At 39.1% G+C, this 139,971-nt stretch overlaps 3 protein-coding genes across 4 annotated transcripts in view; all 3 read right to left on the minus strand.

Moving 5' to 3' along the window:
• LOC136848553 (ubiquitin carboxyl-terminal hydrolase 38-like) overlaps positions 1-5,343 on the minus strand; it is a 247,682-nt gene extending 242,339 nt beyond the window's left edge. The window contains exon 1 of one of the 2 annotated variants that reach the window (XM_067120838.1): positions 5,076-5,343. The gene's annotated coding sequence lies outside the window, so the exon portion shown is untranslated. The remainder of the gene's footprint in view (positions 1-5,075) is intronic. The other variant, XM_067120847.1, reaches the window with a different exon arrangement.
• Positions 5,344-29,349: 24,006 nt separating this feature from the next.
• kel (kelch protein) lies at positions 29,350-121,336 on the minus strand. Its single transcript, XM_067120875.1, has 12 exons — positions 121,233-121,336; positions 117,072-117,190; positions 116,704-116,879; positions 107,275-107,371; positions 98,104-98,260; positions 77,242-77,351; positions 74,790-74,902; positions 71,459-71,636; positions 64,629-64,769; positions 53,433-53,547; positions 51,992-52,132; positions 29,350-30,088 (listed from the first exon to the last, which is right to left on the minus strand). The coding sequence occupies exons 1-12, from the start codon at positions 121,276-121,278 to the stop codon at positions 29,913-29,915; spliced, it is 1,569 nt and encodes a 522-aa protein (XP_066976976.1). The 5' UTR covers positions 121,279-121,336; the 3' UTR covers positions 29,350-29,912.
• Positions 121,337-131,989: 10,653 nt separating this feature from the next.
• Positions 131,990-132,418, minus strand: LOC136843273 (uncharacterized). Its single transcript, XM_067111446.1, has one exon. It carries the CDS (start codon positions 132,416-132,418, stop codon positions 131,990-131,992), a length of 429 nt encoding a protein of 142 aa, XP_066967547.1.
• Positions 132,419-139,971: the final 7,553 nt, after the last annotated feature.

Raw genomic sequence — 139,971 nt, forward strand, 5'->3', positions numbered from 1 at the left:
TGGCCTTCAAGCCAGCAGACACCATAACTGTGGAAGTAGTGACAGTTATGGTGGAGACAGTTACTGAAAGGCCTTTGGAAGCCTTCAAGTGCGACATCAATCCCAAAAACCTTGGCTCCCCCGGGAGGCCTAGGAATAGCCATTACTCCCTAAGCCCCTTGGGCTCCACAACACCTTCAAGACAAGGTGAGGTCATCTCCCTTCGCCATAAGGAGTGCCCTCACAACAACAACTCCCCCTACGAGTGGAAGGAGACTAGCAGAGAGTAGTCAAACCTGCTGACCCTTCTCCTACACTGGCTCTCTACTGACAACGCAGTAGGAGGTGGTGAAGGAGAAACAGCTCCCTTAGGAGCAACAGCAAGTGGAAGCCTGGCCATGGGCAAGAAAGAACCAGAGAGAATCTTCGGTGTCACTGGCAGAGTATTGCACTCAGATGACACCGAAGAAACCTTCTTCTCTTTCTGAGCAAATTTCACCCACTGTTCAGAAGGCCAGATTTGACACTCACTACAGGGGCTAGCTACGTTGCAGTCATGCTTATTGCATGATGCACACAATGTATGTGGGTCTATTTCATATGAGGAGAGGATAAGTTAAGTATAGCTTAGTTTTACCAGACCACTGAGCTGATTAACAGCTCTCCTAGGGCTGGCCCGAAGGATTAGACTTATTTTACATGGCTAAGAACCAATTGGTTACTTAGCAATGGGACCTACAGCTTATTGTGGAATCCGAACCACATTCTAGCGAGAAATGAATTTCTATCACCAGAAATAAATTCCTCTAACTCTTCATCTGCCGGCCGGGGGAATTGAACTATGGAACTGATTGCAAGATTTGTTCTTACTTCTTACCTGGACACTGCTTAATAATAAACAGATTCCTCTCCCCAGGCTGTTGAGGGATTTGCATAACAAAAATATTAGCAAACTATCACACACAAGCATATAACAAGAAAAAGGCAACAAAAGGAAAGTGAACAGCACTCAGCCAGAGAAGTGTAAAGAAGCCTTTACACGACGGTGCCCAAAAGCAAAATGGAGTGCACACTGATGAGTGCGAGAGGCTTCCCCCCTATGTCAGCAGCTAACAACCTTGTTTGAAAGTTAACAGCCATTCCAGCTCGTGTTCACAAGCAAAATCTCAAGTAAAGAGCAAAGGTTTGTACTTGTGTAGGAACAAGTGTTCGTTACTGTACTGAACTTCCAAAATCTGGCTGCGAGTAATATTTTCTTACAGTTTTCACTCTTATGAAACATATTATAGCCTTATTTTATTAAATAATTGTGTTTTTGCTTCCAAAGAAATGAAAAAGATGAGGCATGTTAGGTTCCCTGTTAGTGATTTTTGAATGAAATTCTACATGGTACAACTACAGTATAACTCCACATGGTTTATTACCTTGGAAATTGAGTTTATCTATAGTATTTTGGTTGCTTATCAAGAATTTACCGTCATCATTTGCCGCTTGACTGTAATTAATCTCAGAACTGATATATTATTGTATGCTGGCCATCCTGGAATGCTATCACGCATACGCAGTGTCATAGGGGATCTTTTGGTAAAAAGTGGAGTTTCCTTCACCAGGGGGCTAAGTAACACAGCCTGTTAGGTTAGGTTAGGTTAGTATAGTTCCTTTTATAATAGGTTTCCTTAGCCAATCCCTTCTTGAACATATGGCTCCCATATGCCTTCAGTATCCATGGAACCATTCCAGGGTGGCCATCAAAACACCTGTTTCCAAAGGGTCTCCGATAAAGATGTGAGATTAATAATGATTGACCTCCAATAAACAACACCAACTTCTTCATCAGCAACACTAAAAGTATAGGAAAAGTCAATTTCCAAGGTTATAAGCCATGCAGAGTTGGTCTAGAGTTTTACCTCCTATGCAGTCATGTAGCATTACTTTTGAGTATGGGTGTACCTGGCACCCTATGTAAAGTTAAGTTGAAGAAGGATGCATTCCTGTAACTGTCCTGGAGGTAAAACTATAGAACAGCTCTGCACGGACTATTACGTGGAAATCAATTTTTCCTATACTTTTAGTGTTGCTGATGAAGGAGGTGGCATTGTTTATTGTCAGTCAATTATTATTAACCTCATAAATTTCCAACATAAGGTTGGGGACCCTTTGGGAGCGCGGGATTTTGGGTGGGGGAAATCGCTGGGAAGACAGGCCTGTCATGTTGTTGTTATGGAATGGTTCCACGCATGGGCAAGTCATTAGGAGGCCATATGTTCAAGAAGTGATTGCCTGAGGAAACCTATTATAAAAGTAACTATACTAACCTAACATACCCAAACCTAACCTAACCTAACCTAGCAGGCCATGTTACTTAGCTGGGGGGCAGTGAAGGAAACTTCACTTTTTACCAAAAGGCCCCCTATAACACTGCGTATGCACAATGGCAGTCCAAGATGGCCAGCACACAAAAACATATCAGTTCTGATGTTAATTACAGGTTAATTACAGTCAACTGACAAAAATTAACAGTAAATTGTTAATAAACACTCAAAATAATATAGGAAAAGTCAATTTCCAAGGTGCAGAGTGCTGGCCAGAGAGGTAGCCTAGTAAGAAATTTTTAAGACAACAGAACATAGTAAGCAGGGAAAACAGGTTATGGTCAGAGGCAGTAGTAGCCAGGACGGTAGAACTATAGAACAACTCCGCATGGGGTATTACCTTGGAAATTTACTTTTTCTATAGTATTTTGGTTGCTTATCAAGAATTTACTGTTAATTTTGGGAGGCTGACTGTAATTAAACCTCAGATCTGATATGTGCTGGCCATCCTGGAATGCTATCGCGCAAGCACAGTGTTATAGGGGAACTTTTGGTAAAAAGTGGAGTTTCCTTCATTGGGGGTCCAGGGGCCTCTGCCTCCCAGATAAGTAACATGGCCTACTAGGTTAGGTTAGGTTAAGGTACGTTAGGGTAGTATAGTTCCTTTTATGGTAAATCTAGGCAATAGTTCCACCTGGACTATTACCTTGGAAATTGATTTTTCCTATACTTCTAGTGCTGCTGATCAAGGAAGTGGTGGTGTTTATTGTCAGTCAATTATTCTTAACCTCATATCTACCCAACATAGTTGGGAACCCTCTGAGAATGCGGGGTTTCTGGTAGGAGAGAACATTGGGAGAAGGACCGGACTGCCATGTTGTTGTTATGGAATGGTTCTGCACATGCGCAAGTCATTAGGGAGCCATATGTTCAAAGAGGGATTGGCTAAGGAAACCTATTATAAAAGGAACTACACTAACCTAACCTAATCTAACAGGTCGTATCACTTAGCCCCCAGACCCCCTGGAAAGAAACTCCCCTATAATACTGCACATGCTCAACTGCATTCCAGGATGCCCAGGATGACCAACAAAAAATAATAGTAAATTCTTGATAAGCAACCAAAATACTATATATAGCAAAATTCAATTTCAAACTAACACTCCATGCAGTGCTATTGCTTAGTTCTACCCCTTTTATAATAGGTTTCCTTAGCCAATCCCTTCTTGAACATATGGCTCCCTAATGACTTACACATGCACGGAACCATTCCATAACAACATGGCAGTCTTGTCTTTCTCCTAGCAATTTTCCCCACCCAAAACCCCACATTCCCAAAGGGTCCCCAACATGTTGGATAGAGATATGAGGTTAATATTAATTGACCAACAATACACAACACCACCTCCTTCATCAGTAACACTGAAATTATAGGAAAAATCAATTTCTAAGGTAATAGTCTCGGCAAAGCTGTACTCAAGTTTTACCCCCTGCACTTCTGGCCACCCCCCTACATACCATACTTGTTCACAGGGTTACATATAAATGGTATTTCTAAGCAAGAGCTCTGCACGGACTATTACATTGGAAATCGATTCTTAATATACTTTTAGAGTTGCTGATGAAGGAGGTGATGTTACTTATTGTCAGTCAGTTAGGCTATTATTAACCCCATATCTACCCTATATGGTTGGGGACCCTTTGGGAACAAAGGGTTTTGGAAAAGTTGGAAGAAAGACCGGCCCACCATGCTGTTGTTATGGAAAGGTTCTGTGCATGTGCAAGTCACCAGGGAGCAATATGTTTACGAAGGGATTGGCTAAGGAAACCTATTATAAAAGGAACTAGGTAGACTAGAACTAAGTATTACCTTCGAAATTGGAAATTGACTGTTTCTATAGTGTTCTGGTTGCTTATCAAAATGTACCATTATTTTCTGTCGCTCGACAGTAATTAACCTCAAAACAGATTATATGTTTGCCATCGCACATGCGCTGTGTTATAGAGAAACTATTAGTAAAAAGTGGAGTTTCCTTCGCCGGGGATCTGGGGGCTTCTGCCCCCCCGGCTAGCTAACAAGGCCAACTAAGTTAGGTTAGGTAGGGTATGTTAGGTTAGCATAGTTCTTTTACGACAGATTTCCTTAGCCAATTCCTTCTAGAACATACGGCTCCCTAATGTCTCTTGTATTCGTGGAACTGTTCCATACACTCCGTGCGGAGCTAATACTGAGAAAGATGAAGAACTAACCTAGCATACACTAACCTAACCTGACCTAGAGGCTGTGTTACTTTGGTGTTACTTAGGGAGCTCTGCTCCCCAGACCCCCACAATGAAGGAAACTCCACTATCTACCAAAAGCTCCCCTATAACACTGCACCTGTGCAATAGCATTCCAGGATGGCCAGCATACAACTTCTGAGGTTAATTAGCCTACTGGTTAATTAGTCGACAGACAAAAAATAACAGTAAATTCTAAATAGGCCTAAGCAACCAAAATACTATAGGAAAAATCAATTTCGAAATTAATACCAGATGGGGAGCTCTTGCTTAGTTCTACCGAATAAACAAGTAGGATTTAGCCTAAGAGGAAGTCGAAGACACGAGAAGCTTATGACGTTCCAGTTAGAAACAGTCAGAGCAAATATGGCCCAAAGTCACAAAAATATTTGGTTTGGATATGCTATTTGCCTTAGCATAAACTAGCAGGCCACAGCAAAGACGTTAAATGAGCGGCCAGCCTCTGCTTAGGCCCAGGTAATTAGGTAATCAGAGGGCACTCACCTGGCCCTTCCACTGGACGGCTGATCAACACGTAGCCCTGGACTAGGGTGGCCTCCACTCTCTCTCAGTCTACCGTAGGACCCAAAGCGGGGCTGCTTCACAAAAATCAAACATTAATTTCATCCTCTGCTTCCGATCAGTGCTGTATGCAATGACAATTACCGTAAGTCATGACAACGACTCCTTATTTCTTTTATGTTAACTCTGACTACTCTTATTTTGTAAACAATAACACAAAGGATGCAATCCTATCCTATAAAAATAGGAGGATACATTACCATTTGGATGTTACAACTGAGGGTAGTACGATGCTTACTTATTTTTATGAACAAGTATTAGCGTATCCATATATTATACTTACTTATGAAGTTTCTTCCTTTTTATTATACCCTTGAGCCTTTACTTTCCCCAATTACATAATAATCTTTACATTTAAGTCTTTTGCGCAGTTGGCCGGAGTCATATTAAAATTAACATTGCGTTCATTTCCAATAAAAACCAAAGATTGATTTGATGTTCCTGTAAAGTATTAAAGAGGTTGCCACCTTGGTTATATAGCTCTTTAAAGGACAACATTCGCATAGTATGTAATTTGTGTATTTGCAGACAATAAATTCATTCCTCTTAATCAATCAAGCAGCACTCAAAAGAAAGATGTAGAGTTTGTCAAAGACCTTTTTTTTTTAACAAACTAATACTGATGCGTTAATTTGGAATACGAAAGTTGGTGGTCAGCCGTGTCAGGTTGAAATGCAAAAGTTCCCCAAGATCACCTGAAATACTTTTTTTGTGCACATACATACATACATACATACATACATACATACATACATACATACATACATACATACATACATACATACATACATATTACTTCCGAGGCAGAGTGAATTGGATATTAAAGGACGTTTGTAGCTTTCTGATTGTATATGAATCACGGTGATGTGATAAATAGTCAATGATAATACATACATACATACATACATTATATTATATATATATATATATATATATATATATATATATATATATATATATATATATATATATAAAATACACATATATATATATGTGTGTATATGTGTATATGTATATATATATATATATATATATATATATATATATATATATATATATATATATATATATATATATATACTTCTATTACAGGAATAACACGTGAACAGTTTGGCCAAGGGAAGTAAAGCGACAGGAAACTAAGTGCGAGATCTTTCGCCAATTACCCCTCGGCACGTTCAAGCAAACTGCATACGAGGGAACTGATGAGTCACAGAAGAGTCGGTTTATCCAGTATCCAAGAATATTAGGGGTATATAAACATTTTAATGCATTCAGTGATCATCGTAACTGAAATATCCCTTTCAGGTGAGGTGCAGTTGTCAAAGATTAACTCAGGTAATCGGATAAAATGGGGTGAGGTAAATGACATTAACCAAGACTATTGACATTTTTTAATTTCTTGTTTAAACTTTTCAAGGTCACTTTGTAAATCTTAAGTGAAATTGATCGAGAATCATCTTGATGATGTAACTGAGCTATATAACAGTGACGCAAGAATATTGAAAATATTCTCAGCTTTCCAGTAATTCTCCATCGTTACCATATTTACACGGCTTGGTTTAAAAACAAAGAAAAACCCTTTGAGACCTCTTATTTGCTCAGTCCCATATAAACTTTCAAAATATCTTACAAAGTTACTATCGCCTTAATTAGGCGCCATATATATATATATATATATATATATATATATATATATATATATATATATATATATATATATATATATATAATAACTGGTTATGTTGTCGTTTCTAGAAAACTTCAATTTAAGGAGGAACAGGATAGCCAGGAGACGTGGTAAAATTCCAGACATTATTATTTCTTAGAAATTAACAGAGGCACAGCCGAGCTTTCGGGAATACGTAACTTTTCCCATAATCAGGGTCACTTATCTATGGAATTACATAAAAAATAAAAAAGAAACAGTAAGAAAACTATACCGATTGACTAAATCTAAAAGTATTAAAACAGTTATATATAACTGACAAAACTTTAAAATACATAATAATATAAAGTAAAAAAGGAACATAAAAACCTAAGTTAACCAAGCAATAAGAAATCACGTACCAAACAGAAATCGTCAAATAAAATCACTGAGAAGATAGATACTGAGAGAGAGAGAGAAAAAAAAAAACAATGAATATTCAAAATGATAAAAAAATAAATGATAATGTAGTACAAAATACTGGAGAACCTACTGTTCATGTCGTAGTTAAATGACAACTGGGCGAGTTAGAAGACTGCAAATGGAAGAGGGTGAAATGGTGTGAGGAGAAAACAAAAAAGAAAAAAGCAAACTATGCAATGAACAATGGAACAGAGGTGGTTTGGCTATTGAGTGTTGGTGATTGTTGTTTAATATGGAGGGACTCTAAAAAGGGAAGCGAATGGCTATTTTTTGTTTGTCCAAGTATTTGAAAATCACTGTATTGTATGTGATGGTGGCAAGATATAGCATGAAGTCTAATGGCACTATTTTCTTTTTTGCTTAAAGCTAGGCCTGTACGGTGGCTGACACCCCTATGAGAGTCGATGCGCACCTTAAGTAGGCGCTTGGTACATCCACATAAGTCCCAAAATTACATTTTGGGCAATTAAACTTGTAAACAATGCAGGTTCGCATCAACTCCGGGAGGTGTCTTTCACGCGGAACAGTCTTCCGATTGTAAGAGGGTTATTAAAGGTAAATCTGAAGTCAACATACGGATACAGATGGCTCAAGAATGACATTAATTTTCGTTTGATTAGGACAGAATCGTTAGTGAAGGAAGGGAAACATACATTATCTTTTTGGGAACAGTGCAGACTACAGATTTTGGCTTAAAAATATTGTCTAAAAATTCTTTAACGATTTTAGTGAACATGTTAAAGGGATAGCAATTATTCTTAAAATACCTCTCTAAAAACTGGACTTCTAGGTGAAAGTTATTCCAATTGGAGCAAAGGGAAAAGGCTCGATGAATCAGAGTTCTACACGAATTAGTCTTAAAAAGAAGGGGACAGTGATTAAAAAAGTTTAACCCAAGGCCGGTAAACGTTTTCTTTCTAAAGATGCCAGTCGTAAAACTTCCCTCAGAACGAGAGACCAAAATATCTAAAAAGGAAATGCGGCCATTACAGTCTTTTTCCATAGTAAAAGTAATATTTGGATGAAACGAGTTGATAAAATCTAAAAACAACTGGGCATGACATTCTTCAATAAAAAGTAAGAAAGTATCATCTACATAGCGTCTACAAAATATGGGTTTAAAAGTATCTGGGCACTGAGTAAAGAATTGTTCTTCTAAATGGCACATAAAAATATTAGCGAAAGAAGGTCCTAAGGGGGAGCCCATGGCCATGCCACTATTTGCTTATAAACTTTCCTATTAAAAATAAAATGAGTATCAATGACCGAGAGTTCTAAGAGTTTTTTGAAATTATTTCTGGTAAAACCGTGGTAAATGGTATCTGGGGTGGGGAATAATTTTCCGAGGATAATATCAATGGTTTCGAAAACAGGGACATTAGTAAATAAGGATTGAACATCAAAACTAACCATGAATGTATGTGGATTTTGCGCAAGAATGTCAGGGACAAAAGAAGAATAATTTTGCAGGGTGAAACGGTTACTCGTGATATGACTGAGATACTTAGCTATTTCGAAATTTGGTGAGTTGTAAGCGGCAAGTATTGGTCTAAGGGGAATGCCATTCTTGTGAACTTTAGGGAGTCCATATAAGGTAGCAAAAGAAGATCCTGAACTGAAAAGAGAATTATAGGTGCTTTCAGGAATAGCGGAATCATCTTTCAGCTGCTTCAAAGTACGATTAATTTTATCTTCAATTTTAAAAACGGTACTAAATTGAGGAGTACCTACTTCAGAGAATTTACTGGGGTTGGACAAAATACTATTCATTTTTACAATGTAATCATCGAGGTTCAGTATAACTACACCTTTACCTTTATCTGGTCGACAAATTATGAGGTCATTTCTATTAGCAAGTTTCTTCAAAATCTGAAAATCTTCATACTTAAAAAACGGAAACCAATTTTTAGTTTTGAGACTGGAAAATGTTTTATGAGCCAAGTTCTGTATGGACTGACGTGCTGCTTCAAGATTAATATGAGAAGGTAAAAACCGAATATTATGGAAAAACACTTGGAACGCAAGGAAAAAATCACAGTATTTGGGTTTAAAATTAGGTAAACAAAAATCTAAGCCTAGTGCTAAAAGAGACTTCTTTTTTTGATAGTGTATAACTAGAGTAATTAAAAATGACACTATTTGGGTCAATGAACTTAGGTTGGTGAATACCCAGTTTAAGTAATTTACGTTCATGCACTTTAGTGGTATTGTTTACGTAATTATTAATGGTTCTGTTCAGCAGAAGTTTAACGAAGCATCCATCGAGAAGAGAAAGTGTTCCATAAAATGAAGAAGAAAGAGACTTCACTAATAAAGATGCGTACCTGCATTGTTTACAAGTTTAATTGCCCAAAATGTAATTTTGGGACTTATGTGGATGTACCAGCGCCTACTTAAGGTGCGCATCGACTCTCATAGGGTGTCAGCCACCGTACAGGCCTAGCTTTAAGCAAAAAGAAAATAGTGCCATTAGACTTCATGCTATATCTTGCCACCATCACATACAATACAGTGATTTTCAAATACTTGGACAAACAAAAATAGCCATTCGCTTCCCTTTTTAGAGTCCTCCATATTAAACAACAATCACCAACACTCAATAGCCAAACCACATCTGTTCCATTGTTCATTGCATAGTTTGCTTTTTCTTTTTGTTTTTCCTCACACCATTTCACCCTCTTCCATTTGCAGTCTTCTAACTCGCCCAGTTGTCATTTAACTACGACATGAACAGTAGGTTCTCCAGTATTTTGTACTACATTATCATTTATTTTTTTATCATTTTGATATTCATTGTTTTTTCTCTCTCTCAGTATCTATCTTCTCAGTGATTTTATTTGACGATTTCTGTTTGGTACGTGATTTCTTATTGCTTGGTTAACTTAGGTTTTTATGTTCCTTTTTACTTTATATTATTATGTATTTTAAAGTTTTGTCAATTATATATAAATGTTTTAATACTTTTAGATTTAGTCAATCGGACTAGTTTTCTTACTGTTTTTTTATTTTTATGTAATTCCATAGATAAGTGACCCTGATGATGGGAAAAGTTACGTATTCCCGAAAGCTCGGCTGTGCCTCTGTTAATTTCTAAGAAATAATAATGTCTGGAATTTTACCACGTCTTCTGGCTATCCTGTTTCCTATATATATATATATATATATATATATATATATATATATATATATATATATATATATATATATATTATACACACACACACACACACACACACACACACACACACACACACACTATATATATATATATATATATATATATATATATATATATATATATATATACACATATGTATATTCGATTAATTCAACAGACCTCATAGAATTATTAAACTGCATCACGATAAATCCCGACTCCCGATACTTAACAAAAGGCCTATTGGTTTGGTATTAGAATATATAAAAATTAATAAGGCAGACTGGATTTACCACTATGGATTCAATTTAATTGTGTATTTGTGACTGTAAGAAAATTATTAATGGGAAATTCTACAAACAAATATTCGGTAAGGCAATGGGTTACCCCCTATCACCAGTTCTTTCAAATTTACATGAGTTTTTTGAAAACATTTTATTCCTATAAAGGTTATTCAGATATCTATACCATGACTTTGGTAAGTAGACGATATTTTGGCTAATATAGCTAAGCACTTAGAATGGAATGGAATATTGAGTTAGGCCAAAGGCCATTCAGCGCTGGAAAGGAAATTGAGAGTAGGCAGGTTTGACTGAAAGGTGTAACAGGAGGAAAACCTCGCAGTTGCACTATGAAATGATTGTTAGGAGAGGGTGGATAGCAAGAGGGAAGAAAGATAATAGGAATGGAGGTACAATAAAAGGAATGAAAGGCGTTGCAGCTAGGGACCGAAGGGACTGCAAAGAACTTTTAGTAATGCCTATGGTGCACCCCATGAGGTGCACTGACGGCACTACCCTCCTACGGGGTAAACACTTAGATGTAACTTACTTCTCGTTAAAATTGAACGACTAAGTCCCGTTTATCAAATTCACGCTAGAAGTGGAAAAGGGTGGCCGCTTGCCCTGTTTAGGCACTGTTACCTATATGAACAATTTCAGCTTAAATTTAATACATATATAGGAAAGCAACAAATAATTCAACTTACGTACATTATTTTTCAGGACATCACATTAATATAAAAACCTCTGTATTTTCGTCAATGTTCCTGTGAGCATTACGCATTGCCCCAAATTCCTGGATAACTGCTGTAACTATGGCACATTAGAAAAATAGATAGGGACTTGCGTTATCCAGTTCTCATTTTGGATGCTTGCTACAATGAAGCCTTCATGGCATTTAACAATAAAAATGACAATAAGAAAGAATTACCTTGGAGCACGACTTGTTTGCCTTATTGAATCGGCTTGAGGGCTTAATGGCAAAATCTCTGTACTTTACAATTTATTATCACAACGAACTGAAAATAAAAACACAGTGAAAATTGTTAAATTTACACTTAACATGGGTTTATAGAAACATTTGTCGATTGTTAGTGAACTTTTGTTAATTTTCATTTACGTTTATAAACACGTTAATTACAATTTTCTTAGAGGGTTTCTATAACATGTTTATTCAAGATACTCACTGACTGCCCGGGTTGACCAGAATTACTGTAAACGTCTACTTGTAGTAATGCAGGCATATACCACAAACATAAAATTCTGAGAGCACCTATATATAATAGCACTGAAAAGAAGATGCCATCGATAGAATAATTGCTTCCACTCCATAATCTTTGCTATAGTATTTATATCCAACAAAGTGTTGTCACAGGTTACAGATTAGTAAATCTTAGTCTTCTCCATCCTTATTACTTTCCAAACTATCATACTTTCAACTGTATCACTTATTAGATCTGTTCTGTCACTACTATCCAGTCCAACCCGATATCTAGCTAACAGGTCTAAAATTCCCCTACTAACTATTGGACTACTTTCTCTAAATCACTGGCACTCTTCTGTCTCTGCTGAAAGTTCAGATAGCACCTCATCTATAATATTTAATGCTTCCTGTATAGTATTTATCTTACCTAATTCATCGTTATCTAGTATGTCATAACCTTCTTCCTCCTTAATAGGGAACATACATATACTAAACGTCTGATCTAGTTCATTTTCTATCTCTCCTAATTCTTCAATTTGTACTCCTATGCTTACATTATCTTTCTTTCCTCTCCCTTTTCCCTTATCGATTGTTTTCCTTCCAACAAACTTTCCGCTTTTTCAGTCATCTCATCACCCATCCCCTTTCGTAAACATTCGTTCACTGGATAACTCTTCAAATGTTCTGGAGGCTCATGCTACTTACACAACTGTGATGTGCCCTAATCTCACACATACTTCCATCCTCATGTTCATAGTCTAACAAATAACTCAGCCCATTCGGCCACACTTTGGTTGCTACATAAGGTTCTTCATAGTTCTCTCTAAACTTATTCGTGTTCAATCTTCCTCTCTCTACAACTACTCTCGACGCTTTTTCACCAATCCCAAAACTAACAAACAGCATATGCACCCTTTCTACAAACATCCCTGTCACCGCCAGCCAACTGCACCAAAAGTTTAATACATCTCTCAGAATTTATAATATGTTCACCTGGAGACATTCCTATGCTTCTGTGGGTGCTTACATTATAAATCCGTAAGGCTTTTGCAACATAACCCGTTCACTCTTCCTATTAGTCATCATACGCAACAACTTACTTAGTGTCCTAATTGTTCTTTTAGTTAAACTATTCACACTTGCGGTATATATGGTGCCGAATACACGTACATTATTCTATATTCTCGAACATTTTCTCATTATCACTCAAGAACTTCCTTGACTTACTCATACACATCGGCAATTGCAACCGTCTTACTTCTCTTATTCTTTATTGGTATTGCATAAGAAACTTAACTTAAATAATCTATCATTCTTACTCACCGGCAATGACAAACAATCTATCACGATAATTTCAAATGGCTCTTTCATACTCAACGGTAAAATAGGAAGACTCGCATACATTCTCTGATAACTTTTTTGACAGGTTTCGCGTGTAGTTGCCACATCTGTACAAATTCGAACCAAATAAGGGCTAAACACACGTTCTTTCATACATTCTACTGTATTAGCTTAAGTTTCCCCATATGCCCATATCTATCACGTACAATTTTGCAAATACCCATTGTCCCAGTAACTGAAAACAGCAATATCCACATCCTAACAAAATATGCTATTCCTTTACATCACACAAAAATATGACCAAACCTTCGAAATTCTCATAACATCACAGCCCAGTCACTCATGGGAATCTTAGAGTGGACACAATCATGCAGCTCTTGTATTACAGGGCAAACCGTCTGCAGCTTTTCAATATCCACAGGAGTCAACAAACCTGTCTCACCCATTGCTACATCCATCATCCCTACAAGTTCGGATTATACGCACACTCGTTCATTCTGCCTATGTGGAATTATTCACCCATCTTTTGCAATATCATTTATAACTCAAAAAGACAACTAAAATAAAAATAACTAAAAGGGATTTTCTCATCACTCACAACCACAAACACACAACCTCCTCTAATGCACATATAGGCTACATACAGTACAACCAAAACTACTTCCCATGTAATAACTCGTCCTTAATCTAGCCAATGCAAAATCATATTGTCAGACACTAGTCGTTTTGCTCAACCACATGATAAAGTTCCAAGGAATGTGCTGTTTACTGTGTTGAAAAGACTGGGAGTTAGGTAACAATGTTATTTGTTTTGATAGCTATCTACTGAGTAACACAGTGCAATGGGCACTGCTGTTGTGAGTGCTACAATAGGTGCACGTCGGGGTTCTCCCACATCTTGTCTTATTTTTTCTATTCGTTAAACGTCGTCATTGATATTATCAAACAGAACTGCGCAGGTGGTTCTTAGCATGGCTTCATGTACTCATTCCTATGGACGCTACTGTTATTTTATCGACTACAAGAACGAATATGATTAAAAAGATTGAGATTTTAAACTAATTTAATGAGTCACATGGCATGGTAGTTAATGTAAGAATAACACAATTTTTTGTTATTGGTGGTAATGAGACTGATAAACAGGAAATTCGGGTCTATGACATTGTCAGTGAACCATGCGGTCACTATGCTTACCTTGGTAATCATTTTACTGATGGATCCATTTCCAGTGCTATTAGAATACACACTCAACTGAAAATGTGTCATGCATTAAAATTTGTATCCATGTCTAAAAATAATGATTTACCATTTATTGTAAAACGTAAGGTTTTTTATGCAGCTTTGTTATTTACCATACTGTATGATTGTGAATCGTGTTTTGTTGGTATCTGGAAACCTGTAATAAAGTTATATCACTAATGTTTTAAACAATTGTTGGGTGTCCATAAATCCACCAGTAATAACCTCTGTCTAGTTGAATTGGGCTACCCACCGCTCAAAGCGTTAGTTACTTCAAGGCAACGAAAATTCTTTTCGAAGGTGTGGAGGGAAAGAGCTAATATGGTAGATGACCCACTTATTCATACTATTATTAATATTATATTACAGATGTACTGGTAGGTATTGACAAAATTAAAGGTAATATTCCTGGAACCACCTCCTCAAGGATGAATTTTTATAAAGAAATACATGCTTATTTTAGTGTACATGATACTTATAGAAGTAAAATGGAATGGAACATAGAATTTAGGCCAAAGACCAAGCACTGGGACCTATGAGATCATTCAGCACTGAAAGGGAAATTGAGAGTAAAAAGGTTTGAAAGGTGTTACAGGAGGAAAACCTAGCGGCTGCGCTATGAAACAATTGTTAGGAGAGGGTGGATAGCAAGAAGGAAGAAAGAGAATATAAATGGAGGCTAAAGTGAATGAGACTGAGGGAATATCATGGATTCGCATGGGACTGAGTGCTCATTCCTTAGCTATAGAAACTGGGCGCTGGAACAGACGAGGAAGGGGACGCCTACCTCTGGAAGAGCGATTGTGTACTTGTGGGCAAAAAAAAAAAAAAAAAAAAAAAAAAAAAAAAACTTGTCATTGAAGACTACCAGCAGATACTTTACTTGCAAAACCAATTTGGTTTTTGGTACTCACAAGCTGCTTTGTGAAATGTTAGATTATAATGCAGTATGCAAAAATCATCCATAACATAGAGTACTTTATTGTCACGGATTTCATAGTTTGATGTGGGGTAGTTTATTAAATATTAAGGGTGTCACTGAACGTTTCATCTATGTAAGTTATTTTGTTATTTTATGGAGTGCTTCCAAGTTTTACAAAGCCGTTTTGTACATTTTGATACTGATTGGACCAAAAAATTTTCTTTTGTAAGATATGAAAATATTGTAATTTTGAATCTTTTGTTATGAAAGTTGTAATTTTGTGGTCAATAAATCTATCTATCTATAATTTCCTATCTCCTTTACTATACGAGTATTTGGACTTACCAACAACACTTGTGCTCCAGTATCAACTATCCCACAATACTTATTCCCATTCATACCATCCACTGATGTCATCCCACAACCTTTTCCATGCCACAGAAACTCACCTCCTTCAGACCAGATTCACTTTCATTTGCTAAACTTTGTCTTTCCTGAAAATCATCCATACATTCATATCTTTTCCACAGCTAAACTGCAGTGCAACTCACTCAAATGGTGCAAATAGAATACATATTCACCTTTCACACACTCTGCTCGATACAGTTCAGGTTTCTCTACTCTATAAATAGTGGAGTGGGTAACTACAAAAAAATAGGGGAAAAGTGCAAAAGGTGATACAAGCATGAAACTTGAACGAAGTATAGGAACTGTATGTTCAATTGTCAGACTTCTGGGCACTTTCTCGAATAAAAGCATCATTCGAGAAAAAGGTTAGGTTGAATCTTGTGTTGGAGACAATGGAAAGGCCATGTATAAGCAATGGATTTGCATTGTCTGTCCCTCTCTCCCCTTTCTGGAGAGAGGGAAGGGTTGCTTATATACATCAATAGATTACAGAATGGTTACTCAGTTACAGAAACTCACCTGCATTGTGGCCTGTTCCAACGACATGGCGGCTCGATAACCTACCCTCTGCCTGCAGGGGAGGGTAAGGTTGAGGAAAGAGAGAGGGGAGGAGGACCAGTCACTCATACACACACTCCTCTCTTCCGCAACCATACACCTTAGACGAAATGCCACCTGTCCTCTTAGAGGGGCTCAGTGAGCTACACAACTTGTTGAGCAGCCACCACAGGACCCAAGGAAAACATGTCTAGGGACTTGTGGGCAGTATCCCGAAGGTAGGAGGTGAAAGTGGTCTATCACAACCACAACCTTGCCTTCAGAACCTGAGGAACTGACAGATTCTTCCGAACACGAGGGATGGACCAATGCCCCTGAGCTCATGAACTCTCGCCCAGAACATACTGGAGTCCTCCTTGCTTGACACAGAATACTCCGTTTGATTGTCTCACAAAGCCGGAAAGAGATAGTGTTCCTGGACACCTCTTTCTTGGTTGAGCTAGTGCTAATGAAGATCGTTGACACTCAGGCTGGATATGGCGAGTTCTCTTCAGATAGCACCACAGCACTCTAACAGGACACAGTAGCATCTCATCTGGATCACCACCTACATAGTCCTCTAGGGAGGGGATTGTAAAGGACTCAAATCTGGTGTCAGGAACAGATTCTGAGTCTTCGCTACAAAATCCGGGATGAAATTGAGTGTAACCGATCTCCATCCCCTCAAGTGTTTCACATCGAAGGAAATTCTGTGCAGTTCGCCTACTCTCTTCGCTGATGCCAAGGCAAGCAAGAAAAAAAAATTAAACATATGGATATATAGAAAATATATATTAAGTAGCTACCTTGTAATTAAGTCAGTGATTTTATCTTTTAGGTCATTCTTGAACATTTTTCTAATACAGGGGTCCAAATAATACATGCCATTAGAAAAATGTTCAAGAATGACCTAAAAGATAAAATCACTGACTTAATTACAAGGTAGCTACTTGATATATATTTACTATATATCCGTATGTTTAATTTTTTTTTTATTTGTAAAAATGTTCATCTTGCAAAAAGTTATTATTGTTTACAAAAAAAGAGAATTATTGTGTTGTACTAAAAAAATTTTAGGTGGTCAGTCACGAACCTGTATAATCTTTTAATTGTCCTGTCCCTGCTCCTGAATGGTTGATCCTAATCCTTTGTAAAAACCTCTTAAATATTTAATCCTGTTTTGGCAGTTCTACTAATTCTTCAATTGTGTTGGATTCCAGGTACATATGTTTCCTTTATAATTCCCATCTGTCATTTATATGAGCTTTCTTTGTAAACATACTTTTATATTTCTTCAGTCTGCTAAGTAAAGGACTAGTGTTGAAAGGCCTCGCAGCACTCCAGTGTTTCCATTTCCTTCGTGGATTTTATCTTTATTTATATATTCATCACGTTCCATATTTTCGTGATTCAGTTATACATTATATATATATATATATATATATATATATATATATATATATATATATATATATATATATATATATATATATATATATATATATAATTTCTGGATCGGGTCCCGTGTCACCCGGTGAAAAAGTCCATTCAGCACTTATTTCTAGGTAATTCCGTTGCTAGATACCAGAGAAAAGCTAAATGTAAAGCTGGGGTTACTACCTGGGACAAAATAATAAAGCCATGACAAAAAGCGAATAGGCCAGAGGGGGAAGCTCGTAGCCTAAAAGCCAAACTACACTTCTCATAGTAAATGGGCACAGAACAAACATAAAAATAATCAAACCCACTTAAATAGGAATCACAAATTGGGAATATATCCCAAACAAGAAAAATTACAAATAAATTACACAAAACAAACATGCCGACCCAAGACCCAAGGTCAAGAGGAGAGAGGAGATCGAGATGGGCGTTATAAATTCCTTTAATTATTAAACTAAAGGAAAATAAGGAGCCTCAATCGCCTAAAAAACAACAAAACACTGGTACTCAAGATTTTGAAGAAGAACCTTGTGAGGATGCCATAATAAGAAGCCATAATAGCACAACAAACGCACAAAATAAGGAGCACAACGAAATTACTTGTGAACGAAATCGCGTGCTAAAATGGAATGAGGCTAGTATTGCCTTGTGTACAGTCCGCGAGTAGTGCATGGGCTTGTATCGGCACCTCTCTCGTTGGGACTTTTGACATTGGGAATCTTTATAGAGCAGGGTCCCGTGATTGTGACAATCTCACCCTTTACCATACACGACTCCATTTCTTGGAGCTCGCTCTGGGGGTAGTAACCCCAGCTTTACATTTAGCTTTTCTCTGGTATCTAGCAACGGAATTACCTAGAAATAAGTGCTGAATGGACTTTTTCACTGGGTGACACGGGCCCCTCCCCAGAAATAGATTTTTCCTTTGTCAAAATCCTTTATATATAGGTTATTTTGTGTGTGGTCAGGTAGGATACAGGGTTAAGGATTGCAAGGTAGTAAAGTCTGTGAAATGCTTTAAGTGTGGGGCATATGATGAGAACATGTGATTTGCAGGGTTGGGTTATGTGGGAATTATGGACGACCTGGACATTTTGCCCGGATGCGCAAGATGAGAAAGTCTAGATACAGAACATGTGGGATTAGAAGCCATGTTGCTGGAGTATGTAGAAATTTTAATGAATGGAGTGAATGGACAACAGAATCAGGGAAATGGAATATGAAGAGGGTCAGTCAGTGTGAACCATCAATGATGAATGTGAAAGAGGGTTTTGCATTTATGGATGTAAGACTGGTAAGGAATGAAAAGCAAATGTTTGAGTGTTAAGATGGAATGTTGGGGAGTGGAACTGCAATCTTTGTTTGATACTGGATGTGATGTGAATGTCATGTGAATGAAAGTTGCCTGGTGCAAAAGAACCTTACAGCCACACAGGTTATATAAGAGGGATTGGAGAATTGCAGGTACCAGTAGTTTCTAAAAGCACAGGGGTGTGTGGTGTAGGTGCAGTGAGCACAAATGAAGGGGAATTCTGAGTTAGATGACAACAGTGAGCACTATGATGTGTTGTTAGGTTTTCAAGTTTTTTAGAGAAAATAATATAGTGGTGCACCCAAAGGAGGACATGATAGAAATGATGAGAGACAGAAATGCTAGAATGAAATGGTAGTGTGAGAGTGAAGATGATAAGTAGGGTAAAGTATATTCGACTGTAGACAGGAAAGAGCTAAAAGACGACTGGCTCCACTTCTATACACTCCCTCACACGATGTCCTACTTTACTGCATGCAAAACAGGCTCCTAATGACCACCTACATTCTTTCTTCATATGTCCTTCTCTTCCACACCTATGACATTTTATTTCCTGTACCTTTCTTCTTGCACCACTGGTCATGGTCATTCTACTGTTCTTATTATTCCTATCATGGCTCATGCTTCGGCCAAATCTCACTATTCTGCTTCTGTCCCACCCAATCTTACTACTGCTTTGGTTTACAACCCTTGAATTCCTACCACTTCTATTCATTCCATTCTTATTCAACCCTCTTACAAAATCATTCATAGTGCCCAAAGAATACCTACCACGGCATCTCGGTACGATCCACGTTCAGTCTTACCCTGCAGTCTATGCACTCTCCCCACATAAGGTCTCTTCTCATTCCTCCTGTCTTCCACATCCTCACACTCGAAATTTTCCACTAGTTCCAGCATGTCATTCCACTTTGATCACTCATTCTTCCATCTCATCTTTTCCTTCCGCTTAGCATTTACAAACTCTGCTACATGATTAGGAATGGCAGCCAGAAGCTTCTTCATCAACGCTCTTATTGTTGCTGATGTCTTTATCTCCATATTTTTTTCTGGCTAATGTTTCAAGCCAATGGGCATACATTGACACAATCTCATTTTTTCCTATCTGTACATACTCAAACTCATTGAAGAATTTCATAACTCTGGCTTCCCACACTCATAATCATCTGGTAAAAGTCCAACAACTTACCCCCCCTAGGAATTCATCCAATCCTTGCAACCAATGCTATTTACTATCCCCATACTTTTCCATGCAGTATCTTTCATAATCCTTAAAAAAGTCATTTATGTCCCTCACACTTGAAATAAAGTACTTTCTGATCTTGGGTACTTCCCTGAGTACTGTGCTTCTGTGTACTGTACCTCTTTCACTCTATCACTCGAACTTTCCACCTCTCCATCAGTTCCTTCACTGACGTCTGACTCACAGCCATCTTTGCTTGATGGTGTTTACAACGAGTCCTTACTCTCATTTAACTTGTATGCTAGCTCTGTCCTTTCTTGGTCTTACTTTACTTTTCTCTTTTCCTATCCTTCTCTCTCCTATCTTTTAAACCCTCATCACTTCCTACAATCTTTTTCCTATCCTCTGCACCCTCATCCTTTCCTACAATCTTTTTCCTGTCTTCATCTTCCCTCTCAATTCTATGTCCTATTCCTGTCACCCCTTGCTTTTCCTCACTCTTACTAATTCCAGATCCTACTGTAATCTTGCATTAAGCATCCTTTCTATCTTCTCTAACAACTCCATCTTTCTCTCTGATGCCTTCACCTGTTCCCTAACTGATTCCTTTATTTCCCTCACCATTTTCTTAAAGTTTTCATTTCCATGCTTTAACTGCTCATTTTCCGCTTCTGCCTTCCCTAAGGACTCCCTTCACTGCTCCACCTCTTGCTGTAATCCCTCCATTTTCTTTACCTTAACTTATAAAAAATTTCAAAAATATTCCTATTTGTTTACACTAAGACCTTCACCAGATACTTTACCAAAACCTTTACTCACTACTTCCTCAATTCTACTATCCTTCCTCTCAAAACTGCTGAACCCCACTATTCTCACTCCTCTCAATGCACTGGCCGCCACTTGGTGCCAGTCTGCTGCGATTTCTTTTCTTTTAGAAACCAGGGCTGAATATATGAAGAGAGGAGCAGTCCAGCTAAGCAATTTTTTGGGGGAGTAAATCACACAATTTCTACTTAATGTAATTTTATTTACATATACTCTACAGCTGCAAGTGTCCTCTGAATTCCTGACTAATACTTTCTGGGAATACCCTACCTATTAACACCCACATTAACCTATAATCAATCATGAGGAAAATTCATAAGTATAAACAATTGATGATCATTAATACACAACCACCTTTTTTTTATGATCAACCATAAGTTTTAAAAAAATCAACAATCTGTAGGACTTTCACAGATCACTTCCTGGAAGTTTACTCAATTCGGTTTGTTTTTTATCTTCCAGAAGCTATATGTATATTTATGTAATCACCTCTTCACACTCCAGCATACAACTGGAAACTGTTATTTCACAGTCACAACCAGCTCCTCACACTCCAACAAAGTTCTTTCTTTTCAATTGGTTATTTTCACAACCAGCTCCTTTTGTTCTTTCTTTTCAATTGGTTATTTCACAGTCACAACCAGCTCCTCACACTCCAACATACAAATGAAAGGTTCTTTCTTTTCAATTGGTTATTTCACAGTCACAACCAGCTCCTCACACTCCAACATACAAATGAAAGGTTCTTTCTTTTCAATTGGTTATTTCACAGTCACAACCAGCTCCTCACACTCCAACATACAAATGAAAGGTTCTTTCTTTTCAATTGGTTATTTCACAGTCACAACCAGCTCCTCACACTCCAACATACAAATGAAAGGTTCTTTCTTTTCAATTGGTTATTTCACAGTCACAACCAGCTCCTCACACTCCAACATACAAATGAAAGGTTCTTTCTTTTCAATTGGTTATTTCACAGTCAATACGGAAACTTGCTTCAGTTACACCAAACTGACATCAAACCATCTCAAACACGTTGACTTTATCACAATATTCCTGTGGAGAAAAGTCCATTAAAACAAGAGCTGTGAACGATGCCTAACAACAAAAATCAACTTAATTAATAAATGTTTTCAAATAAAAACCTATCGGCTACCTTAAGCTATTTGGTTCCCTTCTCTATGTCTAATAAACTTAGGCATAAATTACTTTGACCAGTCCATACTTCCTCACACCTATTCTCAAGATCACACTCTATTCCCCTGCAGTCAGCAAAGATTGTTTAATTCAAAATTAAACAAGCTTTTAACGCAGTAATAATTTCTGCAGAACATGAAGTTGTTCGCCTTGTTTCCTGTAAAAGACATCCTAGGAGAAACAAACATACAATACTTTAGATGCAGCAAACAGCCAAACCAATGAAATGCAGATGGCAACCTCTATAGCAGCAAGGAGACTTATGAAAAAGCTAAAACATTTGAAACACACCTGGTGGAGAACATGTTAATTAGACGGTCACATAGGTCAGCCAAGCAACATTTGTTTTTAGTTTGAATGCCAATGTGCCTGTTGGCACCGAGATATAGCCATCCTTAACAGTAAGTAAGATTCATGTCGCACAAAGACTATATAGCCTACTTCCTCCTACAGAATAAAAAGGAAGGCCACAATAGAGGCATTACATTATCTAAAGCAAACTAAACTCCTGCAGTCCTTCCACGTTGTCAAGTCTTACAATTTGAAAGGTAAATATATTATTAAGTAAATCAGCAAATGACACAGCTGCTGTGAACACTATCAGAAGCTGCAACGTTTCTGACAACGTATTCCTCCCAGCACAGAAAAGTGATCCGAACTCCTTACAAGCATACTTATTTGACCAATGGGTTTGAATCATAATAATACAAACACACAATCGAAAAACCAAAAAATGAAAAGGAATATCCAAGTTTATCCATCAAAAAGTTCGAACAGCAAAGTTGGGCAGAGAATCCTGAGACACATCTGAACTCAACGGCAGCCAAAAGCAAAGTGGAGTGCAGACTGACAGGTGGGCCAAAGCATATACATCTTGTTTGAGGGTGGCCAGTTGGATGAGGGAGCAAAGACCTTCCAACTGTGGTAACTACATACTTGGCATAGGTTCACCTTGTTCTCTTACTAAGCAAGGACTTTGGCCTGGAAGGTGAGACTCAAAGGAATTGAACTCATCAATATTCCCTGGCAAATAAAGATTTATACCATTTCTCCCTAAATTGTTCACATCCATGGACACAGTTTAATCTTAAAAATTTCTTCCTTTGGTTGGACAACTTGGAAACAGGTTTACAAGTTGGACACTCTCCACAAATGACTCTTCCAAGAGGGTACAAGTGAGAGCTGTCCCTCACAAATGAAAGGATAACGTGGATACAATTCCAGGTAGCCAAAACCAAACTTTGTGCCCTTCATCAATTAGAGGCAAAGATGAGTTTATTTTGCCTTGAAAGAACAGTATGATGTCCTCTTTAATAATCCAAACAGGCTAAGCAAATGCAAGTTTCCCTCTGAATGTTTTTTCACAAAATGCAGCCAAGAAATACATTTATTTCTGGACTTAGACGAGTCACTTTTTAGGCACACAATAAGGTAACTGACTGTACTGCACAATCTGTTTGCCTTAATCATTAAGAGTCCCTTTCTACTAGCCTCTTTTTGGTCACATGGAAGAAGTACAAGATACCTGTAATCTTTGTGACACACACACACGACTCAACCCATTAGAACCTATAACAGAAGTGAGATCCCTAGCTGGTTGGCTTGGATTAAAATGGCTTTATGCCAAGAAAGGCCTTTACCGAGCAGTTGGTAAGCAGTGTAAGTTGTTAAATGAATAAGATGCATCACATGGTCCTTGGATTCCCGACAAACCAACCAAAATTAATATTTGCTTCAATCAAACATAGGTAGATATACTGCCTCATCTTTTGTCCTGTTTCAGTTTTATGATGACATCCTTTATGTCATGGTCAGTCACAGCTATCACTTCTACACAGTGGAGACTACTGGCAGTCTGCAGGTTATGTTGGACTCAGCTTTCTAAGGTTACGTTGCTCTTCAAATATATTCATCAAAAATATTTTCCCCGGTCACAGCGCATGTCCCAGGTTTACGTCGTTGCCAGTCTGATGGAAGACTGGAATTTTAATAAGATTCCAAAATGGCAGAATGGTCAAAATTTGGAGGTTTTTGATGAAAAGCTCAATCAAAATGCAGGTTACATAGTTTTCAAGATATCCTTAGGATTAAAAGTAAGGTTTTCTTACGATTTTTGACAATGTCTCAGGTTAGGTCATTTTTCGGCTTACATTGTGGCAAAGGAATGGAACCCCCAACATTACCTGGGGACTGCCTGTACTGTCATATGGCTTGCAGTTACAGACTTCTTAGTTAAATATCTTCTGTACAGTTTCAGTCTTACTTATACAAGTCCTGTTCTCTTTAGAGCCTTGAGTTTCACTGCTTACCTCAATCCCAAGCTTCAGGTCTGACGGTTAATTAGAGTATGTGGTTTATTTTGGCAGCATGATCTTTGCTATTTTAAAGATAATGAAATTTTTCAATTAAAATTATCATTTATATCAACTGTACCTCCCCTCAAGGCTACTCATTCTCACAGATACAGTTCAGAATAAATAAAAAGTGAGGCTCCTGCTTATATGGAACATAGGATTAACAAGGAACACGCAAAAAGACTACATATATTGTACTGGCAATGTTGATGACGGGTTTTTTGTGCAAAGAATAAACTTTTTTATAAAATCCCACTTTGATTGGTTTAATATTCTTTTATATTTTTTCTTAATCTAACTGGCTGCCGAGACATTTTATTACTCCATGTGAACTGGAGGGTCAACTCTTGTATTTGACCTCCAAAATTCTGGAGGGTGTTTCAAAAAATTTCCCAGCAGATGAACTGTATAAATAAAGTTCAATCTGCTGTTTCTAGGTTAACATTTAATCTTACCTCCATTAGCAGTGTCAAAGTATAAATTACGGAATGGATTTTTTTGTAGTTCCCTCTAGTACCATATCTATCTTGCCATTTTAAGAATAGATGAAATCTTTTATGTTCCCACGGGATGCAAACCATTGCCTTTTATACTGGAGTATTTTTCAGTGTGTGAGCTGGAACCGTTAAAAAACTTGGTAACAAGGTGGTTCACTGTGGAGATGGGGGGGTGAATAAGGGGGTATCCCTCACTCACCAACCATCACCTCCACTTTTCTTTCGGCCACAGAGTACCATCTGCCGGTTGAGAACTTGGAGTTTGGATAAGTATTTGCTCATTACCATTTTCATTTTTTATTTACTAAACAAGTATGTGTCTTGCCTGGCTTTTTGTTTTATTCCTAAAAAATACAATACCTTTTGTTTTATCACATATTGCTTCTTTTTCAACTTCTGTGTATCTCTTTTTATTCTTCCACGTGTCCTTCACATTCTTTGTTACCTGACACTGTTATTACCTAGACTTTACCATCTTTGTTTGTCTCAGGTACTGACATTACCTTTGTTATATTATTCATGCACATAATCCTGGCAAAAATTTCATCTTTGCTAGGGAGTTATTTTCTGAGATTTGCTAGAAACATAGCAGCTTCTGAAAGATGTCCATCAGTTTCTGGGTCCTCTGATTGATTACTAACTGCTTGGCTCTTTTGCCTAGTTGAAGGGTCATTCTCCTCTCACCACAACTCTTTGGAATTACATAAGGGTTTGGCACAACTCACGCAGTGCAGGTTAACTCGGCCCAGTCACTAACTGCATGACTGGTCTACAGACCACTCTTACCATTACCACTGGGGTATTTTGCTTTCTCAATTCTTCCATGGTCTGAAGAGCATGTTGAACAGGGGAACACTGTAATTCTTCTCACGGTGGCTCCTCAAGGTAATGCAGGGAGGGGTTTGTGTGCTCTGCTCAGTGCAGGTTAGCACAACCCGTTCGCTAGCTGTGTATCTGGTCTGCGGATCAGGCTTACCAATAGCACCAAGGTATTATTGTTTCCTCTCATCACTGTGACTCCTTAGGGTTACATGGAGAGGCTTGCAAGACCGGCCTGGGGTAGGTTAGTGTGACTCTCCAGCTGGTTGCATACCTGGTCTCTAGACCAGGTTTACAGCTTTCAGCTCATCCATGGTCAGATGATTGTGGTGGTGAGGTGAATAAAGCGCCTCTTCTTAAGGGCGTGGTTCACCATTTCACTCGTTACTTATTAAATATTGGAATTTTTGCTTGAAACTTTCACAGATTTTGAAGACCACCTCAGACATGGTTCACAGTGAGTTTCATGAAAATATTTTCATAATTTTTTTAATGACTATTTTATATTTAAAATCCACTTTTATCAACCGACTTTGAGATGCTATTTTGTGGCTATCTGTGGTAAGACATAGCTCAAATTTTTGGGGCACATTTTATAGGTAAAAACAAAGACTTAAGTCCATAAATAACTATTTTACATATATAATAATGACGTAGTGAATATTTAAAGAAATATTTTTTTCCAAGTTTTCATGATGTAAAACCATGCTGTATAAGTCTGGAGTACCACAGGAAAATATCTCTGGATCATTTTACTCTTAAAGTGTCACCTTTAAAATGAGACATAATGCATTGAATTCTGATAAAACATAACCAAGTTATAGCAATTTAAAGCCCATAAACTTAAGTTTCGAGGAAACGCATGGTAAAGTTTGACAATAGTGTATCATATTGTTTCAGTGTTGCCAAATAAACAGTGTGATTATTTGCTCACGGCCTCATTTTTAATATAATGGCATTGTTGACATTGCTGCATCAAACCATGTGTCTGGCCACACGACATTTAAATCCCCGAGGACATTAATTAAGTACCAGCGTGATTACCATATTAAATTATTGCGCACACCAAAATAACTTTGGGAGAATGTTCCTGAGATATTAGGGTACATTCTAAACACTTTAACTCAATTTTGAGGGGTGGTCGATTTTTTTACCCAAAAATGCTGAACCGCACCCTTAACACAACTATATGGGGTCACACAGATGATTTCCACGATCCACTCAGTGTGGGTTAGCACAACTCATTTGCTGGTCGTATAACCGTTCTCGGACAAGGTCTACCACTTGCATCAGGATGTATGTACAAGTTTACCACCTCTTATCTGTAATTCTGAAGACCAAAATTTTTTGTGGAGGGAAGTATACATTTGCAAAAGTCAACAGTACAGTTATAGGCAGTCCCCGGGTTATGGCAGGGGTTCCGTTCCAGTGGTGTGCCGTCCGTCAGAAAATGCCTTAACTCGGAACATCATAATAAAACTTTATAGAAATGAGAGAGAGACTTATGTAAGCCTGGGGAAAGAAACAGGTTTTTAAGCTTTGCCCTGGTAATAAACCGATTTTCTCCCCTCTTTATAGGAGGGACTTCCTTACAGCGAACCCTCCTGGTGGCTACAGCTCCCTAAACGGTTTTCTCACCTTGTTATAGCGCCTACAACTACGGAGTTCGGGTCGTTTCGGCCGTAAGCACATTTACGTGCAAAATGGGTGTCATGTTTAGTACCAGCCCCTTGGGGATGTACGCAAAACATAAAATAATAACGGTAATACCATAAACATAACGGTAAATAGCATAAACATAACGTCTTACATTGTTTTGGATGTTATGGCCTGAGTGACTTACGGCCGAAACGACCAGGACCGCAACTACGCTGCTCAGAATCCTAGTTATGGCGCTTACAGTACCTTAATCCGGAACACCAGCCGTAACATGGAACTGATTTTTTGATGAATATATTTGAAAAAGCACTGTAAGTTCAGCATGCCGTAAGTTGGAGTCACCATAACACAAGGACTGCCTGAAACGTAATGATGATTTCAATCAAACTCATCTGCTAAGTGTATCTAACTACAGTATATTGCACATATTATTATCATATTACAGAATATAAACACTGTAATCATGCATCCTTTGCGTATAGTAATATTTACATTCTCAAGACCTCAGCTGATTGAGAATTACCGACATCCTCATTGCCATTACTTACCAGATGAAATATAACTCAGCGCTACATTTTCTTGTAAATTAACAGGCTAGGATTTAAAAATGCAAATCATTTTATAAAATCAGCAAATTTTAAAAGAAGTTAAAGTGTGATTTCCCAAAGCAAGCTATGTCCTGCCACAGGAATTATATGTGTCAATACGGGCAGTCCCCGGTTATTGGTGCTTGTCTAGCGACGACAGTCAGCGATTTTCGGCACCGATTTCTGCTTACTGATGCCAATAATTGTGTATTGGCACCAATACATACCTAACAGAGGTGCCAATAACCGAAAATTGGCAATTTTCGGCACACGAAAATCGATGATTATCGTGATGAGCACTAAAAATTGCTGAAAAAGTGCCAAAAATTGTTGATTTTCGGTTATCGGCAATTTCCACTTATCATCATGTCATCAGAACAGAACCCCTGCCGATAATAGAGGGCTGCCTCTAGTATTAATTTGTGCTTGCAATCTTTTGACATTTAGATTGCAACTAGCTCTTTTCCAAACTTCGAATGCCTGCAAATAGTACATACTTTTTATAATAAACTGTCCTCTATTGTGCACTTATTCAGTGGTCGTCTGGCAAAATGTTACAATACCCATGCCTGCTTCTACTACAAAGTAATAGCATTTGCACGTCAATAGCAGGTGTAATACCTTTTTGCACCTTACCATGACTGGAAATTTTGCAAAGTGCAAAAATACAAGTGTGACACCAAAAAAGCAAATATAATTATGAAAATCATATGAACTTAAAAGCAGGGAAGATTTCCAGGCTTTCAAGAACCACCTAGCCACAACCTGGCATTCCTCTTTTGCAGAGCATTTCAACACTTTTGGACTAATACATCAATATTTAATAAAATGATTTATACAATAAATTGTAAAAGATTTATATTTTCATATTCAAATAATGTACAGTAAATTGTAAAAGATTTATATTTTCATATTCAAATAATGTACATTCTTACATTTTAATATAAGTATTTAGTGTCCAGCTATTTTAGGAAGTGAGAGCTGTGCAAGGGAAAGAGAAAGATGGGATAACATTTATAGAAAGAAACAGACCAACAATGGACCCTGAAAAGCTGTTACTATTTCTATATACCACCTTAATGAATTAGAAGAAAAACAAAATGTTAACTTTAAGAATACTTTCTATTTACACAAATACAAAGATAACAATACATGTAGAATTTAAATAAAAAATTTTAACTTTTGATGTTTTCTATGTTGCACCACTTCATATCATAAAAAATCTGAGATAAGGCATAGTCTTTGATAAATCACCACACAAATAAAACGTAAATTTCACTGGAGAACTCCATCAAACTAATACAGTATACAGTGTACCACCTCTCCCAAAAGCTGTAGCACTATGTTTTAGGTACACATTATTATATGATATGCAATTAAAAAACAGCAAAGCAGGTAACTTTGTCACAAACCACCATCCAATGTTAAGTAGCACACTGTAAGTCGCCCACTTCTATTTTTTGTTTTTAAAAAACACAAATTTGGCACATGATTTCTCATAATACATTGAATGCAATTTTCAAGATGAACTTCAACTCACTTTTTATCTTTAAAAGATATCACCCACTGATATAAGAATTATGTAACGAGCGCAGTTGTACATCACTGACAGGAATAATGCAACAAAAAATTGATGCACTTACTCCCTTGCGCTCTCAGCCTCGTCTCAGAAACCATGTTTATCAATAATTGCTACACCTGCATAAGACCTCCCAATACCCATTTGTGCAGGTAGGAGTGTCCAAGTATCTGTCTTGGGATTATAAACTTCCACAGAGGCCAAATTTGATGTTCCATCATCTCCACCCACTACATATAACAGTCCATTCAGAGCAATCACACCTGAAATGAAACAATTATGGAGGAGTTAATGAAACAACTACTGTAGTTACTATGCATAATTAGAAATCCCAATAATAACACAATACAAGATCTAAAGAATAAAAAATTTTGACAAAGGAAAACCCTGTTTTTGGCAGCCTGCTGTGAACCTTCAAAGGGGTTACTAATTATGGTCCGCTCAGGGCTCCATAAGACAGACCAACCAATATCAAATAATTTTCTCAAACCTGGTCTTAGTCACGATAGTGCCTCTGAATTAACACAGTGATAGCCAGTATAAACGGGCTTATGCTCAGGGCAAGAGGAAACTTTCCCTTGCCTATAGCATTTGCCTGCTCTTTTCCTTTACCCTTTTTATACTGAGGTGGAAACAGCATGAAGATAAGCAATGATCCATACTACTTGCCAGGTTTGTATAAAAAAAAAAAAAAAACACAAATCCTCAAGCCTTTTTTGACTTGGAAAGAGGGCAAGTTTGAAAACTCTTAGTGGCTACCAAAAATATGTTTTTCCTTTATCAAAATCTATTTTTGATAATATAGCCACTGTTCATTCTTAAGAAGCATACAAGAGAAACTGACCAGTGATGAAATGGACTGGATCCTAATTAAGAAATCCCTTTGACCCATGTGAAAAATCAGTCCATGGCAAAGCCTTGCAAAATAATTACCGACCTTCTATTATTTAGGATACCAAATAGGGTTTAACAATGAAGGAGAGCAAAAGCAAGAACCTATATATGTTTTATTTTATAACACAAGAACCTATATATGTGTTATTTTATGAAGTTATAAAGTGACTTACCTAATTACGATGGGTAAGGATATAGGATTATTGCACCCCCTCCCTGGCCACATTTAAGAACTACCACGGCAACAAGAAGGCCCTTTGCTTTCAACTGAGGGAGGTGCCTATGGGGCTGGGATTTACCATACCACCTATTAACATATAGTGCAATCATAATCGCTTGATGTCTTGGCAGCAACATTCAAGGAACACTGCCTCTGATGATCACATAGTAAACCTGGAGATTTCTTCAAATAAAATGCCTCCAGAGAAACCCCATGATGCACTCACCCCCAGAAATCATGCAACCCAGGATGGGAGTGGGGTTCCACCTTTCTGATTAGGGATGCTTAGACAATTCTCGGCCCCTGTAGATAGAGTGGCCTGTTTGTGATAGGCTGTACGAAAAAAGGACCATCCAGGATGTTTGCCACAACATCTAGGTAAACCTGTTGTGCCTGGACCAGGCATAATGTTGTATCTATACTGTAATCTGTAGAAGAATAGGGGATTTCTGAAAGGCCAGGAGACAGTGATGGTTAGGTGTGTGGGTGATGAAATGTTGCCTCTGTCTAAGAGAGCTGGGATGGCATATGAGTTGTAGTTGCATTAGGAGTACTCAGCTTAGATACACACAGGGATCATAGAACCTTATTCACTAACTAGTAGTGAGAAGCCTTGCAGGTGCCAGTCTTTGCAATGTAAATGACCAGAGAAGGGAATTAAAAATTTCTAAATCTGAATCAATGCTAAATCCATAAAGCATGGGCTCTGCTATTGAAGCCTTGTAAGTTATAACTATAGTTGCAGCTAGGTGCTTGCCCTTAAACAGGTACATCAGATAATGTAGAACTCAACCAGCTCTCAGTGTGGAGGTAATTCAACCACATTTTCCATATGAACTGGTATTGCTGGATTGACCAGTTTTTTGTACCAAGTACCTCACACTGTTGTGGTGGCAGTATATTGGCTCATGTTAATGTAAAAAAAAATTATGTAATAAATATTCTAAATTCTAATACTGAATAAATTTTTATGAGTCATTTTTATCACTTCCAATAGTGTTAACAGGGCTCTTTCTCAAAGCAAGTCTGATGTGGTGAGAGGGATCACCCAGATGATAGATTTGGCTTGAATGTCTTGAACGTGCATTTAGTATAAACTGTGGTGACAGAACAAGAAATTAATAGAAAAAAATTAGATATAGTATATAATTTATTAAAGAATGTCATATGGAGCCATTTATGTTAATGGACCACATAAAGTGAATCATAAAAATATGTGTTTTAATCAAGGACTGACTTAGTAATCTTACAAGAGTGCACTAGGCATAATTTTCTCGATAAAAATAGTTTATTTTACTTGCCAAGAGTGTTGAAATAAACCATTCCTCTTGCTCCACACCTCTCAATTAACTTAACACTGTCTGCCTCCCCCTGCTGCCACGCCCCCCCGCCCCAAAGGCATATTTAGCACACAACATGGGGCCAGTGTACTGAGAGGAGGGAGAGTAGTGGCATTCAGCTGTTTTGACAGGGAGGATAGTAGAGAAGTAGTGGGAAAAGGTTGCTGGAAAATTATATGATAAAGGGTGTAGTGACACTAGTGTAGGCAAACATGAAAATTCTAAAAAGTGTTGTATGGTAAAATAAGGTAAAGAAAATGGAGGGATTACAGTGCGAGGTGGGGCAGCTAAGGGAGTCCCTAAGGAGGGTAGAAGTAGAAAATGAGCAGTTAAGGCAAGAGAATGAGACACTGAAGAGGATATGAAGAAATAAAGGAATCAGTTAGGGAACAGGTGAAGGCGTCAGACAGGAAGATGGAAGAGAAGTTAGAGAAGAAGACAGAAAGGATGTATAATGTGAGATTAGGATATGGAATTAGTAAGACTGAGGAAATTAAAGGGACACCAGGAATAGGACAGATAGAACTGACCCCAGACCAGGAGGATGAGGATAAGAAGATTGTAGGAAAGGATAGAGGTACAAAATATAGGAAAGAGAAACAAAAATTGTAGAGAAATGTAAGGGCAAGAAAAGGACCGAGATAGCATACATGTTGAATGAGAGTAGGGAATCACTAAATACACTGTCAAGTGAGGAAGGCTGCGCATCAGAAGTAAGTGCGGGAAAGGATGGTGAGATAGGAAGTCTGAATGACAAGGGAGCAAAAGAGGTACACAGGAGCATTGTGCTTAGGGAAGTATCCAAGACAGAAAAGTACTACAGTCTAACCTCTTAAAACTGGCATTCTGTGGTCTAGGAACTCCCGTGGTTTGGCTCGATTTTGAATCAGCCGCCATTAGTTCGTTGTTAGTAAGGAAACTGTGTGAAGTCAAATAAGTTTTTTATATTAACTTTAAATGAATAGATATATTTTTTTGAAGAGTCCATGTGAGAAGGCTCTACCAAGTCAAAACTTTAATCAAAACATTGAGACATTTGGTAACGCAAGAATTCCTTACTCTTGAGTGCTTGAAAGACATATGTGATACAGTCTTGATAATTCAATTTATATAGCTGTATATTTACTCATTTGATATGCCACCCATGGGATCAGAAAATGCTAGAGGTAAGAAGAGCAAGCATAAATCTTTATCTATGCTAGAAAAGGTTTCTATCCTTCCCCTCCCATTTGATAATGTTTAGTGTTCATTTTCCTCATAGATGGTGGTGTGCTTTGTTAAATGCAATGGGTGATTCCTGAAATTCATTCTTTATTTTTGTCATCTCAATATCCTCTACAATCCAAATATATGATGCCGAAACTAATAGCAATAATTATAAAGATAGTAAATTGAGGAGATGAAAGTCACCAATACAGTAATCTTCTTCAGATTCTGAGAAAAGTTAACTAGTTGACTTACGGTTAGGCTAACTCGGGAATGTAGGCTAAACGTATTAAATACAGTACACTATTTTAAAGAAAATTATACAATATGAAGTTATAAAATAATAAAGTGAAAATATGTGAGTAGTACAATGACAAAAAGTGGTGTCAGAACTTAGCCAAGTAGTAGGCTAAGTTGGCAACTAGGCTATTAGTATGTGGAATTAGCCTGCAAGACTATGTTTACATAGGGGGTTCATTTTTTAGGGGTATATTCTATATTCCAGGATTTTCTGTGGTCCAGCAGTGGCCTGGTCCCAAGGTTCCTGGATTCAAGAGGTTGTACTTATATCAAGTGAGAGGGTTATAAATGACTTTTGCAAGTAATATGAAAGATACTGCCTGGAGAAATATGGGGATACTAAGTGTCATTGGTTACAAGGATTTGGTGAGTTTCTGGAAGGTGGACTGTCAGACTAACAGTAGACTAGATTTTAAAAATCCACATGTAAAAGTCATGGCTCAGAGAGGACTGTGTACAAATAAATTTTCCTCCTGTCTGGGGCAGAACAGCAGACTACACTAAAATTGATTTTCTTGTCTGTTGTTGAAGCAGTAGAAATCAATAAACTCTTTGGTAAATTTGGGACCACTATGTAGAGTTCCACTGAAAGTTAGCTTTTTCTCAAAATTTTTGGAAAAAGTGTAGTGAAAAAGGTAGTTTACCCTTCATTTGTTCCAGTCTCTCTTACTATTACCTGACTGTCCAGGTCTGGAGACACACGCATTGGAAGTAAACGGTTCTTGTGTGTGGCAACTAACATCCATTCAGAAGAGGCTGCCATCCATCTCAACAGGAACTTTATTACACTGAATGAACCCATGAAGTGGATTGTTGACAAGTGCCATTTCTTTGCCTGAGCCATCCGTACAATAGACCGCATCCAATCTGCTGCCTCAGTCTTCCATTTAGAGGAAATTCAACAAGCAAATTTTTAGCATGTTTGAAGTGGACTGGAAGTGGTCACTTTCATTCAAACACTCACTGACTGCCCATACATAAGCTTAAATCTATAACAGGTAAGTTGTTACCAAAGGTATTATACAAGGTCATTCACCCCTTATTATACAGTCAATGAATTACTGTTAACCTGTTAAGCGTCGTAATACCCACGTAATACTACGTTTACTACGTTCAAGATCTAACTCTGCTTTTTAGCGCCTTCAACGGGATATTACGTTCAAGACTTTAACTCTGCTTTTCAAGCTGTCAGCCCCATAATAATACGTTTACTTGTATGGAAAATGTTGGAACATCATTTGGTAACACTCTCAGAACACGTAAGCTGTAATTGATGACTTATTTCCTCCTGGCAACTCTTTTCAGTTGGTCGCTTGATGCCTAGATGACTATTTTTTTTCAGTACGCTTGGGCGTTTTCAGAGACAACACGTTTTTGACGTCGTTCTCAATGAATGTCACAAAGAGGAGGCGTATGTCTTCAGGTGAGATAAATCAAATCCTAGACGAGGTGTCTGATACTGAAGACATATTTGATGATGAGAGCTCTAGTTCTGAATCCTCCATGATGAGGATATTGAAGAAACAAACTTTTCTTCCAATAGCGGAAGTGAAGATGACTTCTCATTGAGAGAGACTGGAGAGAGAGAGATTTACTTTTGTTGCTGATCCCCGTGAAATTTTCAGTTGAGGATAAAGAGAATCCATTAGAATTTTTGAGAAATAATTTGATGATGAAATCATTGATTACCTTGTGAAAGAAACAAACAGATTTGCAAATCAGTTTCTAGATGAGAATGTAGAACATTTGTCTCCACAATCACGAGTACATTGATGGATTGTGTGTAGCCCCCTGCTTTAGAGATTAGCATATGAAAGAATATAGAGATTAGCATACGAAAGAATAATAGTGCATGTATGTACAACACTTTTCATTCAGTATTTTGTAGTCTTATGAAATAAAATAATAGTAGTAGTAATAGTTTTTTATCCTATCATTTAATAAAATTCCTACTCTTAACTACAGTACGAATTATAAGCATAAAAATCAATATTAACTTTGAAAAACTATCATCAGTGATATGACCGCTAATTGCAAGAAAAAGCGTGACGGTACGTTAGCAGCGAGCTCATCCGGGGGGGACGCTTAACAGGTTAATAATATTCTCTAACATTTTCCCCTCTGAATCCCATACACCACCAATCCAAAAGAGGTTTACGAGCATTGAAATCACACAAAGCAGGATAGCAACTATGAATTATCAAATTTGCAATATCATATTCACAGAAACCACATCTGCTAGGAAGGCAGAGGGACAAATGGTCAACTGTTTGTCTAAAATTACATTAACAGCTATGGCTTGTAAAGCAATGACAAATTTTTAATTAATTTGTATTTTTCATAGCTAGCAAACCTGTGGTCTTAACGTAAGGACAGACTTACCTTTGGTGGGAGGAAAGAAAGTCATGAACCGACTGGTGGTTCAGCACACCTGGCTACACTTCCTGGCTAAGGGAAGGCAAAGGAAGGAGACACAAGTCTCTGAACTGTTAGATAAATAGTATCAAACAGTCAGACTACTAGGATAATACATAATGTGGAGAGACATTGTACAAGAGGAAGTTAAAGAACTATATCTGTAAAGACAACATACATACCTACATTAGCCACTAATTTGTTTGTTATTGTTCCTCTCTCCCCTTGTTAGAGAGAGGAAGGGCTAGTTTCTGAGAAGAATTATTCATGTATATGAATAAAATATACCCAAAAAGAATGGCCACTTACTCACCTGTATCTTACCAGTTCCAGCACATAATGGATCAATCCTCTCACTGCCCGCCAGTAGAGAAGAAAGGGGAAACAGAAAAGGAAAAAGACCAGTCACCTCATTGATTCTCACTTCATACCATCATCTTAGGTAAGATACAATCCATCCTGCCAGGGGCACTGGTTGAGCTACACACCTTGTTGAGCAGCCACCACCAGATTGGAACTTCAAAAGTTCAAGTGAAGTTGCAATACATTACTACCCCATTACTATTCTCCTTGCATTTTAATACATCTTATCTATTCATTAATTTATTAATTTCTTTTTTCTTTTTTAACAAGTAAGATCTCCTCTTTTTGTATTTCCTTTACCTCCTCTTACTTCTTCCTAATGAACACCATATTGTTTGGAAGCTTGATTTTCAATTAATGGCCAACGTGGGCTTGTTCCATATGTATTGGGTTCATCTTCTGAATAATAATAATAATAATAATAATAATAATAATAATAATAATAATAATAATAATAATAATAATAATATATGGCTGCTGTGGCAGAGTAGTTTAGCTCATCGATGGACTGGTTAAGCAAGATTGGGGTGGTCAGTCGTTGGATGAGTGACTGCTCTCCTTGGCGTTGGTTCCTTGGGAAAGGATCTTTACCATAATTTTCTCAGTCTACTCAGCTGTAAATGAGTACCTATTCCTGATGGGGTAGGGTCCAGCTATGGGTTAAATAGCAAAACTCAGCAATGATGGAGAGAAATGAAAGAATAAACAACGACGTAAATGGAACCTCTGGCAACAGAGGAGCTTCGTCCGGCAGCCAGGTACACAACCCAATCGATGGGGAGGATGGTCAGGTACTTGGGAGGTTGTCATCTAGCAAATGACCACCACAACGAGAGTAACCAGCAACCAGAGACTGGAGCTACAGGGGCAAACCAGAAGAAGAAATGGACAAGAGAAGAAAATAAGGAAATATGGAGATGCTAATCAGAAGCAACCCGACAGAAAGAGGAAACAGAAGAAAACTGGTCAACACCTGGAATGAGGGAAATAACACCCCTCAAACAGAAGAGAGAGGCTGGCAGACCAAGTAAGGAACATAAAGAAAAAGAACTGGCTTTCCACAACAGAAAGGGAGGAACTGGAAAGAGAAATAATGCCCAGCAATGAAGGACAAGAAGACGAACTAAGAGATGATGACAGAAAACGAAAGGAATGATAAGCTACCAAACAGCGACACATGAGGAAACACCGATGATGTAATAGAGAGGACTGAATGATTGGAAAAGACCAGACAATGGATGGAACCAGATACAGAAAGAACAAAGATCCCTTCCATGAAAGCCTACAACACAAAGAAACTAAGGGAAAAAAAGTGAAGTTCATGAAATAATGAGACTCATCCGCACCACCAGTAGCACAGAAACAAATAATCTGGCATATGCAGGAGCAAGACTTGTAGTAGAACTCATGGGGATACACATACCAACACCATCATCACAACTAACCCACCAGTAACCAAAACAACAACTCCCTTGGAAAAGGCGCCTGGAAAAACAAATCATGGCGATGAGATCCGACTTGAGTAAACTGAAAGAGATGGCAAAAAAGAGGCTAAGAAGTAAGAAAACAAAAGAGGAACTGAATGAGAAATACAAAGTAGAGGAGAAGGGACTAAACAACACAATAGAAGATATAAAACAGAGGCTTAAAGCCAAAGCACATAAGATCCAACGGTACATGAACAGGAATAAAGGATACCAACAGAACGAACTCTTCGGAACCAACCAGAAAAGACTATACAGCCAACTACAGGGGAAAGACAACCACCAGGAAATTCCTGAAGCCGAACCAAGTAAGAGACTCTGGGAAAACATATGGAGCAATCCAGTATCACACAATATCACACAACAAACATGCAACATGGCTCCAGGAAATCAAGGCAGAAGAAATGGGGAGAATACAACAAAGATTCACAGAGATCACGAAAGACACAGTCAGACATCAACTAAAGAAAATGCCCGACTTGAAAGCCCTAGGTCCCAATGAAGTCCAAGGATACTGGCTCAAAGTATGACATTTCTAAAATAAAATAAGGTTTTATATATACTTACCAAGTAATTACATAGCTATTAGTTTCTATTTACTGGCAGCTAAAATTTTGAAATTTGCAGTAGCTCTACTTTTGTTTTGGCTAGGCAAGTGACCCCGCCCACTTTCGGGGTAAGAGAGGAACCAGCTTAGCAAACGATCTCAATATGTTTATGCCTTCCAGCCATGCGAGGGGAGGAGGGAGGGCATTGATCATGTAATTACTTGGTAAGTATATATAAAACCTTATTTTATCATAAAAGTGTCATTTTTATATATGCTACTTACCAAATAATTACATAGCTGAATCCCACATTATAGGAGGTGGGACGCATGGGTTACCTATCCTAATACATTAAAATTAGTAATGTAAAGAAATAGAATGTTGCTAGCATTAGTCAAAATGCTTGCTGGTCCTTAACCTGTTGAGAGAGCTGCTACAGGAAAGTGCTGCCTCTGGATGGCACTCATCTCAATGTATAGCGGCATGGTGGTATAGCCAGGAGTCGCCTGCTACAGTGCGATTTCTTTGTTGCAAAGGAGTGTCCGATTGCATACAAAGAATAATCAGTTCGCCCCTGCCCTGGGCACAGTACCAGAAAAAACACAACCAGGGATTAAATAAAACAACACACAATCGCCTACAGCCAAAATTACAGCATACCATTACCCAACCATTGTGGATAAAAACTGGTGAACACTCCCAATACCAAGTACCCCGAGGCTCCCCTCCCCTACGACTTGATACCATGAATCAAGACGAAAAAATAGGAAGGATGAAGCAAGCTTCTTACACTCCTCCCAACACCATACCAGCAATTGAAATAGGCCCCCAGATACTGCAATTTTCATAGACAGTTTCAATGTCACGCAAATAATGAGTTGCAAAAACCAATTTACATTTCCAAAACGTTGTTTGAATGACAGAGGCAATACACAAATTATGCCTAAAAGCCAGGGACATGGCAACTGCCCTTACTTCATGCGCTTCGACTTTCACTATGGGCAACCTATCTTCGTCAATTTGTGAGTGCCCTTCTAGAATTAAGTCCTTGATGAAAAACAACAAGGCATTTTTCGAAAGAGGGCGAGAAGGATCCTTAACTGAGCACCAAAGGTTGCTCGATGGCCTGCGGATCTTTTCCATTCTCAGTAAATAGTATCTTAATGCCCTTACAGGGCAAAAGGTTTCTTCCTACTTCGTCAGGACCTAAGATCTCTATCAAATTTTTAACAACGAATGAGCAAGGCCAAGGGTTCGCAGGGGACTCATTCTTGGCTAAAAATCCTAAGGTAAATGAGCAGATTGCATTACCTTGAGAGAAACCAACCTTTTTATCCAAAGCGTGACGCTCACTGACTCTCTTGGCCGTCACTAACGCTACTAGGAACAGTGTTTTCCTAGTAAGGTCCCTAAGGAGAGACATTGCAAAGGTTCAAAGCATGGTTGCAATAGCCACTTCAGTACCACGTCTAAATTCCAGGCAACTAGCCTATCATCTTTTTGCTTGGTCATATCAAACAACTTGATAAGATCAGAAAGGTCCTTATTAGAGGAGAGATCTAAACCTCTATGTCTAAAAACAGAGTGCAACATTACTTTGTATCCTTTAATGGTTGAGGTGGAAAGGTTCCTGGCAGACTTCAAATATAGAAGAAAATCACCGATTTCTGCTATAGATGTTTTAGAAGACAAGATGTTGTTTCTCCTGCACCAGTCACAGAAGACTGTCCACTTGGCTTGGTAAACTTTGTTCGAGGAAAGTCATCTACACTGAGCAATAGCGTCCACAACTGCATTTGAAAATCCTTTCACTCGCACCAATCTGAAGACAGTCTGAATGAGGTCAGAGCCAGAGTGGACAGTCCTTGATAGAACCTTCTGAAATGTGGCTGTCTGAGTAGACTGGGTTTTTGAGGTAATAGTCTTGGAAAATCCACTAGAAGCTCCAGCAAATCTGGGAACCATTCTCGGGCTGGCCAGAATGGGGCTACTAATGTCATCTTTATGTTCCAATGACTTTGGAGCTTGTTTAACACTTCTCTCACCATCTTGAATGGGGGAAAGGTGTAAAGGTCCATGTTCGACCAATCCAGAAGCATCGCGTCTGTTGCCCAAGCTTGTGGATCTGGCACTGGTGAACAATACAGGTGGAGACGATGATTTTTTGCTGTTGAAAACAGATCTAGAATCGGTCTTCTCCACAGTTTCCATAACTCTATGCAAACTAAAGGGTCTAGAGTCCACTCCGTGGGGAGAACTTGTCTTTAACGGCTGATTTCATCTGCTAAAACGCTGCATTTCCCTTGAATGAATCTGGTCAGGATCTGGGTTCGATTCTGATCCGCCCAAATGAGAAGGGCTCTTGCTGTTTGGCAAAGGGAGAAAGAATGAGTTCCCCCTTGTTTTCTTATATAAGATAGAGCTGTGGTGTTGTCTGAATGGACAGACACTGTCTTCCCAGACACCTCTGATGCAAACACTTGCAATCCCCAGTGAATTGCTGTCAATTCCTTCATGCTGATGTGCCACTTCATCTGTTCCGAAGTCCACAGGCCTGAAACTTCTTTGTCTCCCAGGAGGGCTCCCCAACCTAGGTCTGACACGTCTGAATAAAACACTAGGTCAGGTTCAGAGGGAGAAGTGACTTCCCTCGAGAGAGCTTGTCTCTTGAATTCCACCAGGCCAGATCTTTTATTTCCTTCGTTATCAGAAAAACGAAAGAACCCGGGTGTTTCTTCCTGTTCCAGTTGACTTTCAGGAAGAACTGTAGGTTTCTCATGTGAAGCCTTCCTAGGGACATGACCTGCTCCATGGACGAGAGTCCCCAACAGGCTCATCCAACTGTTCACAGAACAGAACTGAAGGGCGAGAAACTTGTTTATCTTCTGAAGGCAGGAGTTTATCCTTTGGGGGGAGGGAAAAACCCAAAAACTCTGAGTTAATCCTCATCCCCAAATAAGTTATCTCCTGAGAAGGAGTCAGTTGAGACTTTTGGAAATTCAACAAGAGGCCCAAATCCTTCGACTGGGAGTGAATAAGCCAATCATCAAGATACGAAACATTGACTCCCATCAGATGTAGCCATTTTGCCATTGGGGCAAGAATGCTTGTGAATACCTGCGGGGCTGTCGACAAACCGAAGCAAAGGGCTCTGAACTGGTACACTTTTTGCTGGAACACAACCCTTAAAAGCTTCCTCAAATCCCGATGGATTGGGACATGGAAGTAGGTGTCTTTCATGTCTATCGAGATCATCCAATCCTCCAAACGAATGGATGCAAGGACGGACTGGGACGTTTCCATCTTGAATTTGGTTTTCTGTACATACAAGTTCGGAATGCTTACATCCAGAGTTGGCCTCCAGGCCCCCGATGCTTTAAGGACTACAAACAGTCAATTGTAGAACCCCAGAGATGAGGTGTCCTCGACTAGTTCAACTGCTCTTTTACGAGGAGAGCTGTCACTTCTTGGGAGAGGGCTGAAAACTTCCCAGAGTTTGCCGAGTAGGTCGTCAATAAAACAAGCTTGTTGCTCAAGGGGGGTTTTTCCAGAAACAGGATTGAGTAGCCTTCTCTTAGAACTTGGACAATCCCACCCTCCGCTCCTCTTGCTTTCCAACGCTCCCAGAAAAGTAGGCGCCTTGCCCCCCAGGTGTGCGGAGTACTAGATCCTCACTTATGTGCGGTAGTTTGTAGAAGGACCTCTTGATAGCTCTGGGGGTGAAAAGAGCGTTTCCACGAGGTCTGGGGAAGCCTCTTTGTCTGCCTCTACCCCAAGAGGGCTGGGGCTGGATAGGAGAAATTGTCCTGGGGGGGAAAGCCAGAGATTCTCTAGACCGTCTTGATTGTGTGAGGAGATCCTGCGCAGATTTCTGTTGAAGATCAGTTGCAATCTGTGGCACAGTCGATTGGGGGAAATGGTGCTTCTTGTCCAGAGGCGAGAAAAGGAGTGCAGACTTCTGGGAGGGAGAAGCTCCCTTCGTGGTGTATGAACACCAAAGCTTCCTTTTCTTGAGGATATCCATTGCAAAAAGGGAGGATAACTCAAAAGAGCCGTCTCTAATATCCTTATCTAGGGAAGAGATGACTCCCAAAAAATCCAAGAAGTCTTCAGGGATATGAGGGCACTCCTTCACTTTACGAGCAGGAGCTCCTACTGCCCAGTCGAGAAAGCTGAGCACTTCCAAGACTTTGAACAAATGACTGATCAGATGGTCCAATTTCGAGGACGAGAACATAATCTTGGCTGTATTGAATGCCGACCGCCTGGAGGAGTCAACTAAACCGGAGAAGTTTCCCTGGGAGGAGGCAGGTGCTCTCATGGAAGGAGCCTCTCTGGTCGCATACGAAAGATATCTTCTCTGTGACAGCCTAGATGGAGGGCAAGAAAAGGAGGTTCTTCCATGTTCCCTCTTGCTCGGGAGCCAGTTCTCCACTTCAGGGAGAGCCTTCTTAGCTGAAGAGGACAGTACCATTTTAGGCAGTCTTGAAGAAGGCTTTGGGTTATCCATAATGTATGTTGAAGCCGGAGATGCAAGAGATAAGTGATCAGGAAAAGTCACCAGCAGATAATTGAGTAAGGAGGCGTATGTCGATGGAGGGGAAACAGGGTCCGCTACTTCCTCTTCCTCTGAGGAGATTGGTGACAGATCTGCAACAGCCTAGGGGACTGATGGGGCTTTCTGAAATAAGCCCAGGATATTGTCCAATTTGCGTTGGATCGACTGAACAGAAGGATCCAAAACAGAAGGCGCAACTATCGTAGCCGGAGCAGGTAGAACCAAAGAAGATACAGGCTCTGCTGAAGAAACGGATGAAATTGGACGCTTGGAAGCGGCATTAACCTTGGGCGTCAAAGGAGCGTTTTGCTGCAAGAGGGAAATGGGCACCAAGGGGCGCTTGGGCGTTGATGGAAGCTTCGGGGGCCAATGAGTGCACAACTGATGAATGGCACTCAGAGGGAGCCACAACAGAAGCAGCACCATGAACCACAGGAGAAGGAAGATCTGGCGCCACTGGGCGCTTTGGTGCCACAGACGACTTCTCCACCAACGAAGATTCAGGAACAGCAGCTTGTACAAGTGCTACAAGCACAGGAGTTGGGCGTATGGGCACTGGAGAGCGTTCCGACATCACAACCTGTCTCGGCAAGTCCTCCGAAGCACAAGATGCGTGCTTAGAAGGTAGAACTTGTCCCACTAACGCTGGTTGATCCTGGGAGAAATGTTCTGGACTGTATCAAAAGTTACAGGAAGGAAGACGTTCTGGAGAAGCCTCTTTAGCCTTCTTAATCCGAACAGCAGAAGGCTGAGAAGCACCCATGGCGCGTCTTTTCAGAGGACGAGATTCGCCTGGCCATCTGCGCCTAGGACTGGAATCACTGCTGGAAATACTAGAGGACAGACCATCCATTTCCACAGAGACACCTTTCCAGCGGCAGTGTTGTAACCTGGGAATCAGCAACAGGTACAACTGAGGGGGAGACTGCCTGTGGGCAGACCCCACCGACCTCCTTTGGGCTGCCAGTTTGGCTCCTCCCAAGTTTAGGGGAGTTTGCCAGGGACCTTGGCCTAGGAGAATTGGTGGAACAGACAGCCACCTCCTCCACTAACACTTCACTATCACCTTTCACATTCACTTTGTCCATTAGGACTTTAACATATGCACCAATTTTTTCCATCGTGTCGACGAGTAATCCAAACTTAAGATTAATCCTCAACTCAAGGCTGGCAATGAGGTCAGGATCGGGAATAAGGGAGCCAGGGTGGGGAGTAATCGGTACAGATTGGACATGGAATCAGGTGGAACAAAAGATAAAGAATCAGAATTATCAGACAAAGATTTTGCCGACACCTGACTAGCTAAAATCTTCTTACTATTAGCTCTAGCCACTGCTTTTCTCTTTTTAACCCTGTCTAATTTCGTCAAATGACTATTCAAGGTCTTCCACATTTTCGGATCCCAAGAGACACACTCATAACAGGTCAATTCAGGGGAACAAATCTGACCCCTGCAAGAAGTACAGAGTATGAGGGGTCATAACATGCTTTAATCAGTCTTGTATTGCAGCCTTTAGTGCAATACTTAACACTGTGAGAGCCCGAGTCAGACATGCTGACAAATCGAGTCAAAGAAAATCCAAATAATTGTCAAATTCAGCAATATTAGTCTTCAAAGAAAACCTGACACAAACTAATTGTGCCGAAAAGGCTACCATAAAGCAAATACTTCACCAATGATCCAAGATCAACAAAGAGAAATTTCAAAAAACAGCTGCTGCCAATCACTGTAACCATAGCCATCCGCTGGTAAAAACATATTGAGCTCGTTTGCTAAGCTGGTTCCTCTCTTACCCCGAAAGTGGGCGGGGTCACTCACCTATCCAAAACAAAAGTAGTGCTACTGCAAATTTCAAAATTCTAGCTGCGGTAAATGAGAAACTAACAGCTATGTAATACTTGGTAAGTAAGCATATATAAAACTTCAAGGCCCTACACTCACGAATAGTAAAACAACTCCAGCATTGTATCACAAACCACCATGTGCCCAAATGTGGATGACCACAGGGAGAACATTAGTACAGAAAGACAAGAACAAGGGAAATATAGCAAGTAACTACAGGCCTATCACCTGCCTACCAATAATGTGGAAGTTGCTAACAGGTATCATCAGTGAAAGGCTACACAACTACCTAAAAGACACAAACACCATCCCCCATCAACAGAAAGGCTGCAGAAGGAAGTGTAGGGGCATAAAAGACCAGTTCCTAATAGACAAAATGGTAATGAAGAATAGTAAGAGAAGGCGAACCAACCTAAGGATGGCACGGATTGACCACAAGAAAGCCTTCAACATGATACTGCACACGTGGCTAACAGAATGCCTGAAAATATATGGGGCAGAGGAAAACACCATCAGCTTCCTTAAAAATACAATGTGCAATTGGAATACAGTACTTACAAGCTCTGGGATAAGAATAGCAGAGGTTAACATCAGGAGAGGGATCTTTCAAGGCAACTCACTGTCCCCACTACTCTTTGTAGTAGCCATGATTCCCATGACAAAAATACTGCAGAAAATGGATGCTGGGGACCTACTCAAGAAAGGAGGCAACAGCATTAACAATCTGATGTTCATGGATGACATCAAGCTGTATGGTAAGTGCATCAAGGAAATAGATACCCTAATCCAGACTGTAAGGATTGTGCCTGGGGACATCAGGATGGAGTTTGGAATAGAAAAATGTGCCTTGGTCAACATGCAAAAAGGCAAAGTAACAAGGACTGAAGGGATAAAGCTACCAGACGGGAATAGCATCAAACACATAGATGAGACAAGATACAAATACCTGGGAATAATGGAAGAAGAGGATGTAAAACACCAAGAGATGAAGGACACGATCAGGAAAAAATATATGCAGAGACTTTAGGCGATACTCAAGTCAAAACTCAACGCCAGAAACATGACAAAAGCAATAAACACATGGGCAGTACCAGTAATCAGATACAGCGTAGGAATAGTGGAGTGGATGAAGGCTGAACTCTGCAGCATAGACCAGAAAACTAGAAGACACATGACAATACACAAAACACTACACCCAAGAGCAAATACAGACAGACTATACATAACACAAAAGGTAGGGGGTACAGGGCTACTAAGCATAGAGGACTGCGTCAACATCGAGAGCAGAGCACTGGGGCAATATCTGAAAACCAGTGAAGACGAGTGGCTAAGGAGTGCATGGAAAGAAGGACTGATAAAAGTAGATGATCCAGAAATATACAGACACAGGAGAATGAAAAACAGAACAGAGGAATGGCACAACAAACCAATGCACGGACAGTACATGAGACAGACAAAAGAACTGGCCAGTGATGAAACATGGCAATGGCTACAGAGGGGAGAACTCAAGAAGGAAACAGAAGGGCTGTTAACAGCGGCACAAGATCAGGCCCTAAGAACCAGATACGTCCAAAGAACAATAGCTGGAAATAACATCTCACCCATATGCAGGAAGTGCAATATGAAAGATGAGACCCTATACCACACAGCAAGCGAATGTCTGGTGCTTGCACAGAACCAGTACAAAAAGAGGCATGATTCAGTAGCAAAAGCCCTCCACTGGAGCCTGTGCAAGAAACACCAGCTAGCTTGCAGTAATAAGTGGTACAAACACCAACCTGAGGGAGTCATAGAAAACGATCAGGCAAAGATCCTCTGGGACTATGGTATCAGAACAGATAGGGTGAAACGTGCCAACAGACTAGACGTGACGTTGATTGACAAAATCAAGAAGAAAGTATCGCTCATTGATGTCGCAATACCATGGGACACCAGAGTAGATGAGAAAGAGAGAGAGAAAAATGATAAGTGTCAAGACCTGAAAATTGAAATAAGAAGGATATGGAATATGCCAGTGGAAATTGTACCCATGATCATAGGAATGCTAGGTATGATCCCAAGATCCCTGAAAAGGAATCTGGAAAAACTAAATGTCAAGGTAGCTCCAGGACTCATGCAGAAAAGTATGCTATTAGAAACAGCGCACATAGTGAGAAAAGTGATGGACTCCTGAGGCAGGATGCAACCTGGAACCCCACACTATAAAAACCACCCAATCAAATGGGATGACTGTGATAAAAAAAATATGTATATACAGTATATATATATAATAATAATAATAATAATAATAATAATAATAGGGTAAATATATAATAATAATAATAATGAAGAGGGTAATGTCTCAATCACAAGACTTCCTACTACAGTACTATTAACAGCCAACTCTATCTTCTGACTTAGTGCTATCAGTAGATAGTGAATATGCTTTGCCCTCAGTGTTGGAAGGAATGTTGTAGAAATTCACTCCTTATTGCTTCACTGGAACTATGCATCTTCCCTCCCATGACTTGGCATAATTCAGCAGGTGATCTGCACCAAGGTGGAGACTTAGGATGCTATAGGTATTGTCAATATGCCAATCTCTACTTTCATTTTTAAATCTTACCTCCAGAGGTCTGATTACTAGAGGTCTATTTGCTGCCTGTCTATTGGGGTTTTTGCATACTTATATTTTGGATTGCTGTTAAGTTAAGGATTTGGATATATACTTTAAGGTTAATTCTTCTTAGTGGACTGAAACAGGAGTAAGTTGTAGGCCCCTGTATATATCCACAGTTTCCAGTTAAGTTACTACCCTACTACTATTCTCCTTGCATTTTAATACATTTTTATGTATTTAATAATTTATTTTTTCTTTTTTAATAAGTGGGATCTCTTCTTTATGTATTTCCCTTTACCTCCTCTTACTCCTTCCTAATGAACACCATATTCTTGGGAAGCTTGAATTTCAAGCCAATGGCCCCTGCGGGCTTGTTCCATATGAATAGGTTTCATCTCCTGAATAATAATAATAATAATACATATTTTTTCAAGTTAGTTTTAGAGGCAAAGCCATAAATTTGACCGGTATAATCCAACTTACTTAAATATAAAGATATGTAAAGCCTAAACAGAGTTTTTCGATCTGCACCCCTAGGCAAAATGTGATACCACCTTCAATATAGTCTGTGACTGCTTAACCCTGCTGGCAAGGTCATTTATATGAAGACCAAAGGTAAGTTTCATATCAAATATCACCTACAGAAATTTTACTTCATCTTCACATGGCATGATATCGTACTTTAAGAGGAGGATTGGTATCTCCTCTCTTTTCCTAGTGTAAATCTGATGGCTCTTGTTTTTCGAGGCAAAAACTTTAATCCCTCAGCATCTGTCCACTTTGAAGCTGCATTTATTGCAGTCTGAACCTCCCTGCAGGATTCTGCAGCAACAGATAGAAAAGTCACCTAAAATTAACTATCCTTGAGCCCCAGTTGGTAGGTGGTCCAGTAAACTGCTGACTGCTATTGTAAATAAGATAACATTTAGCACACTACCATGTGGGACACCTTCTTGTAAATACAGAGGAAAATGCTGATCTTATGCTAACTTTTACATAGTGATCTGATAAAAAAAATTCCTTTATGAAATAATACATATTGCCTGCAATGCCCTACGAAGCCAACTGCTTCAGAATACCCTTTCTCCAAGTGGTTTTGTAAGCTTTCTCTATATCAAACAAGATTCCAGTGCCTTGGTTTTGGATGGCAAAAGCAGTTTGGTTCTCCCTAGATAATGTTATCAGTGGGTCTAAAGTGCTTCTATTCTTTCTAAATCATAATTGCTTGTTAGATAAGATTTTTTTTTTATTTCCAAATACCAGAACATTCTCTTATTTACCATACTTTCACACAGCTTACATACACAACTTGTAAGAGCTACAAGCTTGTAACTCTTGAGTAAATTCTGGGTTCTTGCCAGGCTTGAGACTAGGGACTACAACTGACGTCTTCCAGGACTTCAGAGAAGTACTGAATTTCCCAAGTTCATTGCAAATATCCATGAGGAAGACCCTACTGGCCTCTGAAAGATGACTGAACATTTCATATCTAATAACATCCTCCCCAGGGGATGTTGATGAAGAGCTGGCTAAAGCATTCAGCGTCTCATCCATAGTGAAACGTACATTAAAAGCCTCTGGAATTATTGGATTGCGGTGGAACTACTGATGTGTTGTTCCAGAAGGGTATTGTATTTCGCTAGGCACTTTGGTATAAGCTTGCCAAACATCTCTGCCACTTCTTTAGGATCAATATCTATCCATTCTCCACCTTTAGTATGGGCAGTGGGTCTGGAATAAATTTGCCTTGCAATTTCCTGATCTTATTCCAGATTTGGCTAGACTGAGGTTTTGCTTAGAACTCTGAAATATACTTTACACATGGTAGTCTCTTACCCTTTTTTACTGTCCTTTCTGCTTTGCACAAGTTCTGGCATATGCTATTTTGTTTCCCTCAAAGGGTGGTCTTAAATATCTGCCTCTTACCCTTTTTACTGTCCTTTCTGCCTTGCACAAGCTCTGGCATATGCTATTTTGTTTCCCATCAAAGGGTGGTCTTAAATATCTATGGAAGCATGTTCTGGTGACTTTCCTAGCTACTGCACACTTCTGGTTCCACTATGAAACAGCTGGACGCTGTGGCAAACCTGCACTTCTAGATATACATTTCTTTGAACTATCTAGTGCTACATACTTCAGTGTAGTGCTGGTATGCTTGAATAGGAGAAGGGAAGTCCTTGGAATTGTTTTCAATGTGTTAATATCTCATATGAACTCCAGTCTGCTTAATCTACTTTCCAATTTGGGAGGCATGGGGATGGAGTATTATGACTATATTGCAAGTGTATGGACCAATGGTCGCTGCCACATATGACTACTGGTATTCTAGTGCAAGAGCTGAGCATATAGTCCCGTCTATGGCAGAAGAGGAATTATAGTATACATCATACCTTGTTGGTGATCCATTGTCCAATAAAACTATATCATTGCTACTAAGGAACTGCTCAATAATGTTACCCAATTTATCACATACATTACCTCCCCAAATGGTATGTTGTTCATTAAAATTACCCATTATTATGAATGGAGATAGTAGCTGGTCAATTAAACACTGATGATCAGAGACATCTAATTGCCTGTTGTTGCCAGACATATCACAGGGGTGATCTTCCAATCTCAGATGCACATATGCATAGACACAGAACAAAAAGTGACCTTCTTATCAATATGAATCTGCAGAGCACAAGCCTGAAGAATTGTGTCAGGTTGGTTGATGCTGCATTTTACAGATCTATGAATAATAAAACATGTGCCTCCACTAATCCTTTCTCCTGGTTGTGGGGGAGATCTGTATTTATTATAATTTAAACCAGGATTAAGTGCTTTGTCTCTCATTCTTGTTTGTTGGAGACATATTATCTTGGCCTCTGAATCCCCGATTAGTTTTTATTTGCGCAGCACTTGAAACAATATCAAAACAGTTCCATTGTATGACTGACATTATTTTTGTTCATGTTTTTTGAGTCCTCTTCCTTGTTAGATATGTTACTTTGGGATACTGAATTTATCTACAGCCTATGGATCTGTGGCTTTCTGTTAGTACCACTGTGTTTATCATTTCAATTTTTGCTGTTTATTTCCAGATCAGGATGGATCTCTATTAAACTTTTAATACTCAAGGCAATGGACTTCTTTGGTCTTACTGAAGCACCAGCACAATTCCTGTGGGTTCAGAAGCACCACAATTTTTATTTTAGTTGTAGGGAGACGGGGAAGGGGAAGATGATAGGGTTCTGTTCTTGAAGTTTTGAGGAGTGTGCTCTTGACTTGACAAACAGAGCACCTGGCCGAGAGGGCTGGGCCTCTATCTCAGGGAATGGAGCACCTGCTACAAGGGAGGATGCTACTATAGATTGGGTCCTTCATGGCATTAAGGGGTAAGAGATTTAGAGCTCTAGCATAGCTCTGAGTTTGTCCAATTTGTCATTCACACACGAACTAGACTAATATGCTCAGTATTTACTTTATTATGGCTGACTGCTCAAATTTACATTTTTCACATTTTTTACTGTTTTTACTGTTTGAGTTGTGATTTAAGTGACAGTTTGGAGCAGTAGAGCATAAACCATTTTCAGGGGCTGAGCAATTATAAACTTCAGTATCTTTACACTCTTGATGAGTGGCCAAAATTCAAGCAATTAAAACACAGCATAGGGTTTAGGTGGAAGGGTCTACTCTCACTCTTTCATTTTCAAATGTAACACAGGACCAGAAATGCCCAAACTATGGTCATTTACACATGCAGAGCCTTGGAACCAAGCTAAGGACTTTGACAACCCGGCATATTTTGTCCTCTTGAGTTCTGTCCCAAACGAATGTGACCTGTGCACTGGAAGAGAAGAGAATCAGCAACCTGCCACATCCCCAACATCGCATATCCCCCAACTTTTGGCCCTGCAGTGAGTAGGGACCTCGCAGTACATCCCACCACTCAGCTGGTTTCAAACAAAATGCCATTAGAACCTCTCTGAAAAGCACAAGGGAAAGTTGAGAAGTGTAAATTAATGTAGGTAACAATGAAGAATAGGATTAGGTGGGTCCACTAAGAAGTAAGGTGGCAGATCACCTATCTATTACCTACCCTAATTTGGTGTGCCGTGTTCAAGGTATAGGCTGGTATTAAGATAATCACTGCCATTCACAGGTCGTCACTGAAAGGGGAAGAGGAAAACAGGAAACTTTACAGAAGGAGAAGTGAAAAGGATCAAGTTTCCAGTTTAGCTGAAGCCACAGCAGAGATAGTAGGCATTATACTGCATACAGTCCATGCAGTGGATCCCCTTGCGCCCCCAACTCATAAAGGAATTGGGATCAGAAAGGTAAGAAAAGAGGATATCAGAAAAATGAAACTGATCTACTGAAAGCCAAAGACTAACCCATATGGTACTGTACATACCTGCATTTCTCCTACAGAGATTCATGTCTGCAACAGGGCTCCAGCCATTGGTGTCAGGGTTAAACACTTCTACACTTTTTCTAACCAATGGTCCATCATGACCCCCAACTGCATACAGCAACCCATCTAGAACACCAACACCTGAAAACATTTATAATTGAATAAATTTTGATAGTGCTTCAAATCCAAAACCAGTTAATTTATACCACTATTAGCCAGCTCACTCTGGGAAATTAATAATGTCCAGAGCCCACCCCTGCTCTATTCCAGAAACAAGTTTTAAAATGACTAACAACTGTGCTGTTAGTGAAAATGAGGTCAAAAGATATAATTTCTTGTTTCATAATGAGGTTCTAATTCCCTACCTCAAGTAATAATAAACCATTACAGTGGCACCTCAAGTTAACTGACAGTTCGGGGGTCTGCCCTTCCCGGTATGTAACAAAATCTGCTAAATAACAATGATTAGTAAATAGCAAACACAATACTGTACCCTGGAGCAACTTGCTTATTTGCTTCTGGTAAGCAGCAATCTCACACACAATAATCAATAGTCTATCCTAACTGGTATCTTGATATTTTCATAATTCTAAAATATTTATTCACTCATTCAATTTCAGATATATCTCTGCTAAACAAATTGCCTATAAAAATACATACAGTACAGTACCATACAGTTTACCTTAACAAAAATATAGCTGACCTCTATTGTTCTACCTACTCACTGGGTATGCTCACAAAATGTGAAAAAATCATGCATTATATGAACAAAAAACCATGAACATCTTCGTTTTAACATACTGTAAGTTACTAAACAATACGTACTAACTCTGCAGCGCTGCCACCCCCACTTCTCTCTCTGGTACAGTACAGTATCTTTATTGCCATTCATTTAATGCAGTACTATATGGAATTGTATATAATACAGTAATGTAGTGTGATACATACTTTTCAGTCTGTGTATGTGGGTGTTAACAAAAATATACATGGTTTCAAGATAAACTATGCACTTACTGTGCATTTGCTTCCCCCTTCCCCCCTCTCTCTCTCTCTACGTGCACACAGCCTGGCAAAATGCTAATTATTATGCATTCAACCAGGCTTACCAACTTAATGGCTTATCTAATAATTCATCACTATTTCTTATAATTAATAACCACTTACTATTCCAATGACTACTACTCAGCAAAAAACCAGTATAGACAGCAGCAAGAACTGACAAACATCTGAAGTGAAAACCAGCTCTCTGCGATGTTAGTTACCGTAACTATTACATGTTTCTTGCAATATACTGTATTTAATTATACAGAACTCAGCAAATGAACTTTGCTGTATTTAGCCATTTTAAAACTCTTGTGATATCTCATGACAGACCTACCAATATATGATGATATAATACACAACTAATAAATGAATGGACCAAATCTCAAGAAGTTCATACCTGCTCCACTTCTACGAGCTGACATTTCAGCTACAGACGTCCAAACATCTGACTCTGGACTGTAACACTCAACAGATGCTAAACACTGACGTGATGCGCCATCATAACCCCCAACCTTAAAAGTAACCAAATAAATGAGATAATTATTTTTCAGGATTAAAATAAAATCCACAGAACTAACAATATGTGGAAAATAATTACCTTCAATTTTTTCTGCCCTTAAAATGGAGTTAAAAATTGAATTAGAAAATTCAAATAACCCAACTGTTATTCTTGCTATCGTTTAGTTTTTGTTATATGTTCTTCATACCAAAGGGTGCAAACAATGCACAAAGGGAGTTGGCATCCCTTAATATCTCACTATAGGTTATGATGATGAGCTTATGGTTGAATGAATTGCTCTGAAATTTGAAGTAAAATTACTTCAACTCAATACAAGTAATGTTTGGCAAATCTTCAAAATTCAATGCCTAGTCAATTTCTTTTTTGCTGAATTTTTACTTTCCAAATACCATGTACTGGCACATATCTTTCTGAATTAAAATACACTATCCTAAATAAACATTTTTTCTGGATGTCCATTCCAAACAAAATCATTACCTGGACTCCAACCTGATCAGCACCCCTCATAAGCTGACGATAAAAGGCAGACAGAACTACTAAGTATTCCCATGCAGGGTACTTTGGACCTTATGAGGACCGCTGTATCTCACATAAAGAAAAAGTGTGTGTTGGTAAAATTTAAATGTGTAACATAAAAAAGATGGAGTAATCAGTAAGTATGGAGTTCTTGGATTGAATAATAATGGTGTCCCTTGTGAAAATGCATTCAGGACAGGGCTTGTCTGTTGGAAATATAAATGTGGTTTTCAAAGACATCCTCATAAACATATTTAGGAAAGGGGACATGGTACAGGAAAGACTTATCAGGTTATGCACTGGTACAAAACATGTAGGACCACGTTACTAGGTGTAAAATCGGATGACAAACAACTGGAAGTATATCCAATCATTATTTGGTTAAAACAAACAGTAACCTTGAGATAAGTGTTAGTTGGAGATGAATGACTGGATGAATAACAGCTATAATGTACTGTAATTAGAAAAGTGAGAATAGCAGATACAGGGAGGACTGATGTAAAACTATGTTATCACAATACAAAATATTTTTACACAAACATTAATAATAGCTCTAATATGAGCAACCATCTCCTAGCCACATGATCTTGATGGATCTTGAAAGATGAAAGATCCAACTGCACAAGCCAGGCCATGCTCCTGCATCCTTTTAGGCATCATCTCACTGCTCTGTGCCAACCTCAATCAATAAGTGTGTGGGGAAGAGAGGAAGGCTCATTGAATTTATGATTAATAATAGGTCTTTAAAAAATTATTTCATTCAGGCTTTACTCATAAATAGCCTGAGTTACAATTTAGGAGGAGGAGAGAGAGAGAAAAAAAACCTTCAAAGAGCGAACTGTAATTCAAGAGGTTCATCCATTCTCTGAATGATCTGACTTTAGAGCAATAGATGTAACATCTAGAACAATCAGGCTTCTGTAAAGCAAGATACTTATAATGGAAGTCAGAGATCCCAAAGACAGGTACTCCAAGCGTGCCAAATGATCTAGAAACAACGGTCATGAGGAAGATGAGGATGATTGGCCCATGACCTGCTGCAACAATCAGGCCCAATAAATAAACATCAAAAGTTTTGTACAGAAGAACTCTCAAGTGAAATCATGCAAATGTACTTTGGCAATATCAAGGGTCTGCTATGAGGAAGGGAGAGAGTTTCAGATTTAAGTATAAGCCAGTAAAGAGAGAGAACATTCCTGAGTCAACATAAAATTGAATTTTTGAGACTAGAAGAATCTTGCAATTTGTATGAAGTAAGAGCTAACAAGGAGAAGGAATGAAAGCTTGGATTTCTAGGGTAAGACATGATAGCTCTTACTAGACAATGGAAACTATCTTCCTTTGAAGAGCCAGAAAAACTCATTTCAAAGTTGTCATGGACAAACCCTACATCCATGACCTCCAAGGCAAACCAACCAACAAAGGCCAACTGATGGAATGAGAAACTTCACCTAATATAGAATGAAGCTCACCAACATACTTAGATAGCAGACACACCGTATCCATCTGGATTTCATAAGGGGTTGAGTGTGGCTGTACAGGACCAAAGTCATGTACCACCTTGAAGGTTTCATTGTACCTTCAGGAATCAATTTGGAAAAATAACAAAACTGTGGTAATTTTTATTTTTTGTTTGTATGCTTGGTATTCCAGTATCATTTTCAACCAATTCTGTCTTCTTCTCAAGGGACTGCAGTATGAATGTTGAACCCTCCAAGTCAGAAATCTCAAGTGAAATATTAATGAAGCACAGGCAAAATAATGGTACAGATAGGCATTGAGTTACATAGGGTTAGGTTCTTGCATACATGCTGGAATTACAATTTTGTTGTAAACTGGTTTGCATTTCAGTCTACAGGCATATATATAATATATATATGCTACCCCATACCCTAACTCCTTTTACCTACAGCATAACATGGTTTTATCACCATGAGTATATTTTAATAAAGTAACTTTCTTATCATTCTTTACAATAATGATTATATTCACTTGCTTTACTTGGAATTCAGTAAATTTGCCTTTCTATACTGTTGTGTTCCCTTACAATCAATTATACTTAGCAAGTAATGTATCATTCATATTGTGCTGTAGACTACACTCTTAGTATGCTGTTTTTAAGAAATGTAATAAAAAGGTATTATTAATCTTCCGTTTTATTGTAATCATCAATTTCCCAATTCCTTGTAATATCACAGAAACCTTATGTATGTAACTGACCCCATGTTCACATCTACATCTGGCGTTTTGTCAAGTATGATGTCCTGTGCTAAGACACACCATTTAGCTTTTTTTTTCTAAGTTTTAACTGGGCATCATACTTATATATTTACAGCAAACAGGAGAATATTTTATCACTGTTGATATTATATTTCATTTCACTAATTAATTTTCCATTTCATCTCAATGTTTTGTAGCTTCCCCCATGTTTGCATCTATGTTTCATATGGTTCAATGGTAAGCCAGTGGTATCTGCACCCAAAATAAAATCAGTTTAACCTTACTTCAGTTGACTCTGATGAATATCACACCACAGTAATTCTGTACACTACTGGAAAATACTTTACTATCACTGATCTCTAGTTTGATCTCAACCAATTTGTTTCATCATAATGTTACATAACGTTTTTATGATGTTTGTGTATCATGTTTGGAGCATGCGTATGATGATGTTTAAGTTTTCGCATTTACTCTGGAGTGTTTTTTTAAAGCTTATTCTAAGAATGGTTATAAACTCAGAGTTTTTCCTTTTATGAATTCTTCAAAACTATGGTTGAACTTTCTCGTTGCCTCTCCTGTTGCCTGAACATTAAGCAAACTGAATTTTCTTTTGAACCTTTAGAACCATTCAGTGCTTGTGATGAATTCTTGTTGATAGTCATCACCTGCACATTCCTTATGGGTCTGAAACAGACTTCTAGCCTTTGCATGGATAGTAATAAGACTTAATGGTTTTCATCTTTTAACCTGGTCTTCTATCCACACTGTTAATAACTTCCATTTCCTGAACTGGCCCTTGCCTTTGCTTTGTAATTAACAGAGTTCAATGAAGCAAGCCTTTTCACAACTTCACTTATGCATTCTCGATCCTTAAGAATTGTTGATACTGTAAAATGTGTTAGTTCTAGATCTCGTGCTATTGTGCTCACTCTTTTTCATCTTTTATCCTGATTAATCGCATTCAGCTGGAACTGCTACTTGTAAGTGCTGCCTGTTGCACAATGTGCTGGAGTAACATCAGTCATTTCGGGGTACTTAGGGGTTTCCAAATTTTCAATGATTAATATACTGAAAAAATCTTCTAAATCTCCAAAAGAAAATGATACCACACACTTTTCATGACACTCATTTATCCATCAAAGTGCACTAGTTAGAGCTGACTTCCAAATTTTCACACTTACCCTACCCAAAAGGGATAGCAATATGAATAGTATGGCACAAAAGTATGCCTAACCAAATTTTTAGGATGAAGACTATCATAAAAATACAATCATCCCCACTCTCGTCATCTTGGCGGGCAAATTGGACAGTAGTCTACCCCAAAAGTCATATCAACACTGGATTTCACAGCCTAACCCTTGAGGCAGGTCCACTTCAAAGTATCAATATATAATACAACCACAAAACATATTATATAGTTGCTCAAAAGATCATCACAGCTGTCATTATTGACTTTGACAATGAACTCCAATCCCAGCAATAATATCTGTTTCATAATTAGACAACAAAACAAGGAAGTTAGAGAGGCTGGATAGCAAGACACAAAAGTAAATTAAATAAACTAAAAGGTTTTAAAAATCTAACGAAAAACCCAACAATTGAACTACGAACTTGTAGGTCTGAGAGCAAGATGAAAGAAAGTTAATGAAATATGAAATAATGAGAAACTGGGAAAGAAAAGGTACAAATACTTGGTTGAGTCAAAGTAACAATTCAAGGACAAGTGAGACTTACGCAAAAAGGGCAGGCCACTGGGTATCAGGCCTTTCCTACTGACACCTAAGTGCTCTTCCTAACAGGGGGGGGCAATACTGGAAGGGGGTTCATTCTGGATTATCACAGGGCCTTATTGAAGGCAGAGCAGAATGCTATGACTGAGGATGATTTAGGGAACTGGCAAGAAGTTGCTGACCCAGGTTGATGATGAGGAAGAAGCAGTACAACCAGTACTCCCAAAGATTTTTGACATATGAATGAAGACCTAGTGTCTTTCATCTTGAACGTTAGTAACTTGGAACTACAAATCTTCTAATGTAGTTCTTTGAGTTTAGAACCTTATCAAATGCAGGGATATATGCAACAAGGCCAACTAAAACCCATAAGGTCAATCAACCAATCCTCTGAAGGCAAAGCAAAAACAAAACAGTAAAACTTGTCCTCTGAAGTGTTTCAGTCCTTCATCTCTTAGGCTACCATTACTGCCTTCACCAACCCTGCCCTTGGCATTCCAAGCTTCCTCAAGCTGCTTTTGTTTAGTAGAACCAGGGACGCTTACTATATTGCTTGAGGAGTACTTGGACAAGTAGGATCAGTAGCCCACACAGAGGAGAGGAAAACAAATAATACTCATTAAGCCTGAGAGAGCAGGGGATGGCCATAAAATGGAATCCTGTTTGGGAATCACTCAGCAAGAAGCTCAGAACCTCCTTAAACAGAGACGTGCCATTCTCAATTCAGAGTTGCTTATATACTTTATTTTCTGTATGCAAGCACTGTTCCTCCATTTTTGTCCTTTTAATACTTTTAGCAACTGAGAACAAACCAGTTTGTAAACTGGTGATATTCTTCAACTGGTTAGTACACAGCAAAGTACTACTACAATGTATTGGATATAATTTTAAATATAGTACAAATCCTCTCTTTTTTGCTTAAAACAATTCCATGTTTTAAGCACATCCTCAACCTTTTCAAACTTTGGGAATAATTGATCTACTACCTCCAAGTAATGTTAAAGTATACACATGTGCACTTTCTTCCCGTGTCTGCCATAGACGCTTCAGTAATATATGGGGGCAGTGTTGCTGAATTACTATGTTAAAGAGGAAACCTACTGTACATGAAGATGAGTACATGAATCAAAGACACAATGCACACACACACAAAAAATAAAAAATGAAGTCTATCTTACATTTATGGGTAAATCTGAGTACATAATTTTAGGAGAAATAAGTTCTTTAAGAAATTAAAAGGAAAAAAGGTTAGTGAGCACATGGATTTTACAAGATGCAAATGAAAATACCCTGCCTGATAAGAATTTTGACCATGACACAGACTTGAGAACCCTTATGGAACTGACTGTTGACTATATTAGGCTGGGTATGGTATTCATGAACAGGTTTACCTGTCAGTTCAACCATGACTGTTTGACATATGATCGTTTCGAGTAAAAGAGTAGAAGTGTCAGTCAGACCGTCAAATCAACGTTATCATCCTCATTTCTTACTTTCTTCATCGTGGCAACAATGACGGAAATTCTGCTGGGTGATGAGGCGGTGGAGGTATATTGACTAGCTGCTGTGGCAATTCACTTAATAATAAGACACAGAAAAGACATAAAAGAGTTTGGTGTAAAGCTTGACTATTAAAGAGGGACATAAATTCTCATACAATATTAATGAATGAGTTTAAATTAGAACCTGGGAATTGTTGCTATTATACATGAATGGACCAGGAAACACTTGCACCTACTTTTACTAGTAACACCTTTCATACAGACAGGACACTTGTATGAGAAATTGTATGTCCTCATGAAAGACTCAAAGCCACACAAAAAAAAAAATCCTTTAGGACTGCACTGACAAGATTAAAATAAACAGATAATTCCTTGGGAAAAAAGTCAATCACAATGTTATAAGATGCATCCACCTTAATGATACTGTACATAGTACTGTAATAACAGAATATACCACGTGAATGTAAAACTTACTGAGCCTATTAGTGTTCCCTGCTACTGCTAGGCTGAGCTGCATAAGCAGCAAAATAAGCATAACCTGTTTATATTTGGTATGGAAGAACTTGACCTATTATGGGATTCATCTGTCATTCTACTGTTAATAGTAAGGGAATTCAAGTAAGCTTGAAATAAAACATCATTGCTTGTCAGGTGGGAGTTTTCCCGGGCTTAGCTGCATATGTTTTCCCAGCAATATCAAAGTCATCATCTTGTCTGCATGTTGACATATGCTCCCCTATCATTGACAATACCTTTTCAGCTGAACTAATAATATTACAGTTTTGGGTGCTGGGGTGCTAGATTCATATGTACCACTTTGCTGCAGAAATTTGTCTTGAGCTCTGACCATCGTCATTACTTTTTTTTGTTCCTCTCCATACATTCTTTACTTGTTACTTTCCATAAACAAGGACCAGAATTCTTTACCTGCCTGTCTTGTAGTGCCAATTCTGGTCAGAGCAGTGAGATACATTCCAGGAGAAATCTAGCAGAGAACTGTCACAAAATTGTTCCTTCCCCGTCCATACAGGCAATCACCTGACAGTCATTTGAACGAACTTTAGGTAATTTCATCAGTTCATCCGTTCTGGTGAGAGGACTGGCTCCGCCCATAAACTGTTGTCTACATGTAAGTTATAATGCCAGATTCAGTGAACTAACAGAAGAACTGACAGGTAAATCTGATCATGAATACCTGGCCTTTGAAAGGCAGAAGGTTGAAGACTAGCAAACTGCCAAGAATTGAATGTATTACAATTGAGAAATTGAGGTACAGTGGTGAAAGTGAGGGTAAATGGATAATAAAGATGTGTATGGTACAGTATATCTAGACTAGTGAAAACTTTTGAAGAAATGGGCAAGTGGGATTAACTGTTTCTATGTGCAGGGCAAAAGTCACAGAACAAACTACAAGAATTACAGGGAGATAACATTATTTAGTATACTAGTTTACCAGCAATGCATAGTGGTAAGAATAAATGACAGTATAAGACAGATTATAGAAGAATAGGACTGATTATAAAAGAAATGGCATGGGAAGAGCTAGTCATGTTTTGACAAGAATTTGTGAGAAGTTAGGGTAACTGCAAAAACTGTACATAGCTTACATGAATCTACAAAAACCTTATAAAAGTGATAGAGATGCAATGTGCAGGATAGCATGACTGTATAGCCTGGATGGTTACTTGATGAGATACTTGGTAATTAGTTAAGAAAAATTATAAAATTTAAATTTTTTACAGTGACTGAAGTATTTAGAATATGTACATAAGAAACTGACTAGTTCGGTGTAAAAGTCAAATGAGATAAGGGGGAGTTATGTTTCCACTGCTATTTAACCCTTAAACGCCTACTGGACGTATCATACGTCGACTAAAATTGTCTGTTGGGTGTCAAGTGGACGTACCATACGTCGACTACAAAAAATTTCAACCTCCAGTCAACTTTGACTCGACCGAAATGGTCGAAAAACGCAATTGTAAGCTAAAACTCTTAAAGTCTAGTAATATTCAATCATTTACCTTCATTTTGCAACAAATTGGAAGTCTCTAGCACAATATTTCGATTTATGGTGAATTTTTGAAAAAAACTTTTTCCTTACGTCCGCGCGGTAACTCGGCCGAAAATTTCAGAAATTCTTTCGTCATTTTGTCGTAATTTTTGCACTGTTTTATACTAGCCGTTACGTAAAGTTTTATATATGAAAATGTGCGCAATTTCATGTAAAATACAACAAAATACAACACATGGTTGTAGCTTTTATCAGTTTGGAAATATTTTCATATAAATCTCGATAACTGCCAAAATTTCAACCGGTCAAATTTGATTTCGATCGAAATGGTAAAAAACGCAATTTTAAGCTAAAACTCTTACATTCTAGTAATATTCAATCATTTACCTTCATTTTGCAACAAATTGGAAGTCTCTAGCACAATACTTCGATATATGATGAATTTTTGAAAAAAACATTTTCCTTACGTCCGCGCCAGAAATTCTTTCGTCACGTTGTCGTAATGTTTGCACCGTTTTATATTAGCTGTTACGTAAAGTTTTATATATGGAAATGTGCGCAATTTCATGTAGAATACAACAGAAAATAACTCATGGTTGTAGCTTTTATCAGTTTTGAAATATTTTCATATAAATCAAGATAACTGCCAAAATTTCAACCTTCGGTCAAATTTAACTCGACCAAAATGGTAAACAAATGCAATTATAAGCTAAAACTCTTACATTCTAGTAATATTCAATCATGTACCTTCATTTTGCAACAAACTGGAAGTCTCAGGCAGAATATTTCGATTTATGGTGAATTTCTGAAAAAAAAAAAAACTTTTTCCTTACGTCCGTGCGGTAACTCGGCGAACATCTCAGAAATTCTTTCGTCATGTTGTCGTAATGTTTGCATCGTTTACATTAGTCGTTACATAAACTTTTATATATGAAAATGTGCGCAATTTCATGTAGAATACAACAGAAAATAATTCATGGTTGTTGCTTTTATCACTTTTGAAATATTTTCACATAAATCACGATAACTGCCAAAATTTCAACCTTGGTCAACTTTAACTTTCGACCGAAATGGTGAAAAAACGCAATTGTAAGCTAAAACTCTTACATTCTAGTAATATTCAATCATTTACCTTTATTTTGCAATAAACTGGAAGTCTCTAGCACAATACTTCGATTTATGGTGAATTTTTGAAAAAAAACATTTTCTTACGTCCGTGCGGTAACTCGGCCGAACATCTCAGAAATTCTTTCGTCACGTTGTTGTAATGTTTGCACCGTTTTATATTAGTCGTTACATAAACTCTTATATATGAAAATGTGTGCAATTTCATGTAGAATACAACAGAAAATAACTCATGGTTGTAGCTTTTATCAGTTTTGAAATATTTTCATATAAATTACGATAAATAGAAAAAATTTGACCTTCGGTCAACTTTAACTTGACCGAAATGGTTGAAAACTGCAATTGTAAGCTAAAACACTTACAGTCCAGTAATATTCAATCAATTAGCTTCATTTTTCAAAAAACGGAAAGTCTCTAGCACAATATTTAGATTTATGGTGAATTTTTGAAAAAAACATTTTTTTACATCCGCGCGTTACGGATTCATGCATCATATTGTGATAATATTTTCTCTGTGTTGCTTTGATCGTTTTACACTTTCTTATATACCAAAATCATCGCAATTTAGTGTACAATACAAAGAAAAAAAATAATCCGTTAGCTTTAACCGTTTTGCTCACTGCGCGATTTGTATAAAATTATATATGAATTTTTTTTTTTTTGCTGTTATATATTTCAATATTTATATATGATATTTTTTTAATTTCTGATGGTTGCATACTAAACATCAGGCAATGACAAAAAAAAGGAGCCAAAAATGAACTCTTAATCTTAAAAACTAAGCGTGCTGTGATTTTTTAAAAAAACTTTTTCTGCTTCGGCGCTAACTCCCGAATGCCACTGGCATACGGGAGACGTTTTTGTAAATAGAGGCTCGGCGTTTAAGGGTTAATATCTTGAAGCAGAGTGATGCATAATATCAGAATAAAAACTGAAGTAGGTGCACAGTTGTGAGATAAGAGAGGGGTCATAAAAGAATGTGGCATGAAAAATGTTTGCAAATAATACAGTGTTGATAGGGAACAAAATGAAGAGAGGCTACAAAGACTACTGAGAGAGTTTAAAAGCATTTAGATGGTAAATAGCTACCTGGGAATTAGAGCAATAAATGTTACTTTGGATGGTGGAGGAATGGAAATGGATGAATTTTTTCTTTGGATGGTGGAGGAATGGAAATGGCTGATTTTTTTATAAGTATTTGGAAGCAGATGTATTTAATGGAAGAAGGTGACATGACAGAAGTGGTGAATCACAGAATAAGTGCGCCTGAAAGCCGCAGGCTTATAAAAAAAAAATATTAGAGGTTTCTATGGAGAACAAAGTTGGAATACAGAAGATTGTTGAGCTGACTCTCTTCTATGTGAGAAAAGTGTGAATAGTCAATGCAAATGAAAGAAAAAATGTTGAAGCTGTATTGTTTTGTGGTATATGCAGACTAAGAACCTCTCAAAGGGTGAGAAATGTCGAGACTTGCAAGAGTAAAAGGGTTATTGTACATTAAAGATGGATCTGAGTGTTCAGAGATCATTTGGTCATATGTAGAGAATGAAGGATTTATGATGAAACATGTATATATGGTAATTTGTCAAGTGTTCGGAGCAAAGAGAAGAAGACCTAGAAAATGTTGAAATGTGCACTACAAGAGGTACTGAAATGGACGAGCCTTAATATCCAGTAATTTGAGTACAAAAGACATAAAAAATACTATGTTTTTATGGGTCTTAAATGTGCTGTGGATGAATGTGTGTGTATGCATACAAAGCAGGTCATGCTGCTGAAGGTTTCTGAACAGCGGTTCATTCTTGACTGAGCAATAAAAGGAAGAATGTAAAAATGACTTTAGTCTTATTTCTTCTGAAAATAAATAGGGCACCAACTTATTTCAACTTCTAACAACTGATGATTGATATTTATGAAAAACTAAAATGATTTCACTGCAATTTTTATAAATACAAACATAAGGACTTACAGCATACAGAAGTCCACTAACAACACCAACACCAACTGATGACCGCCTTGTAGACATTGGAGCAATCATACGCCACTCATAAGACTTTGAATCATACATCTCAGCACTATTTAATCCAGTGGACCCATCAAAACCACCCACCTAGTAGAAATAAAATCTGTGATTAATAATGATCTTATATTTATATATTAGCATAAGAGCAATGTATATCATACTAACTTTAACAAATGTTAACTAATATCTTATAATGGGTTTCATGTTGCAGCATAAAAAAAAATACAAACAGATCAAAGATTCAACAAGTGATTGCAAATAGTATTTCCTGAAAAATCAACATTCAGAATTTACTTCTAATGGATTATAAGAATTGTACATTGATTAATTATGTAAATAAGCAGGTTAACAATGCAAAATTAAACTATAATAGATTTTTGAAGCTATTTTAATTTTTCCTAGGATACAAACCAGAGCCTCTCATATGTGGAGTATCCTTAAGCATCAGCTGAAACAGTCACAGAATTTAGGGAAACAAGGTAATTAAAATTGTGGAGAGAGGGTTACCCATGCTCTCTATTCCATTCTTTCCTCTGGCTACGGGGAAAAAATGGGGTGGTCATGGTGGGTACAACCTACAGTTTATGACCCAAAAATCTGTTCTGTTCCTACAGAAATACAACCAGAAATACCCAAGCTCATACTTGCAGTGCAAGCAGGGATGTAATAACTCCAATAACCTTCTACCCTTCTGATGGAAAGAAAACAAGACAGGCAGGGCCCTGAGATCCCTGAAAATTTGATGAAACCCCAGATTCATTATTACTAAACTAGTTTTACCAGACCACTGAGTTGATATCAGCTCTCACAAGGCTGGCCCGAAGGATTTGTTTTTATTTATGTTTTTTATTTACTGTATATTGTCAAATTAAAATTTTTCAAAAAACTTCATAATTGGATTAATTTCAAGTGTAGAAATTTCTGACAAAATTTCACTGATCGATTTAGAGTTGACCCCCAACTATTCAGGGTTCAGGATTCGCGGATTCACCCATTCATGAATTTTTCAGTGGAACGTAACTCTAATAATTTGCGAAAAATTCACCTATTTGTGGATTTTTTTGCAGAGCAAACCTAAAATATTCACTGATGTTAATTTTATCTTCGTGACTAAAATTTTTGTATAAAAAATTATTACTAATTTTCAAATATTAACATTAATGTAAACAGCAAAATATCAATAAAACTTTTTTTTCTTAAAAAAAAAAAAAAAAAAAAAAAAAAAAAAAAAAAAAAAAAAACACCAAATGATACGCAAATTCCAATCACAAAGATCGTGGAAAAGAAATGTCACCCCTATCTACTGTATACATTAAAAGGAAATGGTAAGGCTTGAACACTATATGAAAGAAAATGTGCATGCCTGAATATGGGGATAACTTGATTAGTTCTCACCTTGGTAAGAGGACACTAACAGTTGTAGGTGTTTACTCGTAGCTGTAAGCCATATATTTTTAAGGTTAATGTTCTAAGATGACTTTGAAATTATATTAAAGTGTTTTAGGATGGGATTTTTTTATAGAGCATATCTAAAATATTCGATAATTATTTTTATTTTATTTTTGACTAAATACATTTTTTATGAAAAAATGATTTACTATTTTTCAAATATTAATATTATTGTAACACAACAAAATATCAATAAATATCTTTTTTCTTAATGAAACGTTTGCCAAATGATGTGCAAATTCCAATGACAAAGATCCAGGAGAGAAAATGCAGCTTGGGAAGCTTAAATACCTAACAGCAATGCTACTTGACACGCTGTTCGCTGGCGTTTGGAAAGAACCCAATCCAAGAGGATCATTCATTTTCCTTGGTGCCGATTGGCTGTAACCCCCCAAAAGACTTTGTCTCATGGAGATGTGCTGCAGTACCCCACATCTCTGCCAGTTCACTGCATACACCTCTGCTGTTTGAGTGTGTCACTGTGTATCTGTGTACTTGCATATCTTTGTGTCTTATTTTTAATTTTTGTGCATCTTTTATAATTGTGCCCTAAGATGCCTCCTACACATCCTGCTCCTTCTAAGGATGCTGGCAAAGTGCCTAGGCGTCAGGAGAATGTCATGATGTTCCAGGAAAAGATAGCACTTCTGGAAATGTTGAAGGAAGGGAAAAGTTACACTGCAGTAGCCCGCCATTATGGCATGAATAAGAGTACTGTCTGGTACATCAAGAAGGGAGAGGCGGATATAAGGAAGACCGTGGATGCTAGTTTCGGCAGTAGTGACAAGATGGTTTCCGCTGTGCGTGATAGTGATAAGAGCATCATGAGGATGGAGTCAGCCTTGGCGTTGTGGATAACAGACATTTATTATGTTCAAAAATAATAGTAATTCCATTAATACATTCAGTAGTAGACTGAATCAGCTGATCCTGAGAATCACTTTTTTGCCACAGGCAAGACGAGTTTTTTTATACATATTAAGATGATAATATATCAGTACAGTATAAATTGATTCTGTAAGTAAAATAATAGTTTCATTACTATTACCTTTATCTTAAATACAGATGTAATAGCCTATTTTACTTTTGCAAGTGTAACACCTGGGCTAGCCTAGGTCTAAAGTTCACACATAGCCTACACATTTTTATCTCTTGTATGGTAATACAATATGGTAACAACTGATAAGGAAGTTGCTATTTAAAAATATATTAGAATAATGGTCACAAAACCATGCTAGGCCATGGGTATAGTGTAGCCTAGGCTAATTTCAAGTGACGTTTTTTCAAGAAATGATGGGCATTTTTGTAATCTAACACCACCATAAATGGGGAAATACCTGTATAAATGAAAATGAAATCAGCGCATATTCAAAAGTACATGGAACATTTTTTCAGTTGACTTAACTCTATGTGCCTCAAGCATAGCAGACAGATTACATTGGAATACAATTGATGACTTGCACACTGTAGCTGACAGCAGCAGTGTGTGTAGGTGATATGGTCTTAATCATTTCTTTTATATAGCTGTATATTATTCAATCGATATGCCACCCATGAGATCAGATGATGCTGGAGGTAGGAAACACAAGCATAAATCTTTATCCATGCTACAAAAGGTTTTCTATCCTTCCCGTTGAGTTAGTGAATGTTAAGTATTCATTTTTCTCAATAGATGGCGGTGTGCTATGTTTACCTTTTTGACAGCAACGTTCAAATGCACTGAGTGATCGCAGGAATTCATTCTTTATTTTTATCATCTCATTGCCCTCTACAATCAAAATAAATGACGAAGAAACTAATAGCGATAATTATGAAGATATTAAATTTAGGAGATGAAAGTCACCGATAACATTCTGCAGATTCTGAGAAAAGTTGTAGACAATATGTGGCTCTGCCCTTGTGGCCGCTCAACGAACTAATGGTGGCTGATTCAAAATCGAGCCCACCCATGGGAGTTCCCAGACCACAGAATGCCGGTTTTAAGAGGTTATCCTGTATATGTATGTTCATATGTATATGTATGTTATGACTTTACATTCACTGTAAATAACTTATCCTCAGTATAAGCATTAGATCAAATCTTCATAATGGTTGTCTGTATTACTTTGAACTGGTAATTAAGCTTTCACTTTACTTTACACTCATACCTCAGTTAATGGACTTAATCCATTCCAGAAAGCTGTCATTAAACCAAGCAAATTTTTCCAATAAGAAATAATGGGAACTGGATTAATTTGTTCTAGATCTCCTCCAACGACACAATAAATATAAGTATTTTAACTTGAATTTAACAATACCCCCACAAAAGGCTCAGTTACAAATCCTTCAAAGTCCCTTTCTGGTACAGCAACTGGCCACAATTTTTTCTGGCAGAATTCATGGTCCCACAAGAGACATCCACTAGGCTGTCTATGAGGCTTATGAAATGCAGGATGTTGAAGTGGTTCTCCCCAAATTCTCTTAGGGTCAGCTCTGAATCAGAGGTCATTTCAAAGCACCACTGGAATAAGGCTTTGGTTTAATTTCCTGAAATTAGAAATGACCTGCTGGTCCATGGGCTGTATGACAGGAGTTGTTAGGAGGCATGCCTGATGATTACCCTAAACACAGTCCAGGATAAGAAGGACCTTTAGAGGCAACTGCTTTTCCTCAAGGTATTTCTTGATGGTAGGGCCAGCCATTTCATTCACCTACACAATAAAAAAATTGCCTGATTATGCAAGCCTTACTGTTAGTACTCCAAAGCAAATTTAATTAGTTTTGCATTAAATTTTTTTCTTAAAACATCCTCAGGTTTTCTGAGTGGTAGACAAGCAAAGGCTTCAGTTACAGGTCCCACTTGCATTCCCACAGACCAAAAAAATTAGCCTGTCCTTCATTAGCTTGTTCCCTGGCAGTGACTTCTCCTCTTGGGTAATATATAAATCTTGTCTGGCATTTTCTTCAAAAACAGGTTTGTCTCATCACACCAGAATATTTGTTGGGAATGAAACCCTCAGCCTTTAGAGAGGGCTTAAACTCTTTTTAAGATACTTCTTGACAGCTTCTTTGTCAGAACTGGCAGCCTCCCCATGCCTCACCACACTGCATACACACTTTCTTGAATTTCTCAAACCACCCATGGCTAGCTTCAAACTCTTGAAAGATAATATGTTAGCACTCACTCTAGGGGTGGTTTTCAGGAGATTAGCATGCAGTTATCTTGCCTTTTCACACAGAATGGCCTCTAAAACACTATCACTGGCTAACTGTTGCGCAATTATCCAATTTAACGACAGTTTCTCAACACCTTCAATGATCCCAGACCTCTGTTTTGTAACAGACTTAACTCCTTGGCAGATCAATCATGCAGGACAGAACTTTCAAGTTTTTCATCATTTCCTTTTGAATACCTAAATATTTTTGCTCTCTCTTTGCCTTGCTGGGATCTCTAGTCCTCTTAGAGGCCATGATGACTTACAGTAAAATTAATCTGCACTACAATAAGGAAACACACACTGTTTATTATACTTAAGATGTGCACTAAGTGAGGCCTATGCATAGCCTGAACCCTTTCCTTGGTTCCAGCTGGGAACCGCAAACGTGACGCGCTTAAGGGGAGCACTGATGCCATAAGGCCCCATTATAAATTAAGTACTTGTTGCTACCTTATGATCGAAGGGATCTGCTTCAAATTTTTACCACTTATTCTACAACTAATGATGAAACTTTTCTCATGGGAAAAATTAGAAATTCGACCATAATTTCTTCCTTTTTTTTTTGCAGTTGAAAAAATCATGACATCAATTTTCAAAAATATTATGCAGAATAAAGACTTTCACTCAAAAATGAATTTGCCAAAGACAAAATCAAGATATATAGTTATACTACAATACAAAAGTTTCATTGAATTTGGTTAAGTCTTCTTAGAGAAACAAGAATTTATTTTTGAAAAAAGTAAGTTTTGAGAAAACAGCCACATAAAAAAATTATTATTTATTTTGTAATAACTATGAAACTATGAAAGTTAGAAAGATGATTTCTGCTCTAAAACTATTTTGGTTATATAAGAAATATGCCCTGAAATTTACGACATAAAGAAATTAATAGAACTGTGCTCTCTCTTGATTTATATGTTACCTAAATTTGCATTTATGGGGAGTGCCAACACCATAAGGCCCCATTATAAAGTAAATGACTGTTTCTACCTTATGATTGAAGGGATTTGCTTCAAATTTTTACCACTTATTCTACAAATAATACTGAATAAACACGAATCTTGTTTCAGTCTCCTTGGAGATATAAGCGTTTAGTTTTCAAAAAAGCAAGTTTTCAGGGAACAGCAAAAGAAAAATCTTTTTGGATGTTCAAGAAAGTTGAAACAATAAGGAAATCTTGATCAAGTTATCTTTATGTCATTATAACTCGTTTTCTCAATGACGCTACCGCTAGAGAAAATGGGATATTTTAGTGGGAAACAATTATTTTTTAATAAATTTTGTCAACACTTTCATGTTTGTTTTTACAATCTGTTGTTCACAGTGCCACACAAGCGATGAACAAAATTGTCCACAAACCAATCTAAACATTTTTCTTTTTAGCAATAGCATTTCAAGATATATTTATTTACATGTAAAACTGTCCAAAAAAGTGTAAAACTCAAACTTGATCCTATCTAGTATTATTCTTGCAGATTTTTACGTTTTTACAATTTCTTGTTCGCAGTGCCATACAAGCAATGAACAAAATTGTCCATGAACCAATCTAAAAATTTTATTTTAGCAATAACGTTTCAAGATATGTTTATTTACAAATATAACAGTCCAAAATAGTGTATAGCTTACTTGATCCTGTCCTGAATTATTCATACAGACTTTTTTACATCTTTTTAACAATTTGTCAATAAACCAATCTAAAAATTGCTTTTTAGCATTATCGCTTCAGGATATATTTATTTAGACAAAACAGCTGAAAACTCTTAATAACTATAATTCGATAATTCCTCTAAATCTGGTGGTCAGCGCACCCTTTACTCCCATATGTTTTACCTGGTCGTCCTTGTCCTTCCTTAAATAAGCAGAGCTTTCCCCAGACAAAAAATACTTTACCAAACTGTCCATTAATTGAAAAGTCCATTAACCAAGGTATGATTATATACTGTATTTTTTCTCTATATTTTATAACTAATCACTTACTACAATTAGTATCTTCTTGGTCTGTTTCATTAACAGACATTATAATGACTTGACTAGGTCACTTATCAAGCCCAAAAATAGTAACTGACATCCTATGTTACTGCAGATACAATGTACATTTTAGATGGTACCAATATATAAAAATGCACTTACTGCATATATACAGTTATTAAGAGTGGCTACGCCAAGAGTGGATCTACGAGCCTCCATGCTTGCACAAGTTGTCCATGAATCTCGAGCTGGATCATATACATCAACTGTTCTTACTCTTAGTGAGCCATTAAAACCTCCTACAGCATATACCTTTCCATTTATTACAGCTATTCCACATCTGGAAAAAATATAGAGAGCTGTCAGTAAAATGAACATAAAAAAAAATTCCTATTGCATTGTGCATTTACAGGGTTTACCAGCTCACATCATACACTATACATAAAGTTACAATGAATAAAAATCATATCCTTCTGTTCTGCATTCTAAACTTACCCTATGTACTTGTGTTTTATGGTAGAATGAATACACAATTGATCCCTGTTGTCTGTGAAAAATTTAACTGTGAATTGGTGTATTCACAGAATAGAAAGCTTCCTTAAGGGTTAAAATTCTTCAAGAAGCATGTGGCAATTGATCTCCTGACAGACAAGCCTGCAAATTGCAAGTATGATCCCCAAATCACCAGATAAGAATGAGAAGGAGTTAGGGAAGTCTACTGAAAATCACAATGCACAAAAGATTGAGCTAGGTAAAGCAACAGATCCTTGGCCTTTGGAATACTGTTGACAGAGTTGGCAAACTTGAACTAGATGACTACGTAGAAAAGCATTCCTCCTAAAAGTCGGCACCATCTGCCTATGGGCAACACATTCCCTGTGAATACTTACAGAGGCGCTGTACACGAGCTGAAACAAAGTGCCTTGAACAGTAATACCTTCTCTGTAAATACGCCTTAAGGAACTCAAGTGACTGAGGATGCACTGGTACGAGAAAAATGTCTCCTGCACATCCACAGAAACATCCGATTGTTCTTTGGAAAGTCACTAAGACCATGCTGGAAAAACCAAAAGCATGGGGACAGACACACAAAGTTGTTCAGTCTTGATACGTCCAACACTGGGTGCCAATCTCCGGTTGCTTATGGAGCTAAGAAAAAGTCAGAGGTAAATCCCAGTGAATTACCGACACCTGCTCCATTTCATTCTCTCTAATTTACAACTTCCTACTAAAGAATGAGATACTTCTGCTGGATGTGACAAAGGAACAGCTTTAGGAGACTAAACCAGTGGAGGGGAACCTAAAAGGAAGTACAGCTCTCCTTCAGTGCCTCTACCAATTAAGGTTCTGCTCCAAGCATGCCAGTAGGCCTGCAATTGGCCATCTACCAGAACCTGAGGGCTGAACTGATCCCTGAAAGGTATAAAATACGACTTGTACCAATATATCCTCCCATATCACCTTAATCTGTGCTGCATAAGCCTTTACTACAGATAGGAGCATAAGTGCTCTCACTTCTTCCAAACCGAGTTAGTATGCATAAGCATGAGAACATTAGCCTGCAGCATCAGAAATGGGTTTGACTGCCTAAGTTAATAACTTACACTCTTCCTTACTTAACTCCCGCTGGTGCCAAAAACACTTAAAGCTGGCTCCACAAACTCCCTAAGGTGTCGCCACAAACACACTAAGCTGGCACCTCAACTTCTCTAAGCTGACACCTAACCTCTCTAAGCTGACACAGAAACGAGGCAATTATAATGAGTAAAAGTTCAATAAAAGATAAAAACTTCAACTTTAAACTGAGACTCCGTTGCAGCATGTTCAAAGCACCTGTCAGTCTCAAGTTCGTGTCTTCACAGAAAAGAGATTAAGAAAGCCGAATCTTCAACCAAAGACAGTTCAAGTGCCTGTATCACAAGAGGTGGTGCTCCGTGACTTCATAAAAAACCAGAAGACAAGCCCCCGAAGACATAAAGGGAGCTTTGGGTGCCAAAGTTTGACAAAACTGACAAAAAGAGCTCTAATTGACAGAGATAGCTTGGGTACTTTTTCTCCAAATACTTAAAGGGCACCAATATACTCGAAGACGACCAAGACCTATTCCCTATGTGGCCTCTTTCCTCAACTAAATGAGGATACAGCAAAGTGCAATGCTCTAGCAAATGCTGACCAAACCGAAGGAGATTCCTCTGATTCAAACTTCTTCTGCCAGAGGGTGACAGCAGGTGATGGGAGGCGACAGCAGCTGAGTACCTGCATCGCATCCGCGACTTGATGAAAGGGAGACAGGGAGACGCATTCGGAAGCGACTCAGCTGAGTCCACACTAGTCAGCTGAGCAAAAGAAAAATATAAGCCAAGTGTGTTTCAACGGAGAAAGAGGAATAGGCTAGCAGACAAGGATTTTGAATGAGCAAAAGATGGAGAGATTGGTTAAACAATCACCTGAGTCGACATAACATCAGTATAACTCACTACAGACATTATTATTAATTAAACTGTCTATGTTAATTTGTCCCATTGGACTGGTTCCCTAACCAATTCAGACAAACCTTGTACTGACAAAAATAAGGTTCAAAACTAATGACAGCGGGTAATTTTCACCTAAAAAATATAATAACAATACAGAGGGCTTCCGCCTATTCGCAGATTTCTCTGGAACATATATATACTGTACACATTATCTGTGGAAAATTCGCCTATTCGCAGTGTTTTTCACAGAGAAATATTCACAAATTACTGTATTTTCATATCATTTTTGTGAATAAATGCATTTTTGTGATAAAACTATTAAAATACTCAGGTATAAGCATTTTTAGAGGGTTTTTTGGTGTTTTGAACTATCAAAATAGGCAGTTATACACATTTTTAGAGGGGTTTAAGTATTCGCGGATTTGAGCTATTCTTGGGGTTATGGTATGCATCCCGTCATTACCAGGGGTCGACTGTATATAAAGTTTTACAAAAATATAATACCTGACGACAAAATCAGATATAATATTTTTGAATTAAATCCTGCCAATGCTTTTGGGCAGCTTTACTCTGTCACCTCACCATTTGCTTTTTACTATTTTCTTAAGTGAGATGTGAGAGGTGAAATTCATGACTAAATGTCACTGGTGGAAAAAAGATTTATAAATTTGCTAAATAAGCTTTTCCACAAAATAACTAAGCCTCAGGCAGTTTTAGGTAGTTATTCAGAGATTTTACTGTACTATGGTTATCTTTGGGAAAATATGTCTGATTTACCATCACTTCGGCAAACAACTGATTTTCCAAAATAATTCTATAAAGTCAGCCCATAGCGGACTGTATACCCTCTCATACATATCACAAATCAGCTAAGTAAATACAAAGTATCAATTTGGCAATGATCACTATGATGGTACCTTCAGTACTAGATAATGCTTATTCATAGAGCCAAAAGATTTCTTATAAAATGTAGTCTGTTATAGGGAAGCCAAGCATGCACACAATGTGTAAGTACAAACCTGCACCTCCTAGTAGGCATTTCCGCAACTGGGAACCATCTTTCATCTTTGAAATCATAGCATTCCACACTGCGAATGGCTTTAGGAGCTTGACCTCCAACAACCAATAATACCTGAAGGACACAAGAGTTAAAAAATTGTGGGGTGTTAATAAAGCAGTTTCATTTTAAATACATGATATCTAAGTTTCAATATAAATCAGAGATTTTAAAAACTGATTTTTATCTAGAATCAAATCCTGCATTTAGCAATGTACTTCAATCTGCCAAATTTTGGTCACACAGGCCATTAAAAACTGACAAACCATTATTAAGGTACTGATGTTAGCGAGAGGTGAAGAGATAAATTTTGAAGATAATTTTCATTTTTCCTGGACATAAACACCTGAAGTCTTTAATATGGATACATTTTCAACAAGAGCTGGTTGAGTCGTTGAAATCTGGTGACATGGTAGTTATGGTGGCAGGATTCCATCCACTCACCTATCAGTAACCCAACCCTTCTTTATGTAAAAATCTAACTCATTCTTTTCTCCCATTCTTGTTATTTATTGTTATTTCATTGCAAGCTTTGACAAAGATAACACTTTTCAATATGCTGTCATTAATATTTTAGTGTAAAACCGGTCCCTGTTCACTTGTCCGTTACATTCGACACTTACTCTCTTTTATTACTCAACACACTGACTTTACTTTACAAGGTATTGCACAGAAATAATACTGTTGATACAGAAAGAATGAACAAATTGAATGCTCTCATACTTAATACTACAAAGAAAGAAAACTTTTCTACATCACTTAAAAGTTCATTACAGTATAGCACTTTCCCATTTTCATTATTACAACAGAGAAGGAAAATAATGAAAAGAAAAATTAATTATTTTCAATGAGTAGGCTAAGTGTCAAAAACCACCAAGCAGTTATGGGTGAGTGGTGGTGAAGGTGGTGGTAAGTCATGCATACAGTGGTACCTTGACATATGAGTTTAATTCGTTCCGTGATCAAGCTTGTAACTCAATTTGCTTGTAGATCAAACTGAATTTCCCCAATTAAAATGAATGGAAACACCATTAATCTGTTCCAGGTCCCAAAATGCACACCAGTTTTTGTTGTTGTGTTTTTACATAAGAAAAATGTACTTTACAAATAACATATAATGTAGAAAAAAAAATAATACATAATAAATGTGACTATAAAGAAACAAACTGGTTTTATCAAGTGTACTTTAGCTTGAAGATCACATCCAAACACTGGCAGAGGTGGAGCAGCGAGACGAGAAGGCTAGTGAGTGTCTCAGTGGGTAGAGAGTGTGGTGGTGGGAGGCAGAAGATTTGCAGAGGAGGTTTTTTCATGTTTTGCTCTATCGCTAACTTAACTTACTCACTACACACTTATGCTACACTGCTAAATTTAACTTACTATGCTACACTTTTATTGCCAAACTTAAGCCCATAACATGCACACCTTGATTGTGGTTTTCTATGATTTTATGCTTCATATCTAAGGTAATCAGCCTTTTCTTCTACTCAGCACTGGTCTTGGCACTCACTTTCTTAGGACCCATGGTGAAAACTATGAAATGTTCCAAAATACATGGACAAAGCGAGAAAACAAAGCGAGAAATGCTATGAGATGCTGCGGTGATGCTCGCACGGCCAGGTAATCATATGAATTGAATGAGATCGCATGGCTCGGGCAGCTCGGTGCTGGCAATAGCAGACGCATTGGGACATGGCGTCTCCCAGGCTCGCAGCTCAAACCTCGGCTCGCTTCTTAAAGCAAAAAATTGCAAGTGCGCTGGCCTGTATCTCGGAAAACTTGTATGTTGGTTCACTCTTAAGTCAAGGTTTGACTGTAGATGCTCTCATCCCTTTCTTTGGAATATGACCTTACTCTTCTTCAACCTACTATTCTTTCCTACTCTTAACCCTTGGAGTATACAATATCAAATTTTTCCTTCAGCATTATTCTTCTAAAAATACCAGTTCCTTACACTTGCTTGCTTTCTATGAAATAAGAAGTTTTCATTCATAGAAACAGTAGAAAGTTACATTTAATGAATAAATGCTATATTCTCTACTGATAAATAAACCTATGCATATGATGTTTTTAAATAAAAAATAATCTGAGCTGTCTCCCGCAAGCCATAGCTTAAGCTACTTAAGTGAAATAACATGGATTGGCACATTTCAAGATGTCACCTTTGCTCTTAAGTCCCCTGAAACCGTATGCAACCTTGATGTGTTTTCATGCTAATATTTCAACTACTGTACAAAAGTAAAAACCACTGATTTCTATGTTGGAAGTTTGAAGAGCTGACCAAATACTGTATGGAGTCACATACACACAAAAGATTTAAAAATTAAAGAAATTCAGAAATGCATTCACTTTTTACAAAATAGAAAACATATCTTTGTAATCTAATGAGCATTAATACAAAAATAATTTCTTACCTTTGGTAAACCAACAGGCTGTCGAGGTTTGGTTCTTGGGGATTTGAACTGTGCTTTCTGTTCCCCTTTCAGAAGGTGGTACTTCATAGCTTCTATCAGGTAGTCTTTGCCTAAAATAGAGGCAAACAGGTAGTCATAAATATTTTTAAAAACCTCCAAAACAAGCAGCAAATATTACCAAGAAACCTTTAAACCACAAAATCTTAGCCTACCCACAAACATGAAAATTGTGCTAAAAAAATTATTCAGGACTGAATATAACACACAGTACACTTAAAAGATGAAACAAAAAGATGGAAGCTGTTGAGAAGTAATAATGGCATTATACTGATTAGGTTGTATATACTGAAATACAGTTTATCCTTCTTATCATATGTACAGTCAATCAAAAATGTTTTTGCAACATGTTCCAGAAGTTTTCTTTCACCTAGCAGTAATTTGTTCTTATGATATTTATGAAATGAAATGTAATTTTCTTATTTGATTTTGGTTATTAATCATACGGTTAACAATATTAAAAAGAATGGTGAGTGAAAAATTCATATTACGAAAAATGACGAAACATTTTGAAAAATTTCACTTCAGATGATTGGGCAAAAGAGTCAAAGAAGAAACTATATTTCGAATCCAGATAAAAGCTTATTGACTAATAAAATAATGTTGAAAAATCATCAATGAAATTATATATAAATAAAGAAAGAAAGAATTCAACCACTGTTGTTGTCAAAAACAAAAAAGAAAAAATCTCATAACGTCGTATGTTATCGTGTGACCCCACATTTGGGCAGGAAAGTTAAACTAAACTGTCTCGTCACTTGCACTGATAAGATGGGCAACAGATTCAGTTGCACCACAATCATTAGCTTGCATAAGACTAATGTCTCTACTGTAGTAGATATTGCTCGACAGCTTAGTGTAAATAAAACAACCATGTATAGAGGGATAAAACAACAGAGAGAACGAGGAAATATGATAAATTCATTGTAAAAAGTGGAGGACGACCCCATTGTTGTACTACTGTTAAAGATCATCATCGGATGATCACTGAAGGAGCTCTAACTCCCCTGACAACCGGTGTTGCTATAAAGGGAGAACAACGCTTTCCTTCAAGTTGTGGCTCAAAACCATCCGTAACAGGCTACATGGGACCAAGATATTATTTCATCATACTCCTGCCAAAAACACTTCACATCAGCGAAACAAAGAATAGAGGCTAATAGGGTTTGTGTTATAATATAATCCAGTTGCCGATGACTTTTTAAGAGTCATCTTTTATGAGGAGACATTCTCCACTGATGAGCATGGTAGTCTTTTTCAGCCTTTGTTGGCCGAAGTTGGTTGAGCTTCAGACCTTCATTGATGGGCCGGAGTTCTTTGCGCCCGCTGATGAAGAGTTAGAGGAATTTATTTCTGGTGATAGAAATTCATTTTCGCCATCTCGGATTCCACAATTTTGTATTAAGTTGCTAAGTTGTTGGTTCTAGCCACGTAAAATAAGTGTAATCCTTCGGGCCAGCCCTAGGAGAGCTGTTAATCAGCTCAGTGGTCTGGTAAAACTAAGCTATACTTACTTTTCTTTCTTCATTGCTGGCATTTAGCATTAACTAAATTAATGTTGAACGTCTTTCTAATTTTAATTCATTAGAAACTTAGATAATAAGAAATACAAAAATATGCGTTATATATATATTCAGTTAACTTCATAATGGCATCAAAATTATAGGCCTTAGTAGCAATGAAAGAAATGAGAAATTACACACGATAACGGCATTATATATATATACTATATATATATACTGTATATATATATATATATATATATATATATATATATATATATATATATATATATATATATATATATATATATATATATATATATATATATGTGTATGTGTGTGCAATTATATTCTATGTATTACAAAAATAGACATGAAATCTGTTAGTCTAGTTCAGTATATTTTATATTAAGTTGCACTAGTTCACAATATACTGTACATAGGATTAGTCATTCAAAAATTTGATTAATAATAATGTGGAGCAAATCTTTACAAAAGTCATTTGTTGATGTTAATTAATAAGACTAATAGTTCAACTTAAAACAGTCGTAGGCCTAACATAGTTCACACATATGAAGGAGATAACACAACGATAGTGATGGCAGTTGGAGATGAAAATATTAAAACATAAGAAGAGCGAAGACCCTGAAGTATTATAGTACCATCCTTTAATTAAGTAAAGTATGACAACAGTAAGCAGTATCAGAAAAAGCCCTGTTTATGGGAAACTGCAGGTAATTTCTCGGACCAACCACTACTGTAGTGTTCAGTCGTTTTATGCGCTTACAACTGAGTTGCCAAATAGCGCCAGATGACGTTATTATAAGCTGTTGTCCAAAAAGTTTTGAAGTATGTTGTAAAACTTTTTTGAGTGATTGTACAGTATAATTTTCTTATGTATGTTTCATTTTAGTTTCAATGGTCTTGACTGTGAAGAAGTCATTTGTGATAGAATAAGCTATGTTGTCACACAAATAATATATATACAGTAAATCAATTGGTCAAAATTATACCCTCCACATTCAAACTTTTTGATGTGAAAATTGTGTCCACCAAATGGCTACATACTTGTTAAGGTAAAAATAATTGGTTTCTGAAGAGAATTTCCTGTTGCCTGAAGACATACTGTGAACTGAATCTTATTTTTTAGGGTGATTGTTTATATGTACTGTAGTGTTTTCTTTCAAAAATACCTATTATTGAGACTGTCTGTTTGTCTTCTTTTATTTGCTGTTTGAAGTCGTAGACATGAGAACGTCTAAGGTCAATACAGATTATACAGTGAATTGTTTGTTTTCTATGTATCAAATCTCTGCTGTGACAGAAATTGTCAATTTTTCTTCTTGTGGTTTTGTAAAATGAGCATTGTAAAAGAGTATAACTATAAAAAATAAACCAATTTATATTATAATTTCTTAGTGTATATGCTACTTAAGTTAAGGCACTTAGGTTCAGGAAGAATTGATGGGTTGGACTGAAAAATGAAGAAGGTACTCTTACAAAATTTGATTGTCTAATCTGCGTGACATAAATAGTTTTTTGATTAATGCTGTTGTGTAAGGCTTGTTTTTTTTTGTTTTGCATTTTGCATTTTGCAAAAATCAAGTTCATTAATAACAAAACCCTCACTGACAGTAGTCTGCCACTTAGAACAGCTCCTTAAATCTACAACATATCTTGGCGCCCAACATGGGGTAGGGGAATTTTGTAGGGATGTTAGAGTAAGAAAAAGCAGGAGGAGAGAGGTTGACAGTAGCTAGTGGTAGATCTGCAGTTGGGGATATTATTTGATGAGCAGAAAGTAGTTGGGATGTAGTGGTACAGTATTGGTGTAGTACAATATATTCTGAATTTGATGAAAAGCAAGTTAAATAAGATGGAAGCATTGCAATTGCAGAAGGAATTGGAGCAGACCAGGAAGTACTTCAGGAAGGTAGAAGCAGAGAACAAATGGTTGAGAGGAAAATGAGACACTGAAAAGAGGAAAATAGACACTGAAAAGAATGATGAGGAAAACAAAGGAATCTGTTGTGGAACAGGTAAAGGTAACAGATATAAAAATGGAAAAGAAGATGGAGAGAAGGTAGAATCAATGATCAATACAAATTAAGAATTAGTAAGAGTGAGGATATACAAGGGGCAGGAGTAGATAAGACAAAACTGACCCTAGAGAAGAGGGGATATGATGACATGAAAGCAACTCATGGGAAGAGAAAGGATGCAAAAGGTAGGAGGATAGAGAAAGTAAGAAGACAAATAAAGCTAAGAAGATGGAATCATTGTACAAGCTGAATGAAAGTCACGATTCATTGTACATACAGTATATGACATTGAGTGAGGGTGGGTTCACTTCTGAAAAGAGAGAGGAAAGTGATATGGAGACACGGAGTTCAAGTGATGTTGGAGTGAGAGGGGCACGTAGGAATATATTACTTAGGGAAGTGCCAAAGATTGGGAACTATTACATATCGAGAGAGGGATATAACTGAATTATTTAGAGTATGAAAGATATTATACAGAAAAGTATGGTGAAAAACCATCAGCAGCTACAAGGATTGGAAGAGTTTTTGGAGGATAGGCTGTTAGATTTTTATATGACAATTATGAGTGTAGGGAAGCAGAACAGGTAAAGCAAGTGAAGAAGGGAATTAGATACAAATGGAAAAATAAATGTGAAGATGTGCAAATAGGAAGGAAATATGGGATCAAGATATAAAAGATAATAACATGATAGCAAAAAAGGTTCTGGCTACAGTTCTGGATCATGTGGCTGACTCTGTGAACTAGAAGTATAAGGATGTGTTAGAAGATTGAGAGGCTGAAATAAAATGATGTATTGGAGTTGATGGAAGATTTGAATTTGAAGGTATGATGGATAAAAGGAATAAAATAAAGCATATGTAGGAAGAATGGAAGAATGACAGAAAGGAGTGAATGAGGGATGTATTGTGATTCAATAGTAAGGCATTCAGTATAATTGAAGAATAAGTTTCTGAGAGGATTAAATGACTATGGAGCAATTAGGGATCGTAGGAATGCTAGAAGTATGAGAGTGGTAGAACGAGGCAGGATGGGAATGGAAACATAGGTTATGAATGGAATGTATAAGGAAAGGAAAAATCAAATGAACGTGCCTTGTGGCATGAAAATAGAAAGTGTAAGAAGAAAAATGCTACAGGTGTGAAAGGGAAGGTTATTAAAAAAATGAATATGCATGGGCAGTACGCATTTGTTTTGCATGTGGTCAAGTAAGGAACAGGTGAAAAATTGTAAAGAAGGAACAGTAAAACTTCTTAAGTGTGGAAGGATACGGCATACAGCAAGAGTAAGTGAATTGGAAAGGACTGTAGGTGTCTGTGGAAATTACAGTTGAACTGACCATTTTGCCCTGATGTGTATTAAGCGTATGGTAAGTGTACAACATGTGAGTAGGCCATGTGGCAGAAGTATTTAGAAAACTGTTTCTGAGCCCAGGTGTGAATGGGGCAAATGGACAGCAAAATTAGGGAAATGGAGTATGACAAGGGTTCATTTGGGCGAACCCTCAGCCTCAGTGGTTTAAGTGTAAATGTAAAGAATGTGAGAGAGGGAACTGTTGTAAGTATTAGAGAATTGTAAGTATGAGTCTGATGAACAATGTAAACAAGAGTTTAAGCATTAAGATGGCATCTGAGGGGTAGAAATAAGTGCCTAAATTGATAAAGGTTATGGTGTAAATGTTATCTATAAGAATGTGTATGATAAGCTGCCTGGTGTGAAGGAACTGTATAAACTGATAGGGTACGTATGGGGTTTTGGAGAGGTACATGTATCAGTAGTTGCAAAAAAGCAAACAAGTGTGTGGTATAGGTAGTGGGCATATGAATGAAGCAATTTATACATAGCAGACTGTGAAAATGAAAAATGATATTTTTATGATAAAATAAAGTTTTGTACATACTTACCCGGCAGATATATACTTAGCTATAGTCTCTGACGTTCCCGACAGAATTCCAAATCTCGCGGCACACGCAACAGGTAGGTCAGGTGATCTACCTTTCCCGCCGCTGGGTGGCGGGAATAGGAACCATTCCCGTTTTCTAATCAGATTTTCTCTTCCACCTGTCTCCTGAGGGGAGGCTGGGCGGGCCATTCATCGTATATATTTGCCGGGTAAGTATGTACAAAACTTTATTTTATCATAAAAATATAATTTTTGTACATGCAACTTACCCGTCAGATATATACTTAGCTGATTGGCACCCTTGAAGGAGGGCAAGAGACAGCTAATAACTAAAAATGGGAAACAACATATGTTGTAGGATAAACAAAAACCATGGTTCTTACCTGATTGGGCAGAAGACTTCATGGATACTGTCTATGAGTCTGCTTGCCTCAAGAGCTTCAGTGAGGATGTGACCTATGACTGACAGCCCTTCTGGATCGTGTCAATGGGGATGACCCACTTACATGACAAAGCCTATTATGGATCGTGTCAATGGGGCTGACCCACTTACATGACAGAGCCTTTACCTGAATCATATCAATGGGGGCTATCCTCTTACATGACAGAGCTAGGGTCAATAAAAATCAACAAGGAGCATAACAACCAATCCCGACCACCTGACCAAGCCTAACCTTGTTAGTGATACGAGATGAAAGGGGGCTTTACTCCAACACCCTCTTCCAAACAACCATAAAAACACACATCACAAAACATTAAAAACAACCAAAATAGCTAAACTATAAAGGATTAGATTCAGCTCCCTGTCCCAGCACCGAATCCGAAGATACGTACGGTCCTAGAGAGAAGCACTTATCATATGTAACTCGAACATCCCTTAAATAATGAGATGCAAACAGTTGAATTACACCTCCAGTAAGTAGAGTCTATAAGAGACTGGAGAGACAACGACTTGTGAAAAGCCAAAGATGTCGTGAATGGCTCTCACTTCATGTGCTTTCACTCTAAGGAGCTGAAAAGGTGCTTATCTTCACAAGACAGATGCGCTTCTTTGATGATATCCTTAATGAAAAAAAGCCTGGGCATTTTTAGAGATTGGTCTAGTAGGATCCCTGACTGAGCACCAGAGACTTTCGACTGTACCTCCCAGCTGTTTCTTTTTATCAAGGTAGAATTTGAGGCTCCTAACAGGACACAGAGTCCTCTCCAACTCTTGCCCTGTCAAAGACGAGAGACCTTTAACTTCAAAGCTTCTTGGCCATGGTTTAGAAGGGTTCTCATTCTTTGCTAAGAAGAAGGGTTTGAAGGAGCATATTGCAGAGTCTTTCTTAAACCCAACAGAACCTTCTAAGGCTTGTAGTTCGCTTATTCTCTTAGCAGAAGCAAGAGCAAAGAGAAACAGTGATTTCCTGGTCAGATCCCTGAAGGAAGCTTTTTGAGGAGGTTCAAATTTTTGGACATTAGGAATTTTAAAACTACATCCAAATTCCAACTGGGAGGTCTCAGGGTCTTATTTTGACGTTTCAAAAGACCTTATGAGGTCGTGAAGGTCTTTATCTTCAGAGATATTCAGACCTCTGTGTCTGAATACTGAAGCCAGCATACTCCTGTAACCTTTGATTGTAGGTACAGGCCAGGTTGCACTGCTCCTCAGATAGAGAAGGAAGTCAGCAATGCCATTCACAGAGGTACTGGAAGAGGATATCTTCTGAGTCTTGCTCCATCTTCTAAAAACCTCCCACTTCGACTGGTAGAGGCGCAAGGTTGAGGTTCTCCTGGCTCTGGCAATAGCCTTTGCAGCCTTGCGCGAAAATCCCTTCGCTCTGACCAGTCCTTCGACAGTCTGAAGGCAGTCAGATTGAGAGCGGGAGAGATTCTTGTGGAATCTGTCGAAGTGGGGCTGTTTGAGAAGATCATTCCTGTGTGGCAGCGATCTGGGAAAGTCCACCATCCATTCCAGTACCTCTGTGAACCAATCTTGAGCTGGCCAAAAAGGGGCGATCAGGGTCAGTTTGGTGCCTTTGAAGAACCGAACTTTCTTATTACTTCTCCCAAGATCTTGAATGGGGAAAAGCATACCCATCTATCCCGGACCATTCTAGGAGCAGACCGTCTATGGCAACTGCCCTTGGATCCGAGATCGGGGAGCAGTAGTTTTCCAAACTTGCGTTCCAGTGGGTTGCAAAGAGGTCGATATTCGGTCTTCCCCAAAGGCTCCACAGCTTTTTGCAAACTTCTGAGTGGAGAATCCACTCCGTGGGAAGGACTTGATCTTTTCTGCTGAGTAGATCCGCCCTCACATTCCTTTCTCCTTGAACAAATCTGGTGAGGAGTCTGATCTTTCTCTCCTCCGCCCACAACAGCAACGTCCTTGCTGTTTGTACAGGGAGAAGGAATGTGTTCCTCCCTGTTTCCTGATATAAGCCAGGGCTGTAGTGTTGTCCGAGTTCACTTGAATCACTGATCCCTGTGACTAGTGGCTTGAACTGGATGAGAGCTATATGAATGGCTGACAGTTCTTTCTTGTTGATGTGCCAGCTCACCTGTTCTCCCTTCCAGGTGCCTGACACTTCTCTTGAGCTGAGTGTTGCTCCCCATCCCGACTCTGAGGCGTCTGAGAACAACACTAGGTGAGGGCTCGGTAACTGAAGAGGCAATCCTCAGTTTAATTTGTGAGGGTCCAACCACCAACGGAGATCCTCCTTTACAGAGATGAAATCTGGAACGACGCTGCTAAGTCCTGAGACTTCTGATCCCATCTCTTTCAGGTAGAATTGAAGGGGTCTGAGGTGAAGCCTTGAAGAACTCTTCCAAGGAAATGGTCCCCAGCAGACTCATCCATTCCTCGCTGAACAATGTTCTTTCCTAGAAAGACTGTCAACTTCTCCAGGCAGCGTTCTCTTCTTTCCAGGGATGGAAAAACTAGAAAACCCCAAGAATCCATCTGAATCCCCAGATAAACAATGCTCTGCTGAGGAATCACCTGGAACTTCTCTAGGTTTACTAACAGTCCTAGGGACTGGGTCAGGTTTAAAGTGATAGACAAGGTCCTCCAGACAACTCTCCTTTGAATTGGCCGAATCAGCCAGTCGTCGAGATACATCGAGATCCTCACCCCCCTCTAGATGTAACCAGTGAGCCACATTCCTTAAAATGCCCGTGAACACTTGGGGGCTGTGGAAAGTCCAAGCACAGGGCCCTGAATTGAAAGGTTCTTCCCTGAATCACCATGAACCTTAGGAATTTCCTTGAAGAGGGATGAATGGGAATGTGGAAATAAGCATCCTGAAGGTCCAGGGAGACCATCCAATCTCCCTGACGAAGAGCAGAAAGAACTGAAGAGGTCGTCTCCACGTTGAACTTCTTCTTGATAACGAAAGAAGTTCAGGGCGCTCACATCCAGAACCGGCCTCCACCCCGAAGATTTTGGCACCAGAAAAAAGCCGATTGTAAAACCCCCGGGGAATGGAGATCTTGAACCGGTTCTATGGCAGACTTTTCCAGCATTTGTTCCACCGCTTGAAGAAGGGCCTGGTTCTTGACAGGATCCTTGTATCTGGCTGATAACTCCTTGGAGTTGTTGTCAAGGGAGGACTCTCCTGAAGGGGATGAGATAACCTTTCCTTAAAATAGAGAGGAACCAGTCGTCCGCCCCCTCTCTGTGCCCAGACTTCGGCAAATCTCAGTAGTCTGGCACCCACTGTTGTCTGGAGTACTTGATTTTCACTTCATATTGGACTTCCTGGAAGGGAGGAAGACCTTCCTCTTCTCTCTGGTCTTCGCTTCCTGAATGTGGACCTGGATGAAGGACCCCCTTGAAAGGGCTCCTGAAAGGGGAATCTTCTCCTTCTTGGCAATAGGGAACAGCAGGTCTCATTCTCTTGGACGACTGAGCCAGAAGATCCTGGGTCGCCTTTCTCCGACAAGGAGCAAGAAATCTCCTTAACAGTTTCTTGGGGAAAAGATGGACTAGATAGAGGAGCAAATAGAAGAGAAGACCTCTGGAAGGAGACACGGATTTGAGTGAGGAAGGAGCTGAATACTGACCTCTTCTTAAGCAGGCCAGCTCGAACAAGGCAGCGATTCCGAGGATCCGTCCCTCCCAGCTTTGTCCAGGCAAGACAACACACTAACAAGGTCATCCATACTGAGAATTTGGGGTCCCAAGACTCCTCCTGGCCAAAGCCCCAAGAGACCAATCCATAAAACTGAATACTTCCAAAACTCTAAAAAGGCCCTTGAGGAGATGGTCCAGTTCACACATTCCCCAAGAAGCCTTTGCCGAAGGGAGAGAAAGCCTCCTGGAGGAGTCTACCAGAGACAAAAATCTGAGCCAGCAGATGAGGGGAGACCCTAACCCCATAGGCTCCCTTGGTCTCGTACCAAATTCCAGACTTTCCCAAAAGCCTAGAAGGAGGAAAAAGAGAAAACAGTCTTGCCTGCATCCTTCTTTCGACTGCATCCACTCTCCGAAACCTTTAAAAGCTTTCTTCATGGAGATCGTAGGGCGCATCTTAACAAAAGAGGAAGATTTCGAAGCTTGGTTTAGTAGATCCCATTGAACCAGGAGAAGGAGGGGCAGCATGGCTGAGGAGAGTCTCCAAACTCCTGAACTAGTAAAGAAGCCAACCTTTTATAATCTGAAATCCTTGATGTCTTTAGGGGATTCATCCTCTGATAACTTCAGGCCAAAGGAGCAGAACGGAGAGGAAGGCATTGAAAGAAGAAGAGCGCCTATCAGGAGAAGGCCTTTTGTCCACTGGATCCGGAGAAGCACTCCTGTCCATCAGAAGAAGCAGCTGCCAGAAGAGGAGCCCTTGCTGCCAGACTGGCGCCTGACAGAGAGGGGGCTTGTCCAGAAGAGCCTGCCAGGGAGAGGGGCGCCTATTACCAGAAGAACGCCTGGTAGGAGAGCGGTGCTTGCTGGAAGGAGGGAGCTTATCGGAGACGAAGAGGCGCCGAGAAGAAGAGCGCCTGTCCTACCAGAGGAGACTATCAGGAAAGAGCGTCTGTGAGGAGAAGAGCGCCTGGAAGGAGAGGCGCTTCCCTGATGATGAGCGCCTGGCAGAAACGCTACCAGCTTGGAGAAGAGCGCCTTGAAGAAACAAGTTTGCTGCTGGAAGGGCGCTTGACAGGAGAAGAACGCTTCAAGAAGACGCTTGCTAGAACTCTTGACTTAATCGGGAAGAAAATCATCCTTCCTACGAGAAGAGCTCTTTGATAAAGATCCCACAAGAGCTGACAACTGTTCCTGGAGACCAACCAAAATCTGCTTCATGGACTCCTTGAACTACTGAAGAAGGAGGAGGGGATCTTCGACTCTCTTCTTGAAACAGGAGAATCCTCCGGGAAGCGCTCAGGGCTCGAATCCACTGCTTCTCCTCTGGGAGCCTTCCAAGTCTCTTCAGAGGGCGCGACTCCTCAGCCGAACTCCAACCACGCCTCGGTGAGGACGAAGTCAGAAGAAGAGAAACACTTCCTCAGGATGCCTTTTCTATGGCGATCCAAGGCAGCCTGGGACGCAACAACAGGATCTGCCGAAGGGACGCCTGACCGTTGGGGATGCTCTCATCCTCCCTTGCGGCTGTCGACATTCCTCCTCCACTGGTCCTGGGAGTTTGGAAGAGGTCTAGGCCTAGGAGCAATGCGGAGCCGATCAGACGCCCCTCCACTGCACTGGGGACACTGCACAAATCACTGTCACTCTTACCTTCTTTCATCCATACGCATCTGCAATTTCATCCTAAGGATCTCCGCCTTCATAGCAGCCATTTCAGAAGACGAATCCACAGGTTCGTGAAGGGAGAAGGGGCTGAAACCAAAGTATTAGGAGAATCTGGAAGAGTGTTATTTTCTAAATCAAGCTCAGCAGAAAGAGACCTACTAGAGCTTCTAGAAGAAGCCTTCCTAGCTCTATCCTTTCCAAGCTTCTTCAAATAAGAAGTCAAACCTTCCATTCCAGTTTTCAGACATATTCTCACATTCTTACACCTATTGTCCAATGAACAATCATTCTCCCTACACCTCAACATACAGTGTGAGGGTCTACCGAAGCTTTCGGCAACCTCACCTTACAATCTTGCCTACACACACACGAAACACAGGTGTAACATTGATCAGACATCTTAACAGAAAAAACCAAAAGCAAATCAAAAACAGTCCACAATAGCGTATGCCAAGCCAAAGATCCAATACGTCACCAAAATCAGTCCAAAAAATCCTCAGCAAGCGAAAAAATGAAAATCAAAGCAGAAGGAACCAACAACAGATGTTGCCAGAACCAGCGACAGAGAAAATCTGATTAGAAAACGGGAATGGTTCCTATTCCCGCCACCCAGCGGCGGGAATGGTAGATCACCTGACCTACCTGTTGCGTGTGCCGCGAGATTTGAAATTCTATCGGGAACGCCGGAGACTATAGCTAAGTATATATCTGACGGGTAAGTTGCATGTACAAAAACGTGTTGTTAGACCATCAATTTTTGAGTGAAAGCAAAGTGGTTATATATACCTGAAGGAGTAGATGATTGAAATGAAAGGGCGACAGAGAATGCCTACAAGAGGCTTGAGTGTGCCTAAAAGAGGCTCGAGAATATTTTGAATCCTGACTTGGAGACTGGAAAGCAGACCGAGGCATCTGCGATGTAGAATGCAGTTGAAGAAAATGCCTAGAATGCTCAGGAGTAGCCCAAGTCAACAAAGAAGGGGGCCGAGACTGCAAGTGTGATGCCTGAGAATAATGGGAACTACAATAGAAGCTACTTTCTCGAAAAGCAGGCGTCATAAAAGTTGCTGAGAAAGCCTAAGAAAGGAAGAAGAATGTGAACAAATGTGTTCACACACCCAATCGCAGCTACTCCCACAAAAATATCTCACGTCGGACAAAAAGCATGACGATGAACCAGCATAACCAGACTGCCTGGGAGACCGAGAAGAACGTGGGTGCCTGGTGCCAGGCGAGTCTAACGATACAGAAACGTTTGGTGTTAGGCGAGTGCCTGCTGTCAAGTGCATGTCCAATGGCAGGAAAGTGCCTACTGGCAAGAGAGCTTCCGATGCAAGGTAAGCACCTGCTGTCAGGCCAGCACCTGCTTCCAGGCGAGTGCCTGCTGTCAAGCAAGTCTACAATGTCAGGCGAACACCTCCGAGTGAATATCAAATCATCTTGCGAGGGAAGGCTACTGGGATTGCTAGGAGTAAGCAGCCTCCAACAGGGCCTACAGGATACAAAATCGGATACTGAGTGCGCTTAACCTTACCTAGCATATCTACCTCCTGCCTGGTTTTTGGTTTTTAAACGGTCACTCCACAAGCACAGTTGCAGGCACACTACACTGTTCATGTTACATGCAGTTATATATGTAAATTGAAACAGTTTTACTTTATAGCTTTCTCTTTCATACTGTTATTACATTATAAAACTGACACTGAATCTCCTTATTTATAATTTAATCGTCTTTAGCATTATTACCCTATTTAATTTTTCATCAGTCTGTTTATTTTAACCCTTGAGCATTACCCTTTTTTGCAATAAGAATGTTACTAAACTAATTTTTAATGAAATTCTGTCTTGCTTTGACCTTGTCATTTAAAATCTTTCAGTGACATACCTGTTTCCCTGTACCTTGCCAACCTGCACATGACACACGCCAGGTTGGCCAGAGGAAGAAGACAATGGGCACAAAAAGCTCCCACTCCTGGACATACCCTGTTTCCCTGTACCTCCAACAGTAGGAGGCAGCAAAAGAGTAGTCTGATTGCTGATGAAGTATTAGCAGAAGCTTTTAGACTTAAACTAACCATGAGGTGTCTTTCGCCAACAACACAAACATATTTACCCCTGCCCAAGGTGCAGTACCATACACATAACCCAAAAAAACAGTCAGTTTCTACTACACCATTCAATTAAAACATATATCCACCTTGTTAAATACTAAAAACTGGTGGACACTCCTGGTACATAGTAGCCCCCAGGCTTCCCTAGGACTCAACACACTAAGTCAAAGCAAAGAGAGAAAATAAAGGAAGGGATGCTTTCTACACTTCCTCACCAAACACTATGCCAGCCATGGACAAAGGTCCTAATGTACTGCATTTTTCGTACTGTTTCTGTCTCACAAGTAATGCATAGCAAACACTGACTTACATTTCCAGTGAGCAGACTGCAGAATTGAAGAAAGGGAAAATTATGTTTAAAAGCTACCGAGGTAGCGACTGCCCTCACAGGTAGGTCATCTTCACCAATTTGGGAGTGCTTCCAAAATGAGGTCCCTCAAAAAGAACAAGAGTGCAATCTTAGATAATGGCTTAGATGGGTTCTTTGCCGAACACCACAAGTTACTTGCTGGTTCCCTGATATTCTCTGTCCTTTGAAGATAATATCTAAGAGCCCTCACAGGGCAAATCTCTCTTCTTCTTCTGCCCCTAAGATTCCATTAAACTTTAACTAATAACAGAATGAGACCAGAGTTGCGCCTGATTCTCATTCCTCGCAAGAAAACTCAGGATGAGGAAGCACGCTGCATCCCCTTGGGAAAAACTGATTCTTTTATCCATTGCATGGATCTCACAACCATTTTTAGCTGTAGCTAGGGCCAGGAAGAATGCATGGGCTCAAACGTGAGCTCATGAGCCATTCAAGGACTATGTCCAGGTTCCAGGGACAAGGCTCTTCCTTCTTACTCTTGGTTGTGTCAAAAGACTTAATCAGGTCAGAGGGGTCCTGGTTCCTTGATATGTTTAAACCTCTGTGCCTAAAAATGGAGCTGAGCATAGATCTACACCCTCTTTTAGTTGATGAGGAGAGGCCTCTAGAAGATCTTAAGTATAGCAGAAAGTCTGCTATTGAGCTAAAGTGGTCTTAGAAGATGAGATGTTGCGCCTTTCGCACCAGAGTCTAAAAACCGCCCACTTAGCCTGGCAGACTCTGTCAGTAGACTTACATCTACATCTAGTAATAGCTTTGGCCACAGCTCTAGAAAAGCCCTTTCTCTCTTATGAGTCTGCTGACAGTTGAAACCCTGTCAGGGCCAGAAAAGATGTGCCCTGATGGAACCTCCTGAAGTGGGGTTGCCTAAGGAGACTTGGAATCGAGGGAAGGAGTTTTGGGAAGTCTACAAGGAGTCCGTGAAGCTCCAGGAACCACTCCTCCTGCAGCCAAAACAGAGTTACTAGGTTCATCTTAACATTTTGGCGAGACTGTAATTTTCTGAGAACCTCTTTTATCATCCCGGACAGAAGGAAGGCATACAGATCCAGGCTGGACCAGTTCTGCATCATCGCATCTGTCGCCCAAGCTAGAGGGTCTGGAAATGGGGAGCAGAACAGAGGAAGACGATGGTTACTGGATGTTGTGAAAAAGTCCAGTGTTGGCTCCCCCCAGTTTCCATAGGTTGGAACAAACCCGACGGTCCAGAGTCCACTCCTTGGGGAGGATTTGCTTGTGGCGAATCAGCTCGTCTGCTATCACACTGCATTTTCTTTGAATGAAACGTGTTATCAACTGTGTTTGATTTTGGTCTGCCCAAAGCAGCAGATCCTTGGCTATCTCATAGAGGGAGAACGAGTGGGTTCCCCCTTGAAGTCTGATATATGCCAATGCTGTGGTGTTGTCCACATAGATCGCCACCTTCTTGTTGTGGACCTCCTCTGAAAAGTGTTGTAATTCTAAATGGATTGCTTTCAACTCCATCAAGCTGATATGCAGGCTTCTTTCCTGTTGGGACCACACCCCCAAAACTTCTTTGGCCCCCAGGATTGCTCCCCAACTTAGATCCACTGTGTCGGAAAAGAACTCTAGGTCGGGGTTCACGACGAAGAGAGACTTTCCCTCCAACAACCTGTCTGCGGAGTTCCACCACCGCAGGTCTTCTTTGATCTCCTCTGTTATTGGAAATACACGTCTTAATTTATTTTCAGATCCCAACTGACCCTTACACAAAACTGTAGAGGTTTCATATGTAACCTTCCCAATTTCATGAATTGCTCCAAGGAAGCCAGAGTGCCCAGCAGGTTCATCCACTGGGTGGCTGAACAGGATTGGAGCGAAAGAAAAGACTGACTTTCTTCAGGCAGTCCTCTACTCTTCTGGGGGATAGAAAAGCCCAAAACCTCTGAGCATCTATCTTCATCCACAAATAAAGAATCTGTTGAGGAGGAGTCAGTTGAGATTTCTTAAGATTTAGTAATAACCCCTGGTCTTGCATCAACAGTAAGGATTTTTAAAGTCCTTCATGCACCTTTCTTTCGTGGGAGAACATATTAGCCAGTCGTCCAGGTAGAGTGAGATGTTGATTCCTAGTAAGTGGAGTTACTTGGCCACTGGGGCAAGCACTTGAGTAAAAACTTGTGGGGCTGTTGACAGTCCAAAACACAAAGCCTGAAACAAAGACTTGTTTCCTGAAAACATATCTGAGGTACTTCCTCGAGTCTTGATGTATGGGAACGTGGAAGTACGCATCTCTCATGTCGAGAGATCATCCAGTCCCCTTGACAAATGGATGCGAGGATGGACTGGGTCGTTTCCATGTGGAATTTTATTTTCTTTATGAAGACGTTCAGGGCACTTACGCTGAGGACTGGTCTCCAGCCTCCTGTGGCCTTGGAAACCACAAACAGCCAGTTGTAAAATCCCTTGGATTCGATATCTTCCACTACCTCTATTGCTCCTTTCTTGAGGAGGGAAGAGACTTCCTCTGAGAGGACTGACAACTTCTCTGATCCTACGGAGTGGGCCACCAATTCAACGGGAGTGCTGACCAAGGGAGGTTCTCCTTGAAGGGGATGAAGTGGCCCTCCTTCAAAACTTGGACTACCCACTGCTCTGCCCCTTTCTCTCTCCACCTTTCCCAGAAAAGGTGGAGTCTGGCCCCTACGAGTGCACGAAGGACTGGGTTCTCACTTCTGAGCAGCAGGCTTAGAGGAGGATCTCTTGATTGGTCTAGATTGTGACCTTTGTCGGGCACCTTGAAACAGCTACGGCTGAAGGGGATAGGAGGACTTGGAGGTGAAGGTGGCGCACTCTCTGGGGCTTCTACCAGACTTAGGGAGTAGATCCTGCATAGATTTCTTGTGCAGGTGAGAGGCAATTTCCTCAACTGCTGCTTGCGTGGAAACAGACGTAGACCGTCAAGGGGCGAAAAAATCAGCCCTGACTTGTGTGACGATGTGATGCCCTTAAAGTAAAGGAGACCCACAGCTCTCTTTTGTTAAGGATCCCCATGGCAGAGGAGACTATCTCTTGCGATCCGTCCCTGACGGCTTTGCTGAAGCAAAAAAACACACTATACCAATCCACTGCAACCTCTTCAGGTAGATTGGGAAAATCACGAATCTTTTTTGCTAATGCTCCTAAGGACCAGTCCAGGAAGCTTTGAACCTCAAAAACCTTAAACAGGTTCTTATGCAAATGGTCTATTTCTAAGGCCAAAAACATTACCTTCACAGATGAGAAGCAGGCCTATGGGCCAAGTCAATAAGACTGGAGAAGTCCCCCTGGGAGGAGGCAGGAGCTTCTCCAGTTGCATATGACCGATATCATCTGAAAGATAAAAGAGAAGGCAGAATACTGAAGGAAGCCTTGCCTTGCTGCCTCTTCTCTGACAGCCAGCTGTCCACTTCACACAAGGCCTTCTTAGATGGAAACAAGAGAACCAGCTTAGGAAGTCTGTCTGACCCAACTGGCTGATCACTCATCACAAATGAAGAAGCTGGAGAAACAGGCACTGCTGGGGAGAAAAAATTAGAAAAATTCTGCAATAAATATCTAAGCAAAGAAGCGCAGGCCGATGAAACTTCTTCCTGGCCTATCTCCTCTTCATCTGAAGAAATAGGGGAAAGCAAAGGGTCCACTGGAGCTACTAGTGACAAAGACAAAGCCTTCTGGAGGCGCCCCACAATGTTGTCCAACTGTCTTTGGAGATGAGCCAACAAAGGGTCCAGTTCCTTTGCAGTAGGTGGGACTGCGTCAAGAGATGGGCTAGAAGGGGCCAAGCTAGACATAGTTGACACCAAGAGCTTGGAAGAAGATGCCAACACGACAGGAACTGGCGCTGGCGATCAGATGCAACTGGGAGTTCAACTGTGGAAGGGCGACTGGGCGCCAAAGGGCTCTCAACGACTGCCTGACTCTCAGGCATCCAACGTTGTTTAGGAGTCACTGGGAGCAGAGAACACAACCTGGCGCCAGGCTACAACTGGGCGCTCAGCAACAAATGGGCGCTTGCTCCCTAATGAGCATCCTGCAGAAGTACATGGGTGCTCCTGAGAAGAGGCATGCTAAGACGAGGAAGAAGCATGCTTATAAGCCACAGTTGATAGTTCAGGCGCCACTGATTGGCGCTCTGACTGAGAAAAGAGCTCGGGACTGTCCCAAGTACTGCACGACGGCTGGGGATTACAGGAAGGCTCTCTATGCCTTTTGCTGGGTAGCGGAGGGGACTGATCCCTGAATGTAAAATGCATTTTCAGAGAGTGCGATTTGTCCGAGAAATGCCATTGGCGCCCCTTACTAGGACTCGAGTCTCCAGAGATCGATGAGAGATGATGAACCTAAGAGACACCTTTCCAATGGCTGTCTTTTGTCACAACTTGGGACACTACCCCACTGACCTCCCTTGGGCCTCCTGTATGCCTCTTCCTGGGGCTGGGGGAGTATGGCAGTGACCTTCTCCTAGGAGAGTCAGTGGGACAGGCAACCACCTCCTCCAATATCACTTTACTAGTACTTTTCCTCACTAAATTTGTCCATGAGGAAACACAGTGATTCCCTAATTTGGGCCACTGAGTTAGCAAGTAGACCAAACTTTTGAACAAACCTTAACTTGAGGCTGGCAAAGCGGTCCAGCTTGGAAGTGTGGGAGCAAGGAGAAGGAGTAGGTGGGATTGGAGGCGGCTGGAAATGGGAGAGATTAATTTAGCAGAAGAGACAACAGGAATGTCAACAGTACTAGACGTATGATTCGTACCCTGGCTAGCTAAACATTTTACTTTGGCTCTAAAAGCTGCTTTCCTTTTATGGGCTTTAACTTAGAAAATTGAGAAGCTAATGTCTTCCATTTTTTCTCATCCCACTCTTTACACTCCTTGCACGTCAAATCAACAGAACATACCTGTCCTCTACATGCAGTACACAAGGAATGCAAGTCATAGCAAGCTTTTGTCAATCAAGTAATGCAGCTTTTGCTGCAATACTGAAAACTAGAAGAGCTAGAGTCTGACATAGTCAACTATGTAAATAATCATTGCCGAAGGCTACTGTACCAAAAATACTTCATCCAAAAGGGAAGATCTCAAACAGAATTCAAATTCAGCTGTGATTCTTAACACCGCTGTGTTTGGTCTAAAGCTGGCAGAAACAAACTGAGCTCTTGGTTGAGTTGTTCCTCTCTCACCCTGAAAGTGGGCGGGGCTAGTCACCTACATAAGCTAAAGTATGTCGCTACCGCGAATTTCAAAATTTAAGCTGCTGTCAAGTACAAACTCTTAACTAAGTAATTATTGGGTAAGTTACTTATATAAAAACAGCTATCATAACAGAGGGGTAAGATTCATTTTAAGAAAATCAACTTCATTAATTAAAGAAGCCTTATTGGGGGAGTAGTCTGCCCCTTCAAACAGTTCCATAAATCTGCAAGAGATATGTTTCTCTACAACTGTTTATGCAAAAAACAAAGATCTAAAGGTTGAGAAATGTGGAGGTGCAAAATCATAAGTGGTTTTAAAAATTACTGCAAGTTTAAATAGATAGAATTGCTTTGGGCAAGTGGAGAAAATGAAAGATGATTAAATGGTGAAGTCTATATTGGCACCTAAACTAAAAAGACAGTTACATGGTCTGTCCCTCCAAAGAACCAACATAATCTATCAGGTAACATGGACTGGCATATATCCTACACGATATAGTACTTGAGCAACTCACTTAGCTTACATGTAGTGTACAACTTACATATAGGTCATCAACACCCAATCATTACTAGTATTTTTGTACTTTTCATTGTTTAAAATACTGATTTATTCATCATTCAATTTTACAGAAATATCTGCAAAATGAATTACTTCTAAAAATACAGTACTGTACATTTTAGCCTAACAAAACTGTAGCTGAATACTTATTTATGCTTGAATTATATAAAATACATAAAAATCACACACTATAATGTAGACGACCATACCTCATCTTTGTGTCTCTGTTTTATCATAAGTTATGAAAACTGTTTCTCTCTCTCTCTCTCTCTCTCTCTCTCTCTCTCTCTCTCTCTCTCTCTCTCTCTCTCTCTCTCTCTCTCTCTTCTGGCACAGTATTTCAACTGACATTTATTTAATGCAGTACAGTATTGTACCTAATACAGTAATACAAGCAGTCCTTGGATTACATCGGAGTTCCGTTCCTGGGGCACGACTAGTCAGAACACCATATCACAAAATTTATAAAAATGAAAAAATGACGGACGCCTTACCTAACCAATTTATAAAAATGAAAAAGTGAAGAATTCCTTACCTAAACATTTATAATAAAAAAATGAGAGAGAGAGAGAGAGAGAGAGAGAGAGAGAGAGAGAGAGAGAGAGAGAGAGAGAGAGAGAGAGAGGAGTGTGAGTGTGAGTGTGAGTGTGAGTGTGAGTGTGTGTGTGTGTGTGTGTGTGTGTGTGTGTTTGCCCTGCAAACTTTTCGTCAAGATGACTGACAGTTAGGCGTACATCCCTCTCCCGCTTATCATACCAGAAAAAGATTGGGAACGCCAAAGAATTATGCTAAAATCTTACCTAATTTACTATATTTCACTATATTTTTCTACTTACTGAAATGCAAAAAGCTGTAATTATGCATGGAAAATATGAACAAATGAATGACAATAACGTCATGTTTATCTATAAAACTGTACAAAAGAAATACACACACATGTTATATATGCAAAAAAAAAACTCTCTCTTTTATCTCAGAGAGAGAGAGAGAGAGAGAGAGAGAGAGAGAGAGAGAGAGAGAGAGAGAGAGAGAGAGAGAGAGAGAGAGAGCATAAACACATTTTAAGTGCATAGTTTATCTTAATGTGATGCACATGCATATGTGTACACTCATATATACAGACTGAAAAATATAAATATGTAACACTAAATTACCGTATTAAGTACAATACTGTACAGACTGAATAAATGTCAATAAAATACTGTGCACAAGTGCCAAGTTTATCTTAAGATGCACATCATGTATACCCAAGCACACAAACACACAAAAACATATGCATGTAACACTACATTGCAAAGCCATATTAAGTACAGCACAGATAGACGAAAGTCTTGCTTCAATGAGGTTATACTTCAATACTTCAAGTAATTATCAAGAAAATAACCTAGGTTAACTTACATTGTGTATCTTGTTTTAAGAGGGGCTCCTCTTCCACTCGCTGAATTAGGTAGTCTTGTGGAAGTAACGGTAATCTAACGTATTCCATAAGTTCTGCAAGGTATTGCTCTCGATTTGTTAGGTCACCACTTACCCAACTCATCACACATTCAAATACCTGAAAAACATTATAAATTTAGCATAAGTATGGAAACCACCAAAATATTAAATGTTAAAATCTAGTTGATGCTTCATATGATAATAATGAAAAAAAGATCAAAAGCAGGTATAACAAAAAATTATCAGAAAAATATTATCAATTAACACTTATGAGGACATGAGCTAAACTCAAGTACACACTTTATCACATAACAAATTTTTATGAATATACTTGAAAAAGTACCGTAAATATGGAATGCCATAACCCGGAAACTACTTACATACGCACACAAATATTATATATATAAAATGATCCTTTAATTATCTGGATTAAGAGAGCCAAGGGCCTGTCATGTAACTTTCTGATGGAGCAACTTAGCCACTTGTCAAATCTGTTCAGTGTCAACTTAACCAGTTTTGGAGACGGAAGGGGATCCGCCATAGGTTCCAGCCTAGCAATCCTAAGGGACCTCGAATCCTGGACTACTGGTTCTTCAAAGAAACAGGAAATTTGCTAGCACAAGGGACCTCGTGCCCTGGACATTTGTAAATGCAAATGGTAACCGAGTGTTTTTTTTTATATGCTACACTATGATGATGATATAACATGATAACAATACAGTATACAGTAAAAGGATTCAGTACTTAAAATATCAGTTTCATTGCCATTAACTTTATCTTAAATACAGTTGTAATAGCCTATTTGACAAGCAAATGGATAATGTTAGTGTAACACCTATCCTACTGACAAGAAAGTTGCTGTATAAAAACACTGATGTTCATAAACCACGGTAGGCTGTCGGTAAACACAGACAGACTACCTACCTACTGAACTGTGTCACTTACGAAAGAGAAAAATGGGTTACATTTTTTTTTCAAAGTATATTTATGCAGTATATTTTGTTACACATATGGGGAAAAAAGGTAGACAATTGCCTGATGCATAAAGTTTTCAGTTTAAAGTTTGATGGGTGTTATTTATCAGCATACTGAGTGTTTATGGTTATGTGGTACTGCAAGGTTAGGTGAGGAAGAGTACAAAATTGCTCTTGAACACCCCTAGATTTTTTAGTTGCCCTTATCCGGATTTCACAATTACCTGACAGGCCCTTGGCTCTATTAATCCAGATAATTGAAGGATTACTTACAGACAAGTCTCCATGATAAAATGATGCCTCCCTATGCACCGATTGTTCAGCTTTAGTTTTTATAACTACTTTTTATGATTTAAAGTAAATTTATCAAAAAATTATCTTTTGATGATGACTATGCAGTAGTCATAATCAGAATCTCAGAGGTTGAAAAATGGATGATGACTCTAATCGCCAGCAGAATCTCAAAGGGTTAAGACCCTTTCTAAAACTCAAACTATCTTTATATAATCCACACATACAGCTATTCTTAATTAAAATAACTGACTCCACTACAGTATACAGATTAAGAGATATAAAAACACTGGTAATGATTACAAAAGAAGGAGATCTCTAAGACCAAACAACTTTACACATTTTCACTTGGTGACATTTCACAGAGCTACCACCACACACTTTAGGAGCAAAAATTGCATTTACCAAATTTAACAAAAACTGGTATAATACAGTATATGATATACAGGCAGTCCCCGGTTACCGGCAGGGTTCCGTTTCTGAGGGTATAATGATAACCGAAAATCGCCGCTAACCGAAAATCGGGGATTTTCAGCACCGAAAATTGCTGATTTTCGTCACTAGACAATCGCCATAAAACCGGATCGCTGTAAACCGAGCCCACTGTTAACCAGGGACTGCCTGTATCAGTACTATTATTTCATACTCTGCACAGGTACTGAGCATTTCCCCACTCTTTTGATCTAGTGTATACCCGTAGGTGGGTACTACTTAAGGTCTGCCTTGTGCAGAACACTACGCAACACCAAAAATGACATTTTTATAATAAAATAAAGTTTTATATACACTCACCCGGTAATTACATAGCTATTAGTTTCTTTTAACCGGCAGCTTAAAATTTTGAAATTGCGGGTCACGCTAGTTTGTTTTGGTTATGGCAACGTGTCCCGCCCACTTTCGGGTTTAAGAAGAGCTACAACATAGCAAAGAGCTTCAATTTGTTTATGCCCTTATGTCTAAGTGAGGGGAGGTGGGTGGGCTCCGATCATGTAATTGCTGGGTATATACTGTATAAAACTTTATTTTATTATATAAATGTCATTTTTATATAAGTAACTTACCCAGTAATTACATAACTGATTCCCACATTGAATGGAGGTGAGAATGTTGGACATATCTACCCCAATACATTACTAATAGTAATGAGTTTGAGAATAGAAATTTGCTAACATTGAATCAATGCTGTTGAACCTTTCCTGATAAGAGAGCTGCTACAGGTAGATACTGCCTCTGGATGGCGCTCAACTTATCCAGTAGAGGCGTGGCAGTAAAGCCTTGAGGGCCTACTACTACAGTGGGTGCTTTGTAGCGATGGACTAATTTCCGAGGGCTAGCAAAGTACAACAAGATGTCCCTGCCCAGGGTGCAGTACCACACAAAATAAACAGTAAATAGTCACCTTAACCACCAAAAACCAATTTAAAACACCAACACCCAACCATTAAAACCAAAAGACTAGAGGGTACTCCAAGTACATAGTACTCCCAAGCTCCCTAAAAAAACTCAACACTCTAAGCAAGGCGAAGAGATTAAAGAAAGGACATTGTTTTCTAAGTTTCCTTCCCCAACACCAAGCCAGTCGCGTAAAACGGACCCAAGGTACTGCACTGATCGTAAGTAGTCTCAACATCCCTTAAGTAATGCCATGCAAACACCAACTTGCACTTCCAAAACGTCGCTTGCACAATTGACGTGAGGGATAAATTGCGCTTAAACGCCAATGGCATAGCGACCTCTCTTATCTCATGGGGTTTTACCTTGTAAGAGGAGACGGAGTCTTCGCTCACCATGGAATGTGCTTCCTAAATCAAGTTCCTGAGAAAAATTGGCAGGGCATTCTTAGATAAGGGTCTAGAGGGATATTTCAGAGAACACCAAAGATTCCCTGAAGTACCACAAATGTCCTTCGTTCTGTGAAGATAAAACTTAAGAGCCCTTACTGGACAGAGAGTTCTTTCTTCTTCAGACAGCCCTACTATCTTGGACAAGCTCGTATTGTAAAAGAACAAGGCCATGGATTCGATGGCGATTCGTTCTTAGCTAAAAAGTCTAGAGAAAAGGAGCAAACTGCATTCCTGAGAAAATCCGATGTTTCTGTCCAAAGCATGGATTTCACTGGATCTCTTGGCAGTGGCCAAGGCGACCAGAAAAAGTTTTCCTGGTTAGATCCCTTAAAGAGATAGATTACATGGGCTCAAAACATGAACTGGCCAGCCACTTAAGTACCACGTCTAAGTTCCAGAACAGCAAAGGTTTTTCTTTAAGCTTTGCAGTATCAAAGGACTTAATAAGGTCGGACAAATACTGGTTAGACAATAAGTCCATTCCTCTATGGCAGAAGACCAAGCTAACATAGCTCTGTAGCCTTTATTAGTAGAAGTGGAAAGTCCTTTAGTGGAGCGTAGGAGCAGAAGTAAGTCCGGTATTTCTTCTACAGAGGTATTAGAAGAGGACACGTTATTTTGTCTGCACTAAGACCTGAAGATGGACGCTTTAGCCTGGTAGGCATTATCTGACGACTGTCTTCTACACTTCGCAACTGCGTCTGCAGCCGCCCTTGAAAAGCCCTTCTTTCAGAGCAGTCGCCTAACAGTTTGAATCCTGTTAGGGCCACAGAAGACAGGTTTTGGTGGAACCATCGTAAGTGGGGTTGCCTGAGAAGTTGTTGCTTCTGTGGCAGCAGTCTCGGGAAGTCCGCAAGAAGTTCTAGTAGATCCGGGAACCCCTCTTTTGCTGGCCAGAAGGGGGCTATCAAGATCATGGGCAGGTTTTGATGAGACTGGAATTTGTTGATGACTTGTCTCACTAAACTGAATAGGCGAAAGGCATACAGATCTTTGTCTGACCAGTCCTGCAACATTGCATCGGTCGCCCATGCCAAGGGATCTGGTACTGGTGAGCAGAAGAGAGGAAGTCAGTGATTCCTGGATGACACAAACAAATCTATCATGTTTCCCCAGAGCTTCCACAGATTCAAACACACTAACGGGTCTAATGTTCATTCTGTGGGAAAGATCTATCTCTGACGGCTCTATTTGTCCGCCAGAACGTTGAGTCTCCCCTGGATAAAACAAGTTGTCTCTTGAATGTCGTTTTGGAGTAACCAAAGAAGAAGACCCTTTGCCACTTTGTACAGGGAGAAAGAGTGGGTTCCCCTTGTTTCTTGATGTACGCCAGTGCCGTCGTGTTGTCTGAATGCGCTGCTACTGTTCTCCCCCGAATTTCTGTAGCTAAGCACTGTAGGCCCAGGAAATATCGCCTGTAATTTTTTTACGTCTGAAGACACTTTTCTATTCTCTTCGGGACCGGAAAAACCCGAAAATCCCGAGTTGATTGTCATGCCTAAATAAGGAATCTCCTGAGAAGGCGTCAGGAGAGACTTGTCCCGATTGATGAGAGGACCCAACTCTTGGGCCAAGAGAAAAGTTGTGCGAATGTCCTCCCTACATTGGGCTTCGAGCGGGAACGTAGTAACCAGTCGTCTAGATATAGGGAGATCTTTATCCCCATCAAATGAAGCCATTCACTAGGGGAGCTAATACCCTGGTGAACACTTGCAGCGTCGTTGAGAGACCAACAGAGCCCGAAATTGGAACACCTTGCCCTAAAATACAAACCTGAGGTACTTTCTCGAAGTCGGATACACTGGAATGTGAAAGTACATGCCCTGCATGTTGATGGATGCCATCCATTCTCCCTGGCGAATGGATGCAACAGATTGGTTTGTTTCCATCTTGAATGTTGTCTTTTTGACAAAGACATTTAGAGCACTTATGTCCAAAATGGGTCTCCAGCCCCCGATGACTTAGGCACTACAAAGAGATGGTTGTAGAATCCCAGAGAATGAATGTCCTCTACGACCTCTACAGCTTCTTTCTGAACAAGAGACTCAACCTCTAGCAAGAGAGCAGCAAACCTCTCTGAGCCTGGAGAGTAAGCTGTCAATTCTACAGGCTTCCAGATTAGAGGGGGTTTGTTTCAAAAGGGGATAGTGTAGCCCTCCTTCAGGAGGGTATATGTTCTTGTTCCAGTATGTGCTCTAGGATGGGAACTCTGAAAGGGAGTAAGTTGCAGCGGAGAAGAAGATCTGGGAGGAAGAGTCGAAGGATCTTTAGGGCGTCTTGCAGATTGGGAGAGCAGGTCCTGAGTGTTCTTTTTCTGCAGGTCAGAGGTGATGTCCAGTACTACAGCCTGGGGGAAAAGGTGTGTCTTGTCTAATGGGGAGAAGAGGAGGGCCGATCTCTGCGACGGAGTGACGCCTTTCAAAGTAAAAGAACACCAAAGCTCTCTTTTCTTAAGCACACCCATGGTGTACAGACTAGCTAACTCATGCGTACTATCGCGAATGCCCCTGTCAATACAGGAAAGCACTCCTAAGAGATCCAAAGAGATTTCTTGAGCTAACAAGGAGCAATCTCTAAGCTTGTGCGCTAGTGAGCCCAGCGCCCAGTCTAGGAAGCCCATCACTTCGAAAACCTTAAAAATATTCTTGAGGTGGTGTGCTAATTCTGAGGCTGAAAACATCATTTTGCCCGAGGAGAAAGCTGGTCTCCTAGCTGAGTTGATAAGGCCGGAGAAGTCTCCCTGAGAGGAGGCAGAGACTCCCAGGGAAGGAGTTTCTCCAGTCGCATAAAACCTGTAGCTCGATCTGGACAACTTGGAAGGCGGGAAACAAAAAACTGCTTTGCCTTGTTCCCTCTTTTCAGAAAACCAACCTTCTACTTCCTTCAGTGCCTTCTTCGCTGAAGGAGAGAGAACCAAATTCGGTAACCCAGAAGAACCGACTGAGGGGGGGCTTCCATAAAGAAAGTTGAAGCAGGAGAGGAGGGAGTAGCTGGCGAAAAGAAGCTTGGAAAAGTCGCTAGCAGGAACCTCAAAAATGCAGAGTACACCGATGAAGGAGCATCTTGGTCTTGAACAACCTCTTCCTCAGAAGAAACAGGAGAAAGCGATAAGTCCAGTGTCGTCTGAGCTGTAGAAGGAGCCTTCTGAAGCAAACTAAGAATATCATCCAGTTTGCTCTCAATTGGGTCAACTGAAGGAGTAACAATATCCGAGACGACACTACTAAGAAGTGGTGGAGGAGCGGGTGCCAATGGGTGCTCAGGGGACGCTGTAGAGACGGGAGTCAGAGACGAAACCTGATGGCGAACAGGCGCCAGTGGGTGCTCATCCGCAAATGGGAGCTTGGGCGCTTCGACGCTAGTTGCTGGCCGCTCTGGTGCTGATTGTAGAAATGAAGGTGCTGGATGCGCAACTCCTGATGTAGTTCCTTTATTTGACGAAGAACATATACGCGCCACAAGGCACTTTGGCGCCAATTTACGACTGTCGTCAGAAGAAGCGGAAGAGAATTGTTTCGGGCTATCTCAGTGACTCCACGAGGGGCGCACTGAATCCTTGCCCTTCCTACAAGGAACAGGAGAAGAAATCTCAAAATCCACTGCACACCTTTTCAGCGGGCGTGACTTGTCCGCATAGCACAGTGCGTGCATGGGACTAATTTCTTCGGAGCTGGAGGACATACAGTGAGCACTAACACCCTTTGGTTGCAGTCTGGGATTCATCAACAGACTGAACCGAGGGGGCGACTGCTCGGGGGCAGACCCAACCGACCTCCATTAGGCTACCAGTTTGACTCCTCCCAGGTGCTGGGGAGTATGTCAGGGACCTTGGCCTAGGAGAATCGGTGGGCCGAACAGCCACCTCCTCCACTACCACTGCACTAGCACTGGGTGCCACGAGGTGCTCTGACTCACTCTTATCTATTAACACTTTCACAGATGATGCTAATTTAGCGATTGATTGCACAGTTAACTCGAAGCGAGTGCCAATTTTCAACTCCAGACTGACGATGGTATTGGGACTGGAAACGTGAGAGCCAGGTAAAGGAGAGGGTTGCACAGGTGGAGGAGATGGAACGGGGTCGGAGGAAATTACAAGTGCAATTGCATCCGACTTAGCGGATGAATCCTGACTAGCTAAAACTTTACTAGATTCCCTAGCAATAGCTTTCCTCTTCCTATCTCTAGCTAGTTTCTTAAGATGTGAATCTAAAGTCTTCCACTTCTTTAAATCCCAGTCGCTACACTCCTCACAACGTAAATCCACTGAACATGTTTGTCCCCTACACTGAACACAAACAGTGTGAGAGTCGTAAGATTCTTTAGTCAGTCTAGTATCGCAGCCTTTGCTAAATACCTAATACTAGAACTACTAGTGTCAGACATCCTGGAAAATTCTAAGACAAGTCCAAAAAACGGGCAAAAAGTTGTAAACCAATTATCAAAACTCGTCTAACACTATCTTAATTATGCTGAAAGGCTACAAAAATAAATACTTCACCAATCAAAGATAGAGCAAACAACCAGCAAAGTATAAATTTCAAAATTCAAGCTGCTGTCAACCACAGTCCTTCAACCATAGCCGGCAGCCACAAATTGAAGCCCTTTGCCATGTTGTACCTCTTCTTACTCCTGAAAGTGGGCAGGGCATGTTGCCATAGCCAAAACAAACTAGCGTGACCCGCAATTTCAAAATTTTAAGCTGCATTGCTTTCAGCCTTTCAATTGTCATCCATTCATTCTGACTTCTCCCCACCTACCTGTCTACCCACTTTAATGTTACCTCGCTTCACTTTTCACCTCTCATTTAAGAAGAAATTCTTTGGGAAAGCCCTATGAATGTCTCAAAATGTGACGAAGTGGTCTTTTATAACTATTTTAAAATACATAGATCTGAAATGCTGGGAGTTTCTGTGATAAAATTTCTGGATGCACTAGCGTCCCTTCATATGACTACACTTTTTTTGCCCAAACCACTAACTTGACATCTGATCATCACAGTACACTTCCCACACCTGAACACAACCTTTGTCTCCCACACCCACACAACTATCTTTAGTCCCATACCAACACACTATATTTCCCACACCCACATCCCACATTTCTTAAGCCCACAATGCCGCCTCCTCCCTGCCATTGCACTGCTCTTCTATATCCTACACCTGCCACTCAAAAGAGGCCCCTTCTCCCTTTTAACTGCACATGAAGAGCTTGTTTCCAGCTCACTTTGTCAATGGAAACAAATAATTAGACTTAATGTCGATCCTAATCTCTATCTAGTACCCTAAATTTTGCAGCAGGTGACCATGATCCAGAAATTGGTCAATTAATCAAATCGAATGGCTTCAATATTTTAACCTATCCACTTGTACAGCCATTAATTGTAATTTACCACATGCATGCACACAAATTTCACCGAATGCCATTTCTCACCATGGAAGTAAGTGGGCTATTGAGGAAGTGGCAAAATATCATACTCAAATAATGCATAATTTTTCTTTCTTATTTTTGCAAATACACTGTGTAAGAAGCCTTCAATGTGCGCCTCAGATGGTAAAATTTTTGATGCAGAGATGAAAACTGTGCAAAAATTTTAGCCTCTGGAACCATGACTATATATCAATTTTATGACTGACGAAGTGCTGAGCAGTTAAAAATTCCACAATAATTATGTATATGATACACTAGGGCTGAGTATGCTGCTCTTTTCTTGTACCAAGTTCCAAAATTTTACCTTTCCTTTTAAGCTTACAAATCTATATGAAATGGATCATTAACAAAGCTACATAACTTTTTAAATTATGGAAACTGAACTATAATTTTCCAATAAACAAAAATAGTAAACATAATAGTTCAATAAATGTACAACTTGTAATTGTGACACCTTCAAATAGCCTAACCCTCACATGTAATAAGGACCACTTTTAAAAGAGACGATGAAAGCAGACTCATATCTCAGTGTCCTGAACTCTGTCAGCAATAATAGTTCTACCAGAGCAAACTATAAAAATAATAGCTATTACCTTTTCTTCGGATGGAGTAGTTAGCCTATCACTAGATATGAGCTTTATGACTTGCTGAGAAGTTAATGATAGGAACTCTTCACATTCAACCACTTCCCTATAAAAGAAAATACAAATGAGGTAATAAAAACTACAATGATAAATTATGTAACAAGAAAATAAATACAATAATGAAGATTTTTATAATATAAACTATTTGGATAGCTATGTGTTGTTAAAAGTTAGCTTACACCTTTGCGTCATTAGGTGCAATTAGCATTCAAATTAAATAAAAGAATGACAGGCAGTCCCAGGTTATTGGTGATCTGGCTTTATGGCACTTGTCTAATGACGAAAACCGGCAATTTTCAGCACCGAAAATCGTTGATTTCCACTTATCAGTGCCAATAATTGGATAATGGTGTCAATAACCAAAAATAGGCAATTTTCGGTGCCGATAACCGCAGATTTTCGGTTATTGTCACGTCGTCAGAATGGAGCCCCCGCCGATAACCGGGGACTGCCTGTACTTGGATGACCCAGATGGACTCTCTATAATCACCTATTTCCCACCAGGTTGTTGTGTTAGAATATTTATATTCTTGTCAGAATTCATCCTGTTCACCAATTGTAACTCGTGGATCTCAGTCCTAATCACAATGCCATTATCTTCTGAGTAGAGGTAGTATTCATGCTCCACCCCAAAGTACCGCTGATACCCTTTTAGAGTAGATGCATATTCACGAGAAGTCCATTCATCCCTCAACATTAAAAACTCCATTTTAAATTTTGTTGAGTGCAAAGCAGTGTTCAGATCTTGTAGTCATTTCTGTGAAGGGCTTGTGATCATGTGTGAAATCTCAGACTGTCCACAAAATCATGCTCACTATCTTTAATGGTGGAGCAATCAGACTGAGTGTCACACACCAGACATAATTTACAATCTTTGTATTGCCACATGCTTGCTGGAGGATGGTCATTGCCATAGCTTGAAAAGTGGCGGGTAAATTCAAAGCATGAAGGAAGAACATATGATCAATGACGTACACATCAGCCTTGTCAGCTGTGTCATTTCCTGTTCCATTCTTTGTAACTGGTCCATTAATGTACTAGTGCAGTTCTTGTTTATGTTATCAGTGATGTGGCACAATGATAATGGGACTGGAGTGAGTTGATAAGACAGCACATAAGCAATGCCAACCTTTTGTGCTACTGCTAGCTACAGTAGCCTTCCAACTATATCTCTGGTGTATTTTGCCTCACAGACCTGTTTGTCTTTTGTAGTGAACTTTAAGTGCCTCTTGGGTAAAATTTTTCATTTTCCTGCAATTTATTGCCCTTTCAAATCATTCAGAATAATCTTTGCTGTCATTTATAAACTCCTGATGTCATGAAGAACCCCTGACTTTCCCAGTGTTGAGGCAATATTGAGAATCATCATGAATTGTAAATGGGTTTAGTGTGTTCTCTAGCTTACTAATAATCTTTTTGAGATCACTATCGTCTCTTTCTATCCTGGAGGGTTAAGTTCTCAGACTGAATCATCCTTGAGTGTAATACGTGCCATTTCCAACAGACAGCTTACAATTACCCCTCTAAAATTCTAAATGATCTTGTCACTGTCATCTCTTCCTAGCTCTAACATTTTGTGTGAAGGAAGCAATTCTCCCATGTCTAGGCGCAGCATCTCAATTAATTGTTTGTTCTAGTTATGTCAACTGCACTATGGGAAAATATGTGATTAGTTCTGTGCACGGAGAGAGCTCCTCTTTCAAAGTTTTTTGAATCTGAGGAAGTGTTGTATCCACATTCAGCAAATTCAGGAAGTAGGGTGACATCCAACAAGCATAATTTGGTCTGTTTTGCAAAGACCAAAGACACATCAACCACAAAACATAAAGTCCAACATCATTTGTCCTGCAAACCCTGTCAAATAGCAGGTAGATGTGAACAAGATCAATTTAGAGCAACCAGAATCTGGTCAGAGAATAAATCAGAATGCCCAAGCAGATCACCTATAGCTGAAGGCTTCAATAGTTGAGAAAGAGAACTAAGAGAAGACACTTTAGCAAATGAATTTAGTAATGCAATGCATTCATCCGCTAGAGAGCCCCACATTTCAATGAATTGTCTGAAATGAAGAATTTGCAAGGCCAATGCAGAGAGGATGTATGCACTTAGAGCGATTGTAGTGCTTTCCACCAATGAAACCAGTGACTGAACCATGAGCTAGGACATAGCTGAGCATAGAATCCCTGGATTTTTGAGTTGCTACCACCTGTTCTGTTGTTAATGGTGCCATTATTTCTCTGGTATGATCAGTTAGCATGTCTTGAAAGCAGATGACAACAGAATCATAGATAGTTTCTGTTCCAAATAAAGTCTCTGTCATTTCATCATAATCATCCCAGGCAAGACTAGCTGCCAAACCTGCTTGAGGTAACAGCATGTCTGGTAACAGCTGACCATCTTCTGTGATCTTAGAGGCCACCTCAGTTTCCATAGACTCAGCAATATGGTAGCTCACTGAATGGGCTATCCAGTTCAGGACCTCAACCACTCTCTGACTTCCTGTTAGGCTTTTCATACCTACCCCTAAACACAAATGTTTTGAAGGTTTAACTATCCCTCTCCTTGTTAAAAATATGACGTCCTGTGACAAGGACTCAACTCGCTGTTTCACGTCGGGTATATTTGTTTCACTCTGCTGCCAAGAGAGAAGTGTGATAAAAAAAGGACTGAAGGAAATGTTAGCAATTCAAATGCATTCTTAAATGCCTCAAGAACATATGAATGTAGAATTATTGCAGCCTTCATTATGATGTATTCTTCTGTAATGCCTCATCTGGATGCCAATGACAAGGCCGTCCCTTTGTTACTTGCACTAGAGTAAACAACTAGACCGTTCGTTCTTACTGTAGAAGTCCAAATTAACTTTGTCACCAAAATGGTTCTTTATTTTTTTACCTATATGTTGCTTACTTTACGAGGCACAAGATCAACTTTGGATTCTCTTTCAGGGAACCTACAGTAATGTCTGTGTAATGATACAAGGTACTCTGGTCGGTGATTATCTATTAACCCTTTAACGCCGAAGTCCTATTTACAAAAACGTCTCCCGTATGCCGGCGGCGTTCGGTGAGTTAGCGCCGAAGCGGAAAAAAAGTTTTTTTTAAAAAATCACAGCACGCTTAGTTTTTAAGATTAAGAGTTCATTTTTGGCTCATTTTTTTGTCATTGCCTGAAGTTTAGTATGCAACAATCAGAAATGAAAAAAAATATCATTATCATATATAAATATTGGAATATATGACAGCGAAAAAAAAACTCGTATATAATTGTATACAAATCGCGCTGTAAGCAAAACGGTTAAAGCTCATGACTTAATTTTGTTTAGTTGTATTGTACACTAAATTGCGATGATTTTGGTATATAACAAATTTTAAAACGATCAAAGCAACACAGAGAAAATATTATCACAAAATGATGCATGAATTCGTAACGCGCGGACGTAAAAATGTTTTTTTTTCAAAAATTCACCATAAATTGAAATATTGTGCTAGAGACTTCCCGTTTGTTGAAAAATGAAGCTAATTGATTGAATATTACTAGACTGTAAGTGTTTTAGCTTACAATTGCAGTTTTTGACCATTTCGGTCGAGTTAAAGTTGACCGAAAGTCGAATTTTTTCTATTTATCGTGATTTATATGAAAATATTTCAAAACTGATAAAAGCTACAACCATGAGTTATTTTTTGTTGTATTGTAAATGAAATTGCGCACATTTTAATATATAAAACTTTATGTATTGACTAATATAAAACGGTGCAAATATTACGACAACGAGACGAAAGAATTTCTGAGATGTTCGGCCGAGTTACCGCGCAAACGTAAGGAAAATGTTTTTTTTTAAAAATTCACCATAAATTGAAATATTGTGCTAGAGACTTCCAATTTATTGCAAAATGAAGGTAAACGATTGAATATTACTAGAATGTAAGAGTTTTAGCTTACAATTGCGTTTTTTTACCATTTTGGTCGAGTTAAAGTTGACTGAAGGTTGAAATTTTGGCAGTAAACATGATTTATGTGAAAATATTTCAAAACTGATAAAAGCTACAACCATGAGCTAATTTCTGTTGTATTCTACATGAAATTGCACACATTTTCATATATAAAAGTTATGTAACGACTAACGTAAAATGATGCAAACATTACGACAACATGACGAAAGAATTTCTGAGATGTTCGGCCGAGTTACAGCATGAGACGTAAGGAAAAAATTTTTTTTCAGAAATTCACCATAAATCGAAATATTGTGCTAGAGACTTCCAGTTTGTTGCAAAATGAAGGTACATGATTGAATATTACTAGAATGTAAGAGTTTTAGCTTATAATTGCGTTTTTTTACCATTTCGGTTGAGTTAAAGTTGACCGAAGGTTGAAATTTTGGCAGTTATCGTGATTTATATGAAAATATTTCAAAACTGATAAAAGCTACAACCATGAGTTATTTTCTGTTATATTGTACATGAAATTGCGCACATTTCCATGTATAAAACTTTATGTAACGACTAATATAGAACAGTGCAAAAATGACGACAAAATGACGAAAGAATTTCTGAAATTTTCGGCCGAGTTACCATGCGGGCGTAAGAAAAAAGTTTTTTTCAAAAATTCACCATAAATCGAAATATTGTGCTAGGAACTTCCAATTTGTTGCAAAATGAAGGTACATGATTGAATATTACTAGAATGTAAGAGTTTTAGCTTACAATTGCGTTTTTCGACCATTTCGGTCGAGTCAAAGTTGACCGAAGGTTGAAATTTTTTGTAGTCGACGTTTGCTATGTCCACTCGACATTCAAAAGACAATTTTAGTCGACGTTTGCTACGTCCAACAGGCGTTTAAGGGTTAAAGGTGACTCAGCCTACATGAATAGTAGGTGTTTTAAAGCATTACAGTTTACATTATGAAGTTCAGACATTACAGTACTTGCCCTGTCTAGTATATCCTGATGCTTGTTCATGTACTGGCATTTGCAGATACTGTGTTACTTCACTTCTTTTTAGAATGAAATTCAATACTTTCAATTTTTGCTAACATAAGACTGTCATTGCATTGACTACACGGCCAGCTTCATTAATGTCTTTTCTACCAAGTCATACAACCAGTAAGAGACTGTTTCATTCTTCCAACCTTTTTGCCAGAGTTATTGTAAAAGATGGAGATTTTTGGAGAACACCAGATGATGATACCTTCCACCTGGTGTGATTGACGTCTCTGAAACACATTCTTCACTGCTGGTGCTTGGAGGTCTATCTGACTCCAGGGGCACAGCTGTAAATCCACTGTAGCAAGTGTTGTGACATCCCTCTGTCTCAGATGGGGTTCCTAGTAATGACTTGCAATTTGTCAAATACTATATTTTGATGACTTATGAATGATTTGATGCCTAGCAGCTGCTTCTTTCACTTTCCCCCATTTCACTTCAGTAAATGGCACATGTCTTTGCCAAAACAATTAGTGCCTAGAAGATGGATAATGCATTGCAACTGGGCTATGTTTTTCAGATCACCTTGCATGATGACCTGGAAAAAATGTACATATTCATTGTACAGATCTTAATAATTATTCAAACATAATAATAATAAGAATAATATTATATGGTAAGAGCATCAAGGAAATAGATATCCAAATCCAGACTGTGAGGATTGTATCTGGGGACATCAGGATGGAGTTTGGAATACAAAAATGTGCCTTGGTTAACATACAAAAAGGCAAGGTGACAAGGACTGAGGGGATAAAGCTACCAGACGGGAAAAGTATCAAACACATAGATGTGACAGGATACAAATACCTGGGGATCATGGAATGAGAGGATATAAAACACCAAGAGGTGAAAGATACAATCAGGAAAGAATATATGTACATAGATTTCAGGCAATACTCAAGTCAAAACTCAATGCTGGAAACATGACAAAAGCCATAAACACATCGGCAGTACCAGTAATCAGATACAGCACAGGAGTAGTGGACTGGATGAAGGCTGAACTCCACAGCATAGACCAGAAAACTAGGAAACACATGACAATACACAAAGCACTGCACCCAAGAGAAAATAGGGATAGACTATACCTAACTTGAAAGGAAGGAGGGAGAGGTCTACTAAGCATAGAAGACTGCATCAACATCCAGAGCAGAGCACTGGGGCAATATCTGAAAACCAGAGAAGATGAGTGGCTAAGGAATGCATGGGAAGAAGGACTGATAAAAGAAGATGAAGACCCAGAAATATACAGGAACAGGAGAATGAAAAACAGAACAGAGGAATGGCACAGCAAACCAATGCCTGGACAGTACATGAGACAGACTAAAAGAACTGGCCAGCAATGAAACATGGCAAAGGCTACAGAGGGGAGAACTCAAGAAGGAAACAGAATGCTAACAGTGGCACAAGATAAGGCCCAAAGAACCAGATATGTCCAAAGAACAACAGATCGAAATAACATCACACCCATATGAGTGAAGTGCAATATGAAAGGCGAGACCATAAACCACATAGCTAGCGAATGTCCGGCACTTGCACAAAGCCGGCACAAAAACAGTCATGATTCAGTAGCAAAAGCCCTCCACTGGAGCCCATGCAAGAAACACCAGCTAGCTTGCAGTAAAAGTGGTACAAACACCAACCTGAGGGAGTGAGAGAAAACGATCAGGCAAAGATCCTCTGGGACTATGGTATCAGAACAGATAGGGCATTTCGTGCCCATAAACCAGACTTGACGCTGATTGACAAAATCAAGATAAAAGTATCGCTCGTTGATGTCGCAATACCATGGGACACCAGAGTAGATGAAAAAGAAAGACCTGAAAATAGAAATAAGGATATGGGATATGCCAGTGGTAATTGTACCCATAATCACAGGAACACTAGGCACGATCCCAAGATCCCTCAAAAGGAACCTGGAAAAGCTGGATGCCGAGGTAGCTCCAGGACTCATGTAGAAGAGTGTACTATCAGAAACATTGCACATAGTGAGAAAAGTGATGGACTCCTCAGGAGGCAGGATGCAATCTGGAACCTCACACTATAAATACTGCCCAGTCAAATAGGATTACTGAGATAGAAAAAAAAAAATAATAATAACAGGCACTCTCAAAGCAGTATTAAAATCTTTATTACAGACTTTGAATGCTTGCTCTTGGCCAAAAATTTCACCTGGATTACCTAACAAAAAATAAAAAATAAACTTGGCATTCTGTACAAAACGTGCATTTATTATCTCCAATATATTTCAAAGCACCGATTTCTTATGAGCTGAATCTTCAATGGTCTATCATTCTCAAATTTTATCATATTTTCTTTGTTTACTCAACACCTCTGGTGCCTGACAGATCTGCTTCCTCTGTCATTTCCTCTGATCCATGATCATTTCTGATAAAACCTGAGGTCATAAAATGATCTAAGGTAGGTTTGTCTTTAACTATGATATAAAAAACATCACCATATTCGCTACTAACACTATCATAACTATCTGATAGTTCAAGTCTACTACTATCATTGTCATTTCCAAATAAAAGCCCCTGTACTAATTCATCATCGAGAGAAACCTCACCCTTCCAAAGCGTTTTGATGGTTACTGAAGGTCTAGCCCTTGTCCTGAGATTATCCTGTAAGTTAAAATAAAATGTTGCCATTTGTCACTGGAATATCAACAAAAGCTCCTATATATGACAAGAGAAACACGTTATATATTTCGAGCTGCCTAACTAGCACAAAATGATGACTGCGGAGACCAGTCCCATGTCATGGACAAGACCTTTCGATGACTGAGATCAGTCCAGTGCAGCGAAAGGGTTAAAAGTAATCTGGCATCAGTCCAGTGCAGCGAAAGGGTTAAAAGTAATCTGGCACTATCTTAGTGGCAGCATGAGAAATGTCTCCACTGTCCAAATTTTGGAGCATATTGTGAAACCCTTGACCTTTTAACCTGTTCTCTACATATTGTATTTAACTGAAATAAAATTGATATCAAAGAAATGTTTGTCCATAGAGGTATTTTGATGCATAGATATCCACTAAACAAAAAACGGAAGAAAATACACTTCTTTTACTGGAGCCCCAATATTTTGAAGTAACTTGGGAAGTTGCATTTTGATTAAAATGGGGTCATGAAATCCAGACCCACCACTTTCAAAATGTAAGAGTTCTTTTTTGAATATCCCATGGTATATCCTTTCAAGAAATACCCATTAGACATCTGGTCATTTCTGGGAAATAAACTGTAGTGGGCTCTTGGACTAATAACTCATACACTCCATAGAGATAGTCTTCTTGACTGCCTTGACATCAAGAACCTAGGTCAGAGAACTAAGCTCTCTCAGACAGGGACAATGCTTCAGTACCGATGTTTCTACCTGTCACCTGCTGTTATCCCCAGGCCCATCAATCCTGGCCAAGAATTAGGGCCCTTTGAGGAGGAAATCTATTCTTCCATAGGAACTCAGTATAAAAGATAAGATATTAGGCCTGGTCCAATCACTCCAGGTTTACCTGGCTAATGTCCCAGATGGTCCTCTTTTCTTACAACCTATCACACAAAAGCCTTTCTCCCCTCCTTCTTCATTAATAACCCCTAATTGGATTCCTGAACAAAGGGAGGTCACTGTTCACTCACAGACCATTTTTTTTTTGTCTAAGCTGTTGGGATTTGTTACCAAGGAGCTGGGCATGTTGTCATCTGTCCAATTCTTTTATATGCTCCTTTGAGGATGAACAGTGGCTACACTGTCATAAAACAAGTTTTGAATTAGAAAAAACCTATATTTGGTAGCTGCTGTTAAGTCCTTAAACCCACCTGCTTTCCCTGACAAAAAAGGCATGGGAATTTGTGGTGCAAGATAGTGAACCATGTACTGTTGCCAAATCTATCTTAGAAGGGTGAATGTTTACATACTGAGTAGTTGCTAATATGTTCAGAAAAAAAGTCTTCCTGCCTCTATGTCTTTTTGTACACCATCACTGTGTCAACAACCCCCTATCTGGCAGAATTCTTGATATCAGTAGGTTTATACGTATCGTGGAGTCTCTGACAGGACCATAAGAGTAATTCCTTTCAGAAAGAACAAAGGCTACCAAAAAAGGTTTTTCATACATCTAAACCTGTTTAAAAGAGGCCCTTCTTCCTATATAATACAAATATCTAAAAACAGCAATTTATGGTGAAAAAGTGTGATGTGTGAGGGAAGTGTGAATATAGCAGACTACTCAGAGATGTGGGCATAAAGAAAGCACCAAGACTTAGTATGGTTCACACATCAGACTTTATGGCAAAGTTGAAGAGTTCACTTGTGGCTCTGGGCAACATATTACTTTTTGGTATAACTATTCTACGCCACTACCATGCTCTAGGAACTATTTCTGAAACATCACATCTGTAACTTACGTAAAATGTTGTTCAACATAACTTTCAGCAATGGACAGCAATTCTAAGCATCCATGAATGTCTGCAAATGCTCTAATACCAAGACAATTTGTTGGATGTAACTGTGACTGAAGGAAATCACAACAAGCATCTCTGACATCTGTTAACTGGAGCAAATTTGCAGCAGGTAGAAGAACCTATATAAAGAATAAAATTATTAGCATTTGTTTCTACAAATGACAAAAATAATTCTTTAATACTTCCCTCATTAAAACTACATCAGAATTATTCTCAAAATAATCTACTCCAAACAAAAATTAAATTAATTCATGCAGGTGAAAGTGCAAATGACTTCAAAACTACTACATAATTCTTCTAAATTATATTACCTGCACATTTTCCTCTGTAACTAGAACTTCTGCAGTGTAAACATAATCAATAAGGAGCTGTAGTGCATTACCATCAATGTCTTGTAACACTATTCTATCTTGGCGACTTTCCTCAAAACCTGTTAGAGAGATATGTAAAATTTGGCTGATCTTGAAAATATAATAATAATAATAATAATAATAATAATAATAATAATAATAATAATAATAATAATAATAATACATATTTTACAAATGTGAAAATATTCATTACAATGTAATCACATTTTCCAAGTACATCATCTCTAACTAAAATTTCACAATAATTACCTTGTAGAGTCTACTTAATTATAAGATGAACAAGCTCATTCTTAGTACAATTATCTTATCCAAGAACAGTGTGATTCACAGAGATTTTATATGTATTGTGTTTATCAAATATGGGAAAGGTCCACATTCTTGGAAGCATGTCATCTCAATAAATTATCTATAAAAAATAACCAGTACTTTCTACAAACGTCAAAATAAAATAAGGATTAAAATAATTTTATCTCCAAGTGTTCCAGTAAAAAGATAAATACTGTTCTAATGTCCTTCTGACATACAGAAGAAATTCATAAAATTTTGACACTCAATATTAAGTGCCTTTATTCAAGGGGTCATATGGTTATTACAGTATAAACACATCAGTATCAAACAGCAAAACAAAAAATTATGAATTCCTCTACAACTAACAGTATTTAAATATTTGAGAATCATTCAGTTATCATAAAAGGCATAGTGATCTCAAAACAAAATATAGAGTAGCCTGAGATCAACGGACCTCATAATTACAGATTTCCCAATTAACAAAGTATTAAAAATAAGGTGTCATTAAAAAATTATACATCAATTTTTGTAACAATCATACAAATCCAATAGTGCAAGAACATACTGGACAGTATAACTTTCACTCCTTCTAACCTTATTTACATCTGTTGACTCATGGCATACCACAACCAATGATGGCTCACACAATGCATCATCCTCATATAACAGTATGGTTTTTTGTTGAGTATATGTTTTGCTTCTCACTATTGTTTTCCACTAATTCTGCCTCCTTTACCAAAATTACTGTAATGGTAACAAAATGAGCTGGAAGTTTCTCAGTTTGCAAGTCATCTCACTCTAAAAGATTTGTAAGTCATCTCACTCTGAAAGAGAAGTACTGTAGAAACTTGACAATCTACATTTTCAAGGTGGCATCATCAAACCCTGCAGCAGTGTTTGACACTATGTGAAAGAGCAGGAGGCTTCTAGAGAGGCAAGAAGGGTCAGATGCTTCCAAAGTGGATGAAAAACAGTCTGACTCAAGTAGGATTGTGTAAGAGTACCTTCTCTTCTGCCACTCCTTGGTGAATATCTGGGGTGGTTGTGATAGACTTAACCCTTAATGGACAGGAATCCTCATATGAGTACCTATAGCAGGTTTGGGTGATGGACAGGAATCCTCATATGAATATTAATATTACATGCCATACTGTCTAATGAAATTAGCAGGAAAGATGTTCATAGCACTTCAATGGTCCATAAAGGACTTATGGCAACTATAATACCTCGGCATGGGAGAGACATCGATCAGTATGCCTTGTGATTTCAGAGGGGGACGTATTGCCTCTTTGCAGCTCCTGGAACTCTTTTTATTTATTTGCTCATCAATATACCCAGGGATTGCTGTTGGTTTTAGTTCTTATTTTTTATCATAGTATGTCAGCTGTAATTGTAATTTTGCAAAGAAAAGTGCAAAGAAATATTAGAAAAACATGTATACCTCACAAAAAGTTACTGCATCTCCCCATCTCAGTAAATCTCGTAAATATTTTACAACAAATAAACTGAGAATCTGTTACTGATTTTAGTTCTTATCTGTTATGATACTGTGTGAGTTGTAATTATAAATTTACAAAAAATAAAATACATTAATAGAGTGTCTTGTAAAAGAGGCCCCACACAGTTGTGATAAAAAAAAATGACATTTAAGATCACCAGAACAAGTGGTCTTGATGTGAGAGAAGTGTTCTGAACTATAAAGAAAAAAGTAAATACAGACTCCAGTGTAATTATCTGGTTTGCTAATGTATCTTCTTTTTATAAAACAGTGAATTTCAATTGAAAGTGGCATTTGTTCATAGTGCAGGGGTAGCACTTTTGTATGAACAGCATTTGCTTCAAAATTTGAGTTGTAATGATTACTGATTAGGTTTACTATTTAGTGGTGCAATTATGTGGATGTTTGTGCATCTGCCCCCAGGTGACCCATAGGTAATTAAAAAAATACTACACTCATTCTTTGGTCACTGCTGGCTGTCAACAATTTTAGCCTTTGTTATTTTTGACTTGTAGCCACATTTTCTTGGGTCATGTTATGTGATCTTTGTCCATTTGAGCCCACATAATTAAGCGCTCAATTCCTACAGTAATTAAATAAGCAATAAACTAATATGCATGAAGCCAAATGTGTCAAGTAATTGTGAAGAAATGAAGATGATCTTAAGATAGTTGCAAGGTGGCGGGTAGCTAGCCTCCCACTAAATGTCACTGAGTCATCTCTACCTCTCTTGGCATTTTATATTATGCCCTCTTCTAGTCAAAAGTATAATTTAGCCAAAGCTTATCATACAAAATTTTATGTGAAATGGTGAAATGAACTCCTATGTAACAGAAATTCTAAAACTGAGCAGTTACAGGTAAGGTATGATAGGAACATGACTGGTTATTTGCAAAGTAAGTGTTCCAAGGTCTGAGGAATTATCTTTTAGGCAATAGGACTAAATAAATTTTGCATAATGGGAACATTCCCTACAGTAAATGCAATGGTAGATTATGTCAGGTCTCGTGTGTTGAAGGGTCAAAGCCTATGTTAGCTTGGTACGACATTGCTAATTAACAGATTCTGACACTTAGCAGACAGACTATACATCCACACTAGCCATTCAAGTGAGACCCAACTATACATATATAAAAAATTTCCTAAACGTAAACCATTATTAAACAAAAGCTTTTATGAAAAGTGATTTTGATCCCAATTTGCTTCATTATCTGTAAAAGATAAAAAGCTTGGTCACTATGAATTCAAGTCTTCTACTCACTTGGTAGCACCAATCAAATAATTCTTACCAGAAAATGATACTTTTCAGCATAGAATAGTCTATTTCAACGAAAACATAAAATATCAATATCATAGCTATGGAGCAATTATAAGCACAGTACTGTAATAGGTTTACATAAAAAGAAAATTTTTAAAAATTACACATTTTCTTGTTTTCAGTATCTTCTTCATTTTAATTTATATTTGTAGCATTTACATGTTTGGTTAGATACATTACTCAATGTGAATTACAGTAAATGGTACACAATTCACATTTTTTGTAAAATAACAGTTGATATAGGCTGACAGTGTGGATGACTGGCAATCACTTGGAACATATCCCTATTTTTCTCATATGATTTTAACTCAGCTGTGACTTTTTCCTTTATCACTAGCCATGAAGGAACTTGACCAAGTTATATAAGTACGGACTGCTGTTTACAACTAAGAGATGGAAAAAAAAGAGCAAATAAAAAATTCCTGAGATGACAAGTATCTACCTGACAGGGATTTTAGGAAATACATGGTTGTTCCGAGTGATTTGAATATAAAAGTGGCAGAAAAAAGAGGGTACTTTCTAAAAGTATGGAATGTCTTTAGTGAGAATAAAGTACCCTGGGAAATGATCTCTAAAAAGGCATGACCTTTAGGCAAACTGGCTTCAAAATGAGACTATGAATGTAAAAGAGAAAACGATAAGGAAAAGATCAAGTTACATTTTGATTTGATGGACGTCATGATGAGAAACCATAGGTCAGAATATGAATTGATGGTGATTATTCACACACAGCTTCTACCAATATTAACACTCATATTACTACCATATAAGAGATTATTCTGATGGAGATTTCTAGCAAGTCAAGGATGAAAGTGATAAGTGTAGAAAGTGAGCTGAAGGCATTTCTTAAATGGGGAAGGTGACACCAGTATTAATATCACTTGGCATGTTTAAATAGATTACCAGCACTTGGCTAACCACATCTACTGAGCCTGAGATTACATTAAATGAGATTTATTTGCTTAGTGGATAATATTATGAACAAAAATTTACTTACTAGTAAACATAGCATGGAAGTATGGGCTACAGGAGGCCAAAACCATCTTATGTGCAGGAACTTCAATGCTGTCAGCTATTAGCACGACATCACATAGCTGACTCTGTCTGTAATAAAAAAAATAAATAATAATAAAACTTCATATGAGACTGAAGTACATCAAGGCTTGAGCATTCTAATGGCTTATGACTGGTGGCCAAGCTTTAGCAAACAAACATAAATGATAGTACCTATCACTACCTTTACTGATCTTCAGTTCCATGATAAAATACAGCAACCATGGAATTCGCCAGTTTGCAATACAGTTCATTATTCAATGTGCAGGTGCAGGCATTTGTATTTGATAATATTGTTTTTACAGCATAACAATTTATTTCAAGATTTCACACTACAGTGCATCATTACAAATGAGTAGGTAAGTATTCTGTCAGAACTATAGCTCTCTGACAGATCAAATACATCTGCAGTAATCTTTTCCTCTATCCCAACTACAGAACAAATTGAACCTTATCCAAGTTAAGTAAATTAACAATATTCGACAGATTGGCTGTCTCATCATTTGAGTTAGGACTGGAAGCCTTCCAATTAGTCTTCATTCAGTCCATCCAATGGTTATATTCAAAATACAACTGAAGTGAATGGTAATCAAAGATTCTGGGTTGGATGCTAAAAGACAGCATATTTGCAGAGAGGTACAGTTGCACCACTAATCAGTGGGACTCATTCAGCAGGCTCATTGTGGGTGGAATTAAATGCTGTGCACTGACAAAGAGATGGTTGGACAGATATAAGAAGCCTGGGGATATAGCCTAAGTACTATGATTCTGAGAGTTATTCAGCATTGATTGCTTCAGAGATCTCTTGACTAGTTGAGTGAGGCACAGAAACACTGAATCAACCTGTTTCATTTGATCAGTTTCTTCATGAAAGTGTATGACTGACCTGTTTCTTTCTAGCCATTTCCTATGCACTGCTTACTTGGGCTTTAACTTAAGAGTTTAGCACCTACCTTGCCAAGAGGGCAAGACAGTACCAGATTATGTTGGAAACCTTGAACAATGATGATCAAGTGCACAAGTACCTTCCTAAAATACTGTCAGCTTCAACCCTAAATCCGGGACATAAGTCACAAAATTATGAAGGGTACATTGATAATCATGCCTCAGCCTATGCCTGAGCAGGGTGATGAAGCCACTTTTATTTAGAACAGCAACAATGCTGAGTGGTTATGATGGTTTCTGGAACTAAGAATCTGAACATCTCCAAGTCTCCCTTGACTTCCTGGCTTCCAAAGATTAGTTTCTGTGGCTCAGATTCCAAACTACAAGACTGAAGGCAAAGCTATGGCCACTAGAGGAAAATATGCATGAGTTTCAGAAGTATTGCACTTAGATTTGGTTAATAAATATAATGTACTGTACAGGTAAACCTGCTTCAAGTCATCCAGATTTCAGACAACAATATGTGATCATCCCTGATTCCCAAGTACTTTCACAAAAACATGTTATTTCAGTATACCCAGTACAAAAAGTACAAAAGCTCTGCTTTTTGCTGCATTGATTTTGAGAAATGGGCTGATCAAAATAAGGCGTGACAATGATTTTATTGCAAAACCGAGAAGTACAGAAAAAGAGACAAAGTTCTATAATCATTGCTTTTGAACTTTTCATGCTAGATGCATAAGATTTTCATTTGTTCTTAGGTACAAGATATCTTTAATTGTTATATATGAAGCTCCACAGTAGCTTATTTATTTTTCATTCTGTAGTAACATTTTGGTAACTAAATACAGTACGTCTAAATGAGTGTAAGTGAAAGAAATAAGATTATTTGTAACACCAAAAACTCAGAAATAATTTTATGACTCTATTTCAAATGTTTATAACTCATGTAATCTATTAACAAATCTAATCCTTCGGGCCAGCCCTAGGAGAGCTGTTAATCAACTCAGTGGTCTGGTTAAACTAAGATATACTTAACTTTAACCAGGCCATAACTCATGTAAATCTATTTCCAGTCCATTAAAACTATACTACACAGACACTGCTGTTCTAGGATGTACCATGGGCCCAAGATTCTAATACAGTACACTATATTAAGGCACAGAAGTGCCTGGCAAGAGGTGTTGTGAACTTGTTGGTAGATAAAATACCCCCTAATTATTTATGAATATCTTCCTCTTGCGGTTAATAGCAACCATACACATCATGTCAGTCTATTCAATAGCTGCTAAAGCAGCAGCCTGACATGAAACAGCATGGACTTCGCTACCCTAGGAAGTGCCAATGGCTTAGGATAAAGACAATGTATGTACTAGTGACTCCTATGCCTCAGTCAAAAGCTAATAACCGAAGATGCGCTCCTAGAGTATACACCAGTGTGTACCTTCATGCTCCCAAAATTCAATAGCAGGATTTCCTAACAAATAACGATAAGCTAGAGATGACATTTTTATAATAAAATAAAGTTTTATATATACTATACTTACCAAATAATTACATAGCTATAGCTTCTGCTTTACGCGGCAGCTCAAAATTCAAAACTCGCGATAGTGCTCTTTAGTTTAGGGTGTAGGTATACTGCCCCGCCCACTTTTGGGAAGAATAGGTACAACGTAGCTAAAGAGCTCAATTCCATTATGCTCTATGTCCATGAGAGGGGAGGAGGGAGGGCTCTGATCATGCAATTATTTGGTAAGTATATATACAACTTCATTTTATATAAAAATGTCATGTTTATATAAGTAACTTTCCAAATAATTACATAGTTGAATCCCACACTGATTGGAGGTGGGATGAATGGACATATGCTACTCCAAAAAAACTCTTGATATGGAGAATAATTTGGAATAGAAAGTTAGCTAGCATTTTGAATGCTTGTTGTAACCTTACCTGGTGAGGGAACAATGGCATACGGGTATTGCCTCTGGCTGAAGCTCCTCTTGACCTGTAGCAGTGTGGCAGTAGAGCCAAGGATCGCCTCTACTTGAGTGGGTGCTTTGTAACATAGGAGGTTTATTGCAGGTTGCCAAAGCTTACAATCCAAAAAGGAACACGTAAATAATGTTCATATGCCTTTGCCCTGGGCAGTACAACAGAAAACAAAGACCAGATAAAAATTAATCTACAGTCATACCCCAAACTTAAGCTAGGTTAGGTTCCAGAACCCCTCGCACAAGGCAAATTTTTACGTAAGTTTGGCACGGTCTCTAAAAATACTAATAAATGCTTATTTCTAAAGTTTAAACACTAAATATGACCATAATCATGCTCCTAAATTATTAAGCTAACTTTTAAATGAAATTAAAATTACTGTAATTTCATTTCAATGTTAGCTTAACACATTACTCTTAAAAAAGAAATAAATGGTTAACATAAAAATAGAGAGTTGGAAGAGAATTTCTGTCTCTCTCTCCCCTTCCGACTGATCTATTTTTAGAAGACTTCTAAACTCTTTTTAATAACTTCTTTATTCTACGTCTCTTTCTCTTTGTTCTGAAATGCTTTTTCATGAACAAGCAGTGTTTTTTATTTTGACTACTACAACTCTCAGTTATTATGTCTCTATTTTTTAGAACATATTTGCCACACTAGCACATTTACACTTCGTAGACGGTACAGGTAAAATTGGATCAATTTAAATTATCTGCTGTACAGGTAAAGATAAAGAGAGAGAGAGAGAGAGAGAGAGAGAGAGAGAGAGAGATTGTCTTTACTTGAGAGAGTGAAATTATTTACCAATTATTACGAAGGCTGAGAGCATAACACGAGAGAGAGAGATATTATCCTTACTTGAAATATCAAGTTAAATTACTCATGAATTATTTGGAGAGAGAGAGAGAGAGAGAGAGAGAGAGAGAGAGAGAGAGAGAGAGAGAGAGAGAGAGAGAGAAAGTTGTTCTTACATTAGATGTCAAAAGATGGAAATTCAGCATTAAACTAACTTTTAAATTAAATTAAAGCTACTGTAATTTCACTTAAAAGTTAGCTTAATACATTACCCTTAAAAAAAGAAATAAATGGTTGATGAAAGAATACAGGAAAGTGTGAAGATTAGTATACTATTTCCCTCTCCTCCCTTTCCACCGATCTATTTTTAGAAGTCTTCTAAACCTCCTTTTTAAAAACTTCTTTAGTCTGTTTTTCTCTTTATTTTGAAATGCTCTGTGTCTCTATGTTTTAGAACAGCGCATTTACAGTTTGTAGACGGTACAGGTAAAATTAGATCAATTTAAAATTATATACTGTACAGGCAAAGACTTACAAAGAAAAAGTAATATGTAGGTTGCGCTTACTATGAGAGAGAGAGAGAGAGAGAGAGAGAGAGAGAGAGAGAGAGAGAGAGAGAGAGAGAGAGAGAGAGAGTTACTAAGAAACCTTTGACCCACTAATCAGCAACACTCCCCAATCTTGTCACATCTGACAGCTTTGCCTTTGAGCTTCTTACAAAAGATGAGGGAAAGATATCTGTTTGTTTAAAATGCGTATCACATACAAATTTTGTAATTGCAGTTTTATTATTATTATTATTATTATTATTATTAACCCTTAAACGCCGAGCCTCTATTTACAAAAGTGTCTGTCGTATGCCGGTGGCATTCAGGAGTTAGCGCCGAAGCAGAAAAAAAGTTTTTTCAAAAAATCACAGCACGCTTAGTTTTTAAGATTAACAGTTCATTTTTGGCTCCTTTTTTTGTCATTGCTTGAAGTTTAGTGTGCAACCATCAGAAATGAAAAAAAAAAATATCATTATCATATATAAATATTGGAATATATGACAGCGCAAAAAAAAATTTCATATATAATTGTATACAAATCGCGCTGTGAGCAAAACGATTAAAGCTAATGAGTTATTTTTTTTTCGTTGTACTGTACCCTAAATTGCGATGATTTTGGTATATAACAAATTGTAAAACGATCAAAGCAACACAGAGAAAATATTATCACAAAATGATACATGAATTTGTAACGCGGACGTAAGTTTTTTTTTTAAATTCACCATAAATCGAAATATTGTGCTAGTGACTTCACGTTTGTTGCAAAATGAAGGCAATAGATTGAATATTACTAGACTGTAAGTGTTTTAGCTTACAATTGCAGTTTTCTATCATTTCGGTTGAGTTAAAGTTGACCGAAGGTCGAATTTTTTCTATTTATTGTGATTTATATGAAAATATTTCAAAACTGATAAAAGCTACAACCATGAATTATTTTTTGTTGTATTCTACATGATATTGCACACATTTTCATGTATAACACTTTAAGTAAGGCCTAATATAAAACGGTGCGAAAATTACGACAAGGTGACTACAGAAATTCTGAGATTTTCAGCAGAGTTACCGCGCGCGGACGTAAGGAAAAAGTTTTTTAAAAAATTCACCGTAAATCGAAATATTGTGCTAGAGACTTCCAATTTGTTGCAAAATGAAGGTAAATGATTGAATGTTACTAGAATGCAAGAGTTTGAGCTTACAATTGCGTTTTTCGACCATTTCGGTCGAGTCAAAGTTGACCGAAGGTTGGAATTTTGGCACTTAGTGATTTATATGAAAATATTTCAAAACTGATAAAAGCTACAACCATGGCTTGTTTTTGGTTGTATTTTACATGAAATTGCACACATTTTCATATATAAAACTTTGTGTAACGGCTAATATAAAACGGTGCAAAAATTACGACAAAGTGATGAAAGAATTTCCGAGATTTTCGGCCGAGTTACTGAGCGGACGTAAGGAAAAAGTTTTTTTCAAAAATTCACCATAAATTGAAATATTGTGCTAGAGACTTCCAATTTGTTGCAAAATGAAGGTAAATGATTGAATATTACTAGAATGTAAGAGTTTTAGCTTACAATTGCGTTTTTCGACCATTTCGGTCGAGTCAAATTTGACTGAAGGTTGAAATTTTGGCACTTAACGTGATTTATAAAAGCTACAACCATGGGTTGTTTTTTGTTGTATTCTACCTGAAATTGCACACATTTTCATATATAAAACTTTATGTAACGGCTAATATAAAACGGTGCAAAAATTACGACAAAGTGACAAAAGAATTTCTGAGATGCGTCGCTGATACTCTGTAGTGCGAGAAGAAAGAAGTTCGCGCATGCGCGGCTCGGTAACACTTGTAAACAAAACAACAGCGTGATCCGTGAACTCCCAGCATCCCTCAAGGCACGTGATTTAAAATCTTTCGCAAACTAGGCCTATAACTATTTTTCCACGAACATTTAAAAAAACTTTTTGTAGTCGATGTACCGTACATCCACTCGGTACCCGACGGACAATTTTAGTCGACGTACGATACGTCCAGTCGGCGTTTAAGGGTTATCATCATCATCATCATTATTATTATTATTTAATCTTATTAACATTTGAAAATCAGTACTTATTATTAGGTAAAAATTTTATTTATCATACAAAAAAATAAACCTATACATGTACATATAAAAATTCTCTCATCTCAGTAAAAGAGAAGAGAGAGAGAGAGAGAGAGAGAGAGAGAGAGAGAGAGAGAGAGAGAGAGAAACTATTACTTTTATTATTTAATGTTATTTAATTTACATATACTGTATAAGCTTGAAAACTTATAAATTGGATACAAAATTAAACAAACACTTTTGCAGGGTTTCTCAGTACTGTATTCGCAAATGTTTGTGTGTCTGTGAAAAACTAGTGTATGAAATTAGTTAGGTTCCAATGAGAAGCTCACGTGTCTGTGAATTCACGCAAGTTCGGGGCATTACTGTACACCACCACAAAATTTTAACCAAAACCATAAAAACACGGATTGGTGACACTTACAACTCAGTGTTCACCAGACTTCCCAAGAAGTGCAACTATCATTATTCAGAGAGCAGATGGAGGAAAAGAAGGCTTTCCTCCTATCTCCTCATCCCCCAATACCATGCCAGCTGCGCAGGACAGACCTAAGGTACTGCATTTTTTGTATACCGTTTCAATATCCCACAGGTAGAACATGGCAAAAACTGACTTGCACCTCCAATATGTTGCTCACAAGATTGACGAGAGAGACAGATTACCTCTGAAAGCCAAGGACGTAGCCACTGCTCTTATTTCTTGAGCTTTTATTTTACATAAGGGTAGTAAATCATCCTGAACTCCCGAATGTGCTTCCAAAATCACAGATCTTAAAAAGAATATTAATGCATTCTTGGACAAAGGATGGCTGGGGTCTTTCACGGAACACCAAAGATTTGAGGAGGAACCTCCAAGACTTTTGGTTCTTTCTAGGTATGTTCTTAACACTCTTACAGGACAGAGGACTGCCTTGATTGGATGGACCGAGTACTTTAGACAGGTTCTTGATTGAAAAAGAACGAGGCCAAGGGTTAGTCGGGTCCTCATTCTTGGCCAAAAAACCCAAAATCAGAGAGTACAGTATACAGCACTGCCTTGAGAAAAGTCTACCCTTTTATCGATGGCATGTAGCTCACTAGCTCTCCTAGCTGTAACTAGTGCCATCAAGAATAAGGTCTTCTTTGTTAGATTCCTAAGTGAGGACGATTCCAATGGTTCAAATCGCGGTCCTGACAGTAATTTAAGGACCACGTCAAGTTCCAAGCAACTTCCATAGGTTTTGCTTTCTTACTGATGCTAAAAACTTAATTATATCACTGATGTCTTGATTTGACGACAGGTCTACTCCTCTATGTTTGAATACTGAACTCAACATTGCTCTGTAACCCTTGATGGTAGATGTTGCAAGTCCTTTCGAGTTTTTAAGGTGTAAAAAAATCTGCAGTCTGGGCTACAGATGTCCAAGAAGAGGAGATATTTCGCTCCCGGCACCATTCCCGAAAAACTGTCCACTTGGCTTGGTAGACTGCAGCAGAAGATCAGCACCTATACTTAGCAATAACCTCTGCAGCCTTCCTTGAAAATCCTTTCGCTCTGACAAGTTCCCTGACAATCTGAAGCCTGTCAGAGCGAGAGTGGATAACGCTTGATGGAATCTGTGAAAGTGTGGCCATTTGAGAAGATTTCTCCTCTGAGGAAGTATCCTTGGGAAGTTCGTCAGTAGACTTAGGAGATCTGGGAACCACTCCTTGTGTGGCCAAAAGGGAGCAATCAGGGTCATCGACACGTTGCTGTGTGTTGAATTTTTTCAATACGTCCCTCACCATGCTGAAGGGCAGGAAGGCATAAAGATCGAGATCCGACCAGTCCTGCAGCATGGCATCTGTCACCCATGCCTGCGAATCCAGAGCCGGGGAACAATACAGAGGAAGACGATGGTTCCTCGGCGTCGCAAACAGGTCTATCGACGGCTTTCCCCACAGCTTCCACAGGTCTGTGCACACCTGTGGATTGAGTGTCCACTCCGTCAGTAGAACCTGTTTGCCACGACTCAATTCATCTGCCAGGACATTCATTCTCTCCTGAATGAAGCGGGTCACCACTCAGGTCTCATTGCTTAGTGCCTACAGAAGAAATTCCTTGGTCACTTCATAGAGCAAAAAAGAATGAGTCCTTCCTTGATTCTTGATGTAAGCCAGAGGGTCATGCTGTCTGAATGGACCTTGTTGAAAGTCTGTGTTGCAAAATGTTGAAGTGCAAGATGAATAGCCTTCAATTCTTTTACACTGATGTGGAGGTTTTTTTGGTTGGAGACCATGTTCCTGAAACCTCCATACTATTAAGAAGAGCTCCCCAACCCAGATCCAAAGCGTCTGAGTATAACATTAGGTCGGGGTTCATTGGAGCCAGAGACTTTCCTGTTGCAAATCTGTCCTTCTACAGCCACCACTGAAGGTCCTCTTTGATCTGGGGAGTGATATTGAAGGCGAACGAATCCAGGAACGACTTCCTTTGCTAATTGGCCTTGAGGTAAAATTGCAGTACTGTACTCTTGTGTGTAGCCTGCCCAAAGGAACAAACTTCTCTATGGAAGAGAGGGTTCCTAGAAGATTCATCGATGCGTTGGCTGAGCACGAGGGGCGAGCTATGAAGTCTTGGACTTTTCTGAGACAATTTAGGAGCCCTTGTTGGAACAGAAAAGCCCGAAAACTCAGTCTATCAATATCCCCAAATAAAGAATAGACTGAGTCAGGACTAGCTGAGACTTCTTGAAATTTATTAATAGTCCTAGATCTTGAGCAAGACGAAGTGTTTTCTGCAGGTCTCTGTGCACCGAGATCTCGAGGGGGAGTGTAGGACCAGTCGTTGAGGTACAGAGAGGTGTTTATCCCCATGAGATGTAACCATCTTGCTGGGGGAGCAAGATCAACATGCATCTTGCATGTTGATCTTGACCACCCAGTCCCTCAGGTGGATGGCTGTCAATACCGACTGGCCCGTCTCCATTTTGAACTTCGCTGTTTGAACGAAGAGCTTCAGGGCACTGATGTCCAGGACAGGTCTCCATCCTCCCGATGAATTGGGAACCACAAAGAGGCGGTTGTAGAACCCCTCCATGTCTACATCCTCGACTACTTCCATGGTTTTCTTCTCTAGTAGAGCTGACACTTCCCGAGATAGGGCCGAAAACCTCTCTGAGCCTACTGAGTAGGCCGTTAAGCTGATGGGAGAGGTTACTAAGGGAGGTTTCTCCCTGAAAGGGATTGCACAATCCTCTTTCAAGACCTTCAGCACCCACGGCTCCACATTCCTGTTCTTCCACTCGGTCCAGAAATGAAAAAGTCTTGCTCCCACTGGAACACAGAGGACAGACTCACTTTCGAGGTGCTGGCATGTTAACAGGTTTCTTGGCTGGTCTGGAAGTTTGGAGGTTGGATCTAGGTCGGGAGTGGAAACAACCTCTATTACTTCGAAAGGGCTGTTGTTACAAAGGCGACGATGTCCTAGCAGATGTGGTAGTTGCAGTGGCTCCTGTGGGGAACCTAGTCCATTTGGTAGACTGAGCGAGAAGGTCCTGCGTTGATTTCTTCTGGAAGAGAAGAATGCTGACATGGGACAACTCCCTTCGCCGTAAAATGAGCCCCACAAATCTCGTTTCTTAAGGACTCCTGTGGTGAAGATGGTCACCAACTCTTGTGCTCCATCCCTTACCGCTCTATCAGCACAAGCCAGAACTCCCAGCCAGTCTGTCGCGCAGTTTTCTTGAAGAGCCGTGCAGTCTTCTATTTTCTTAGTGAGAGCCCCACCTGTCCAATCCAGAAAACTGAAGACCTCAAAGACTTTAAAGATGTCTTTCATTAGATGGTCCAACTCCGATGCGGTGAAGAAAATTCTGGCCGAGGAGAAAGTGGAACAATGCGAAGCATCTATGATACTGGAAAAGTCCCCTTGAAAGGAGGCAGAAACCCGCAAGGGCGGCGCTTCTCCAGTTGCATACAACAGATACTTCTGCCATATCAAGTGTGAGGGCGGCGTACAGAAAACTGCTTTCCCGACATCTCTCTTTTCTGCTAACCAATCATCCATACGGGTGAATGCTTTCCTTGAAGATGAAGACAAAACCATAAGCGATAGCCTGGGAGTAGCTGGAGGTTGTTGCATCAAGAAAGCCGACCCCGGTGACAAAGGGACGGCTGGACAGAAGAATGAAGGGTAGCAGATCAGGAAATACCTGAGCAGCACCAAGAACAGTAGTTCGATGTAGGTTGCTCCTCTTCTACTGGTCCCTCAGGCGGAGGAAACGGGTGATCCTGGTGGGTCCGTGGGTTCTAGAGCTACAGGAGCTGGTTTCTGAAGAAGGCTCAGAACTTTGTCAAGTTGAAGTTGAAGCGGCACCAACGAAGGATCTTGGGCAACTGAAGGAAACTCACCTGAAGAATCAGGTACTGCAAGCTCTCCTTGCGGGACTGCGTACTTGCTGTAAGGTGGATGAACTTGAAGGGAGTGCCCACAGACACTGGACGCTTGGACACTGGCACCCACTCACTGTCGGAGCAGACACTGAACCTTTCGAAGCCACTGCACTCTTGGCAGACACTGGGCGCCCAAATGATGGGCGCTTGGCGATTAGACGTCCAAACCTTGAGCGATCATACACAGAATCTTCCAAATCGGAACGATCAGATACTGGGTGCCCATGAACTAGAAAGGCAGATGTTAAACGCTCATGCGATGGGTGCTCGGACAAAGTGTGCTCATACGATGGGCGCTCAGACACAGGGCACTCAAGAGATGAGAGCCTGGACACTGAATGATCTTCTAGTGGACGCTTATACACAACACTATCAGACTCTGGGCTCTCGGACATTTCGCAACGATGAACTGGACTGGCAGACACTCTTCTGGGGTCGGAACGCATGTTAGAAACTGAATGGGTGCGAGGATCTTTCACTGGCGACTCCCAAACACTGCATGAAGGGAGAGGGCTACATTCCCTCTCTAAAGCTCGCTTACGAGAAGGGGGCGAATCAATTTCCAACGAAGCGCCTGGCCTTTTCAATGGCCTAGAAACTTTCATAAAACAACCACTGCGCTTATTGGTTCCGAGAGAATCTGAATCACTAGATAATGTGGCGGTATTCACACCCACGAACAACACAACACGCAACACTCACCCTGATCTTCGGTTGCTGGAGATGGATAAGGTCCACGGTCGCCAATCACAGCACACACCCACGAAACAAAAAAACTTAAACCGACCCTCCACCAACAACGAACCAACAAAAAAAGAAGAGACACATGAACCATTAATGGTCGCAAAAAAAAAAACAGACGAACTCCCGTTCACTTTCAAGGTTGGACCTCAACTGCCCAAGACTTCCCCAAAAAAACCGAAAAACTCCCGACAGACCGACAGACAGAGAGACAGCCGTAAAACCAACTCCAACAACCGAACCACTCACAATGACAATTACTCTCTCTCTCTCTCTCTCTCTCTCTCTCTCACCAAAACGTTGGGAAATGCTAAATAAAAACAAATTTCTTCATCCCTCTATATTTCTCCCCCTTTTAGCATTTCCCAACCAACACCTTTCACACCTCTTTCAAATCGCCTTTACGCAACACCCACGGATGCTCACTAGCAGGTCCTCTAGATCGCGTTCGCGGGCACGCAATCATTCTCTCAGAATCATTCTCTCTTCTAGCAACATTCAAACTCACATCTCCTCCATTCTCTCTCAGATTCACGCTATCTTCTTCACTATTGCCACTCTCAATTTCATCCACAATCTCATCTATACCCTCTAACTCGTTCCCAAATACCTCCCCCAATTCTTCAACTAACCCATCCCATTCGCTCATTGACCTTTCCAATTCTTGCAACGATTCATTCATGCTTTTAATCACTCGCATATTACTGCTACGCTCTCTTGCTCTTACACTTTCGCTCACCTCCAACCGTTCACTAACCCCTACACGTTCAGTCAACTCAGTTATATCAAACCCGCATATGCTATATGTTCTATTCATACCATCCCATTCATCCGTATTACACGCTTTATCACTCATTTTCACTTTGGCACTCACACCCCTATCACACAACTTACGACCATTCAGTTTACCCACTTCTTCCCTTTCTTACGTTTTCTACCATACTCTATCAAAACAAATTGCTGATCCTCATGCAACAACCCCTCACGTACATGCATCACACGCACCGCTTGCATCCTGGAGGATCCACCCATTTGAACCCCCTTCACACTCAGTTTCCCGAATTCGCTGTCACAGTCACCCTCTTTCGCGTCTACATACACTTGATACATGCCCTTCCATTCCACATTCGACACACTTCGCTCTCGGTTCTGAACACATTCTCGCATAATGCCCATTCTTACCACAGTTGCCACATATTACATTCACTCGGGTACCCCTACAACCATTAGCAATATGACCCACCTGTCCGCACCTGTAGCATTTAACCCCCCTATCTTTCGTACACTCCCTTACCAAATGTCCCGGTTGCCCACACCAAACACGCTCCTAAAGCCCACCTACACTCATTCTTTGTATGTCCTTCCTTTCCACATCTAAAACACTTCGCTCGACTTCCACTCATCGACCTTCCCCTTTGTACACTACTATCCCTAACCCGTCCAACCCGTTGTTCCCTTACAAACCCATCATTCATCCTCCTGGCACCTCCACATTACTTGCTCTTACACTCCCTATCTATTACACTATCGGCCATTCTCATTGGGCCCCTCAACACTGCATCCCTAAAGCTTCCGAACTCTGGTACCCTCTCATCTACCCCAGCCCTTACACTTACACTTCTGCTCTCTTTATAACCCTGTCAAGCTCATAATCTTCTACAATTTCCAAAATTTCTCCCCAAGTCAACCTTTCATTCGTCCATCTTTTCTTCTCCTTCCGCTTCAAGTTCACAAATTCTCTAACTCCATCTGGCACTGTCCCTAACAACTTCCGTACTAACTCCTTACATTCATCTATCCCATCATCCCCAAACTTCTTCCTTGCCAACGTCTCCAGCCGACAAGCATACAGTGACAAGGTTTCCCCAGCTTTCATTCTTGCCTCATCAAATTCATTCTTCCTCTTATACTTAACACTCGCTTTCATACGCCTCGCTTGCTCAACTAATCTAGCTTTCACCTTGTCATACTCAACATCTCCCACACTCATAATAACCCTATACATGTCAAGTAAAACCCAGTCAAATACTCTCCTAATTCTCGTGCCCATACTCTCTTACTTTCCCCATACTTATCCTGACAAAACCTTTCATACTCCCTAAAGAAATCATGCACATCCCTACTTCCATACTCATTATACTTTTCACACCGGGGTACCTCCTCACATACATAGCCTTTCTCACTTCTTTCTCACTTTCACTCTCACTTTCGCTACTTTCGCTCTGTCCTTTCATACCCTCTTCCGAATACAAAGAGTCCACTTCTGCACTTACATTCATCTTACTCATTACACTCTTCTTCCCCTCTTTTTATCCACTTTTATCCACTCACCTCCATCCACCTCACTATCACTACTGCCTTCACCCCTCTCCCTTCTTTCCTGCCTTTCCCACTTCCTTTCCCTTCTTACCAGTTTCCTTTCCCTTTCCCTTCTTCCCTTTTTCTTCCCCTGACTTATCCTTACTTTCCCTCTGTTCCTTCCCTTGCTTTTCATTCCCTTTTCCTTACCCTGCCTCTCATTCCTCGTTTCTTACTTCCTATTCCCATATCACTTTCATCACTCACGCTTCCATTCACTTCTTCCTCCTTTTCTTTCTCTCTTTGCCCCTTCACACGTTCCAGAGAACCTGCCTCCAACAGCCCCTTCTCCAAAAACACCCTTGAACATACCTTTCACCATTTCTTCCACACCTTTCATCATTCCCTCCAACTTTTATCCATCCTCTCTTCCATTCTCTTCTTCTGACTCTTTCATCTCCCCTTTCATTTCTTCTTTTGCACTTCTTAGTATTCCTCCACCTCCTCCAACTGACTCCTCAATCTCTCATTCTCACCCCTCAACCACCCATTCTCCTCTCTCAACCTTACCAGTTCCTCTTCCATCCTATCTCTTCAGTCACACTACCAGCCACCAACAAACAATGCAGCTGCATTTTACAGCAGCCCCACGTTGGGCGCCAAATATTATGTGGCGGTATTCACACCCACAAACAACACAACACAACACTCACCCTGATCTTCGGTTGCTGGAGATGGATAAGGTCCACGGTCGCCAATCACAGCACACAAAAACCAAACAAAAACTTAAACCAAACCCTCCACCAACAACGAACCAACAAAAAAAGAAGAGACACATGAACCATTAATGTGGTCCAAAACAAAAAAATCAGACGAACTCCCGTTCACTTTCAAGGTTGGACCTCAACTGCCCAAGACTTCCCCAAAAACCGAAAAACTCCCGACAGACCGACAGACAGAGAGACAGCCGTAAAACCAACTCCAACAACCGAACCACTCACAATGACAATTACACTCTCTCTCTCTCTCTCTCTCTCACAAAACGTTGGGAAATGCTAAATAAAAACAAATTTCTTCATCCCTCTATAATAACAGGGCATGTACATCCATCTGGACGCCTTTCCACTGGCATTCCTCCGCAGCCTGGGAATGGCAGACAACAGGCTCGGATGAGGCGACGACTGCTTGTGGGTAAACCCCACCGACCTCCCTTGGACTGCCAGTTTGCTTCCTCCCAGGTGAGCAAGGGGAGTTTAGCAGGGACCTTGGTCTAGGAGCATCAGTGGGACGAACAGCTGCTCCCTCCAATGACACTGCACTCGTCACTACACCAACACTATTAAATTTGTCCATTAGGACCTTCACAGAATTCTCAATCTGGGAAACAGTATTCACAAGCAAATTAAATTTCTGATCTAATACAAGCTGGCAATGGCATTGGGTTCAGCAGAATGAGTGCTAGGTAAAGTTACCTAGGAATGACAGAAAAAGCTGGAGGACTGGAAATGGGAGAAACGGCCGTCACAGGTGTTGAAGGGATAGGCAGAACACCGATATCAACTCCTGGAGAATGAACTGCACTAGTCGGTCACACTGTAATTTATCTAAGTGTGTCTGTAAGGTCTTCCACTTCCCCTTATCCCTGTCCTTACATTCTTCAATTGATTAAGCTCAGGAGAAAAATTTGCTCTCTGCAAGAACTACATATGGTATGAGAGTCATATTTTGCTGAAGTGAGTCTAGTTTTGCAGCCTTTTCAGCAATAACAATGCTAGACAAATTAGTGTCAGACAAAATTTTTCTAAAGTCCAATCGGAAAGTGGTGGAAAATATATCAGAATTTGAGTGCTAAATCAGGATTACCAAAAGCAAAAGAGTACGTCACCAAAAGACAAACTTGACCATACGGTGAAAAAGAATCAAGAGCTACTTATAACCAGTGTTAAGTCATTAGCCGGCAGAAATAAACTGAGCTCTTTAGCTATGTTGTACCTATTTTAGAAAGTGAGGGCAGTATACCTACAAGGTGAAAAAGCTATGGTTAATTTTGAATTTTGAGTTGCCGTTTAAAGTAGAAACTATACCTATGTAATTATTTGTAAATTATTATATAAAAAGCAAGGTTGCTATCATATTTGGTTCAGGAGAAAGCATTCCAGCCACATTGATAAGACTAAGGCTTTACAACTCATGCTAAATTTAAACATTTCACAAATAATGACTCGACAATGGTTACATCTCCCATGAGCTGCATGACAACCCTCTCTAGTGAAAGGTTTTAAAGGAAATAAAGACGTGCTTTACAGTAAGGAAGCCATGAGGATTATTTTAAAAAATGGTAAAACCTCAGGAATCAACTGTGTGTGCATTGACTTAAGCATCCTAGGACATAGGAGTGTTTGGTCTCCTAACACCACAGATAAATACTTAACTCCTCCTCTTAAAAGTTTATGTCTGTCCAGGTAAACCCTTAAGAGTTCTAACTTGACATAAGACAGCTACTTCTTCATTGCCTACAAATGCAGTTAAATTAAACAGTCACAAAGGGAAGGGCTTTAATTTCTAATCTTTTCTCTAAGCAATGAAAAAAAAGAGGCTGCCTTAGAACAAGGCCCACATACAAGAAAGGGCTTGAAGCTCACTAATATAAACCCTTAAGAGTTCTAACTGGACATAAGACAGCTACTTCCACATTGCCTACCAAAGCAATTAAATTAGGCAGTTGCAAATCTGAGAAGGACTTTCACTTCTATATCTTTTCTCTAAGGAAAGAATGAAAAGAGAGATTTTGCCACTAGAAAAAGCCCACATACAAGAAAGGGCTTGAAGCTCACTAACACACTTTGCTGCAGCAAGAGCTGAAAGAAAGGAGTCTTCAAAGTTCTTAAATGATGCCTTATCAAAAGGCTCAAACTGAGGTTATGTTAAAATCTGGAGGACTACGTCTAAATTTCATCGTAAACCATGATAGGAAGATTGAAATTTCCAGCACAAAAGACAGAAAACCTCTTCAAATTTTAAATCGTGAGCAACATTCCAGTCGGCATGATGCAGACGAATGTAATGTACAGCAGTATCCTTTGATTGCTGTAACAGATAACTGCTTTGTGTACCTGAGATACTGGCAGAACTTAAATCAGGTTATCTAGTGAACGAGTGCTGGATATCACTCTGGACAAGCACCAAGATCAATAAACTGACCACTGTTATTGATACACAAGTTGAACAGTGGAGGGCCTTCCAGACTTAAGGATTGCTTCCTTAGCCATTCTGGAAATGTCCTTAGCTCATAACAGACAATGATAATCCCCACACAGTCAGATGAGGCGTGTGGAGGTTTGATGGAATCTTCTTAAATATGGCTGCCTGAAAAAATCTTTCCTGAATGCAAGAAGACGAGGAACATCTACCACCAAGAAAGGAAGTTAGGGGAACCATTCCCTTTGGGGCCACCAAAATCATCCTTATGTTCTGCAAAGCTCACAACTTGTTGAGTATTTCCTCAAAACAGCAAACATAGGAAAAGCATGAAGGTCTAGATTCGACCATTCTTGAAGGAAGACATCAACTGCCCATGCCTGAGGTTCCTGGGATGGAGGGCAGTAAACTGGGAGTAGTGTTTTGGGTAGTTGTGAACAGATTGGTGTTTGGGTCTCCCCCGAGGCTCTACAACTTCTGGCAAACCAGAAGAAGAGGAGACTATCTGACTGAAGACTGTGCCCTTTTCTGCTGCGTTGGTCTTCAATGACAATGTTTTTCCCTAGGACAAAACGAGGTAAAGGAATGATGTTGCTGGGCTCTGTCCAAAGGAGAGGGAAGTTTCTTTGCTAGCCTGAACAAATTTCTTGATGTGTCGCTTTTGTCATCTTATGTACGAATCGAGAGGTTGACTTGTCAGAAAAGACAGCGATTAATTGTCTCTGACTAGATGTTCTATGGCATATGACCATTCCAAACTGCCAAAAGCTGTAGGTTTTTACCTTCCAACTCCCTGACATCAAATGTTTCTCAGAATGGCACCCCAATCTGCCTCCAAAACATCTGAGGACAGTGTAAAGGTTCCTGAGGTCTTAAAGGCCACCCCATTAAAGTTCTCAAAAGTGGTAGAAAATTGTCTATCCATTGTAGGTTTGTTGTAGGATAAGGTTTGTTTAAAACTAACATTAGTTATAAGTTCAAGTGGTTGTTTAATTGCTACTAATCAAGTTTTCAGGCTATAATTACGCTTCACTGTGCAGGGAAGATCCAAGTTGGTCTTCTCTGTGTTGTTCTGTAGGTGTATGTATTGTGTTTATTAACAAAAGCTCTATAATGTTGAGTGTTGCAAATCACTGATATATAGACAGCTTATTTTTAAAGGACACTCCATAAGTGAGTGCAGTGAATCACTCATGTAAAGACAGTGTTGGTTGTGGAAATAGTGTTATGACCTATAAGCACCGAAACCTGATTGGTATTGTGAAAGGAGCAATGTGAAGCTCATTGGTTTAGTCCGTGTGTTTTGAGTTGTGGAAGTGGTTTAAAGGTTTTTGGGTTGAAAACCTCTGATATGTGTTATTATTAAGGTGTTTATGACAGTTGTACATAAGTAAATTTTTGTGACTATTCTTAGAACTTGAACACCACACTTATGAGCTTTCATGATTTTGGTTCATTTGCCATTTATGAATTATGCTGACATGTATTATGTTTCATTAGTATTGTTTCAGGTTCCCTTTAAGGTGTATTTTAGTACCCTGTATTTGCATATTAACTTATGTTCTTTTTTGGTATTATCATTGTGTGATCATTTTGTTTATGTATTGTCACTTATTTAAGTTAAAATTCATTTTGTTTTAATTCTAATTTAACGTAATTTAAAATTTTTTTGTGTAAATTTTTTTTCCTGTTGGGTGAGGAGGTGTCAGTA

The sequence above is a fragment of the Macrobrachium rosenbergii genome, chromosome 2 (assembly GCF_040412425.1).
Source record: "Macrobrachium rosenbergii isolate ZJJX-2024 chromosome 2, ASM4041242v1, whole genome shotgun sequence".
Lineage (NCBI taxonomy): Eukaryota > Metazoa > Arthropoda > Malacostraca > Decapoda > Palaemonidae > Macrobrachium > Macrobrachium rosenbergii.

Coding starts and splice junctions, on each gene's coding strand:
- kel (XM_067120875.1), bottom strand. CDS start 121,278: ATGGTTTTGGCCTCCTGTAGCCCATACTTCCATGCTATGTTTACTA. Junction 98,261..107,274: donor CTACTCCATCCGAAGAAAAG/GTAATAGCTATT, acceptor AATGTTTTTCAG/GTATTTGAATGTGTGATGAG. Junction 64,770..71,458: donor TTAATAACTGTATATATGCA/GTAAGTGCATTT, acceptor TATTTCTACTAG/GTGGGTGGTTTTGATGGGTC.
- LOC136843273 (XM_067111446.1), bottom strand. CDS start 132,418: ATGTCCGAGAGCCCAGAGTCTGATAGTGTTGTGTATAAGCGTCCACTA.